The sequence below is a fragment of the Megascapheus bottae genome, chromosome 3 (assembly GCF_031878675.1).
Source record: "Megascapheus bottae isolate mThoBot1 chromosome 3, mThoBot2.hap1, whole genome shotgun sequence".
NCBI lineage: Eukaryota > Metazoa > Chordata > Mammalia > Rodentia > Geomyidae > Megascapheus > Megascapheus bottae.
Window position 1 is genome coordinate 519,842 of NC_143511.1, and position 144,179 is coordinate 664,020.

At 42.3% G+C, this 144,179-nt stretch overlaps 4 protein-coding genes, 1 long non-coding RNA gene and 2 pseudogenes across 5 annotated transcripts in view; 3 read left to right on the forward strand and 4 right to left on the reverse strand.

The window, feature by feature from the left end:
* Window positions 1-10,355: 10,355 nt before the first annotated feature.
* LOC150064756 (uncharacterized) lies at window positions 10,356-11,579 on the reverse strand. The gene is made up of 2 exons (XR_016534714.1): window positions 11,067-11,579; window positions 10,356-10,631 (listed from the first exon to the last, which is right to left on the reverse strand). It is a non-coding gene; the product is annotated as an uncharacterized LOC150064756 (long non-coding RNA).
* On the forward strand, window positions 11,321-51,297 carry LOC150064757 (uncharacterized). Its single transcript, XM_090329046.1, has 3 exons — window positions 11,321-11,475; window positions 48,776-48,867; window positions 50,420-51,297. Exons 2-3 carry the CDS (start codon window positions 48,802-48,804, stop codon window positions 50,984-50,986), a joined length of 633 nt encoding a protein of 210 aa, XP_090185172.1. The 5' UTR covers window positions 11,321-11,475; window positions 48,776-48,801; the 3' UTR covers window positions 50,987-51,297.
* Window positions 13,970-17,844, forward strand: LOC150064758 (uncharacterized; annotated as a pseudogene).
* On the reverse strand, window positions 18,816-20,213 carry LOC150064759 (syncytin-1-like). The gene is given in 2 exon segments (XM_090329045.1): window positions 18,816-19,007; window positions 19,010-20,213. Coding segments are annotated over 2 exon segments (1,350 nt in total). The 5' UTR covers window positions 20,168-20,213.
* A 1,354-nt stretch (window positions 51,298-52,651) lies between the features above and the next one.
* On the reverse strand, window positions 52,652-87,372 carry LOC150064760 (dnaJ homolog subfamily A member 1 pseudogene; annotated as a pseudogene).
* Window positions 87,373-104,149: 16,777 nt separating this feature from the next.
* The window catches only part of Golm1 (golgi membrane protein 1), a 43,920-nt gene continuing 3,890 nt past the window's right edge, over window positions 104,150-144,179 (forward strand). Inside the window, 8 exon segments of the mRNA XM_090329435.1 lie at window positions 104,150-104,284; window positions 116,016-116,164; window positions 117,064-117,243; window positions 128,500-128,554; window positions 132,670-132,772; window positions 138,663-138,792; window positions 142,676-142,829; window positions 143,074-143,331. Of these exon segments, the coding sequence (XP_090185561.1) occupies window positions 116,036-116,164; window positions 117,064-117,243; window positions 128,500-128,554; window positions 132,670-132,772; window positions 138,663-138,792; window positions 142,676-142,829; window positions 143,074-143,331 (1,009 nt within the window). The 5' untranslated portion in view covers window positions 104,150-104,284; window positions 116,016-116,035.
* Window positions 136,540-144,179, reverse strand: part of Naa35 (N-alpha-acetyltransferase 35, NatC auxiliary subunit) — a 74,669-nt gene continuing 67,029 nt past the window's right edge. Inside the window, exon 24 of the mRNA XM_090329431.1 lies at window positions 136,540-136,807. The gene's annotated coding sequence lies outside the window, so the exon portion shown is untranslated. The remainder of the gene's footprint in view (window positions 136,808-144,179) is intronic.

Here is a 144,179-nt window from a genome sequence, read left to right on the forward strand (position 1 = left end):
AGCTCAAGGCTATCACTTTACCGTCTTGAGCCATAGCACCACTTTCTTCATCTTTTTATATGGCCATAAATATTTAGATACGATTAAAAGTGAGTGCCTGGGAGGAAGATGGCACCGAGACAATAGGGACGCTACCTAGCTCTCTCTCACAAAAAGAGAGAACCAGGGAGTCCCACGAATCAATTACCTTAAGAAATCCACAACAACAAACTCAAGAAGCAATGGAAAAAGACCCAAACCGGAAAAGAAATCCAGATAAAGCTCACATCCAACTTTCTCAAAGAATTCAGAATGCAAGGACCCCTCCCCCACTGTGCTGGCTCTGAGCCAAGAAAAGCAGCGGCAGAGGGGGTGGTGGAGGGAGCTGGGCCGGGCAGCGCCGGGCTGAGCAACCGGGTCAGCGAGCCATAGAAGCAGCAGAACCCAGATGCGGAACCAGAACAGCGAGCAGCGGAACCCAGACCGGACCACAAGCGGCGGCGGAGATCCGAGGGGAGTGAAGGATTCTCCAACACCATGCAGCACCCACAGATGAACGCAGAGGCGTGAGTACCGCAGCGAGTCCCCAAACACAGAGCGGGTGCTAAGCCATAGAACTTAACTCAGACCCACTCCACCCCGCCTGAGAAGAGCAGGAAGAGGGGGGCAAGGAATTTAGAATCCTGTCCCTTCCCTCAACAGTGCCCCCTTCCAGGCCAATGACTGGAGATTGACAGGCGGGAGATGCTAAGACCCAGCACCCCACCAAGGGAAGCGGAGGTGTCCCAGTCCCCACCCGCCCACCAGGTTACTCTCCCAGGCCTCTGACTGGAGACTGACAGGCGGGCTATGCCAAGACCCAGCACTCCACCAGGGGAGTCGGGGGTGTCCCAGCTCCCACCCAACCACCTGGTTCCTCTCCCAGGCCACTCGGTCTGGACAGTGGGGAGCACTGTGTCCCTGCCTTACAACAGCGGGTGAGGTGTATGGGAAAATAGGAGCCAGCATCTGTCCCCCTCAAATCTTGAGCCAGGCATTCTCCAGCTGGGAATCTTGAGCAAGACAGAACCGAGGGGCCCCCCACAGTCACAGACTCTCTGACAAAGCAGCAGGGAACTGAAGGGCCAACCAGCAGCCAAGCTAGCCTTCTGAGAATCAGAAAGGCGCAGCTCCGCCCTTGGAGCCCAAGTCCTCAGCTGGGCCCCGCCCCTGGGAACAGAGCAGACAGCTGCAGGTCCTGCTGAGAGCCCCTGTAAACTCCCAAACCCCAGCCCCTTGGCCAGGGGCCCGCCCCTAGAAACAGCACAGGAAAACCAACCATCCGCCCAGCATGCTGAGACCCAAGCTCGCAGATCCATCCCACGGCCCACTGTGAGGCCACTGGCTGGGCTGAGAGCTAGTCATACAGCAGCACACAGCCTCTGGGAATCGACCAAACACCTACAAAAATGGCAAACTCTGACCTAGTCAGCAGAGGAATCAATTTGGCGGAGAACCACAGGTATTCACATATTCCCAGAACCACAAGTCCCAATCCAAGCAAAGACCGATACCTACTGACCACAGAGCGAACTACAACAACAGTTATCGATGCCAAGGAGAGCTCAAAGAAGAATCATGACATACATAAATAATCAAAGTCCCATGCTAAGCCCAAAAGGCAACAAGAGCAAAGGGACGAGAGAGATGTCACGGTTCCAAGAAATGACACCTGAAGAGACACGAAACATGACCCTATTCAAGGAGATGATTGTGAACGTGACTAAAGAGATTAAAACAGAACTCCAAAAACAATTCCAGGAACATAAGCAGGAAATCTCGAAAGAGCTCCTCGAATTCAAAAGAGAAACGGAAGAAAAGATTAATACCCTCAGAGCAGACATGATCAGCTCAGCGTCCACACTTCAAGCAAAAATGGAGGCATTAAGCAGCAGATTGACAGAGATGGAGAATAGAACATCAGAAACGGAAGACAAAACACAAGAGCTGGAACAGAGAATCGCCACCGTGGAAAAATCAGTCAGAATCTACCAGAGAGAGCTTCATGAACTGGCAGATGCAGCAAAGAAGTGTAATCTTTGTATAATAGGGATTGAGGAGGGGGCCGAATTCCAGGACAAAGGTATGCAACCTTTATTCACCAAAATCATAGCAGAGAACTTCCCCAACTTCAAAAGGGAAAATACTCACATTATTGAAGGTTTCAGGACCCCAAACAGGCAAGATCCTAGAAGGAACTCACCTAGACATATCATAGTAAAGACATTAGACCCGAATACCAAGGAATTGATCTTAAATGCTGCAAAAACAAAGAAGGAGCTATATAATAATGGGAAGAACATTCGAATTACAGCAGATCTCTCCACACAAACCCTAAATGCAAGAAAAGCTTGGATAAACATCATTGATGTCCTGAAGACCAACAACTGCCAACCTAGACTGATATATCCAGCAAAAGTAGCATTTACATTTGAGGGAGAAACAGAATATTTCACTCCAAAGAGAAGCTTTATGAATACAAGCACTCTAAACCAACGTTACAAAGAATACTAATTAACGGAGAACAAATTGTAGAACATCAAGAACCCCCATCAAGAAGCAAACATCTATAATTCACTAAACACAAAAGGGGAAAAAGAGAAAGAAACTTAGAAGTAAAAACAAATAACAACAATGGATACTGACCACTTCTACATAATCTCCCTAAATGTGAACGGGCTGAACAATCCAATCAAAAGACACAGAGCAGCAGAGTGGATTAAGAAACACCACCCATCCATATGTTGCCTCCAAGAGACCCACCTCACTGCCAAAGACAGAAACAAATTCCAAGTAAAGGATGGAAACGAATTTTCCACTCCAGTGCACCATGCAAAAAAGCAGGAGTAGCAATCTTCATCTCCAACAAAATTAACTTCTCAGTAAAATCAGAACATAAAGAGAGAGACGGCCATTATATATTAGTAAAGGGTAAAACCCACACCCATAATATTACAGTTATAAACATCTACTCCCCCAACACGGGAGCACCCAAATTTGTCAAACAAACTCTTTTAGAATTACAGAACAAGATAGACTCAAACACAATCATTGTCGGTGACCTCAATACTCCACTCTCAACAAATGACAGGTCAACTCAACAAAAGTTAAGCAAAGACACCATAGACTTAAATGACACCATAGCCCAGCTGGGCTTAACAGATATACACAGTATTCCACTCAACGGGGAAACTTTTTACATTTTTCTCAGCAGCACATGGAACACACTCCAAAATAGATCATATAATAGTTCATACAGAAAACTTAAGCAGATACAAGAAGTCTGATATAATCCCATGCATCCTATCAGACCACAGTGGAGTCAGACTAATTCTGAACAATGCAGTCAAAGTCAAAAAAACATTCAATCACATGGAAACTGAACAATACACTTCTGAATAACCCCTGGGTAACAGATAAGATCAGAAATGAAATTAAAAACTTCCTTGAATGTAATGACTATCAAGAAACATCACAAAGGAACTTATGGGACACAGCAAAGGCAGTTCTAAGAGGCAAATTTATCACACTAGGAGCACATATTAAAAAGACAGAAGAAGAGCACATAAATAACCTTTAAAAAAAACTGAAACACCTAGAGGAGCAAGAAAAAGTTAATTCTAAAACAGCTAGAAGGACAGAAATAACAAAAATAAAATCAGAAATTTCAGAGATTGAAATAAGATCTACTATACACAAAACTGATAAATCAAAAAGTTGGTTCTTTGAGTCAACAAAATAGACAGACCCTTGGCAAGATTAATCAAAAAAAGGAAAGGGGAGACTCAAATAAAAAGATTAGAGACCCCACAGGAACAATCACAACTGATTCCCAAGAAATCCAGTCCATAATGAATAGGTACTACCAGGGCCTATATTCAAAGAAACAAGAAAATCTAGTAGAAATGGATGATTTCTTAAATAAATATAGGCTACCCATGCTGAACAACAATGAGGTAAACAAATTGAACAGACCAATTTCTTACAACGAAATGCCAACCAAAAGAAGCCCAGGTCCAGATGGATTCACTGGGGAATTCTACAAGACATTTAAAGATGAAATAACACCTATACTCTTGAAACGCTTCCGAGAAATAGAAACAGAAGGAGCAATACCAAACTCATTTTAATAAGCTAATATTACTCTCATCCCCAAACCAGGGAAAGACCCAACAAAAAAAGAAAACTACAGACCTATCTCTCTAATGAACACAGATGCAAAACTCCTCAATAAAATATGAGCCAACAGAATCCAGAAACAAATTTAAAAAATCATACACTATGATCAAATGGGCTTCATCCCACAAATGCAAGGCTAGTTTAACATTCGCAAATCAATCAATGTAATACATCATATCAATAGAGCTAAACATAGAATCATATGATAATTTCTCTGGACGCAGAGAAGGCATTTGACAAAATACAACATCCATTCATGTTGAAAGCACTAGAAAAAATAGGAATAAGAGGTACATTCCTCAAAATAGTGAAAGCCATATGTGAAAAACCTTCAGCCAGTATTATACTAAATGGTGAAAGACTGGAACCATTCACCCTAAAATCAGGAACTAGACAGAGATGCCCACTCTCTCCACTTCTCTTCAATATAGTGCTGGAACCCTTAGCCAGAGCAACAAGGCAAGAAAAGGGATCCACATCAAAGGGATCCACATAGGGAAAGAAGAAATTAAACTATCCTTATTCGCAGATGACATGATCCTCTACTCGAGTGACCCAACAAACTCCACTCCCAAACTACTAGAATTAATAAACCACTTTAGCAAAGTGACAGGACACAAAATCAACCTTCAGAAGTCAGTAGCCTTCTTGTACACCAACAATACACAAACAGAAGGCCAAATCAAGAAAATGATCCCATTCGCAATAGCCCTCAAAAGAATAAAATATTTAGGAATATACTTAACCAAAGATGTAAAGGAATTATTCAATGAAAATTATAAAAGCCTAATGAAAGAAATTAAAGAGGACACTAGGAAATGGAAAGACATCCCATGCTCATGACTAGGGAGAATCAACATAGTGAAAATGGCAATACTGCCAAAAATGATATACAAATTCAATGCAATCCCCATCAAAATCCCAAAGACATTCTTTATGGAAATTGAAGATATAATCCAAAGATTCATATGGAACAAGAAAAGACCTAGAATAGCCAAAACAATTCTAGGCAAAAAGAGCAATGCTGGTGGTATTACAATACCAGACTTCAAACTCTACTATAGAGCCATAATAACAAAAACTGCTTGGTACTGGCACAAAAAAAGACCACAATATCAGTGGAACAGAATAGAAGACCCAGAAATAAAACCATATACCTATAGGCAACTTGTATTTGACAAAAGAGCCAAAGATATACAATGGAACAAACACAGTCTATTCAATTATTGGTGCTGGCAAAACTGGACAGCCACATGCAGAAAACTAAAAATTGACCCTAGCCTTTCGCCATGCACAAGCATTAACTCAAAGTGGATCAAAGACCTCAACATGAGACTGGAAACCATGAAATTGCTACATGATAATGTAGGAGAGACACTGGAACTCATAGGCACAGGCAACAGATTCCTGAACAGAATCCCAGGGTCACAACAGATTGGAGAGAGACTCGACAAATGGGACTACCTAAAAATAAAAAGTTTCTGTACAGATAAAAACATAGTTGCAAAAGTAGAGAGACAGCCAACCAACTGGGAAAAGATATTCACCAACAATACATCTGACAAATGCTTAATATCTAGTATCTAAAGGGAACTCAAGAAACTAGTCTCCAGAAAACCCAATAAACCATTCACTAAATGGGCAAGGGAGCTAAAGAGAGACCTATCAGAAGAAGAGATTAAAATGGCAGAAAAACATATGAGAAAATGTTCATCATCTATGGTCATAAAGGAAATGCAAATAAAAACAACCCTAAGATACCACCTTACCCCAACAAGAATGGCCAAGATTTTGAACTCAGACAATGACAGTTGCTGGCGGGGTTGTGGAGAAAAAGGAACCCTACTGCACTGCTGGTGGGAATGTAGACTAGTTCAGCCACTCTGGAAAGCAATGTGGAGGTTCCTTAAAGAACTGAAAATAGACCTTCCCAATGATCTCGCCATACCACTTCTGGGCATCTATCCTGAACAGCATGGCACAGGATATTATAAAGACACCTGCTCAGCTATGTTCATCTCTGCACTATTCACAATAGCCAGGCGATGGAAACAATCCAGATGCCCTACTGCAGATGAATGGATACAGAAAATGTGGTATATATACACAATGGCAATCTACATAGCCAACAGACAAGATAAAATAATGGCATTTGCAGGGAAGTGAATGAATCTAGAGTGAATCATGCTGAGTGAGACATGTCAAGACCTAAGGAACAAAAGGCGCATGGTATCCTTAATATGCGGCTATTAAATCCAAAGAGTATAAGAGCGAGGACTCAATAACTGCATACCCAAAGCTATGGACATGGTAATGGAAATACAAACATAACTATATAGACAATAACGTATGACTCTATAATCATAATGTTTTATTTCATAAACTGATATGTTTCTATGACATACAAACGGTTAGCCTAATTTTGATTAAATTCTAAAGACTAAGTCCCAGAGAATGTAATTAGAGATTCCCTCCTTGAACAATTGTTTGTTAAACTTGTCATTTAAAATATGATGTAAACATAAGCCATATAATTAATGATTGTTGTTCTTAAGGCACTATGTTATCTCTCATCACTTCTACTGTCCCTTGGTTATCTCATGTTGTTACACTATCTCACTTTGTTACCTGATATATCGGATATATTTGTATTGGGTTATCTGAAATTGGATAAGGAATGGGGGAAAACAAGATGAGAGGTAGGGGAGGGGGGAAGGGAAATAGGGACCATGACATGTGAAAGGGTATCATTGTGTGGGAATTAAGGCACCATTTATCTGGCAAATATCATGTAACCCTTCTATTAATTACAATAAAAAATATATTTAAAAAAGTGAGTATCTTTTAAAATCTATTTAGAGGGCCTGGAGTTTTGCCTAGTGGTAGAGTGCTTGCCTAGCATGCACAAGGACCCGGGTTCAATTCCTTGGTACCACATACATAGAAAAAAGCCAGAAGTGGTGCTAAGACTCAAGTGGTAGAACTCTAGCCTTGAAAAAGTCCAAGGACAGTGCTCAGGCCCTGAGTTCATGGCCCAGGACTGGCAAAAAAATCTATTTAGAATTCATCTATAAAATCATCATCCTTAACACTTCTTGTTATTATTATGGAAATGCTGAAATAGTCATAAACAAATTTATAATGATCTTACATATAAACTTAACAGTTACCAAGCTTTTTATAATGATCAAATCAGGTTCTTTTTATTGGTGGGATAAGGTAAAAGAGGGGTTACAGTTACATTCATCAGGTAGCAGGTGCATTACTTCTCACACATTGATACCCCTTCTGTTTTCGTCACTGTTTTTGTCATCTTGTTTTCCCCCTTCCCTTCCCTTCTCTTTTTCAATAAACAAATAAAAGTATATACAATATACCAGGTAACAGTTACTAAGATTTTATCCTACTGATTTCATCTATTTTACTGTGTTTTATGTGTCTGTTAACATTTTATAGTAAATCTTGGACCTCATGTATAAAAGTAATAATACTTCATTGTACATATCTAATTTTCTTTATAGGAAACCATTTGCTTATCAACAACTTGTGTCAGTATTGGGTATACCAATCTCTACTACTCCAATGTTGTGAGAGACCTGGAGAAGGTGTGGGGAGGGGTCAGGTCACTGCCTCAGGGAGAGCTGTGCCTAGTTCACACAAGATGAAATGGCAGACCGCAGAAGTCTCCAGAATGAAATGAAAGAGTGCGATCATGGCTCTTCTGAATTTCCAATCCACACAAAGACATAGGTGACCTTGCACCTGGCCAAAGTAGGAGTTGGACAAAGAGTGTAATGATGGCAGAGGATGAGTGGGGTTTGAACTCAGAGCCTCCTATTTGCTAGGCTTGCTCATTGCTATTTCACTGCTATTTTTAGGATAGGGTCATCTTGCCAAGGCACAGACTGAGGTTCAACCCATCTACTTCAGGCTTTCTGATGCTGAGATCACAGGTATGCACTAAGGCATTTAGCTTCACTCTATTTGCTATTTTGTTGACCCTTTTGCCTGGACTGGCATGATACTATGACCCTCAGAATTTGAACCTCCTACATATCTTGAGAAGACAGTGCAAACCATCATAAAAATTCTTATGTTTTTGTATGTCTTGTTATTTTAAAAAATGAGAGCTGGGCTGGGAGTTTAGCCTAGTGGTAGAGTGCTTGCCTAGCATGCATCAAGACCCGGGTTTGATTCCTTAGTACCACATACATAGAAAAAAGCCAAAGTGGTGCTGTGGCTCAAGTGGTAGAGCTCTAGCCTTGAGAAAATCCAAGGACAGTGCTCAGGCCCTGAGCTCAAATCCAGGACTGACAAAAAAAATGAGAGCTGTGTTATATATAATCACTCTACTACTGTCCAAAAATCCCATTATTAGGTTAGTCAAGCTCTTCTTGGGATTAAATAACCCCAAGTTCTGCATCCCACCCATGTTTTGCACTTTCTTGTCTAAACGCTATCTCCATGTGAGCTGTCCTGTCTCTTAATTTACCATCATTTTCTTAAGCTCTGAAGCCTTTCATTTATGGCCCTTACTTGATTGATGAGGCAAGACAGGCTCTAGGTCATTATCTCTCAGAACAAATGTCCTTCTGTCTTTGACATACATCCCAGCCAAGTTTTACTTTGACAGTTACTTACTGCTGGAGCGTAGGAGTCATAGACTTTTGTAGTCATAGGCCGTTCCATTGAGCTCAGGATGAGACTGTAGAATCCTCCACAGGCCACGGGCCCCACACCTGCAGAGGCTCGACTACCACACCACAGTACTGCTTAATTGACAACCTATGCTGCAGTCAGTTTTCATCTGGTAATTTTGAACTTGGCTTGCTTTATTTTTTCTAGAACCTTAAAATACATCAAGCTTTTTCCTGGAGGTATTTCTGCTTTTTGGTATTTTTTAAGGCACATATAGCTATGGGTTTTTCTCATCTTACTGGTCTTACTTTATCCAAATTGTACTTGTATGTTGTACTTTTATTTTCATTAGACCCTAGGCTGATTCCACTCTAGGCTTTCCAAGTCAAAATTTCCAAGTTAAAGATCTAACATGGTTTAAACAGGACTATTTATGTGTATGGATGGAGATTGCTGGATTTTGTCTTGGGTGACACTCTTCCTCTACAGTCATCAAACACTGGCAAAAGAATAGGCATTCTGCAGTGGGGCTTCTTTCCCCAGCTCTCCTTGTATTGGAGGCAAAGGTGGGGATATTGTCTTTGAAGGTGGAAATTCAGTACTCATTCTGGCAATCCAAAGAATAAGCTGTGGAAGCTTGGTTGATATTTGAGTGTACCACTTGAGGGCGTCCTCATCCTTCTTTTCTATTCATTCCACAGAGCTACTGGCCGCCCATGGTGTAGATCAAGAACTTAATTTCATCTGGAACCTGGTTAGTATAATCATGTCCTAAAAAGAGAGCTTGCATGCTCTCTTGCATGGGACAGCCTCACAGCCTAGGACTTTACAGAGAGGTGCCCCGGCTGGGATTCAGGAGGAAGAAGGCACTCTTGAAAAGTAATCCCATTCAGAGGTGGAAAACTTTTATTTCTTCCAAGGACCATTTGGATACTTACAACATCATCATTATGGGCCCTAAAATATTATTACTGTATGAAGACAGGCAGGCAGAAAAAGAAAAAGCATTGCATGCCTGTACCCTTGGACATGAGATTATTTTGTGGGCCTCATAGGACCCACATTCTCCACCCCAAGATGCCCTGGGGAACACATTTCTCAGCCAGTATTCCAAGCATTTAAATCTGATGGTACAATGTTAATGAAAATTACTAAAAAGATTTATCACTATATTCCTCTCCACAGTAAAAACAAAAACTCTGCCATTCCCCCCCCCCTCCTGGGTCTTGAACTCAAGGCCAGGGCTCAGTCCCTAAGGTATTTTGTTGTTTTGTTTTGTTCTATTTTCTTAAAGCTTGTTCACTTCCACTTGAACGCATATCCACTTGGGCTTGTGTTTAGTAGTTAATTGGAGATAAGAGTCTCATTGACCTTCTTCCCAGGCTGACTTTGAACCACCACAATCCGAAGATCTCAGTCTCAGGAACAGGAAGTGTTGTAGGTGTGATCCCAGCTAAACCATTTCAATAATGAACATAAATATACTCAAAATTCAAAGAAAGAATCATAACAAACATCAATATTTCTAGTAATAACCTTTTATTTTAGCCTGTCTATTCAAACCTCTGAGTCTCATGGTTTATTCGGCAATAAAATGGGACTTTGGGATTTAATGGGCAACACTCAACCCTGACCAGGTCCTGAGGAACCATGAGTCTTATCTGCCCAGTTCAGAAAGTGATGTGGGGCTGAGTTGTCTCCTTCTACATTTGTTGTCTATGACTTAGCCAACAATAGACTTGAAACTGCCATAGTTTCACTTCCTGTAGTTCCAGTCACCCAAACTCAGACAGTGTCTGAAAAGATACAACACAATTTGATGTTTAAAGAGACTATATTCACATAACTTGTTACAATATAAATTACCATATTGAGTCACCCCATCCAGCACTCATGTATCTTTGGGTCAATATCATTTATTGCATGAGCGGGAATGTACTTTATCATTTCTATTCCCCATTGCTTAATTTTATATTTGTTAAACATTAAGAAGCCCAGTATTCTTTATTAGAAAAATTAATCGAGATACTTTAGGGGTTTAGAAATAGAAGATGCATTATTACCAAAATACTGATTTTTTTAATTTATTAATTATGGTAAAGTACAATCAAAACTAGTTGGAAAAAGTTACTGGATGCAGTTTCCAATATAACTTTTTTTAAAAAAAATACTAGAAACTAGGATTTTTATTGGAGACCCTCTGTATCCACAGATGGCAGAATTTTATTTACCTCTGCACCTCATCGGAGCGGTTTCAAACAGAGCCAGGTTGATGAGGCTATCCTTTGGGGAGTCAGAATGGTAGCAGGCTCTGTGAGGTCGCGCCTCGGCCTGGACCACCTTCTCCCACGCCTCGCCCCTCTCCATCAGCAGCCAGTCTTCCCAAACTACACGGGCGGCAACGCCCGCCTACTCGTGCCTGTCACTCACAGGGCTTGCCCAATGGCGTCAGCAGGACGGACGGCACGGGGCGGGGCCTGGGTACTGAGGGTCAAGCAGTGCCTACGGAAGAGCCTGAAGTGTCTGAGCTATAGCCGAAAGTTCTCCCCAGACCTCGAAGATGTCGGCCTTGTTGTCCGGTCCACCGTCAGGGCTGCGAGCAAGAGGAGGCTGCAGCCCGGTCGAACCGCCTTCATGCTGGTGAGTACACGCAGCCGGCCCCTCCTGTAGGAGCTGTCTGGACGGCGGGTAGGCGGGCCGCAGGCCTAAGGCCTGTTCTAGGGCCTGAGCAGCTAGCGCCGCGTGTCAGTCAGATCTCCATCGGAGCGTTAATTAAGCCGCGGACCGGACGGAGCTGCTCCGCGCTCGGAACTACATTTCCCGGCAGGCGCTGCGCGAGCAGGAAGCGAGCAGGAAGTCGTGAGCGGGGAAACGCGGTCAGCACGTGGACAGCGACCCTGGTGCGCGCTGCCTAGCCTCTCGGTGCTCTGAGGTGCTGAACTCGGGCCTTTGGGACGAGCTCCCCCGTCCCTACCCCCAGGTCTGCGCTGTATGGCAAGGCCGAGGCTCCCGGAGGACCCCCGTGAGAGCGGCCCCTCCTCCAGGAAGCCCCTGTCCCCATTTTCTGGAATTCTTCCTGAGCACACCAGATCCCCTCCACCTGTCCTGGGTGACCAGGCTTTAAAAAAGAAATGTCTGTGTGTCCCCTCTAGTCCCTGCGTCTTACAAAGAGGGGATGGAGGTTGTCATGCCAGGGAGACAGGACAGATGCACAGAAAAGTCACTGTGAAGAACTAAAGTACCTCCGTTTTGAGGCAGTAGCCATTTTGCTGTCTACATTAAACTATGAGTGACCAGAGCTCACATAAATTACAGGAACAGAATTGTTTACTAAGCCACAGACTACCCCTACTGCAGATAGCTAATCAGGACTCAACCAGCTTGGGAACTTCCCCTTAACTCTAACCGCCCTGAAATGCCCCTACCCCCATCTGATCTTGCTCAAACACCTGGTTGTTGTAATTCTGTGGTTTTTGCCTTTATAAGCCCTGTAAAATTTCAGCTCTGGGCTTCCTCCTAAGCTCCACTGTGTCGGTGTATAGGACGGGCCCGAGCTGCAGCCCGCCTGAATAAAGCCTTGCTTTTGCATTTTGGATGTCTGGCTCTCGGTGGTCTTCTTGGTGGTGGTCCTGCAGCGTGGGCATTACAGTTGGGGGGATAGTCCTGGATACCCCCAGAGACCCCCGAGGCCCCAGACCCTGAAGGTAAGAAAACAGTGCTGTTGATTTGTCTTGTTCTGTCGTTTGTTTGTCTGTTTTGCTTTCATTTTGAGGGCAGCCATTCTGCGTATTTCTTGAAGGGGTTATCAAAACAGACACACTTACACGACAATGCTGAAGGAACTGGGAGACATCCCAGATCCTCCACCCTTGAAGGGGGACCTGTGGAACCCCGTCTTGATACTCATAGAGCACAAGTCAGTTTGGTTTTTGGCCAGAACAGACCGGGAGGGCCTCCTAACCAAGGCTCAATTCACCCACCTTGATCTTGGGTCTGCTCCTTCTGTTCCTTCAAAGGACTCAGCAGATCAACTTGGGAGATCTCCATCTTGTAAGTCTTTTAAATATCAGGCCTGTGTGTATTGTTTTTTCTGTTTTGTTGGAATTGTCTTACCCCTTGTTATTTTGTGGACTGAACGACTGACAAGATTGATAGCCATGGGCAATGTCCCATCCAGTCCCCTAGACTTGACCCTAGCTCACTGGAAGGAAGTTAAGGAGATAGTTCAGAACCAGAGTGTGGCCTTTAAGACGGAAAAGTGGATCACCTGGTGCAAGTCAGAATGGCCTACCTTTGAGGGAGCTAATTGGCCACCTGAGGGGAGCTTTGACATAGGTAAGATAAGAATTTTACAACACCTAATCTACACCCTTCATTCGGGCCATCTGGACCAGGTTCCCTATATAATCACCTGGAGGGAACTCATAGACAGGGTTGCCCCGGCTTGGGTTAGGCCTTTCTTACCACCAACTCCCTCCCCCACTTCTTCCCCTACCCCAATATTCCTTCAAAAGACACAGGGTGAAGAAAAGAGAAACCAAGGAAGAAGAGAAGAAGTTACACCCACCCGTCCTCCAGGGAGGAAGCACGGAGGAGGAAATGTTTCCCCCTCCGTACTCCCCACCCCAGTTGACTCTACCTAATGCACAGGAGGAGGACTTTGAGGAAAATGAAAAGATTCCAGCTGTGACCTCCACTCCAGAGGGTCCCGCCCAGTCAACTCATTAACTCCTGCACTGAGGAGTTACACCTACTCATAATTCTGTTGCTCTTCCCCTTCGCCCTATAGGTCCTGAGGATGCAGATGGTCGACAATAGTTCCAATACTGGCCATTTGCTACTAGTGATCTCTACAATTGGTATACTCAAAATGCCCCCTTTTCTGAGAAACCCCAGGATTTAATTCGCTTGCTTGAAACTATTCTTTTCACACACCAGCTCACTTGAGATGATTGTAGCCAGCTTTTGCAGGTCCTTTTCACCACTGAGGAGAGACATCGTATCCAGGAAGCAGCCTGGAGACTTATCCCCGGCCCCACCAGAGCACTCATCACGAATCCTGTCTTGATCACTGCCTATTTTCCCGAGACCCAACCAGCATGGGACTAAAATATGGCTGAAGGTAGGGAGCAGCTCCTCGTCTATCGCCAGGCTCTGTTGGCAGGTCTCAAGGCGGCGGCTTGCCGACCTACAAATATGGCCAAAGTTTATGTTGTTAGACAGGGAGACAGTGAAAGTCCGGCAGCATATCTTGAGTGGCCCATGGAAGCCTTCAGTCAATACACCCCGTATGATCTTGAGACCCAGGAGTCTGCTCCAATAATTATGTTTGCCTACATAAATCAGGCTGCACCGGACATAAAAGTGAAAATTGCAGGCTCTAGACAGACTTGGTGAAAAATCTGTTAGGAATCTATTAGCAGTGGCAGAGAAGGTTTACAATAAGAGAGAGACAGAAGAACAAAGACAGGAAAGGAAGGACAGAGAATGTGAAATCGAGCATGAAAAGAGAGACAGAGCTAAGGAAAAGCATTTGGCTAGAATTTTGGAGCAACAACAGGCACAACACAAGAAGGATCTCAGGGAAATAGTGACCTCCGTGCAAGCAGGAAGCTTTAGACTGCCTTCTCCTCCAAATAAGGAGCAGAAGCCCAAATACCAATCGAGGGTGGGGAAGAATCAGTGTGCCTGTTACAAGGAGGAGGGGCATTGGATCAAGAATTGCCCAGAGCTAGCCAAGAAAAAGGAAAAAGAACAGAGAGGGGGATCAAGAGTGTTGCCAGCCTTAGAGCTGGCTGAGGACAGTGACTGAGGGGGTCAGGGCTCAGACCCCCTCCCTGAGCCTTAGTGTAACATTGAAAGTGGAGGGGAACCCAGTCACGTTTATGGTAGATACGTGAGCAGAAAATTCAGTGTAATTAGCCCCAAGAGGGCCAGTGTCCACTAAAACAACATGGGTACAAGGTGTGACAGGCACTAAACCCTATAAATGGACTACCCGAAGAACAGTGGACCTGGGAGTGGGCTGGGTAACCCACTCATTTTTAGTCATCCCTGACTGCCCCTATCCATTGCTTGGACGTGATCTCCAAACAAAGATGAAAGCTCAGATGCAGTTCACAGGCAGTGGGGCTTCTGTGATGGATTCAAGAGGAAAGCCTGTTAGTATACTGATAACTAGTAAGTTAGAAGAGGAGTATAGGCTATACCAGCATCCCAAGCCTGAGTCTGTGGAAAATGAGTGGCTACAGGCGTTTCCCCAAACATGGGCAGAAACTGGGGGAATGGGACTGGCAAAACATCATCCTCCAATCTTTGTGGCACTCAAAGCTGGGGTCGACCCAGTAAAAGTTCACCAGTACCCTATGTCACTAGAAGCAAAGAAGGGGATCACTCCCCACATCAGAAAATTGTTAAATTTGGGGGTCCTGAAGCCCATCCAGTCAGCCTGGAATACCCCACTGTTGCCTGTCAAAAAGCCAAATTCTTATGATTACAGACCAGTGCAAGATTTGAGAGAAGTTAACAAAAGGGTAATAGACATCCACCCAACAGTCCCAAACCTGTATACCCTGCTTAGCTCCCTGTCACCGAGCCACATGTAGTATACTGTGTTGGACCTAAAGGATGCCTTCTTCAGCCTGCCCTTAGCCCCACAGAACCAAACCTACTTTGCATTCACTTGGCACCATCCTGAAATCAGGATAAGTTGTCAATTAACCTGGACCAGGCTGCCTCAAGGATTCAAGAACTTGCCTACTATCTTTGACGAGGCGTTACATGAAGACCTAAGTGAGTACCACTCCAAAAATCCCAAAATAAGTCTATTGCAATATGTGGATGACTTGTTAATAGCCGCTCCAGACCAAAAAAAAAAAAGCTGTCTAAAGGAAACGGCTAGGCTCTTAAAGACTCTTGGCAACCTGGGCTATAGGGCCTCCACTAAAAAGGCACAAATCTGTAAACCTGAAGTTACCTATCTGGGCCTCATACTCAAAGAGGGCAAACCTTGGCTGTCGGATGAGCGTAAAGAAACAGTGCTAAAAATCCCTGTGCCTAAGTCAGCCAGACAAGTCAGACAGTTCCTGGGAACAGCAGGCTTTTGCTGGCTGTGGATACCTGGTTTCACTGAGATGGCCAAACCTCTATATGAAGCCACCAAAAAGCTTCCTGAATTTCATTGTACTGACCAGATGCAAAAACCCTTTGAGGCAATTAAGAGAAGCCTTCTGGAGGCCCCTGCCTGATGTGAACAAACTGTTCACACTATTTGTGGCAGAAAATAAAGGAATGGCAAAGGGAGGGCTCACCCAGCCAATTGGATCTTGGAAACAGCCGGTGGCCTACTTGTCAAAGAAATTAGACCCTGTCGACACTGGGTGGCCCCCGTGTCTAAGAATAATAGCTGCGGTAGCTCTCTTAGTAAAGGATGCTGATAAATTGACTTTGGGACAAAACCTGACTGTGGTCACTCCACACCCTCTAGAGAGAGTGCTAAAACAACTGCCCGACCAGTGGATGAGCAATGCCCGCATGGTCCATTACCAGACCTTGTTACTTAACCCTGCGCAGATCAGTTTTTGCGTACCTACAGCCTTAAACCCAGCCACTCTACTGCCAGATCTGGATCTGGAAGCGCCCCTGCATGACGGTGAGCAGATCCTGGCCCAAGCACATAGCCTCAGGCCAGACTTGCTTGCCTCTATCACATGTTGAGCATGCTTGGTTCACGATGGCAGCAGCTTCATTCAAGATTGAAAAAGGTACGTGGGTGTGGCGGTCACCACAGACACTGAGAGAGTGTGGGCGGAAGCACTCCCCCAGGGAACATCTGCACAAAGAGAAGAACTAGTGGCACTAACGAAAGCCTTACAGATGGGAAAAAGAAAGAGACTAAATATCTATACGTACAGCCTGTATGCTTTTACCACCATGCATGTCCATGGAGCCATCTACCAAGAAAAGGGGCTACTGACAGAGGAAGGAAAGGCCATTAAAAACAAACAAGAGATTTTAAGTCTCATCCAGGCCCTGTGGGAACCAGCAAAAATTGCCATCATGCACTGTCCCCGTTATCAAAAAGGAGTTGATGCGGTAACTAGAGGGAATAATCTGGCTGACCAGGCAACCATAGAAGCAGCCCTCCAACCCAGAACAGAAGTATTGACTCTGGTAGACCCAAGGCCACGAGTGTTGCCTCATGTGCCTCAGTATTTCCAAGACGACTTGGAATGGATAACGAAAATTCCCATGGCCCACAAACCCCCGGACAGAGAAGGGAACAAAAACTGATGAGGGAAAACTCATCTTGCCGCAAGAGCTGGGTAGAGGGGATTCTTAAGAGGATCCACCGAGTTTCTCACATGGGAACCTGAATGCAGGACTTGCTCTGACACTCCAAAGTGAAAATTAGGCAAGGAAGTTAACTTATTGAGGACATTGTTAAAAATTGTTAGGCCTGTCAGCTCACCAACGCCCCCAATCAACCGGGTACAAAAGGAGCTTGCCTCCATGGGGATAGGCCAGGTATGTATTGGGAAGTAGATTTCACTGAAATTAAACCTGGAAAATTTGGATACAAATATTTGCTAGTTTTTGTAGACACCTTTTCAGGATGGGTTGAAGCCTATCCAACGAAGCATGAGACCTCGCATGTCATGGCTAAGAAGATCCTGGAAGAAATCCTACCCAGGTACGGCTTCCCATCCACTATTGGGTCAGACAGCATGCCCCAGCCCGCGGGGTTCTGTCAACTGAGACCCGGGAGGGAACTGTACCTAAATGAGTGGGACAGACAAACACTAAGGAATGAGACCAAGACAGTGTTCTGATCAAGGTCTGTTTATTGAAAACCAACAGGGGCTTATATAGAGCCCTAAGGCAGGAACTAGGCTCAGTGAAAAAATTTTTTGTCAGCATGAGTCTGTGAGAACAGGACTTGGGCAATTTGGTCGTTAAGATAACTGGTCTGTGAGAAAGTGAGAAAGATAATGGGTCTGTGAGAATAGGACATGGGGCAATTTGGTCGGGGGGGGGGGCAATTTGGTCCAGGTGTTTGTGGTCTTTCCTGAGAGAATAGAGCAGCCTAAAACCTATCAGGTTAAAAGTCTTTAGCCAACAAGTTAAGAGACCCTGAGGCAGTCTCCAACAAGTCCCCCTTTTTGTATTTATAAGTGAGCACATATGGCAACATTGGTAACGATAGGCATTAATCTGAGAGGGGAGACAGAGGCACTGATCCTTCATGCGTTTTAGAGGCAGAAGGAGGGAATCGATCTGTTGGTTGGCAGTCGTGTCCCTTATTTAAAGCCTCGAGTGTCGTTTTGAGAAGGAGGGGATTAGCAAGGGAAATGGTCCCATACTCACAGGGTCGCGTCTCATGATGATGCGACACCAACCCCCATGTTATTGCACGTATCTCTCAAGGGGTCCCACATGCTAGTTTTACTAGCCCCTTTGCACTAGCAATGCACCTCTTAGGCAGATGCCTTCACCCAGACGGTGTGCGCTATGTGGGACTAAGGCGCAGTTTCCATAGGAGAGCCATATGGTACATCCAGGTCTTCAAAAGCCAATTGATGATAATGAACTTGTATGGGTTTTGCCATCAGGGTATCTACGTGCTGCTTAATTGTGGAGAGCCGGAGCAGCCGCCATTACAAGATGGCGCCTGCTTCCTGCCTCGCTCCTTGTAAACAACTTCTTTGTTCTCCTTATTTGGTATGTGAGTGCAGGGCCTTTGCTCTATTCCACTGAGTCTGCACAAATGATGTCAAGGGCCTGCCCAATCCCGAGCTTTAAAGTGTCCCTGGCAACGGAGCAGCCAATGGTAAAGAGCCCAGTGTCCTTTAAACTTATATAAGCAACTGTACTTCCCTGCCCGGGGCCCCTCTGCTTCAGCTCTCCCTTCAATCAAGTTGCTCTTCAATAAAGCGTGATACTGGACGAATCCTCGTGTGGTGGTCGTTCTTCCCTGCTGGTCAGGGGCGCCGATCCCCGCACTTAATAAATGAAACAAGCCTGTTAACAATACATGGTCCAATCATAACAATTAATAATAAAGCAAGCAAAGGTCCTAGCAGGGGCAAGAGATAAGGTAAGAGTCCATTAGTCCACTGGAGGGGATTGTCAGCCAGCTCTTTTCGCCTTCTTTCCAAATCTTCCTGAAGATTTGATTTTTGATTTTGTCTCGGACAATGCCAGACTTGTTTGTGTAGAAGCAACATCGTTCCTGTAGAGCCAAACAGATATCTCCCTTTTCTGCAGTTAACAGATCTAACCCTCTTCTGTTCTGAAGTACTACCTCTGCCAAGGAATCTAGCTGGTCCTGTAAATCTCGGACAGTATTAGATAATGCTTGTACATCCCCAATTAATTGTGTTGATAGTTGATTGTACTGATGTAAGGACACACCCAACCCTGCTGTTCCTACAGCTGCAGTAATCCCTAAGGTTGCAAGGAAGGAGATAAGCGTAACTGCTCGTTTGTGTCTATTACCTCCTATCATATCAAAACTAGGGATGGGCAGGGGCTCGTCCCCTGACACAATACTTATATCAGGGAGTAATAAGGCAAGAACGCAATCACCTGTCCAATTGAACGGTAGTCTGGGGTAGGCCAGGTTTCCTCCACAGACGAATACTGTGCCGTTAGGGGGGCAAAGAGACAGGGTAGGTGAAGGATAATTATTTAACATCCAACTATCAGAGGGGTAAGCACCAACATCAACATCCATGGTATTGTTTTGCATTGCTCCTGAGAAGCAAGTTGTAAAGTTACCCATAGGCTGTACCCTAAATGGGAGGCCAGTGGAGCACATATCCTTCGCACTTACATTATAATTGGCGAAAATGGCCAAAGGCATAACCGCCCCTGCTGCCAGGCAAAGCGAACAATTACTAGCAAGTGTGGAGTTAGAACCGTTGAGTAGGAAAAAGGTGGTGTTTAGGATATCCATTGTATTTGTATCTAATTCTAACACCTGAGATTTGGGCAAGGCTAGGGGATGATATACAAGCTTAGGCAGTTGGGATTTTAATGAATTTAGTACTTGAATACATTTAACAGCATCTGTGGGCCCTCCTCCATCGGATACGCCTACAGGGGCCTTAACGGGCCAGCAAGAGGGTTTACCAACAGCACCTTCACAGCCGGCAAGCTGTAACTGGGTATGGAGTCTTGTATGTCCAAAAAGGCCATTGGTCACATGTGTGGCTGTTCCTCCAGGAGAAGCGGTTATTGTCAAGGAGGCTTGGAAATACTGAAGGCCTTGTTTGTCCAAACAAATAGAGGCTGATGTATAGCAAGAACTGTGCACTGCTGTGGTATACATACAAGATGCTGAGCAATTTTGCCTAGCTTGGCCTGGGTTAGGGGGAACTATTTTTGGCTTATATTTACAAATCCACTCAGGTCTGTGGAATCCTACAGATGTGGTATTTTTCTCTGCGCGGAGGTAGGCCACCTTAGTTGTGCAGTCAACTGTTTGGGTATAACTACTAGGGGCCTCAGACCAATATCCTCCCCTGCATTCGCAGGGAGGACCAAAAAGTGCAGCATAAAGCTCCATTTTTGAGGGGGGTGGTCCAAAACCTGAATCTACATTTTTAATTATTATTGAAGCCAAAAGCCATAAAGGTGCAAATTTTGGCTGCATTTTTAATTTGTCAAACCACAGGGATGGCCACTAAAATATGTTCTATTTCCCAAGAGGTCCCGCTTGGCCAATTCACAAACTGCCTATATGGCTAGAATAGCACAAAGACAACCAATAAGGAGAAGTACCAGAGCGATGAACAGGATTTTCCAGCCAAGATTTTCCATGTGACACCTGTAAAAAAAAAAAAGAAAATATTCTCAGGGCCCGTTACAGGCTCTGGAGAGGCATTATTAAGATTTTAGGGGTCTCACTGGTTGGTGGCTGATCATCATCTTGTACCACACTGTCAATGGGTTTTAGGAGCCTTTCAGGCAACCATCGAGCTGACACCTCAACATGGTCGAACACACATGCTGATCTTTGTCCCCATATCAGGACAGGATCTGGTCCTTTCCACTGGAATGTTAATGGATCCTTCTACATAGTTTGAGCAAAATTTTTATTTGTTTGAGGGTGCCACAGTCGATCGGCTGCAGATTTTCCATTGGTATCTAAGGTAAGGAAATTAATGACGAATAGGACATGATGAAGAATATTTTGGGGGGATCCTTTGGTGGAGTATAAGTGCCCATTTTTTATTTTATGAAGGGTATTCTTAATTGTCTGATGAGCCCTTTCAACAATTCCCTGGCCTTGAGGGTTATAGGGGATGCCAGTGATGTGTTTTATTTGTAATTGATGACAAAATTGTTGAAAATTTTTTCCAATGTATCCAGGGCCATTATCAGTTTTAATAATGTTGGGTTTTCCCATAACAGCTAAACAATTAAGAATATGAGCAATAACATTTTTTGAGGCCTCGCCAGTATGTAGTGTGGCAAAAATGAATCCACTAAAAGTATCAATAGTAACATGAAGGTATTTAAGAGTGCCAAAGGAAGGGATATGGGTAACATCCATTTGCCACAATTCATTAGGAACCAATCCTCGAGGATTAACACCTAAATGAGGTATTGGCAATAGGGTAAAACAATTTTGACATTGCTTAACAATTTGTCTTGCTTGTTCCCTGGTAATTTTAAACATAAGGTGGAGGGTTTGGGCATTTAAATAATGTAAAGCATGAGCTTGTTGGGCCTGGGCTAGAGAATTAGGTTGTACATAAAAAAACCTGTTTAGTGGCTAAATCAGTTAATTTATTGCCCGCAACAAGGGGTCCGGGAAGCTCAGGATGGGACCGAATGTGCCCAACATAAAACGGGTACTGTCTCTGATGTATATAGGATTGAATAAGAGGGAAAAGGGGGGAAGCATTGGTGTTAGGATTAATAAAGGGAACAGTCTCAAGTAAAGGAATAGAATGAGCAATATAGGCACTATCTGTATACAAATTAAAAGATCGGTGGGGAGTTGTGCAAAGACTTGGAGAACTGCAAAAAGCTCTACCAATTGGGCTGAAGGATAAGATGTGTTTATGGAGGTGACCTTGCCCTCAATGGAAAAGGCTGCTTGTCCATTGGAAGAGCCATCAGTAAACACCAGAGCTGCACCAGCTAATGGCACTCTCTTTGTCAGGGAAGGAAAAGTAAAGGATTGATGCTGCAAAAACTGTAAAAGCTTACTGGCAAGATAGTGATTGTCAATTTTACTGGCAAAGGAAATACAAGAAATTGCCCAATTAATATCGTTTTGTATTAGCCATTGTACTTGTGAAGGGGTATAAGGCATAATAATTTCATCAGGGTCTTTGCCAAAGAGCTTGTGACTTTGTTCTCATCCCATAGTTATTAGGTCTCCTAACCACATAGGTAAGTGTTAGAACTTTAGGTGGAGAGGCTGGCAAATGAAGCCAATAAAGGGGACCTCCTTGCCATAATACTCCAGTAGGGGTGACTGGTAGCACAAATAATAAGCTGGAAGGGTTTGTTATAATCCAAGTAAACAATGTGCTAAGTTGAGATAGCTTGTTCTACCTTAATAAGAGCCTCTGTAAAAAAAAGGGGGGGGGTAAGGATCGCGGGGAGAGGGGATCAGAACTTCCTTTGAGTATGTCAAATAATGGTTTTAACTCACCCGTGGTCAGTTTTAAATAAGGCCTGAACCAATTAATATCTCCTAAAAGCTTTTGGAAATCATTAAGGTTTTTTAAATGAGAAGTGCGTATCTGAATCTTTTGGGATATTAATTTATGAGGGAATAACTCAAAGCCTAAGAACAAATAGGGTGGTTTTAACTGTATCTTATCAGGGGCAATTTGTAATCCTGCCTTTACATGTGCTTGGGACATTTCTTGAGACACTTTTAGTAGGGGTGTAACCTCTGATCCTACCAACAAAATGAATAACATATATGGAGGGATAAAGTTTTCTAAAGGGGTCAATAATTTGTGCTACGAATTTTTGGCATAGGGTAGGGCTGTTAGCCATTTCTTGTGGTAATACCTTCCATTGATATCGGGCCATAGGGCCTTTAAGTTAATTACAGGTAGGCTGAAACCAAAATGCTGCCTATCATCAGGATGAAGGGGTATTGTAAAGAAGCAATCCTTTAAATCTATTACTATCTTTTGAAATTATTTAGGGATGGCGGCTGGTCAGAGGAGGCCAGGCTGCAAGGCTCCCATAGGGACCATGGCTTTATTGACTTGTCTCAAATCCTGAAGAAGTTGCCATTTTCCTGATTTCTTTTTAATAATAAAAATGGGTGTATTCTAAGGAGAAGTGGTAGGTTCAATTCTGCCAGCAGCTAATTGCTCCTGCACTAGCTCTGTGGCTGCCGCCAGCTTTTCAGTAGTAAGGGGCCATTGATCAATCCACACAAGTTCCGTCTGTTTCCAAGTGATCTTGTCTGTGTGGAGTACAGAAATGTCATTGGCCATTATTGAAAAATTTTAAATCCTAGGCCAGTGCGATCTAATTTGGGTGGGATCTCAAGAGGGAAGGGGAGGCCCTACTTTTCTTTTCCGAGCCCTTGGCTGGGGAGAATTCCTTGACGAAGCATTTGCTGTGTTACAATCTCATTTGGCCCGCACATACAAAGCTTCATTTGAGAGAGAATATCCCTCCCCCATAAGTTAACTGGGGTATTTGGAACTACATAGGGTTGGACTGTGCCTTTATTTCCTTCTTGATCCTCCCATGTTAAACTTTTTGAACTCTGGAGAGGGTTGGAGGACTGGCCGATTCCTTTTAAATGTGTTAGAGAAGAGGTAAGTGGCCAAGTGAGTGTCCATTGATTTGAGAAATAATGGTGGCATCAACTCCTGTATCCAAAAGTCCCTCAAATAATTTTCCTTCTAATTTTAAATGTAATAGGGGTCTAGAAGGGGTAATGGCCTGGACCCAATAGGCATTGGAGGAGCCGAAATTAGAGGATTCTCTAGACTTTGAGAAGCTGGGGTTATTGGTATTTAGGGGTAATAAAGCCAATTGAGCGATTCTCTGTCCCGGATAAATGGAGACAGGGCTGTCCTGTGCAGAGGCCATGATTTTTATTTCCCCTGTGTAATCATTATCAATTACGCCAGGTGAAATATTAAGTCCCTGAATAACTGAGCTGCCTCTTCCTAAAATAAGGCCAAATACATTTGGCGGCAGGGGCCCAAACACTCCGGTGGATAGGAGTTGGGTTCCCGCCTCAGGAGTTAATATTATATGGGTGGAGGAACAGAGGTCAAGTCCTGCGCTCCTGGGGGTGGCCCGCATGAGGGATGAGACACTGCAGGGGCCACCTGTTGTGGGGAAACAAATCTGACTGCCCCAGAAGTTTGTTGACTGGGGCCCTGAGGCTGGCTCCTCCTGTAGTTTCCCACCGGCCCAGGAGTTAAAGGGTTTCCTTGAATATCTGTCTTGGAGTGGCACTCGGAAACCCAATGACTGCCCTTTTTGGACAAAAGGGTGGGATTTGTCCTTGCCGTGGGGAATTTCCTGGGGCTGAATTAGTAGTTTTGGGCTGGGGGCATTCCCGAGCAAAATGTCCGGCCTGACAGCAGTTAAAGCACTAACGCGTTTTTTCCAGGTGTAACTCTTTGAGTGCTGCTCCGAAAGCCAGGCCAATATTGCGGGAAATGGGGTCTACATCTGAGCAGATTTTTATATAATCAGAGAGAGTCTTATTGGGCTGATAAGGCCTTAACGCGGCTTGGCAGGCAGCATTGGTGTTTTCAAAAGCCAGGTGTTTAATAAAATCACTCTCAGTTTCATCCCTACCAGAAATACGTTCAGCGGCTTCAGTAAGCCTCCCCACAAATTCATTATAGGGCTCTTGTGGTCCCTGACGAATTTCAGCAATGGAGGAAAAAATAGAGCTGGGAGAAGGTATTGCTTTCCAGGCTTGAAATGCAGCGAGCTGGATCTGTGCCAACAACCCAGGGGAAAACCTGGTTTGCAGCTCATTAGTATTATAGGGAGCCTGTCCTAATAATTTCTTGAGTGTCCATTTGGCCGTTCCTGGCTTAAGGACATTGCTCCTTTCTTGTTCTCGACATCTTTCTGTATAGTCAGCTTTCCAGGAAAGATATTGACCTCGGCTGAGAAGTACTTTTGCTAGGGTTTCCCAATCATTCATTGTGAGATATTGTGAGCGTAAGGTTTCCAACAGAGACACAGGAAAACCGGCAGTCGGCCCGTAGGAGGAAACAGCGCTCCTCAGTTCTTTAATTTGTTTAAATTTAGAAGGCCGGTAATAATTCTGAGCCTTGATGGTTACTCGGGGGCCTCTCCCTCCCTCTTCTTCTGACTCCCCCTCACTCTGACTATCAGAATGTCCTATTTGATCTCCTTGTGAGGAGTGGTTCCCTGACTCCTCTCCACCTGCTCCGGGGTTCCTGGTTCCTCGTTTTGGCTGTTGCCACCCTGGGGTAGTTTATCTTGAGACCGGGTGACAGGAAAGGCAAGTAAGGGAGGGGCCTGCTGTTTTACATGAGATTTGTGTGGATTCTTTAAGGGCCTAACTTTTAACTGGGAGGAGATGTCTAAATCAAGCTGATGCAAGGCCCGCAATAAGTTAGCCTGTTCCTTTCTTGCCATAAAAAAGGGTAGAAAGGTTTTTTGTTGCCTCTGTCAACTGTTTTATTGCTCGCTGAGTGGTGTCGAGGAAATTTTGAGAGGGCGGGGTCAAATCAGCACTGACGGGACCGAAAAATGGAGGCCCAGAGGCGTAAGGAGGGGGGTTGTAACCGCCTTCTTGGTCTCCCTCATAGGCAGCAGCAGCCTCCTCTAGGGAGGCTTGGTTCTCAGGGGGAAGTTCCTCAGGGGGAGCTGTTAAAACGGGGTAAAGGAATTTTTTATGAGGAGTAGGGCTTTCCACCACGGGCATGGGGATAGAAACTGAAGGACGGGGATGGGGAACAGGCAGTGGCAGTTACTGGTTTAATATCAGGAGTAGTTTTAATATCAGGGGTATACGACTGCGACGATGCGATGCTTTTGCAAAAGTTTTCTCCGTTTTTTATGGCCTGTGAAGCCTCAGGTTGAACATGCCTTCTCTCAAAAACCTCTCTAATAGGAGGAGCAGAAGATGGCGCCGAGACAATAGGGACGCTGCCTAGCTCTCTCTCACAAAAAGAGAGAACCAGGGAGTCCCACGAGTCAATTACGTTAAGAAATCCACAACAACAAACTCAAGAAGCAATGGAGAAGGACTCAAACCGGAAAAGAAATCCAGATAAACCTCACATCCAACTTTCTCAAAGAACTCGGAATGCGAGGACCCCTCCCTCACCCCTCGCCGCCGGCTCCAAGCCGTGAAAAGCAGTGGCAGAGGGTGCTGGGCCGGGCAGCCCCGACCACTGCAGAAACCAGCATAGGACTGTGCCAGCGAGCCTCAGTAGCAGTGGAACACAGATGTGGAGCCAGAACAGCAAGCATTGGACCCCAGACGCGGACCACAGGTAGCGTCGGAGATCCGAGGGGAGTGAAGGATTCTCCAACACCGTGCAGCACCCACAGATGAACACAGAGGCGTGAGTAGCAAAGCGGGTCCCCAAACCCATCGGGAAAGCAGAGCTGGTGCCAATCAATAGAACTTAACTCAGACTCCTCCACCCCGCCCGAGAAAGACCGGCAGGAGCAGGGGGGCAAGGAATTTAGAATTCTGTCCCTTCCCTCAACAGCCCCCTCCCCAGGCCATTGACTGGCGACTGACAGATGGGCAGCGGTAAGACCCAGCACCCCACCAAGAGAGGCAGAGTTGTCCCAGCCCCCACCCACCCACCAGGTTCCTCTCCCAGGCCTCTGACTGAAGAGTGACAGGCGGGCTACTCCAAGACCCAGCACCCCATCAAGGGAGGTGGAGGTTTCCCAGCTCCCACCCACCCACCAGGTTCCTCTCCCAGGCCACTGGGTCTGGAGAGTGGGGGGCGCTGAGATCCTGCCTTACAACAGCGGGTGGGGTGTGCAGGAAAATAGGAGCCAGCATCTGTCCCCCTCAAATCTTGAGCCAGCATCCTCCAGCTGGGAATCTTGAGCAAGACAGCACCGAGGGGCCCCCCACGGTCACAGACTCTCTGACAAAGCAGCAGGGAACTGAAGGGCCGACCAACAGCCACGCTCGCCTTCTGAGAATCAGAAAAGTACGGCTCCGCTCTTGCAGCCCAAGTCCTCAGCTGTGCCCCACCCCTGGGAACAGAGTGGACACCTGCTGGTCCTGCTGAGAGCCCCTGGAAACTCCCAAACCCTAGACCCTTGGCCGGAGGCCCACCCCTAGAAGCAGCACAGGAAAACCAACCATCCGCCCAGCACGCTGAGACTGAAATTCGCAGATCCATCCCACAGCCCACGATGAGGACACTGGTCGGGCTGAGAGCTAGTCGTGCAGCAGCACATAGCCTCTGGGAACAGGCCAGAACACCTGCAAAAACTGTAAACTCTGACCTAGTCAGCAGAGGAATCAATTTGGCCGAGAACCACATATTCCCAGAACCACCGGTCCCAATACAAGTAAAGACCGATACCTACTGACCACAGAGCGAACTACAACAACAGTTCTCGATGCCGAGGAGAGCTCAAAGAAGAATCATGACATACATAAATAATCAAAGTCCCATGCAAAGCCCAAAAGGTAACAAGAGCGAAGGGACGAAAGAGATGTCACGGTCCCAAGAAATGACACCTGAAGAGACACGAAACATGACCCTATTCAAGGAGATGATTGTGAACGTGACTAAAGAGATTAAAACAGAACTCCAAAAACAATTCCAGGAACATAAGCAGGAAATCTCGAAAGAGCTCCTCGAATTCAAAAGAGAAATGGAAGAAAACATTAATACCCTCAGAGCAGACATGATCAGCTCAGTGTCCACACTTCAAGCAAAAATTGAGGCATTAAGCAGCAGATTGACAGAGATGGAGAATAGAACATCAGAAACGGAAGATAAAACACAAGAGCTGGAACAGAGAATCGCCACCGTGGAAAACTCAGTCAGAATCTACCAGACAGAGCTCCAGGAACTGGCAGTTGCAGCAAAGAAGTATAATCTTCGTATAATAGGGATTGAGGAGGGGGCCGAATTTCAGGACAAAGGTATGCAACCTTTATACACCAAAATCATAGCAGAGAACTTCCCCAACTTCAAAAGGGAAAACACTCACATTATTGAAGGTTTCAGGACCCCAAACAGGCAAGATCCTAGAAGGAACTCACCTAGACATATCACACTAGACCCGAATACCAAGGAATTGATCTTAAACGCTGCAAAAACAAAGAAGGAGCTATATTATAATGGGAAGAACATTTGAATTACAGCAGATCTCTCCATGCAAACCCTAAATGCAAGAAAAGCTTGGGAAAAACATCATTGATGTCCTGAAGACCAACAACTGCCAACCCAGACTTATATCCAGCAAAACTAGCATTTACATTTGAGGGAGAAATAAGAATATTTCACTCCAAAGAGAAGCTTTGTGAATACGTGCACACTAAACCAGCATTACAAAGAATACTAATTAAACGAGAACAAATTGTAGAACATCAAGAAGCAAACATTTATAATTCACTGAACACAAAAGGGGAAAAAAAGAGAGAAAGAAACCTAGAAGTAAAAATAAATAACGACAATGGACAGTGACCATTTCTCCATAATCTCCCTAAATGTGAACGGGCTGAAAAATCCAATCAAAAGACACAGAGCAGCAGAATGGATTAAGAAACACCACCCATCCATATGTTGCCTCCAAGAGACCCACCTCAGTGCCAAAGACAGAAACAAATTCCAAGTGAAAGGAAGGAAATGAATTTTCCACTCCAATGCACCATGCAAAAAAGCAGGAGTAGCAATCTTCATCTCCAACAAAATTAACTTCTCAGTAAAATCAGTACATAAAGATAGAGACGGCCATTATATATTAGTAAATGGTAAAACCCACACCCATAATATTACAGTTATAAACATCTACTCCCCCAACACGGGAGCACCCAAAGTTGTCAAACAAACTCTTTTAGAATTACAGAACAAGATAGACTCAAACACAATCATGTGGGAGACCTCAATACACCACTCTCAACAAATGACAGGTCAACTCAACAAAAGTTAAGCAAAGACACCATAGACTTAAATGACACCATAGCCCAGCTGGGCTTAACAGATATACACAGAGTCTTCCACCCAATGGCTAAACTTTTTACTTTTTTCTCAGCAGCACATGGAACACACTCCAAAATAGATCATATAATAGTTCATACAGAAAACTTAAGCAGATACAAGCTGTCTGATATAATCCTATGCATTCTATCAGACCACAGTGGAGTCAGACTAATTCTGAACAATGCAGTCAAAGTCAAAAAAACATTCAATCACATGGAAACTGAACAACACACTTCTGAATAACTCCTAGGTAACAGATCAGATCAGAAATGAAATTAAACACTTCCTTGAATGTAATGACAATCAAGAAACATCACAAAGGAACTTATGGGACACAGGAAAGGCAGTTCTAAGAGACAAATTTATCGCACTAAGAGCACATATAAAAAAGACAGAAGAAGAGCACGTAAAGAACCTTTAAAAAAACTGAAACACCTAGAGGAGCAAGAAAAAGTTAATTCTAAAACAGCTAGAAGGACAGAAATAACAAAAATAAAATCAGAAATTTCAGAGATTGAAATAAGATCTACTATACACAAAATTGATAAATCAAAAAGTTGGTTCTTTGAAAGAGTCAACAAAATAGACCCTTGGCAAGAATAATCAAAAAAAGGAAAGGGGAGACATAAATAAACAAAATTAGAGACCCTACGGAACAATCACAACTGATTCCCAAGAAATCCAGTCCATAATAAATAGGTACTACCAGGGCCTATATTCAAAGAAACAAGAAAATCTAATAGAAATGGATGATTTCTTAAATAAATATAGGCTACCCATGCTGAACAACAATGAGGTAAACAAATGAAGAGACCAATTTCTTACAACGAAATTGTGGAAGCAATCAGGGAAATGCCAACCAAAAAAAAAACCCAGGTCCCAAGGGATTCACTGCGGAATTCTACAAGATGTTTAAAGATGAAATAACACCTATACTCTTGAAACTCTCCCGAAAAATAGAAACAGAAGGAGCAATACCAAACTCATTTTATGAAGCTAATATTACTCTCATCCCCAAACCAGGGAAAGACCCAACAAAAAAAGAAAACTACAGACCTATCTCTCTAATGAACACAGATGCAAAACTCCTCAATAAAATATGAGCCAACAGAATCCAGAAACAAATTTAAAAAATCATACACTATGATCAAGTGGGCTTCATCCCACAAATGCAAGGCTGGTTTAACATTCGCAAATCAATCAATGTAATACATCATATCAATAGAGCTAAACATAAGAATCATATGATAATTTCTCTGGACGCGGAGAAGGCATTTGACAAAATACAACATCCATTCATGTTGAAAGCACTATAAAAAATAGGAATAAGAGGTACATTTCTCAAAATAGTGAAAGCCATATATGAAAAACCTACAGCCAGTATTATACTAAATGGTGAAAGACTGGAACCATTCACCTTAAAATCAGGAACTAGACAGGGATGTCCACTCTCTCCACTTCTCTTCAATATAGTGCTGGAACCCTTTGCCAGAGCAACAAGGCAAGAAAAAGACATCAAAGGGATCCACATAGGGAAAGAAGAAATTAAACTATCCTTATTTTTTCAGATGACATGATCCTCTACTCGAGTGAGCCAACAAACTCCACTCCAAACTTCTAGAATTAATAAACCACTTTAGCAAAGTGGCAGGATACAAAATCAATCTTCAGAAGTCAGTAGCCTTCTTGTACACCAACAATACACAAACAGAAGGCCAAATCAAGAAAATGATCCCATTCGCAATAGCCCCCAAAAGAATAAAATACTTAGGAATATACTTAACCAAAGATGTAAAGGAATTATTCAATGAAAATTATAAAAGCCTAATGAAAGAAATTAAATAGGACACTAGAAAATGAAAAGACATCCCATGCTCATGGCTAGGGAGAATCAACATAGTGAAAATGGCTATACTGCCAAAATTGATGTACAAATTCAATGCAATCCCCATCAAAATCCCAAAGACATTCTTTATGGAAATTGAAGATATAATCCAAAGATTCATATGGAACAAGAAAAGACCTAGAATAGCCAAAACAATTCTAGGCAAAAAGAGCAATGCTGGTGGTATTACAATACCAGACTTCAAACTCTACTATAGAGCCATAATAACAAAACTGCTTGGTACTGGCACAAAAAAAGACCAGAATATCAGTGGAACAGAATAGAAGACCCAGAAATAAAACCACATACCTATAGGCAACTTGTATTTGACAAAAGAGCCAAAGATATACAATGGAACAAACACAGTCTATTCAATTATTGGTGCTGGCAAAACTGGACAGCCACATGCAGAAAACTAAAAATTGACCCTAGCCTTTCGCCATGCACAAGCATTAACTCAAAGTGGATCAAAGACCTCAACGTCAGACCGGAAATCGTGAAACTGCTACATGATAATGTAGGAGAGACACTGGAACTCATAGGCACAGGCAACAGATTCCTGAACAGAATCCCAGGGTCACAACAGATTGGAGAGAGACTCGACAAATGGGACTACCTAAAAATAAAAAGTTTCTGTACAGATAAAAACATAGTTGCAAAAGTAGAGAGACAGCCAACCAACTGGGAAAAGATATTCACCAACAATACATCTGACAAATGCTTAATATCCAGTATCTACAGGGAACTCAAGAAACTAGTCTCCCGAAAACCCAATAAACCATTCAGTAAATGGGCAAGGGAACTAAAGAGAGACCTATCAGAAGAAGAGATTAAAATGGCAGAAAAACATATGAGAAAATGTTCATCATCTATGGTCATAAAGGAAATGCAAATAAAAACAACCCTAAGATACCACTTTACCCCAACAAGAATGGCCAAGATTTTGAACTCAGACAATGACAGTTACTGGCAGGGCTGTGGAGAAAAAGGAACCCTACTGTGCTGCTGGTGGGATTGTAAACTAGTTCAGCCACTCTGGAAAGCAGTGTGGAGGTTCCTTAAAGAACTGAAAATAGACCTTCCCTATGATCCCGCCATACCACTTCTGGGCATCTATCCTGAACAGCATGGCACAGGATATTATAAAGACACCTGCTCAGCTATGTTCATCTCTGCACTATTCACAATAGCCAGGCGATGGAAACAACCCAGATGCCCTACTGCAGATGAATGGATACAGATAATGTGGTATATATACACAATGGAAATCTGCATAGCCAACAGACAAGATAAAATAATGGCACTCGCAGGGAAGTGGATGAATCTAGAGCGAATCATGTTGAGTGAGGCATGTCAAGACCTAAGGAACAAAAGGTGCATGGTATCCTTAATATGCGGCTATTAAATCCAAAGAGTATAAGAGCGAGGACTCAATAACTGTATACCCAAAGCTATGGACATGGTAATGGAAATACAAACATAACTATATAGACATAAAAACCCATGACTCTATGGACATAATGTTTTATTTGATAAATTGATATGTTCCTATGACATACAAACCCTTAGCCTAATTTTGATTAAGTTCTAAATACTAAGTCCCAGAGATTGTAATTAGAGATTCCCTCCTTGAACACTTATTTGTTAAAGTTGTCATTTAAAATAAGATGTAAACATAAGCCATATAATGAATGATTGTTGTTCTTAAGGTACTATGTTATCTCTCATCACTTTTGCTATCCCTTGGTTATCTCATAATTTTACACTATCTCACTTTGTTACCTGATATATCGGATATATTAGTATTTGGTTATCTGAAATTGGATAGGGAACAGGGGAAAACAAGATGAGGGGTGGGGGTGGGGTGGAGGGAAATGGCGACCAAGACATGTGAAAGGGTATCAATGTATGGGAATTAATGCATCATCTATCTGGCAAATATCATATAACCCTTCTATCAATTACAATAAAAAAATATGGAAAAAACCCTCTCTAATTAAATTCCAGTAAGTGAAAGCAGTTACAGGGACTTTCTCTGAGCCGAAAACTCTGTAATAGTCCTTTACACAGTCCCCTATATGCTTCCACCGAGCCTCACTGATAGTGCCCTCTTGGAGCCATGGGCATATATCTCCTAGGAGGACAAAGAAATGGGTGAGATCCTTCTTTTTAACCCTAATTCCTTGTGTTTTGAGTGAAACCTTTAAGCCTTGAACAAACAACTCTTTCTTACTAAGTTTCTGTCCCATTTCATCGAATTTCTCCTACCTTGGCAGCAGATGCCGGCGGGTATTCCTCATCCTCTGAATATGAGGTGGCTTGACTACGTAGTCCTTGTCCGTGGTGATATTTTATGTCCGGGTTCCTGTGCCTCGAGCTCCTCATTGGGCACCAATCTGCCCCGGCCCGCAGGGTTCTGTCATCTGAGACCCAAGAGGGAACCGTACCTAAATGAGTGGGACAGACAAACACAAAGGAATGAGACCAAGACAGTGTTCTGATCAAGGTCTGTTTATTGAAAACCAACAGGGGCTTATATAGAGCCCTAAGGCAGGAACTAGGCTCAGTTGTTGGCATAGTTATCGGTTCCTTCGGAATTTCTGAGTTGTTGCATTCCTGTCCATTACTACCCCTTCAACAGATATTAACAAGACCTATTGTGCTTCCTGAGGAGAACTAGATGAATTACCCGTTCCTCCTCTCTAGGACACATAGGAAAAGCCTTTTGTCATTTCTTATGTGAATTAATGACATATTTCTTGTTCTTGGGCCGAATCCTCCTCATCCACATTGACTCCCTTCTTCTTCATATTATCACAGAGTTATCAGTTTACAAGGGCTGCATGTGGCACAACTCAACTGTAGGATCTATTGTCTGCATTCATCTTACTATAATGGCTGACTGGAATCAGCCTGTGATTTGCCTAGGAGGTAGAAAAGGTACATGAATGATCCTGCCACCATGGCCTGGGTTATCAAGCAAGCAACATTTAATCCTAGTATCTATAAGATATACTTGTAGTGTCTTCTAGAGGTCAGTGGAAAGGCTGGGATAAGTAATTAATGACATAAAAGCATTATCTGTTGTTGTCAGCATCAAAATATGGCCACTAAATGCCTTGAATGATATTAGTTCTGGAGAGGGTTGATGGATAGCTGAATGGTGAGAAGATGCCCATGAGACATTCATGTAAACCAGGGATGGCTCCTTGACTGGATATTCTAAGGCTACAATCCATCCACTACCTGAATGTTGAGTATCCTTGGACACATGCAAAGAACATCCAAGGACAATGGATATCTGTTCCCCTGTCACAGCAAAGAAACAGTGCACAGTGCTGGGTGTCTGAAACTTTAGGTACATATGAGGCTTAAGTAGGTGTCATGCCTGTCTGAGCAGAAAGGGACAACCTATCTGAAAAATAATGAAAAGAGGAAGAGATACAGGGTGGGTTAACTGTTGCAGTGCTAGTCTGGTTAGTACAAGGTTCTGAGTTCAAAGCACAAAATGAAGCCTCCAGATCAGTCTTTTGGGAGAAAAAAATCCACATCCTCTTTGTCCAGGACTGTAATATTAGTCATTAGTAATATGTGCCTACCACATTGTGTTTTTCACCTGACAGGAGACAAGTTGATACATTTTGCTGCTTATAACAGCAGCTTGCAAGTATACAGATTCCTGCTTTTATGTTGTTTTTCCCTTGAGTATATTTCCACTAAAGATGGAACATCGGCAACTTCATTTTTCTTGCTACTTCTCCCCTTGATTGAATACTAAAATGAGTTATTCACCACAGGGAGGTCTCTAGAGGGTTCCTTTTCTCTGTCTTTCTTTCTTCCTTTCTTTCTTTCTTCCTTCCTTTCTTTCTTTCTTTCTTTCTTTCTTTCTTTCTTTCTTTCTTTCTTTCTTTCTTCTTTTCTTTCATTTTGGCCTCAAAACAAGATACATCTTCCCAAGTAGCTGGAATTACAACCTTGAGTCACTGGTACTAAGTTTTTTTTTCTTTAATGTTTTGATTCCTGAGAAATCAAGAAACACTGGCCTATGATGTTTCTGTCATTTTGTAGCATTATTCCCTGCATACATTAGGTAACTTCTCTGAACCCACTGCCTCTTATGAAGAAGAGACACATTAATAAGATCCCAATAAGAGCAAATACTCTTCCCTTTTTTACCCACTTTCCTTAGTCCATGTTTGTCAGGCAAAACTTAGGGAGGCATTCACAACAATTAGGCACTCAAACAAATTGCCACAGTCATAAGTTATTTATTTATAAATATAATCTTATAGAAGATATGTATTGTTTCACTATCAGATTATCTATGGAGAAATTTGCCTTCACTAGGAGCTGCTTTGAAAATCTAACCCTCCCTTGTAGGAACTGAATGTCATGGGCCCTCAGGTGCCTCACCAGATGAAGAGCAGAGGGGAGCATCACCTACCCATCCTCAGTCTCTTTGGTGATGATGAGCCCATGTCAGTCCAAGACTGTCAGCATAAACCAAGAGTCAGAAATAACAGGCCTGTGGAAGTTGTGCTGTCCATGGAGTCCTATTCCTTTCATCCCATCACTGTGGTGGTCCTCCCTCAATCCCCTCCATACTTTCCAGTGAAAACCGTATTTATTATCAGTGATAGAACTGAGTTCAGTCTTCAGCTTGGTGAGAAAGAACTCTGTACCTACCAGAACTTTTTCCTCAGGAGAAAATTATCCTCCTTCATTGATAAGCTTAAGTGGGTATTTTTCCATCCACTCCCTAGGTATTATGCTTTAGATATAAAGTATTCTCTAAAGGCTCACATAGTAAAAATACAGCCTTTTTGTTCCTAGCTGGTGGTGCAATTTCAGAAGCTCTAGGAACTTCAAGGATCAGGTCACTGAGATGTTTGTTCTTGGGGACTATACTTCATGTTATGTCCCTCAGTTTTCTCTGCTTCCCATTTGCCAAGAGGTGATCAGCTGCTTCACATGCTTCTGTCACCAGAATGTCATCTGTACCCCCAAGCACAAAGGAATGAAATATCTGAAATAATAAACCAAAGTCAACCATTCTACCCTTCAACTTCTCTCCCCAATTTTAGTCACAGAGATGTAGAAGCAAGCTGACACATTAGTAATTCCCATTTTTTCATAGAAAAATACCCATTTATTCTTCTCCATTGAGTGCAGGGCTGTTGGTTGGTCTGTTTTTAGTGCTAGGCTTCAAACACAAGGCCTGAGCATGCTGCATATATGCTCTACAGCTAAACTATGTTTTTAGTGGAGATTCCATTTCTTAGAGCAGCTCTTCTCAGACTAGAAGATGCAAAGGAATCCTGGGTCTCATCTTAAAAAACACATTCTGATTCTTAAGTCTAAGGTAGGATCTGGCTTTTGGCACCTCTGGCAAAATCCCAGAAGATATCTACTCTGTGCTCTGTAAGCCACCTTTGAATAGCAGGGTTTTAAAATAAAACATTTCACTCTAGAGAACTGGATTGTATTAAATGAGAATTATGTCTGCTAAGTCCACACAATGATGTTCAGGGTTTCTAATGATCATAAGAGAAACATTTACAGCTGGGCACTTGTGGCTCATGCCTGTAATCTTATACTCAGGAGGCTGAGACCTGAGGATCATGTTTCAAAGCCTGTTGAGGCAGAAAGCCTGTGAAGCTCTTATCCCTAATTAATCACAGAAAAGCTGTAACTGCAACTGTGACTCAAGTGGTAGAGTGTTATCCTTGAGTAAAGGGAGCTCAGGGACAGTGTCCAGGCCCAGATTTCAAGACCCAGTTCTAGAAAACACACACACACACACACACACACACACACACACACACACACACAAACACACACACACACACACTTATTTTGCTGAGGAGAAATGAGATACTTCCAGGACTAGGGCAATTTGCCTGGCAGTTTTAATTTTGCCAGTGCTATGGAAGTGAAACATCCTTTCTTGGAGATGGTTGGGAACAGAAGTGTTTTGACATGTCAGATATTTTGTTCTTTGAAATATTTGAGAATATATGGCCATTTCAATGATGGGAGTCTAGTCTAAATGCATTTATGTTTTTTGTGGGGTTTTTTTTGCCAGTCCTGGGCTTGAGCTCAGGACCTGAGCACTGTCCTTGGACTTTCTCAAGACTAGAGCTCTACCACTTGAGCCTCAGCACCTCTTCCAGCTTTTTTTTTTCCTATGTATGTGGTACCAAGGAATCGAACCCGGGTCTTCATGCATGCTAGGCAAGCACTTTAACCACTAGGCCAAACTCCTGACCCCTAAATGCATTTATGTTTTATATGCCTTTTTATTGTTGTGCTGAGGGTTGAATTAAAGACTTCAGGCTTTACAGGGAGGAGTTTTCCCCCTGAAACCTATCTCAAGTTCCATGTTTTATGTGCCCTAGACATGAGTATAATTTTTGTGCATAGGGGGAGGAAATGGGGATTGAGTCCAGGGCTTTGTACATTTATTGTAAAGAGCTGTTCCACTGAACCACATACCTAGTCTATATTCTTTTGATTTTTAGATTTTGCAGGGCAGGCAGTCCTGGGGCTTTCTCAAGGCTAGCACTCTACCACTTGAGCCCCAGCACCACTTCCAGCTTTTTCTATGTATGTGGTACCAAGGAATTGAACTGGGTCATCCATGCTAGGCAAGAACTCTACCACTGGGCCAGACTCCCAGCCCCATTTTTAGAATTTTGAGACAGAGTCTTATTATAGATTCCAAGATTGTCTCCAAATCAAGATCCTCTTGCCTCAGCCACCCAAATGCTGGGATTATAGGTTGTATACCGCACGTGGCTCATGGGAATAGGTACAGACTTTGAATTTGTGGCATCATGTCAACACGAAAAATTCAGACTTTGGAGTATTTTGAGTTAGGAATTCCAACTTTCTTATTGTTGTTGTTGCTGGTCTTAGGGCTTGAACTCAGGGCCAGGGCACTGTCCCTGAGCTTTTTTGCTCAAGGCTAGTAGTCTACCATTTGAGCTAGTTGCGCTTACATCTTTTGGGGTTTCATTGGAAATAACATTCTCACCAACTTCCTTGCCAGGGCTGTTTTTACACTGAATTGGCTCTAAACCAATATCAGACTCTTGAGTAGCTAGTGTTACTGGCTTGAGCCACCACCACCCAGCTGTGGAAAGCAAATTTTTATATGATTTCTTTTGGTTTATGAATATTGAAAATACCTCAGAGATCGTCAGTCATATTTCTACTTTATAACTTCCTTGATACCTTGGGCCTTAGCTGAGCTAGGCAAGTTGGAGGATTCAGTCATTTTCGTTATAACCTTTTAAGGTAGAATCATCCCAAATACAAAGGCCATGTATGACATTTCAAAAAGACAGGAAGGCCCAAAAGGAAAGGAAATTCTCCTATAGACTATATGTGTGTGTGTGTGTGTGTGTGTGTGTGTGTGTGTGTGTGTATGTATGTGTGCGCGCACGCACGTGGGCATGCGCGCGCAGGTACTGAGGCTTGATTCAAGCCCTCGACACTTCCCAGAACTTCTTTTGCTAAAGGCTAGTGCTCTGCTACTTGAGCCACAACTCCATGTCTGGATTTTTTGGTAGTTTAGTGGCTTTTTTGGTAGTTTAGTTCAGTTTCTAAGATGACAAGAAATCTGGAGTAACCTGGTAGTGACAGTTGTATAAGACATTATATAATTAGTACCACATAACTGTATACTGATTTTTTGTGTGTGTGGTATTAAGGTTTGTACTCAGGGCCTTGTGCTTCCTAGACAGGTACTTTACCACGTTAAGCACACCTGACCCCCTTTTTCAACCTTCTTTTTTTTTTGCCAGTCCTGGGCCTTAAACTCAGAGCCTGATCACTGTCTTGGACTTTCTCAAGGCTAGAATTCTACCACATGAACCACAGTGCCACTTCTGGCTTTTTCTATATATGTGGTACAGAGGAATCAAACCCAGGTCTTTTTGCATGCTAGGCAAGCACTCTACCACTAGGCTAAACTCCCGGCCCCATCAATCCTTTTTTTTTTTTTCCCCAGTACTAGGGCTTGAACTCCGGGCCTGTGTGCTGTTCCTAAGCTTCTTTTGCTCCAGGCTAGTACTCTACAACTCCAGCCTTGGTAATTTATTGGAGATAAGAGTCTCATGCACTTTCCTGCCCAGACTGGCTTCGAATCATGATCTCAGTTCTCAGCTGCCTGAGTAGCTAGGATAGATATGAGCCACTAACACTCAGTTTTTTCAACCATTTTTTATTCTCTTCGAATAAAATAATACAAAGGGGTCTATTTTTGTGTGCAGTGTATTTTCATCAGTGCTACTACTTCTTTTGTTCTAGTTATTTTTCAGAGGGAATTGCAAACTTTTTCACCTAGTCAGACTGGGATACCATCCTGCTTTTATGCTTCAGGCATAACTGACTTCAGGGTTGTGCCCATATTCTCAGCTTATTGCTTCAAAAGAGATATCACTAATTTTTTTGCCAAGGATGGAACCATGATCCTCCAGATCACTTCAAAAGTAGTTATGAAAAGCATGAGTCAATCTACAATTTTTAGAAATTCCTAACTCTTAGTTAAGGAGCTATGAATTACTCTTTCCTCTGTCTATTGTCTGTTGCTAATTGATGAAGCAAAGAAATTAATTTCTTTCTTAAAATTGTAAGTCCAAGACTAAGGAATCGTATCTGATGAGGGTTGTTTTGTCCTCAAAATATGATCAACGTCATCCCACGTAGTTCTTATCATGGGATCCTACCCTCATCTAACCCAGCTTCCTCCCAAAGCATAGGGGGAGACACAGTTGAAACACAGCATATTGTTTCAGCAGGACTGTCAGTGATTATTCTAACACTCTCTCGTGAGTGGACACCAGGCCCAGAGCATAGATGCATGGCTCAGAGAATTCTCATGGCAATCTAGCCTCACCCTTCTTCTCCCCAACTCTGGGCAGGCATAGGGAACATAGGCCTACCTTTCATCTTTTTGCCTGCTTCAGTTTCTTCTCTCTACTTTGTCTATCTTTGCAGTAGAAAACCCTGATTCTTAAACTATATTTAGAGTTCGTCAGTTTAATGCTCATTCTTTTTTCTTAAAAAAATGCTTTTTTGCCCTCTACTTTCTACCTCCCATTACCCTCTTGCAGCAAGATGATCCCTTGTCTTCAATGTCACATAGCTATTTGTGTGAATTTGAGGAAGTCCAATTGTCACAATGGACATTTATACTCATTACGCACTAACATTTGTCAGGTTCAGGGCTTCACCTGGGGCTTACACAGTGAATGAGACTTGGTTATGGCCTTCAGCTTCAGCTTCATGAAAGAGATGGCCACATAAACAGATGCTTATAAAATAAGCGGTAAGTTCACTTGCAGATAAAGTGCTAGGCATTATGTGAGCACAGAAAAAGTGGAAATGCAGCCAGTCTGGACCTGGCTAGAAAGACCTGGGGGGAACTGAGCTGTGGGGAGTGAGGTGAGATGATCAGAGCTTAGAGGTCATAGAATTTGGACTTCTTTCTAACAACAAGATGGAAAGTCCTTTTTACCTTCCTCAGGGTTAGCTGCTCATGACTGAACCTTCAAATTGCGAAAGTGGTGTGCAGAGGTCCCTAGCCTTCCACACATCTTTCTTTACCCTGCTGTGTTCTTGTGGACACTTGGACCAGAGTTTTCAACCTGTTTCTTTGCACTTCTCCCTATCCCCACATCAGTCTTTCTACTGGCATTCGTATTCCTCCTTTCCACTTCTCTATCCTGGAGATCATACAGACTTGCAGAATATGAAGATCTGAAAGGTAAGTGGTAGAGAGGTTTTTTTTTTCTTTATAGAGCCAGGGCACAAGGGCAAAGTATGACATTGGATTCTATCTAAAGCTGCAAGTGATTACTTCCTCTTCTTTTCTCAGCAGATCTGTCAGTACTTCAGGCCACACTAAAGCCATCTACTAGGAGGTCCTTAAGCAAGTATGATTCCCTGGAGACTCCCCAGGAAGCTTGTGTCTTGTATGGTGCTTCACCATTGAGACACACTTCCATGTTCATGCAATGCTATTGGATGAAATTTTACTCTGTCCAACTCTCTTGACCCTTTCTCACGCTTACTCCCAAGTACTCCACATCTTTTCTTCTTTCCTTTTTTTATGTGCTGCCTTATATTTCCAGCTTCTACATGCACACACAGACACACCACACTATTGGGTTACAACTAGTGAGCCCTGGAGAAGTGAAGAAGCATGAATGGGTAACCCACACATACACACTGAAGATATATGGCTTTACTAGTTGTCAGAGAAACGAGCTGAAGAAATTATAGTTATAGATATGGGTAGGCACAGTTTGAGTTACAGGCAATGTGAAATAAAACTGGCTATCCTTTAAGCTGTTGAACAGAAGAATGTCTCACTATTCTCTCCATCTTTGGAGATCTGGATCCTTCATTTCAGTATTCCATGCTACAGACCTTTACCTCCATAAAGCAAACCATTACATTGGGTTCCAGTTTTCTCCTTTTTTTGTAAAACAGAGCTCTTTAATTGCTCTTTCATAAAACACTTACGCTATTCCCACCATGCCTTAGTCTGTTTTATACTATATCTGTAACAAATTACCTGAGACTAATGTCTTTATACTTACTTGGTTTTCAGTTCTGGAGGTAGTTAACTGGATTGGCAGTACGATTTTCTGTATACCATCATCTAATTAGTACATAACAACTATAAGATCAGAAATCCTTGTTTTGCTTAAGGAACTCAGTACCTGGATCAAAGCATTGATTTTATAAACATTTGTAACTGTTTTAGAACATTAAAAATGATTTGGAAATCTTCTCTTTGTTTTTGTATTCCTAAGGTTGAGCTCATAATCACTAGTTGCTGAATTAATGCTCTCCACTATAACTTAAATGGAAATATTCAGAGAAATAGTTGGTTAAATAGGAAGTCACATGTAGTTAAGGCAAACTTCTGACAAGTGCCACCTTGTGGCCAAAGAATAGTTTCTGGATCCCTAAGCAAAGAATAGATTAACTGTGCCACTTGTTTATTTGCTTGCTTGCTTTTGTTTTTGTTTTGTTTTGCCAGCACTGGGGCTTGAATTCTGGGCCTAGGCAGTGAGCCTCTTTTTGTTCAAGGATAGAGGTCTTTCACTTTGAGCCACAATGCCGCTTCCTGTTTTCTGGTGGTTATTTGGAGCTAAGAGTCTCTTGGAATTGACTGCCCAGGCTGGCTTTGAACTGGCTTTGATCCTAGATCTTGGCCTGCTGAGTAGCTAGAATTTCAGGACATTGGCACCAGACCTTTTTTTTTTTTTAATATCATCCATTAAATCCTGGGCTCTGTCTCTGAACCCTTTTGCTCAAGGCTAGTACTCTACCACTTTGAGCCACATCTCCACATTTTTGTTTTGTTTTGTTTAATATTTATATCATCTTTAAGTACATATATCATCTTTAAGTGGTACAAAGGAGTTGCCATACAACAAAGTAGTTTATATATACAGTGCATCTTGATCAAAGTTCCCCCTTTCAATATTCTCACCCACTACGCCCAGCCTCATCCCTTCCCCACTCTTATTTTTTCTTCTTTTCTTTTTTTTTGTCAGCCATGGGACTTGAACTCTGGGCCTGGGTGTTGTCCCTGAGATCTTCACCTCAAGGCTACTCTTGAGCTATATCACCACTTCCAGTTTTCTTAATTTTTAAAGATTGAATTTAATTTTTTGCCACTTAATAAAGCAGTTTGTGTATTCAGTGCATCTTAATCTGTGAGTATATTGTAGCTGAGATGGTCCAGAGTATAATCCAGCACTTGGGAGGCATAAACAAGTGTTTCATGAGTTCCAGCCTAGTCTGGGCTAAGTAGTGAGAAATTGTCTCAAGAAAACAAGCAGGAGATGGCAAAGGACATAGCTAGCAAACTAACTAGAAAGCCTACAGAGTGGGAGAAGATCTTCATTAACCATACAACAGACAAAGGCCTCATATCTAAAATATATCAGCAGCTCAAAAAAAATTGAATCACTCCAAAACTAATCTCCAAAGAAACAACCATCCTATTAAAAGATAGGCCAAAGACTCAAAGAGAGTCTTCTCTGAAGAAAAAATAAGAATGGCCTATAGACACATGAAGAATTGCTCGACATCTCTGGCCATAAAAGAAAAATCTAAACAACTCTTAAGATTCCACCTCACTCCAGTGAGAATGGCCATGATCAAGAAATCTAATAACAACAGATGCTGGAGGGGATGTGGCCAGGAGGGATCACTACTGCATTGTTGGTAGGAGTGCAAACTCGTTCAACCACTATGGAAAGCAGTATGGTGGTTCCTCAAAAGACTAAACATAGAGCTCCCCTATGACCCAGCAATTCCACTACTTGGCTTTTACCCAATCTTCCAGAAACAAGGATATATTGAATCCACTAGCACAACGATGTTCATTGTAGTACTATAGCAAAGATATAGAACCAACCCACATGCCCCTCAGTTGATGAGTGGATCAACAAGATGTGGTATTTATACACAATGGAATTCTATGCTGCTGTCAGAAAGAATGACATCGCCCCATTTGTAAGGAAATGGAAAGTCTTAGAAAAAATCATATTAAGTGAAGTAAGCCAGACTCAAAGGAACTTAGGCTCAATGGTTTCCCTCATTTGTCATAATCAGTAGAAACCTTGGGCTCTCCTAGCAGAGATTTAGAATAGAGCAAGACCTAGATACATAAGGCTATATAGTATGACCCTAAATGAAAGGACCTCAAGATATAGAAACAAAAACCATTCTAATGAGTGATATTGTCCTTAATGTACTATGTTATCTCTCATCTCTTTTGCTGTTCCTTGGTTATCTCATATTGTTACAATATTTCACCTTAGGCCGGGAGTTTGGCCTAGTGGTTAAAGTGCTTGCCTAGCATGCACGAAGACCAGGGTTCGATTCCTTGGTACCACATATATAGAAAAAGCCGGAAGTGGTGCTGAGGCTCAAGTGGTAGAGTTCTAGCCTTGAGATAGTCCAAGGACAGTGCTCAGGCCCTGAGCTCAAGCCCAAGACTGGCAAAAAAAAAAATTTCACCTTGTTATCTGATATATTGTATATATGCGTATTTGGTTATTTGAAATTGGATAGGGAAGGGGGGAAAACAGATGAGGGGTGGGTGTAGGGGAAGCAAAATGGGGACCAAGACATGAGAAAGGGTATTAATGTTGTGAAGTAATGCACCTTCTATCTGGTGAATATAATGTAACCCTACTATTAATTACAATAAAAATATATGAAAAAAAGAAAACAAGCAAGAGGGTATCATAAAGATTTTTCTATTTTAAATTTAGATACTTTTCAGATAGCCTTTTGTGCTTTTGATCCTGTGCTTTTGCTCAGGCTACTCTTGCATCTTGAGTCTTCTACCTCTACCTCCTGATTGGATTATAGGCACATATCTCTATCCACTCTAAAATGTGTTCTTTATAGTGTTTTATTCAGTGATTTTGGTAATTATATAGTTCAGCTAATATTGCCATCTAATTTTAGAGCTTTTTCTTCACTCCCCCCAAATCTTGATGTTATTTGCATCCCCTTCCTTCTCACTCCAGATCCAGGAAAGCACTACGGCTTGCCAAAGTTTGACCTATCCCCTCCCAGTCTGGCTAGTAATCTGATTTGGATTTACCTTTTCTAAGCCTTTAGTATAGCATTGTAAGCTGTACTATGTGCAGTTATTGAAGATGCTATCTTTAATCTTTTTTTCCTTCATTCCTATTTTAAAATATGTTCTGTAATACCAAAGTAATAACTTAACATTGTAAAATACATAATAGCACAAAGATTGGTAAAGAAGAAAACACAGATTACCCATAATCAAATGAACTACCCATAATCTAGATGAACTATTGTTAACAAATTTAAGTGAATCATTTTATAGCTTGGGTTTGGGATTTTATTTTTTTATTATTTTATTATTTTTATTTTTTGCCAGTTCTGGGGCTTGAAGACAAGACCTCACACTTACATAGCTTGCTTGGTTTTGGTTGATTCTCTACCACTTGAGCCACAGCTCTACTTTACTTTCTGCTTGTTGACTGGAGATTGAATTTCTCAAACTTTCTTGGCTTCAAATCTTGGTTCTCCAGATCTCATCCTCCCTGAACCTCTAAAAGCAAGAGCCATCAATACCCAACATAGACACTTTCTAAGAATCTGCTTAATATGTTTAATAAATTTTACAATTTCCCCAGATTTGTTCCATTATGAATTTATCACTGAACAATGTTTCCTGCTTCTTCTATTGTAAATAACAGAAATGACTTTTGAATATCTCTGGAGATATAGTTCAACACATATCCTTTTCGTTTATTACACAGCTATACTGTCCTCTCTCAACCAAGTATGGATGCCTTATTTTTGTTACAATAATCCATGTGAGATTTACTTTTATTATGAGGAGAGTGAATGTTTCACTTTAACTTACACCCTTGGAAGCTACTACTGTTGAACTAATGTATTTTTCCTTGCAGTGCTATCATTTTTTTTGCTTCCCTTGTTGATGCTTTTTTGACAAACACATACATGGGATTATTAAGGATTGTAATATCTTCCTGGCAAACTGATCACTTTATCATTTTATAAAGCCTCTCTTTATCCTTTGTTCTGAAGTCTGCTGTGTATGAAATTAATTATTTAAAAAGTTAATGTTAATATAAGACTCTAGGCATTCACACACAGTGAGATCAAAAGAAGCACTCTTAGAAGAAGAACACAAAGGCAACACAGATGTACCTCTGATCATATAGAATAATATTTACCAAAATGAACTCCAAGAAGTGGAAACAAAAGTTTTTCTTCATTACTGTCTTTGTTTTCTTTTCACTTTGTCTTGTTTGTGGTTTATCTGTCTTTGGGAGGGTAATGGGGAGGCATAGAAATGGAGGGACAAAAGGTGAATGAATGGAGCAGTGATACTCACTAGACACTATGTTGAAAATGAACTCTACAACTTATAGTGGGGACAGGAGGGGAAAACTAGGAGATAATGAGGGAAGGGATGACATTGTCCAAAAAGAAATATGCTCTTTATATAAGTTCTAAAACTGTAACCCAGCCAGGAATGTGCCGCAGTGGTACAGTACTAGCATGCATAAAGTCCTAGGTTTGATTCCTTGGTACCACATACACAGAAGCTAGAAGTGGTGCTGTGGTCAAACAGGAGAGCACAAGCCTTGAGAAAGCTCAAGGGCAGAACCCAGGCCCTGAGTTCAAGGCTCATGACTGGCAAAAATAAAAATAAAACTATAAACTTTGTACATCACCTCTGTTATAACACTTTAAAAAAATGTTTAAGTTAATGTTAGAGCCAGGCTCACACCTGTAATCCTATCCTAGTTTCTCTCCCCACCCTTCATACCCTCCCTCCCTCCCTCCCTCCCTCCCTCCCCCCTCCCTCCCTCCCTCCCTCCCCCCTCCCTCCCTCCCTCCCTCCCTCCCTCTCTCTCTCTCTCTCTCTCTCTCTCTCTCTCTCTCTCTCTCTCTCTCTCTCTCTCTCTCTCTCTCTCTCTCTCTTCCCTCTCTCTGTATCCCTCTGTCTCTCTGTCTCCTTCCTTTCCTCTTTCTCTCTGATACCACTCCTGGGACTTGAACTCAAGGCTAGGATTACAGGCATAAGCCACTACTGTCTAGCCAAATCAGTATATTTAATTGATATCTCCAGACCACTGACATTTAATTATTGATATACGTGAACTATCTGGCATATATATTTATTATTTTTTTTGGTCTGTTGTAGGCCTTGAATTCTGGGCCTGGGCACTTTCCCTGAGCTCTTCAGCTCAAGGCTACCACCATATCCCTACCCCTGGGCCTAGGTATTGTCCCTGAGCTCCTCAGCTCAGGCTATCACCTTCCACTGGAGACACAGCTCCACTTCCCATTTTCTAGTGGTTAAGTGGAGATAAGAATCTCACGTTATTTAGTGCCCAGGCTGGCTTTGCACCATGATCCTCAGATCTCAGCCTCCTGAGTAAGTAGGATTACAGGTGTGAGCCACTGCGCCCAGCCTATGTGAGTACATTTCTTATTGGACATTGTTACCCCTCCCACTTTCCTTGTCCCCCAATTTACCCCCAAAGTGCAACATTCGTTTCCAACATACTGTCTTATAAGTATTGTCTCACCATGTTGTTCCCATTCCCTTCCCTAATTCAAATAGACATATACATAGTACACCAGGTACCACAATCAGATATAGTGACAACAGGGGATAAACCATAGGGAAGGAAAAAAAATAATGAAAAAAGAAGTAACTTCACATAGTGCATTAAACATAACAACCACCAAGAAAAACTTCTTCTTGTTTGCATTGGATTTTATGAGTGCATTTTCCCCCCGCTTCTTATTTTCCCTCTCCCCTTGACCATACCAGCAACAACCGTTCATTAGATCCCATAACTATGCATGGCACCTACCCCAACTGAATCCTCACTGATTTTCAAGTTTCTTGGTGTTTATTTTGTTGAACTATAAAAATACAGAATTCTTCACAAATTTGTGCATCATCATTGCATAAGTTCCATATTCAGTACCTGTATTGCCAAAGTAAGCACTGTAATGATTCTTTGGCCATTCTCTTAATCCTTTATGTGGGGATTAAATTCAATACCATCTGTAGAACACAGCTTGTGTATACCTGGCACTAAGTAAATGATTTCAAGATGTTCATTGTTTTGTTGTTCTGAACATTGTGAGTTTTTGTCTCCTGAGTGAAGAATATATTTCCAAGGTATAGATGTAATGGAATTTTTATTCAGATGGAACTTGTTCAAAATGTTAGACCAAAATACATCAAATTCATTGAATTAGTATTAAATAATAGCATACATTTAAGAATTACATAGAAAAATGTTTTTACAATAACTTATTTTTAATTGATGAAAGTATTGTTTATGATGTTGCAACATAATATTTTGAAAATTGTATACAATATAGAATGGTTAAATCAGTCTAGGAGTTTGTTTATGCATTAATTTACATACTTTATGTGATGGTCATACTTAAATTGATTTTCATATATATGCACATAATTTTATTACATTTTCTCTCATGTATATAATGTATTTCAATCAATCTTATACCTTCTGTCACTTCTTCCTCTCTTCCCTGTTCCTAAAACAATGTCAGTAAATTTCATTGTTCTATTTTTATACATGCAAACCATCCTACGTTGGTTGTATTTATCGTCCTTTAACCTCTTCGTTAACCTAATTCCCTTCTGCTACTACCTACCTCCCCAAACAGAGCCAGCTTCTTTTTCTTCAACATTCCAACTCCCTATTGATTAACAGCCTTCACTGAGATTTTTATGCTGTTTTCTTATATTTGCCATGTATTCCAAAATTATTTACTTATCCTTTCTTTTCCCCTCTTTTCTTCTCCCTGCTCTTCTAAGTAGTTGATTAGATTCATGTTCTACATTTATCTAATTATGAAACATGATTATTTTTTTTCATTTTGGAGCCAGTTCTAGGGCTTGAACTCAGGACCTGGGTGCTATCTCTGAGCTCTTTTGTTCACAGCTAGTACTCTACCACTTGAGCCACAGCTCCATTTCTTGCTTCTTTGGTGGTTAATTGGAGATAAGAGTCTCAGACTTTCCTGCCTGAGCTGATTTTGAACCATGATCCTCAGATCTCAGCCTCTTGAGCAGCTAGGATTATAAACATGAGCCACTAGTACTTGGCAAAACATAACTAATTTTTTAAACTTAGCCTAGAAAAAAAAACAAAAATTAATATGATATAAATTATCAAGTGTCCCTTTCACAAGTTTCAGGTGATTATGTGTTATTTCCCATTGTGTTTTATCTGAGTTTAATCTTTAATTATTGCCTTTTCTTATATTGACTTTTTAGGAGACATAGAATAAAATTACAGCACAATGTCTCTCTTGGTATATTCCAGTCCAGCTACAGAACATGAGACACCAGAGTTCCAGATATGTTCGGTATGTATTTAAAATCCTATGATATTATACACCAGAAACTTTACCTTCAACTGTCATAAAAAAGCAAACTACTGAACATGCATTGACATACTGGGGAACTGGTAACTTGAAGAGATGGGTAAGGTTGGGGGAAATGGGAGAGAACAATGAAAAGGTGATATTGATCAAGATATAATATACTCATAAGCTGATATACTGAATTAAAATCTTTTTGTGCAACTGCTTAAGCAGAAAAATAAGTGGATAGGAATGGTGGGGGGATCTGGGGAAAAGCAAGGGAAGGGGTGACATTGTTTAAAAAGAAATGTGCTCATTACCTGATCTATGTAACTGTAAACATCCCCTCCTGTACATTATCTTTATAGTAACAATTTTTATAAAGAAGAAAAAATAGAATTTCATTTTGGTGATTTTTAACATCTTTTTTTTTTGCCAGTCCTGGGCTTGAGCTCAGGGCCTGAGCACTGTCCTTGGACTTTCTCAAGGCTAGAGCTCTACCACTTGAGCCTCAGCACCACTTCTGGCTTTTTTCTATGTATGTGGTACCGAGGAATCGAACCCGGGTCTTCATGCATGCTAGGCAAGCACTTTAACCACTAGGCCAAACTCCCGGCCCCTTAACATCTTTTTGTTCCAGCAAAATTTAGTTCTTTCTAGGGTGGGTAGCTAGTATACTAATTTGCTTTCCTGGTGATGGTAATCAGTATTAAATACCCAGTTGTGAACTTCAGGTCACTTTCTGTTTTGCATCAGAACTCAACAGGTGTGAAAGGAAATTGTACCGCAATGTTAGTCCTGGAAATCATCCCAGGACCCTTGAGCATGTTACCTACGTGTTCTACAACTGACTTGTATCTCCAGCCAAATGGTCTGAATTTTGGTTCTAAATTGACACTGAAGTCTTTTAGGCTTAAGTCCCCAAGAAGCCTTTAGGAATGAAAACATTATAGACAGGATACTTTAGAAAATAGGATTTTATTCCTTGTCTATTAACATCTTACATACATAAGGAAGCACACTGAAGAATCACTTATCTTTTTTTTCTTCTGCCAACTATTTCCAAACACTGCACAAATGAAACCACTGGTTTTGGTAATATTTTCTAGTGAATCACAACATTACAGCCTCTTTTGTGCTGCATTTTCAAACAATTTGAGCTCTTCAGACACCCAGATAATTGCTTTAAAATCAAAACATTCTGGCTTTCTTTCTTCCTTGATATACATATATATTCTTACTCAAAAGAAGCACTGTTACACTTATTTGTCTTTCATGATGGATACTCTAAATTGCCAAAGAGATGTTGTAGTCTAACACTATCTGGCTTATTTATAGCAAAGGACTTAAGTGGAATATACAAATAATGCAGTCTGAGATTGAACTTTCTGTTCTCTTTTCCACATACCACCATTGTCTTGGTTTATTACAGCAAAGATATCTTCCAAAGACAGATGTTTCTATTGTTACTTAATGTCTTATTTTGTTTCGGGGTTTGGGATTTGACATATTATTATGTTTTCATGACTTTCCCTCTTTTTTTTTTACCTCACAGCTACCCAAATTACATATATCAGTTGAGAATTTTAATAAGGAAAGAAAGAAATCAAATCTCCTAAAAACTCAGAGCATTTTACTTAAGGATGCACAAAAACTACTTCATAAAAACCTAAATGCCATGTCACCTGTCAGTAGAACTGGGGTGAGAAAAGCAAGTTCAAAGCCTGTTTTCAAATGTACTGTGTTCACGGGTGAAGAGCCTCAAAAAGAAGAGATACCAGTGATGTCTCTGGTTGAAACGCTCTACCAGAGCCTGATGATGGATTCCATCACTCCATTGGAGCAGCTCTCCAGGTCCTGGAAGAGACTGATCCAAAGCGGAATCAATCCTCCTGTACACACTTTTCCTTTTGAAGTTATCATTGAGGACCCTAGTGCTGAGGCATGGGGTTCCATTGGGTTAGAGTGGGATAAGACTGAGAGCATGAGAATGTACTACAAGCTGAGCATGCCTACTCACTCCCCAAAACAAAACCTGGAAAATAAAATTTCCAAATACTTCTTAGTAGATCCAGGTAATTTAAACCAGTGGTGCTACATAGGAGAAAGTGGAGAGAATTAATTTTACAAATTGAAGTAGTTTTTCAGTTCAGAAATGATCAACTATTGAGAGGGGGGGGAAACAGGGACAAAAACATGAGAAGAGGTATCAATGTGTGAGAAGTAATGCACCTACTACCTGATGAATGTTACTGTAACTCCTTTATACATTATTCTGACAATAAAACTAAAAAAGAAAAAGAAAAAAAAGAAATGATCAACCATTGCCCAAGAGAAATGAATAATGCTTGTTCTGAGGTTTGTGGCCATAGCTCTTTCTGCCTCCAGTGGTAATGAAATGTAGAAGAGAGAATTTTTTTGTTATAAGGTCAAGTCCCAGATTCATTCCTGAAAAAGTATATAATTTTAATAAACCAGTTAAATTATTCTTTATAAAATACTGACTTATATCCATACTCTATAGCTACCCATACGTACTTATTTCTCTTTTTTGTAATCAGAATATTTAGAAGATATTCATATACTTTAATAATAGCTTAAATTCTGATATCCAGATTTAAGCTTATGAATATATGACTTTAAACAGTTAAAGCTACTCATTGTAATGTGCTATACTACCAACCTTGAATTACAATTACTTTGTAATTTGGAGCAAATGGTTTAAAGTAAGCCTATAATATATCTACAGAACACCTTCCTATGTTATTCATGAAAAATTACTTCTCAATATGTGTATCTCTTCAACTGTTTTTGCTACCCAACTCTGAAAAAGTCACTACCAAGGGCTTTCCAAAGGGAAAAGGAATGTAACTATCACTGGCCAGCATAATACATAAATGTGTGTATGCATATTTATATGTGAACACATATTTAAAAAGATGGCACAGAAGAGATGCAACTCTAAAAGTGCACGCCATTAGAAGCAGCATATGATAAAACTCTTCACTAGAATGGTATCATTTCTGTATCACTGTGAAAAAAGACTAAATTATGTATTATTCCACTCTTCAAATAATAGTTGGAATAAGATGCAAAGGCATCAAAATGAGTTCACTTAATGCACATAACTAGACAAACATTTCTCTACGAATTAACTTCTCTTTTTCAAATTACTAGCCAAAATGCAAAGTTTTAGTTCCACAGATTAATGATGAAAAGTCATACAGAAAAGTCAACATACATAACTTGCATTTCAGTTTGAGCTTGTTAGTGTAAACAGCTGAATCAATTGAAACATGTGGTTTAACAGATTTATAGGGGAACTTTTTTTAAAGTAGCTTTTACAGGTATTAAAACTTTATCTTGGCCGGGAGTTTGGCCTAGTGGTAAAGTGCTTGCCTAGCATGCACAAAGACCTGGGTTCGATTCCTCGGTACCACATACATAGAAAAAGCCGGAAGTGGTGCTGAGGCTCAAGTGGTAGAGCTCTAGCCTTGAGAAAGTCCAAGGACAGTGCTCAGGCCCTGAGCTCAAGCCCAGGACTGGCGCACGCGCACACACACACACACACACACACACACACACACAAAACCTTCATTTTGCACACTGAAGTCATCACATATACAGAGTAAGGTTAGAGCTTTTATATTTGTATTTACTCTTCATTTAACTTTAAAACACTACTGTTGTTGAATATCACAATAAAAAACAATAGTAAATAGTGGGCTTGTGATTATAGCCCTTCACTCATTCACTGTTGCATTTAAAATGCCATTTACTAGCCCTGCTACGAGGTTTGACATAGAATACAACCCCTGGGGAGATGTTCATTATTCTCATAAGCGTCTCCATTATAATGGTGCCGTCTGTCTGGATTTGGATCCAAGTCCACCAGTTCTACCTAATCCATCAGTCTTTTCTACTTCCTTCCTCTCAGGAAAGAGTTTTTCCAGCAAAGAGAGTTTATCAGGAGAGAAGTTGTTTTCAGGAAAATTTACCTTAACCTCAATCATTAGGCACTCCTTCCTTTTCCTATAGTCATCGATAAATTGGCATGCCTTCATTTAGCACACTGCACACAGTTGATATCTCCATGACCTGGATGAGAAGTGATGACTGTTTTCAAGAGTGGAGATTTGTTTTGAAAGCCACACAATGCTTCAACCAGTTGTATATCTATGCACACGCACATGAAAATAGCCTAATCCTTCTGATTTAATGCAATGATATCTCCAGACTCCAATCCTGGTTCTTAGACTCCTTCACTTTGGAATGTTACCTTCTGGCCATCTTTCATGCCTTTGACAATATGAACTTCCAGAATCTTCTCTCCAACTATCTTCCTTCCATTGCAGGTTTTACATCTATCTTTAGGACTAATCTTTCCCCCATGGTCTGGCACTCCATACATACAGACTGAATTTGCTGAACCATTCCAGGTCCTATCGGATGAATTCGTATTTGAATTCTAGTGCCTCAGCAATTGGACCAGCACTCCACTGCCCCCCCCCCACTTTTAACCACCAAGACCTTCACAGTTGTTACATTCTTTTGCAGAGCCAGTTTTCTTGTTACATCATTATGTAAATGGTCTAAAGTTACTAAGAGCTGGTGCAGAACATTTTTACTTCTCTTTTCTCTCTGCATCCTTCTTCCCCCTCCAAAACACATATCAAAGATGTCCATGGGGGAGCCAAAACCACCACCTGCTCCATCTTCCTTGCCTGTTCTCCTCCTTTGTCATATAATTCTCTTTTTGTCATCCTCATAAACTTGAGGAATCCATTTATACTATTCTCCTTCATTTGGATTTTTATTAGGGTGGTTACTTTGAGGCTAATTTCCTGTAAGCCTTTTTCAGTTCTTCCAGGGTGGCATTGGGTTTAACTCCCAGAACATCATGATAAGTGGTTTCTAACTGGTGAGTGGGCTGGAGTTGGTGCAAGAGTAAGAAGGAGCATGCAGTATGCACAGCTTCTCCACTCTCTCTCCAAGCATTCTGGAAAGTTCCACCAGATACTTATTTCTTTTTCCTTGAGGTTAGTAGGGTATATTCTTTTCTCTGTGTCTTGGCTTTCTTGAGATTTAAGGAGGTATTTATTTACTTTGAGAGATTTTTCCCCCAATAAACCTTATTGCTATGTCTGTTACCAGGGTTTCTAGCACAGGGCACAAACAACAGAAGAAAGCTTTTTATTTCTGACACTTAAACTAGAAAGGTACTCATGAAAGACCTAAATCCACACAGAGAGTGTAAGCCCGTAAAATACATCTCATTGGGATGATTGTTCTCATCCCTGTTGTTTTCAGGGCCCACCATAGCTCTCCATTTTCACCTTCTGCTTGTCTCCTGCTTTAGCCCTGGAGGTTACACTCAAACCCAGTTACCCAGAATTGTCCCCTTTCCTACTTAGGGAAGGATATTAAATGGGATGACAACTATGGGATCTCCCCCTTTTTAATAAACCTTCTGAAACTGCTTTCTTCTAGCAGGAAGGAGGCTCAGATTTATTAAAGGTTTATAGTGTAAACAAAAGTTAAAGCACCATGTGATTCTTTAAAAATGTGATTCTTTTCAGAAAGACAATTCTTTCATCTTAAGGATCTGGAGTGGAAGCATTTTAAGGGTCTTTTGAAGATAAAGCGGATTCCTAGAACTTCATACTTCAATGTAAAGCATGACACTGAGAAAAGATATGTAGAGAGCCAGAACATGCCTCCTCCTTCCCCTCCTCTACTTCATGATACTTTGGTCATTTGTTCTTACATTGGTCAAAAAGAAGAAATTTACTGTCTTTGGAGGAATGTGTAGTTTATTAAAAATGGATGTGAAAGTTTTGCTTTTGAGAGTATTGAATTTAAACAAAAGAAGCATCCAATGTAACATCTAGATTGAATTTATATAGTACTCCTGGAAAGCCTCAAGTTAAAACATTACTATGTAGTAAAAACCTTTGTGTTGATCTCTATGGGACCTGTTTGAATCAGGGCTGAAGCACATACTGAACATAAGAAAAAGGACATATAAAGAACTTGCAAGCAAGAATAATTCTAAAACATTTTCTTTGGTCTATATGTGGTCTTAGGTTCAATTCCTAGTACCTACTTCCCAATTTAAGAGTATAAGAAAATCTGTCATCATAAAAAATATTAACAAGTACAGCGTATTAGCTCCTGAAGATATAGAGATCTATCTGAGAATTTTAATATGTCAATGTATTAAGGAAGGAAGTTGTATCATGAAACAAGAACAAGATTTGGAAGAGAACAAATTAGAAATCTTGGCCATGAAAAATAAAGTAATTAGGGCCCGGGAGTTTGGCCTAGCGGTTAAAGTGCTTGCCTAGCATGCACAAAGACCCGGGTTCGATTCCTCGGTATCCCACATGCACAACCAAGCCGGAAGTGGCAGAGACGAGACTGCAACAAGCGACAGAGAGCGAAAGCAAGCGAGCGGAGCCCAACCTAGTGGTGGCCGGAGCGAGCGGGGCCGGAGCGAGCGGGGCCAGAAAGAGAAGGGGGCCAAAAAAAAAAAAAAAGAAAAATAAAGTAATTAATAACTGGGAGTGGAGACATGGCTCAAGGGGTGGAATACCAGCAGTGAACAAAGAAGATAAGTTCAAGTCTGAGTACCAGTGCAAAATAAATACATAAAATAATAAACATGTTATTCCCATGGCATGAGAAGATTTGAAGAGATGCTTGATGATTTTGAAACCAGCACTGAAAAGCTTTTTATCATAGCACAGTAATGTAAAATTTGTGAATAATCAGGGTCTAATAGGTTCAGAAACATATCCATGTAAGTTGCAGAAAATAGACTGAAAATGAGCTGGTAGTCAAGGAAGTATTAGACCTGAAGATGTATGTTATATAACAGTTTAAGACCAGATATTTGGCTCCGTAATAAAGAGACCATGTAACATACAAGAAACTTAGGGTTTAGTGCTCACCATTGCAAACAATAAATACGTAAATTAAAAAATAAAAAGGCTGCTTGGGTTTTTTTTTGTACAAAGAAATCATGAGGTGAACAATCTCACTGAGCAATTAGCATTGAAAACAATCTACCTTACCCAGTGACTCACACACCAGTAATCATAGCTAGCTACTCAAGACACTGAGATCTGAGGTTCATGATTGGAAACTGGCCTGGGGAGAAAAGTCTTTTAAGTGAACTCATATTCTGATATGAGTTCTCTTGTTACAATATTTCAAACACCTTCTATACCCTGGTTTTCCTTATTTCCTAACTGGTGCTTTTTGGTAAAGAAATCCCTAATTTATGTAGTCTAGTTAGTCATTTTTTGCATTTATGGTTAATGATTTCATGTTGAAAAACATTTCTGTTGGGGCTGGGAATGTGGCCTAGTGATAGGGTGCTTGCCTAGCATGCATGAAGTCCTGGGTTCGATTCCTCCGTACTACATAAACAGAAAAAGCCGTAAGTAGGCTGTGGCTCAAGTGGTAGAGTGCTAGCTTTGAGCAAAAGAAGCTCAGGGACAGTGCCCAGGCACTGAGTCTAGCCCCAGGACTGGCCAAAAAAAAAGTTCTGTCTTTTTTTCTTTACTTATGGTATATTTGATTACATATGTACAGGATGGGGGCAGAGTATAGAACTTGAGGGAAAGGGGATGAAGAAGGGCAGTAGTGGAGCTCACTGGACATGAATGAAAATGAACTGTACAACTTGTGGGTGGAGAGAGAAAGGAAAAAAAAACTGGGAGAGAGAAAGTGAAGACTCTGTACCAAGGGAAAAATGCTCATGGCTCATGTAATTGTAATCCCTTTGTATATCACCTTCATAATAATAATTTTTTTAATGTTTGCCCCAAGAGTTGTTTTATTCTACATATTTAGATCTTCCATGCAATCTAGCTTTTGTTTATGGCAAAGGAAACTAAGATTCATTATTTCTCTCTCTCTCTCTCTCTCTGTCTCTCTCTCTCTCTCTGTCTCTCTCTCTCTCTCTCTGTCTCTCTCTCTCTGTCTCTCTCTCTCTGTCTGTCTGTCTGTCTGTCTCTCTCTGTCTGTCTGTCTCTCTCTCTCTCTCTCTCTCTCTCTCTCTCTCTCTCTCTCTCTCTCTCTCTCTCTCTCGTTGGTCATGGGGCTTGAACTTGGCCTGGGCACTGTCCCTGAGCTCTTCAGCTCAAGGCTACCACCCTACCCCTGGACCTGGGAGTTGTCCCTGAGCTCTTAAGCTCTGGCTACCGCTCTACCCTGGGGCCAAGCCTCACTTTCTGTTTTCTAGGGGTTAATTGTATCTGGGCTGGCTTTGAACCTTGATCCTCAGATGTCAGCCTCCTGAGTACCTAGGATTATAGGAGGGAGCCACTGCACCAGGCTCATTATTTCTCATTTCGAAATCTAAAATATTTAATGGGCTATAACTCAAAAGTATGCTTAGAGAATCATTGTAAACCTAAATGTACATAAGGCAGAAAGAAGAAATGCTAAAAATCAGTCATTTAACATTAGTTTCAAGAAATTAGGCAATGAGCCAGGTGCCAGTGACTCACACTTCTAATCCTAGCTACTCAGGAAACTGAGATCTGAGGGTTGCAGTTTGAAGCCAGCCCAGTGAAGGAAAATCCAGGAGATGTTTACTTCCAATTAACTACCAAATGGATAAAGAGAAAAGTGTAGTGTTTAGGGCCAGGAGTTTGGCCTAGTGGTAGTAGAGTGCTTGCCTAGCGTGCATGAAGACTGTGGTTCGATTCCTCCATACCACATACATAGAAAAAAGCTGGAAATCATGCTAAGGCTCAAGTGGTAGAGCTCTAGCCTTAGGAAAGCCCAAAGACAATGCTCAGGCCCTGAGTTCAAGGCCCAGGACTGGGGGGGAAAAAGTATAGTGTTTAAACAATGGAATACTATTTAGCCATAACCAAGCAGGAAATTCTGTTGTTATTACAAAAACAGACAAACATTATCCTTAGAGAAATCTGCCATAAAGAGAAACATATGGCATGATCTTACTTATGTCACAAAGTTGATATATGCCTGAGGGGGTAGTTCAGTGGTAGAGCATAGATTTATCTTGAGTGAGGCTAGTGGGTTTTGTCTGAGAGCTCAAGATTATGAAAACTTAAGCTGTAAGAAGCCTGGTTGCAGCTAGAAAGCGAATGGGTGGCTGAACCAGGAGACTGAGCATTGAGTATTCCTGCTGAACTAGAGAGCAGAGGTAAGTCCTATCCCAGAAATAGCAGTGATCCCCTAGAAACTAATAATCAGAAATGTGTATTTGTTATATTTAACTATCTGTGTTCTTGTTTTGCTTCAGTTGTTTTGAGTAATGTATTTATTTAAGTAAAGTAATTCAGCTACAGGCATTTTGCCTTATAGTGTGTATATTCTAGTGTAGACCTTTTAACCTCTCCCATCTATCTTGTATTTCACTTCTGAATCCTATCATCTGTCTTTTAGTATTCTCTTTAAAATCATAGCCTCATCTCCTTCCCATAATTTTTCCCCATTTACACTCTCCTTATATCCACAAGTGGAATGTTCCTGTTTTTTTCTCATATCCTCTTCTGCCCTTGCTCCGTGGAGCTTGAATTCCTGGCCCTGAGCCTCTTTGCACTCAAGACTAACACTCTGCCACTAGAGCCACATTGCTACATCTGGGGGTTTCAGTAGTTAATTGTAGATAAAAGTCTCACGGGGATTTCTCTGCCCAGACTGACTTTGAATGATGATCCTGAGATTTCAGCTTCCTTAGTAGCTACGACTACAGGTGTGATTTAGCTAACAGCATCCAGTTTACTCCTAACTCTTACTCATTACCTAATTCATACCTAGTAACTAGATTGCCTGAACATCATGTTTTGAGTGCTCTTTTTCTTTATGGTTTTTGTTTATCTGTTTTTTCCTCCTTCTTGAACGTTGGTCGTGTGTGTGTACATACCTACTCAATTCTCCTCACTTCATCTCTGAGTGTTATGTAAAGAAATTTATCTACCCTGCTTTTGAGAAAGAATCAACCTTCAGAAAGCTATTTTGAACACACTACCAATAAGTAGATTGGTGGGAAAAGTCAGCTGGGGCATCCAATTCTTGGTCAATCTCCTTCCCCTGACACACTGTCTACTCTGAGCTTTGCTCTAAAGCATGATGCACAAAGGAATGGTAAAATCAAGTGGCTTGTGATACAGCAAGAAATCACCGAAATCTCAGAATGAGGTGCTGCATTGCATTCTGAATGCAGTGGGAAGCATGAGGGCGGGGGTTGAAGCAAACATGCAATGATCTGGAGCACATTGTCAGGAGACCTGTGTCGATATTGTCTGTAGAGTGCACTGAAGTGATCACAGCCAGGCTGCTAGGGGGACACTGCTGCCAGGAGCCAGGAGAGAGATGATGTTAAGAAAGATGATGAAGAGGGAGAGACTGTTAGTAAGGAAAAATCTAGGTAACATTTCTCCCTGTGGGTTCTGATCATTGTTGCCTAAGTTACTTTGTAGGGAGTAGACTGCTTTTCTCTCCTGTTGATGTCTAGTGGGGCAAATAATATTTGGTGTCCCTGTGTTCATATCCTGTCTGTCTCTCCTTTGGGTCACTTTAAGCTTTTGATCTGATCCTACTTAGCTTTGCATGCTCATGAACATTTTTTTGTGGGTCATAGTGCTTGAATTTGGTGTGGGCACTATCCCTGAGCTTTTCAGCTCAAGGCTACCACCCTACCCCTGGGCCTGGGCATTGTCCCTGAGCTCTTCAGCTCAAGGCTACCACCCTACCCTTGAGCCAAGCTCCACTTCCCATTTTCTAGAGGTTAACTGGAGATAAGAGACTCAGGTCACTTTGTGCCCAGGCTGGCTTTGAACCTTAATCCTCAGATCTCAGCCTCCTGAGTAGCTAGAAGGTGTGAGCCACTGTGCCTGGCTATATGTTAAACATTTTATCCAAAACTCTAACAAAGGGTTAATTTGACTTAGACTTGCCTGGTCTTGCTCATTCTCCCCTTCAAAGCTAAAGATGTTTTCCCATGACTAGAAACATCACACTATGAAAGCAGTAAGAAGAGATAGCATTCCATGCTTCTGAAAGATCTCTGCCTATTTTGAGGAAAATGCCAGATGCCACTTCAGAACCTGAAAGAGACTGATAGGGAATAAAGGAAAGAAAGACAAAAGATGGGGTTGGAAGGACCAGGCAGGCAGATGATGATCTTTGTTACACAATATTATAGCCACACAAGCAGAATATTTGCTTAACTTCCTCAGGAACCACAAAAGTCAGTAACAGCTAAAGATACATTGTAGACAGTGGTTTTCCTAAGTGCAAGCACATTTCACAACCTTGGTTAGACTAGGACATCTGCTTTGTTGGTCTGAAGCAGACTAGCTAACACAGAGTACGCTGAATGAGGAAGAGAAGGTGAATGAAATCCAGAGTTGACTCCTGGCCACTCTCAGCAGCTATAGGACCCTGTCTGCAGCTCCCAACAGAAAATCAGAGTATCTCATCCCTTTGATCAGCCCATCTCTCCTTCATCATTCCTATTCTGAACTAATCAACAGTGTCTTCCCTCTGAATTAGAGAAACTAATTTGTGATCACAGCTTCCTCCTCCTTTCTTTCTGAAATCACTGAAATTGAGTCTTCGTTTATCACCAACAATTGTAATCTTGAGCCCTGATTTTCTGGAGGTTGAGCTTTCAGACCAAGGTCCAAGAACAAGGCTTAAATAACTTGATTGATTTGCCAAGGTGGAGAAGGTAGATTGATTTGTTAATTGTTTTTTTTAAGCCTAGTACAAATGCTTTCACTATAAAGCTCTAGTCAATTTGGGCTTATTTGGACCTCCCAATAAATCTCTGCCCTAACTTATTAGTTCTCTGGTTGGTACACCCGACAGCCCTTATACTTCCTGAATGTGATCATAGCGTTATTATTTCTACCAGGAAAGACAACTGAAAAAAAAACTTTCCGGTCTCCAGCTCTCTTTTATTCATTAGCCCCTAGCTCTCCCTCATTTATTTCTCTCTCTTTTTCTCTCCTTGCCCCATGCAAGATACACATGTATGCAGTCACAGATGTTGATTTGCTCTCTAGGCTCCTAGTATAACCTCTCTCACCTGCAGAGTGAAATGTTCATTAAATTAGATGTTCATGAAATACACAGAGGATACTAATTTCCCTTAGAGTGCTTCAGATTCCTTGCGCCAGATAACAAACTCAGAATACTGTTCTGTGAGGAGACAAAAACAGAAGGACAGTTAAGGACACTTGTATGACAGTGAGGATGTAATCTCAGGGCTTTGGGGGATGTACTAATGCCTAGAATCTTCAGCAAGTCAGCGATTCCCACACAGAGAGCCTCTAATCAAAGATGTATGTTTAATACAAAGATGCTCCACTGTTATCTTTTTCTTGAAGGCGGCATCACCTAGGGACATTGTCCACAGCAAACCTTAGTAATAGGGTGAATGGTGACACACTCCCAGGGGAAGGAAGACAAGGTATTCCTTTGAGGATTGTGAGGACAGGGACTAAGAAAGAAGGTCTCACCTTAGAAGCAAGAAAGGAGTCCAGTTTCATTTTTTCAGAGTTAGATCCTAGAAAGGCAGTGATTAAACTCTTACAAAACCTCATCATAGCCGGGCGCAGTGGCTCATGCCTGTAATCCTAGCTACTCAGGAGGCTGAGATCTAAGAATCAAAGGTTCAAAGCCAGCCCAGCACAAAAGGACCCGAGACTCTTATCTCCAATTAACCTCTAGAAAACAGGAAGTGGGGCTTGGCTCAAGGGTAGGGTGGTAGCCTTGAGCTGAAGAGCTCAGGGACAGCGCCCAGGCCAAGTTCAAGCCCAGTAACCCACCAATAAAAAAAAAATTTAAAAAATAACCTCATCATGGTTTTAATCTGAGCTGGGTCTTTTTAAAATGGAGATTTTCACATCCAACTGCCCAGCAAGTTTGGCCTTTGAAACTAAATAAACCTTTCTCAGGAATCACTGCCTGATCCCTTTCCCCTTCATTCAACCATGCTATATGACTCCTCCCTGAGTCTTGTCTCTCTTTGTGTCCACTGGAGAGAATTCCAGCAGGGTTGGATTTCATTCCAGTTGGAGAGTCAGAGTTTGCCTCTCCATCTATGGGCTTGGCCTTGGTGATCTGTATGACCACTGACATGTACACAAAAGTGAGGCTGTGACCATCCTAAGCAAAGGCCTTAGATCCATTGCATATCTCCTCTTGTCTTCTTGCATTTCTGTCATGTGCCATGACATCAGGTCCTTAGAAATCCACTGCTACAAAGTGAGTAAGAAATCCTTCGGACCAACATGATCTCTCCTACACTGTCAACTTGCACCATGGGCGAATAAATCTAAATATAAGAATACCAAGTTTGTGACAGCTTGGCTTACCAGTTTGCAACTATATACTGGTGTGAAGGTGTTCTCTTATAATAATTCTATTTTCACTTCTAATACAGTGTTCAATAAGTCACATAAGATATTCAGTACTGCATCAGGAAGTAATGTACCCACTATCTGATGAATGTAACTAGAACCCCTCTGTATATCACCCCAACAATTAAATAAAATTTAAAAAGATACTAAATACGTTTATTTGTTTATTTGAAATAGGAAAGAGAAGGGGAGGGAAATGGAAACAAAAACAATGAGAAGGGGTATCAATGTCTGTGAAGTAATGCACCTTCTATCTGGCGAATATAACTGTAACCCTTCTATTAATTACAATAAAAAGAACTCATAAATAAATTTAAAAATAAATTAATTAATTAAAAAAGATATTCAACACTTCATTATGAAATAGACTTTATTCTGAATGATTCTGCCCAGCCATAGGCTAATTGTAAGTATTCTGAGCATGTTTAGGGTAGGTGAGGTTAAGCTATATGTGGTAGATTAGGTACATTAAGTGCATTTTTTTATTAAAGAATTTGTTAACATTGATTTTTACATCATATTTCAAATGACGTGTTTAACAAACAAGTATTCAAGAAGGGAATCTATATACAATCACTGGCTGAAGGTTTATATGTCATAGATATATATTAATCGAAATAGAAACATTATGCCTATAGAGTCATACATTTTTATGTCTATGTAGTTGTGTATATATTTCTAATATCATGTCCATAACATTAGGTATGCAAATATTGAGTCCTCGCTCTTGTACTGTTTGGATCTAATAACCATATATTAAAGATACCATGTGCCTTTTGTTCCTTTGGTCTTGTCTTACCTCACTCAACATGATTCACTCTAGTTTCATCCACTTCCCATTGAATGCCATTTTTTTTCTTGTCTGTTGGCTATGTAGAATTCCATTATATATATATTCCACATTTTTTGTATCCATTCATCTGCAGTAGGGCATCTGGGTTGTTTCCATCGCTTGACTATTGTGAATAGAGTATATTTTGGTTTTACTTAAACATTTTCTATTTTTGATTGGCTTGTCTGGATAGATGTAAGCTGAATGGCAAAGTGTCAGGTTCTCTTGCTTCTCCAATTCCAGTGCAGATCTCAGTGTTCTCTTGCTTCCCCAGCTCTCTTATTTATTTGAGGGACACTGGTTCATACTTGTGTAACGACTGGTTATACAAACTGGCAGCCTCTAGATTGAATGAGAACCTGCTTAGCCAGTAATGACTCCTAATATGCAACAAAGGGAAGCTTGTGGAATGAATGCAGCCCTCTTATTGCCAGCACAACTTGGCCAACCTGGCCATCAGCATGCATAGAGTCCCAACCTAGACAGTGGTAATGGAGAGGAATTAGAATGGACCAGAGCTGTGGCACACAAATCCTCTCTGCTTGGCAGATTCTACTATTGGAGATCTAGGAAATAAATTCCTTCCATTTTTCTCTTTCACTCTTTTTACCTTTTTATTAATTCATGTAATTTTAATTTCCTAGTGGTAGAATGCTTGCCTAGCATGGTTCGATTCCTTGGTACCACATACACAGGAAAAAAACTGGAGGTGGTGCTGTGGCCCAAGTGGTAGATCTCTAGCCTTGAGAAAGCCCAAAGACAGTGCTCAGGCCCTGAATTCAAGCTCCAGGACTAGCAAAAACAAAACAGAACAAAACAAAAATGTTTGAATATTTTATCTCTTGCTCATATTCTCACATTTAAAAAAAAATTTGTCGGTCATGGGGCTTGAACTCCGGGCCTGAGCACTGTCCTTGGGCTTTCTTGAGGCTAGAGATCTATCAGTTGAGCCACAGCACCACTTCCACTTTTCTGGTGGTTTATTGTAGATAAGAATCTTATGGACTTTGATGCCAGGTTGGTTTTGAACCACGTTCTCAGATCTCAGTCTCCTGATTAGCTAGAATTACAGATGTGAACCACCAGCACTTGGCTTCACCTTGTTTTTGTCTTTTTCTCCTTTACCTTCTTTTATACCTTTCCCTACCCCATCCCTTTCTAGCTGATTTATTTAGTATTGGTAATGGAGCTTGAACTTTAGGCCTAGGTGATGCCCCTGAGCTACTCCTACTTTTTGTGGTTAATTGGAAATACAAGCCTCATGGACTTTTCCTGCTAAGGCTGGCTTGGTATTGTACTCTTTGGATCTCAGCCTCCTAAGTAGTTAGGATTACAAGAGTCAGCCATCAGCAACAGGATAATTTATTGTCTTATAATTTCTCTTGCCTTTATTAATATTTAACATCTGGGTTCATTCTTGCCTTTTTAAAAAAGTTTATTATCAGGGCTGGGAATGTGGCCTAGTGGTAGAGTGCTTACCTAGCATGCATGAAGACCCAGGTTCAATCCCTCAGTACCACATACATAGAAAAAGTGTTGTTGTGACTCAAGTGGTAGAGCTTTAGCCTTGAGAAAGCCCAAGGACAGTACCCAGGCCCTGAGTTCAAGCTCCAAAACTGTAATATATATATATATATATATATATATATATATATATTGTCAAGGTGATGTACAGAGGGGTTAGTCATATGTGTAAAGTAAGTGATTTCTTCTTGAACATTCTTATCCCTTCCATTTTTCTCCCACTCCCCCCACCTCCCTCCAAATTATAAAGTTCATTTCCAATATATTGTCTTGTGAGTATATTTTTGCCTTTTTTCCTAAGGATAGTGGTGTTATAGCACTTTTTAAATTGATTTTATTTCTATAGCTGGATTATTCCAGGTTCTGTTTATTAAAATTTTTGTTTTGTACTCTGTAAGCAGTACCGGGGATTCAATCTCATGAGAAATCCACTTACTAAACAACCCGCACATACAAAAAGGGATTTCCAACCCAACACATGAGCAAATCTCAATATAGAAACACAGGGACTTTAAAAAACGTATCATCTCTTTAATAGTTCATAACTCTTCAGTAAATAAAAACAGAAATAACAGAGTAGATGAAATATTGGACAAAAATTCAAAAGGCTAATTTAAAACTTAATCAGTAATGTCAAAGCAAATACAAGCAAATTGATGAATTAAGAAAGACAGTACAAAGAAGATTTCAGTGAATAGATAAAATTTTGAAAGGAAACCAAATAGAAATCTGGGAAATGAAGAGATCAAAAATCAAGTATAAGGGCCAGGTGCTGTGGCTCAAGTGGTAGACTGCTAGCTTAGCAAAAAGCCCAAGGACAGTACCCAGGCCCTGAGTTCAAGCTCCAGAACTGGCAAAAAAAATCAAGTGTAAAAAACAAGTTGAAAGTATCCATAGGAGAAAAGATCAGTATCAAAACTTTAAGTCAAGGTTAATGAATTAGCATTCATTGCTAATATAAAAAATAAGAAGTTATAGTAGAACTTTGCACAAAGATTGTTAGACCAAACTTAAGGATAATGTTAAGAGAACAGGGTGGCTGTCTAAAAATATAGAAAACCTGTTCAATGAAACAATAAAAGAGAAACTCCCAAATCTTAAAAACAAACAACAGCAACAACAAAAAGAATATGGATAAGAACAGGAAGCATCCAGAACTTTAAATAGGCATGATCAGAAAAGAAACTTTGTTTCTTGGAGGTGGGGGTACTCATGCCTATAATCCTAGCTACTCAAGAGTCTGAGATCTGAGGATCATGGTTCAAAGCCAGCCCAGGCACTAAAAAAAGTCCATGAGACTCTTATCTCCAATTAATGACCAGAAAACTGGGAGTGGGGCTGTGGCTCAAGGGGTAAGGCAGCTGAAGAGCTCAGGGACAGGGCCCAGGCCCAGAGTTCAAGTCCCATGACCCCCCCCCCCAAAAAAAGAAAAAAAATTTTGTTTCTTACATTTTAAACTTACAAGAGTAAAGAACAAAGAATAGGGGCCGGGAGTTTGGCCTAGTGGTTAAAGTGCTTGCCTAGCATGCATGAAGACCTGGGTTCCATTCCTCCGTACCACATATAGAAAAAAGCCGGAAGTGGTGCTGAGGCTCAAGTGGTAGAGCTCTAGCCTTGAGAAAGTCCAAGGACAGTGCTCAGGCCCTGAGCTCAAGCCCAGGACTGGCAAAAAAAAAAAAAGAACAAAGAATATTCATAATGACTTGGAGTTGTATATCACTTTTCCCCTGTGTGGAATCAAATTGAATCCAGTGAGATAAATCTCATCACAGCATTAAGCGACAAAGCAAAAAAAAAAATTATAGCCAAATAGTTCAGAGAGAACTGTTTGAAAGGGTAATTTCACAATCAAAGTGGAGTCAAGCCAGGTGTGGTGATGCATACCTGTAATTCCAGCACTTGAAAGGATCCTGAGTTGGAGTCCCTTAGACTAGCCCTTCCAAAAGTAACTAAATTCAAAATGTAATGAAGAAAATGTTCTCATGCATTGTGAAGGATATAAAAGCTGTTTGAGGCATCTCTTTTTTCTTTTTTTTTGCATTTTTTATTGTAATTAGTAAAAGGGTTACATGATATTTGCCAGATAGAAGGTGCATTAATTCACATACATTGATACCCTTTCACATGTCTTGGTACCCATTTCCCTCCCCCCCACACCCCCCCTCTGTCTTGGTTTCCCCCCCTTCCCTATCAAATTTCAAATAACCAAATACAAATAAATTCAATATATCAGATAACAAAGTGAGATACTATAACAATATGAGATAACCAAGGGACAGCAAAGGAGATGAGAGACAACATAGTACATTAAGGACAACAATCATTCGTTATATGGCTTTTGTTTCAATATCCTGGAGGTCCTTTCAATTAGCTTCATACTATATGGCCTTATGTTTGAGGCATCTCTTAACCCCAGTGAGCTCATATGTCTGACTTAGCATATTGCTGATATCTCATTATCTCTTATTCTTTTTTTTTTTTTTGCCAGTCCTGGGCTTGAACTCAGGGCCTGAGCACTGTCCTTGGACTTTCTCAAGGCTAGAGCTCTACCACTTGAGCCTCAGCACCACTTCTGGCTTTTTTCTATGAATGTGGTACCAAGGAATCGAACCTGGGTCTTCATGCATGCTAGGCAAGCACTTTAACCACTAGGCCAAACTCCCGGCCCTCTCTTATTCTTTTATGTGTAGCTTTTAAGGGTGTTTCTTTCTTTAAGCTTAAATTGTGTCTTTCACTTTTATTTCAACTATTACACTCTGTCACCCTTTTGAGTATTTAGAGCTGTTTTTCTTTTGTGGTTCATGGGGCTTGAACTCGGCCTGGGCTCAGTCCCTGAACTCTTCAGCTTAAGGCTACCACCCTATCTCTACTTCCCGTTTTCTAGAAGTTAATTGGAGATGAGTCTCAGGTCATTTTGTGCCCGAGCTGGCTTTGAACTGCAATCCTCCAGTCTCAGCCTCCAGAGTAGCCAGGATTACAGGCAGGAGCCATCGCGCCCAGCTTGAGTATTCAGGGGTTTTTGTTGTTGTTATTTGTTTTGTTTTTTTGGTTTTTTGGGTTTTTTTGACCAGTCTTGAGGTCCGAGCTCAGGGCCTGAGCACTGTCCTTAGGCTTTCCTCAAGGCTAGAGCTCTACTGCTTGAGCCACAGCACCACTTCTGGCTTTTTTTTTTCTATGTATGTGGTACTGAGCAATTGAACCCAGAGCTTTGTGCATGCTAGGCAAGCACTCTACCACTTAGGCCAAACTCCCAGCCGAGTATTTAGTTTTTATCCTTGCCCAGGAAGCCCACAAAAAGGCCCCAATCATCTTAAGAGTGAGAAACATTTAAACTCAAGGAGATTACAACAATTAAAGATAATTTTGCTAAAACAATCACAAAAAGCACACATGACTCTTCATATTACACTTTACCTCCATTTTTTAATGTTTCCTCAGATCACCTTGAATCTTTGGAACAACAGGTCTGATTGATGAACTTATGACAAGAATAGAGTATACTCGCTAGGCGAGGTAATTCTTGTCTATAATCCTAGCTACTCAGGAGGTTGAGATCTGAGGATCTCAGTTCAAAGCCAGCTTGGGCACAAAAGGACCTGAGACTCTTATCTCCAATTAACTTCTTTGTGCATGCTAGGCAAACACTCTACCACTAGGCCAAACTCCAAGCCCATTTTTTTTTTGCCAGTTCTGGGCTTGAGCTCAGGGCCTCAACATTGTCCTTGGACTTTCTCAAGGCTAGAGCTCTACCATTTGAGCCTCAGCACCACTTCTGGCTTTTTTCTCTGCATGTGGTACCGAAGAATCTAACCTGGGTCTTCATACATGCTAGGCATGCACTCTACCACTAGGCTAAATTCCTGGCCCATGCCTTTTTTTGTTTTATAAGATTATCTCCTGACAGGCACTCATACAACTGGGAAGGTTGAATATAGATTGGCTATTAGATGATGTCAAGGAATTATTACTGATTCTTGTTAAAAATATTGTGCTTTTTAGTAGATAATTGTTTTGCTTTAGAGATGCATATTCCTGTGTAAAAAGATAAAATGACAGAATATCATGGATTGATTTGAAAGCAGATTGTTTTGGTTGTTTTTATTTTTGTGGGTTTTGTTGTTGCTGTTGCTGTCATTTAGAGATGGGGTATTTTTATAGAGTCCAGGCTAATATGGAACTCTTTGTGTAGCCCAACATGACCTCAAGTTCATAGGTTTAGAGAGCAGAGATTGTGAGTGTATGCCACCACACCTGATTCTAAAGATACATTTTGCCAAAATATGCAGTCCTACCAATATGAGAAAGTATCTACAGTATACTAAGTACAAAATTCGAAAGATAATTATAGTTAATCAATATTAAACACTGATTAGATGACATGGAAATAGGCACTGAAATTTAAAAATAAAATACACAGAATTGAAGGAAAGAAAACCTAGAAGTATAATTTTTTAATTGTCTAAAATGGTGTGGTAGTGGTTGGTATTTGTGTTCTGCTACAAATGTCAAATATCATATTACAAACTTTAAAATCACAAACTTCAAATTTAAATATACTTGTGAACTGCAGACATAGAAAAATGCACAGCAAACTTCAACAAGGACACAATCAAAACTTAATGGTGTTTATCCCTGAAGAGGCATCCATGGGTTCGGAACTCAACCCACAAATGTAGGTACTAGTTTAACCATTGTTAACAAAGGTGGGGTGGGCTGACTTACCTTGATTGATTCTCTAAGCCACATGTCAACTATAAAAAGTCAAGTAGGATGCAGTAGTAGGGAGCTTGCTTGTCATGTGGGAATTTGATCCAGAGGAGGAAGGGGAAGGAAGGAAGGAAAGAAAACAGGAAGGGAAGGAGGGAGGGAAGGAGGGAGGGAGGGAAATGCAGCAACCAAAATTCTGTCCTAAGTGAGCTATGTCAGAAACACAAACAGACATACTTGTATCTTTCCACAATGTTAGAATTTTTTGAATAACAACAAATCTACAACCTACATCAATTTTATTGCTGCTAATTCACAAAATACTACTGAGATCACTTGATAGCCTAGGTCATTGATACCACAGGTTCTTTTTTTTTCTTCTAGTACTGGGGCTTGAACACACAGCTTGGTGGTCTTTCACTTGAGGCTGGCACTCTACTCTTTGAGCCACATCTCCAGTTCCAGCTTTCTGCAGGTTAATTGGAGATAACAATTCAGGCTAGGCACTAGTGGCTCTTGCCTGTAATCCTAGTTGCTTAGGAGGTTGAGATCTGAGGATCATCATTTAAAGCCAGCCTGGATAGGAATGTCTGTGAGACTCTTATCCAATTAATCACCTAAAAGGCTGCAAGTAGAGCTATGGCTCAAGTGGTAAAGCTCTAGCTGTAAGCACAGAAGCTCAGCGACAGCACCCAGGCTCTGAGTTGAAGCCCTAGTACTGGTATTGAAAAAGAAAAGTCTCAAATTTGTCTTCCTGGTCTGACTGTAAACCACAATCCTCAGATCTCAATCTTCTGAGTTGCTAGGATTAGATTATAAATGAGTCATTGACATACAGCTACAAATTCTTTTATTCCTGTCTTAACTACTGATATTGACTCTTAGATAACACATCACATTTTACAGCTATAGGGATTAAAAAGGCTGTGCTGGAAGAGAGAGAGTGCACTGATATGATTCATATAAATGCTTCTGTTGGGGACCAGGTACGAAGTACAAAGGTTCTGGGCAGTTAAAGGTGTGGCAAACTACGTAGGAGGCAGAGTTGACAAATGCTGACCCGGATCTGGGTATTTGGTTGTTTCCAGTATCAGTTTGACGTGGGTGGTGTGGCAGTGGCAGTAGGAACTGTTCATTTGGCAGTTTTCTAGACCTGGTTTGTGATGAGTGAACTGATGGTTTGGTGTACCTGCCACCTCTCAGTCTTGGAGTGTACACTTTTTATATAATTCAGGTGAGAGTCGCATCAATCACTGGGTCTGCGTGTTCAACAAATTCATGGGCTTGATTTTTCTCATAGGGGTTTGATATGCCTATGTTTCCACATGCTTTATATTTAATATGGTATGTTTATAACTAGTAGTATTTTATTTGCCTAATTAAATTATTAGTTTGTCCAGCCTGTGATTATTTACTTGCATAAGAAAGATGTAAAGCATTTATACTCAAAATGGAGTAGTTTTAAGAGGTCAAAACCATTGTTTACCAAATGGAATGGGTTGAGATGAGGCACAGCTTTAAAGCTGATGTTAACAGAATGGAGGTGAAGGGAAAGGAATAGGCCAGAATTTATCATCATCAGGATATGACTGTTTACTGCCAGCGAGCGGTACAGACCTTTCCACAGGTTTGGGGGTTGTGCAATGGATTGGATTTGGGGGCCATTTTATATAGGGCTTAACAAAGAAGTAGAAAATAAATACTTGGCTCTGGTCTCTTGGGAGCCAAGGATGACGTCTGGCTAGGCCAGGAATAGAATGTTCCACCTTGGGTGAGGGATTGTGGTCTCCTGGGAGCCAAGGGACGTGTCCTTGACCAGGCTCAGAGTGGAATGCTCTACCAGGGATGAGGAGACTTTCCATTGATCCCAGGTCAAAGTGGCCTGCCTGTGAGCAAGCAGGAGAGCATGCGCTTATGCTTTGCTTCACTTGGGGGAATAAGGCGTAGTCTATCCTTCATAGTCCATCTTTAGAAGCCTAAGATATTTTCCTCTGCCCTCTAGGGAGAGGCTTCTCCTAGATACATAAGACACTTGTCTCTCCCTTTTAGGGAAAGGCCTCCCCTAGGGGGAGGAGGCAAGTCCTTCCTATAGGGTCTTTGGATACATAAAAAAGATTGAGTTGAGCTAGTGGATTTAGTATGTCTTGTTTCTGGATGGTTGGGTAAATGCCAAGTAGTGGAATTGCTGGGTCATAGGGGAGTTCTATGTTTAGTCTTTTGAGGAACTGCCACACTGCTTTCCATAGTGGTTGAACGAGTTTGCACTCCCACCAACAGTGTAGTAGTGATCCCTCCTGGCCACATCCCCTCCAGCATCTGTTGTTATTAGTTTTCCTGATCCTGGCCATTCTAACTGGAGTGAGGTGGAATCTTAGCGTTGTTTTGATTTGCATTTCTTTTATGACCGGAGATGTAGAGCATTTCTTCACGTGTCAATAGGCCATTCTTATTTCTTCTTCAGAGAAGACTCTCTTTAAGTCTTTGGCCCATCTTTTAATGGGATGGTTGTTTCTTTGAAGATTAGTTTTGGAGTGATTCAATTTTTTGAGCTGTTGATATATTTTAGATATGAGGCCTTTTTCTGTTAGATCTTCTCCCACTCTGTAGGCTTTCTAGTTAATTTGCTAGCTATGCCCTTTGCCATACAGAAGCTCTGCAGTTTAATGCAGTCCCACTTATCCAGATTTATTGGGTCCTTATTAAGAAAATATCGATCTGTGCCAAGGATACCTAATGTATCTCCTATTCCTTCTTGTAAAGTTTTCAGTGTATCTGCTTTTACCTCGAGGTCTTTGATCCATTTGGAGTTAATCCTGGTGCAGGGTGACAAAGAAGGATCCAACTTTAGTTTTCTGCATGTGCTTAACCAGTTCTGCCAGCACCACGTGTTGAAGAGGCTATCTTTCTTCCATTCTGTTTTTTGGCTCCTTTATCAAAGTTTAGGTGGCCATACGTCTGTGGGTTAATATCTGGGTCCTCAGTTCTATTCCATTGGTCTTCAGGCCTGTTCTTGTGCCAGTACCAAGCTGTTTGGGTCACTACAGCTCTGTAATAGAGTCTAAACTTTGGTATTGAAATTCCTCCTATGCTGTTCTTTCTGCTAAGAATTGTTTTTGCTGTACGGGATCTTCTATTATTTCATATGATATTTTGGATTGCCTCTTCTATTTCTTTAAAGAAAAACATTGGGACATTGATGGGTATTGCGTTGAATTTGTAGATAGCCCTTGGCAGGATTGCCATTTTCATGATGTTAATTCTTCCAATCCAGGAGCCTGGGAGGTTTTTCCATTTCCTCAGTTCTGCTTTAATTTCCTTTTTCAGGGTTTTAAAGTGCTCAGTTTTCGTCGAGAAGGTCCTTTACATTCTTAATTAAGTTAGGTACTTTATTTTTTTATTTTATTTTTATTTTTTTTGAGGCTATTGCAAAAGGAGTTGCTTTCCTGACTGTTGCCTCATTCCTCTCATTGTTGGCATATAGGAAGGCGGCTGATTTTTGAGGGTTAATTTTATACTTTGGCAAGGTAGCAGGGTATAATTAGGCGGTTGATTTTTTGAGGGTTAATTTTATACCCTGCTACCTTGCCAAAGTTTTGAATCAGTTCAAGCAGCTTGGGAGTGGAGTCTATAGGGTTCTTTAAATACATAATTACGTCATCGGCAAAGAGGGAAAGTTTCACTTCCTCTTTCCCTATTTGGATCCCCTTTATGCTTGCTTCTTGCCTTATTGTTCTGGAATTCTAATACTATGTTAAAGAGGAGTGGAGAGAGATCCTTTTCTCGTTCCTGATTTTAGATGGAATGGCTTTAGCTTTTCGCCATTAAGTATAATGCTAGCTTGGGTTTGTCATACACAGCCTTTATTATACTGATGAATGTTCCATGGATTCCTAATTTCTCCAGAGCTTTTAACATAAAGGGGTGTTGGATCTTGTCAAATGCCTTTTCTGCATCTATTGAGACAATCATGTGATTCTTTCCTTGCTCCTGTTGATGTGTTGAATTATTCATTACAGCACTATTTACCATAGCAAAGATATGGAACCAACTCAGATGCCCCTCAGTCGATGAGTGGATTTATACACAATGTGGTATTCATACACAATGGAATTCTATGCTGCAGTCAGAAAGAACGACATCGCCCCGTTTGTAAGGAAATGGAAAGACTTAGAAAAAAACATATTAAATGAAGTAAGCCAGACTCAAAGGAACATAGGCTCAATGGTTTCCCTCATTTGTCATAATCAGTAGAAACCTTGGGCTCTCCTAGCGGAGATTTACAATAGAACAAAACCTAGATTCATAAGGCCATATAGTATGACGTTAAATGAAAGGACCACCAGGATATAGAAACAAAAGCCATATAATGAGTGATTGTTGTCCTTAATGTACTATGTTATCTCTCATCTCTTTTGCTGTCCCTTGGTTATCTCATATTGTTACAATATTTCACCTTGTTATCTGATACATTGTATATATGTGTATTTGGTTATTTGAAATCAGATAGGAAAGGGGGAAAATAAGATGAGGGGTGGGGGTGGGGGAGGAAAATGGGGACCAAGACATGAGAAAGGGTATCAATGTATGTGAAGTAATGCACTTTCTATCTGGTGAATGTAATGTAACCCTTCTATTAATTACAATAAAAATATGTGAAAAAATATATTGGGTTGAGAGGTGAGCAACATAAGATCTAAGAACAAAGCAGATTTCTATCATGCAAATTCTCATCATTTGAAACACTGAAAGGGCATAAAACATTGAGGGATGTCATGGCCTTTTCTGACTACTTCCTGCTGACATGTGGGCATCAAGGAGTCACTGGGACTGGGGTCTTCAGGTTTTAGGTGTGCACTGGCAGGGCAGGGGGGTATGAATAAAGCCCTCTAGTTTCCTGCAATAATAGGATGGACTTGACTTCCTTCTAGGTAGTGTCCTGAGTGAGGGCTCTTACCCTGTTAAAGAGAAACATTTGAAAAAGGTGAGATCAGGCAAAAGGCTAACAAGGAGGCAGGACCAGTTGATATGAATTACAGAGGAAAACACACCCTGAGCACAAACCAGGAAAATTCTGTTTGGAGCAGAAACTCAGTTGTGGCCTGTTACAGGGAAAGAGGAATTCCCATGTGGAAAGGAAGTGTCTAGGGTTTTTTGGCAACTGGGCAGAGGAGAGTTTAGTAGACTGGTTGAGAATAACCAGTTAGAGACTAGCACTGGATTGGAGTGGCTAAGGGCCTGATGGGAGGCCTTGGTAGATGTCTGGATTGTAGAGTATACATGGGAGACCCAGGAAGCTACCAAGGCTAACTGTCCTGAGCAGAAGACTTACTATAAATACAAATTGCAGGCAACAAAGGCAAGAATGTAAGTTGCCTGTCCCCTCTCTGCTCCATCTTTTTATGTATCTAAAGATGGAATCTGAAGGATAGACTGCGGCCTTATTCCCCAGGTCAATGTAAGCTAGAAAGTAGACAGGTATGGGCATTAGACAGGCAAGCGTATTATTTCTCTTGATCTCCTGGTTCTCCTTAATTTTGAAGGAACGAGTGTAGAGTGGCTCCATTTAGGACAGGGCCCCATCTCCTGGCTGGACTTGTTCCTGAGATGGCTTCTCACCGCGTTTGAACTCAAGGCCTGGGCACTATCCCTGAGCACTTCTGCTAAAGGCAAGCTACCACTTTGAGCCACAGCATATGGCTGGTTAATTAGAGATAGTCTTGAGCCATGCTTCCAGCCTGGCTCTTTGGTGGGGGTTAATTAGGAGATAGAGCCTCAGTGGGACTTTTCTACCTGGGCTGGCTTTGAACTCATTCCAAAGAAAGAAAGAGAGAGAGACAGAGACACAGACAGACACAGAGACACAGACACAGACACACACACAGAGAGAGAGAGAGAGAGAGAGAGAGAGAGAGAGAGAGAGAGAGAGAGAGAGAGAGAGAGAAAAAAGAATGACATGCCTGCTTTATCTCAGTGTATTAATCTTGAGACAATTTAAATCACAGCCAACTTAATTACATACCAACTTTATTCATAAGCTCTATCTTTTAAGATATACTCATACCATCTGCTACACACTCAAACATTCTGGGGTTTGTCTCCTTCGTGTCTAAGATAATTTTTACTTTCCAAATCCTTTCTTATCCATAGGAAATGATTTTGTTTCCTTAATTCCTTTCCCAAGGCCTTTTTTCCTCCTTAACATTCCTTTCTTTACATTTCCTTACTGTTTTTCGCTAATTTGTATTTTGGATTAACTCTTAGACATACTTGTTTGCACCCAAATCTGATGAGCTTCTTTGCAGTTTGCGTTCAAAACTGCCCACACTTTTTTCTTTGGCTTGTGGAGTCAGGTGATCTCAGAACTGCCTCAACTGTGACTCTGCCCACAGTTAGGCTGAAGGGAAAGAGCAGTTTACTAGAGTTTAGGCTCATATTACATTGATAAATATTTTTCCTTTTAACAAGCAGCACACTTGATAGACAACTCCTTTGACCCCAGGGTCACATTAGTTACAATTGTCCAAAAGCAAGTAACTTTTACCCCATGATGACAGTTTTCATGTATTACAGTGAGATTACTTTGAACATGCTTGTGAAAGTACACAAAAGTTCTAAGGCATGCTTAGGTTTAAAAAAAGAAAGAAAGAAAAGAAAAGTAAACCAACCGTAAATGTAGCTATCCGAAAAGAACTCAGAACAAGGCTGACTTTTCTCTTCACCTTCACACAAACTTGGTTAGGTTACTAAATTGACCTGTATTCCAGTTTTCTCTTCTGTAAAAGAGGGCTAACAACTTCTGAAGTTGGTGGTGTAGTTTATGATTTGTACAAAGCATGAAAACAATGTCATTTCTATAGCAAGCCATCCATACATGCTATTATTATCAGGAGGGCACAAAAACTTCACTTCTCGTCTTGGTCTCATTTTCCATGACTGATTCCATCTTCTCTTTATTCCTTGTTAGAATTTTCTCAACTGGCTCTAATAACTGTCCAAATATGTTCTTTTTAAAAATTAGTTAATTAAAAATTATTACTGTAAAGGTGAGGTACAGAGAGGTTATAGTTACATAAGTCAGATAAATAGTAAATTTCTTTTTGGACAATGTCACCCCTATCCTCATCTTCTCCTAGTTTTTTGCTCCCATCCCCACCCATAAGTTGTACAATTCACTTTTAATATAATTTCCAGTGAGGACCACTGCTGCATTTGTTCACCTTTTGTCTCTCCATTTCTGTGATCCCTCTCCTTACTTTCCTAGAGCCAACCTGTTCTTAAATGGCTACCTGTGCATCTGATGATTGGAAATTCTAAAATGCAGGTTGAATATCCCTTATCTGAAATGACCGGGACCAAAAGTAACTCTGATGTCTGATCTTTTGTTTAGATTTTGGAATCTTTGCATATTGATAATGAGATATCTTTTAAAGAAGACCCAAGATGAATTCCAAAATTCATCTATGTCCCTTTTACACATTGTACATAGGACCTAACATTGTACATGGTATTTCCAGTGCACTTGTGTTTTGGCAGCCACACATCACATGTCAGATGTAGAATTTCCCACCGTGGGCATCAGATAAATACTCAAGAGTTTTAGAGCATTTGGGATTTGGGAATTTTGAATTAGGGATATTGAATCTGTATTATCATTTATAAACACTGACTGATGAAAGCTGTAGTTTATTTTGAGGTGACAATTTCTATAAATACAAAGAAAGGCATGCCAGGGACACTGTACCAGTACTGGAGTTTGAACTCAGTGGCTGGGTGCTGTCCCTTAGCTTTTTAGCTCAAGGATGGTACTGTACCACTTGAGCCTCAGCTCCCACTGCTGACTTTTTGATGGTTAACTGGAGATAGAAGTCTCAGTGACTTTACTGCTTGAGCTGGCTTCAAACCAGGGTCCTCAGATCTCAGCTGCCAGACTAACTAGAATCACAGGCATCAGCCTCTGCGCCTGACTTCACACTATCTTTTCTTTTCTTTCTTTCTTTCTTTTCTTTTATTTTCTTTCTTCCTTCCATCATCCTATTCCTGGGACTGGGCATTGTCCCTGAGCTCTTCAGCTCAAGGCTATCCCTCTACCCTTGAGCCAAGCTTCACTTCCCATTTTCTAGAGGTTAATTGGAGATAATAGTCTCAGGTCCTTTTGTGCCCAGGCTGGCTTGAACCTTGATCCTCAGATCTCAGCCTCCTGAATAGCTAGGATTACAGGCATGAGCCTCCGTGCCCAGCTCACACTACCTTTTTAAGGTCCCATCACTTCCTAGCATCGACAGCTGAACTCCAAGCTTTCAGCATAGAAGCCTCTGGGGACACACTGAAGCCAGATCCACACCACAAAAATGACAATTCTCAGGGCTTTTGTCTTTAAATGGGACATGTACCTAGCAGTATCAAATGAACACTACAGTACTACCAATAATAACTAAATGGCTATTTTCCCTGTGGCTTCTTATTTTGTAACAAAACAAACATAAAAACTAGACAATCTCTAAAGCCTACTGCCAAGAAAATAAATCACACACTAAACAAAGCTCTCTCCTTCAGCCTAGACCTTTCAGACACACAGCATCAGTCCCCATGTCATTTCAGAAGAGCCACACAAAGTCACCTGGCCTCAGGGTTGTAAACTTTGGGGTCACAACCTGGGGGCTAACCCAGGAGTTATACCAGTTTCCCACCCCTGCTGGTACTCAAGGGGCCAATTAAAAGCCGCAGGCACAATCGTAGCCAGGCTAGGAGACCCAAGGGCCATTCCCGTATTTCCACAGTCTTGTTCACAGTGGTTGCTATGGAGACAGCCAGTGTTCACCACAACCAACAGCTGCTGCCACTTTGCCTGCACAGAGGAAGTCGGCTCCTTACACAGGCCTCAAAGATGGCTCAGGGCAGACAGGACCCAGCCCTTCTTTGTGGTTTGACTGAGCTCTGCAATAAAAAAAGCTTGGCACAAGGCTGTTTTCTCCCCTTACCCCTAGCCTAAGAATGGCTTGATTGTTCAAAGCAGACATGAATACACATAACTGATTTTCTTGCCCCATTGATGGTGGTCCACATGATTTTCAAAACCTCTGGAGGCATTGTAGGGGGAAATTTCAGAACAGCCCCATGTCAATGAACCCAAATACAAAAGGGGGTTGCCATAGACCCCGGAGCAGACTTTCAAGTATGCAGCTGGTCCCTCAGGCACCCCCTTCTTCTCCCTAATCAAAATGATGCTTTTTTTCATAGAGAATTCCTTCATGTATTGTTGGAAGCTACTGGAGGCAAAATTAATACCAAGCTCTGTCTTTGCATTTGCTATTTGTAGAGCACATTTCCTTGCAGTGAAAGATAAGGCTGTGGCTATCTGAATCCTTGCCCCCTGTGAACTCTCTTGGGCCCACAAATCAACTCTGAGCAAATGGAATAGAAAAGTGGCACCTGGCTGCCAGTGTTGAGCTAAAATGACAAACTTCAGAGCTGAAGGAATGGAAAACAAATCATATAAATGCATGGATTTGAGGCCTTGAGCTACATTATGAAGCTATTAAAAAGAATGAGTCAGGCTAGGAGTTTGGCCTAGTGGAAGAATGCTTGCCTAGCATGCATGAAGACCCAGGTTCCATTCCTCAGTACCACATACATAGGAAAAAGCCAGAAGTGGTGCTGTGGCTCAAGTGGTACAGTTGTAGCTTTGAGGAAGCTCAAGGACAGTGCTCAGGCCCTGAGTTCAAATCCCAGGACTGACAAAAAAAAGAAGAATGAATCAGAACCTTATATATTGAGATGGAACAAGTCTCTGAACATCCTCTGAATAGTGGGTGAATAAATGTTTTGCTGTTTCCAAGTGAAAAGAAGAGAGGATAGAACTAAAGAGCTCAAATAAATTTGGAATAGAACAAAGTTGGAAGCAAATCCTGCTTGGCTTCAAGAATAATTATAAAGTTAAGCGATTCAAAACCCCATGGTGTTGGCATCATGATAGACATTAAACATCACTGGCTGAGAAGAGAGAATTCACAAGTAGAAAGATCTCTGGCAGACTGTACATGCTGATGATAGGGATTATCTTCTTGTGGAAAAAGTTGGGTGGTGGGAACTTGGAAGGGTCATTTTTCTCTGAACATTTATTTAATGTTGAAATATTTTTAAGAAAGTAAAAAACAAAACAAAACAAAACAAAACCGGGAGTTTGGCCTAGTGGTAGAGTGCTTGCCTAGCATGCACGAAGACCTGGGTTTGATTCCTTGGTACCACATACATAGAAAAAAGCCAGAAGTGGTGCTGAGGCTCAAGTAGTAGAGCTCTAGCCTTGAGAAAGTCCAAGGACAATGCTCAGTCCCTGAGCTGAAGCCCAGGACTGGAAAAAATAAAAAAAAAACACATATTCTTTAAATCACAATTTATTCTCACTTTGCAAGCAAAAACTATCAGAATGTTTTCATCCCAGTAAACAAAGAAAAGAGAAACCAAATGGTCCACTAGATCAATTTAAACCAAGTTCAAGTTCCTAGGGGTCTTTGAGTTTTCAAAAGACACTTATTTCTGTGAACACAAAAAAAGAATGGATCTGAAAAAAAAAAAGATTGTTCAATCTTCTCCATAATGCCCTTTGATGTGTTACTCAATCAGTGACCAGAGAGGCACCAAGAGGTTCTACAAAAGGGAGGACTTTCTGTCTGACTCTTCAGTATCAAGTCTAGATGTTGTAGCAGAAAGGAATTTTAAAACACATAGAGAGACCAAGAAAATTTCTTAGTAAAACAAAAAGAAAGACAATACAGGACCTGATGTAGGTACAAACACATCTGATAATAGGCGTAATGAGTGCTTTAGCATCACAGATATTTTCTTTTTTTTTCTTTTAAAAAAAGAAGGTTGAGAAGATCAATGGAAAAGAATAGAAGATCCAGAAATAAAACCACACACCTATAGTCAACTTGCATTTGACAAAGGAGCCAAAGATATACAGTGGAACAAACAAGCCTATTCAATTATTGGTGCTGGAAAAACTGGGCAGCCACATGCAGAAAACTAAAAATTCATCTGAGCCTTTCGCCATGCACAAGCATTAACTCAAAGTGGATCTAAGACTTCAATGTCAGATCGGAAACCTTAAACTGCTACACGATAGAGTTGGAGAGACACTGGAACTCATAGGCACAGGCAAAAAAATTCCTGAATAGAATCCCAGGGTCACAACAGATTGGAGAGAGACTCAATAAATAGGACTGCCTAAAAATAAAAAGTTTCTGCACAGATAAAAGCATAGCTACTAATGTAGAAAGACAGCCAACCAACTGGGAAAAGATATTTACCAATAATACATCAGACAAATGCTTAATATCCAGTATCTACAGGGAACTGAAGAAACTAATCCCTCTCCCCCAAACCCAACAAACCAGTCACTAAATGGGCAAGGGAACTAAAGAGAAACTTATCAAAAGAAGAAGTTAAAATGGCAGAAAAGCGGATGAGAAATTCTCATCATCCATGGTCATAAAGGAAATTCAAATAAAAACAACCCTAAGATACCACCTTACCCCAATTTGAATGGCCAATATTTTGAACTTAGACAAAGACAGATGCTGGCAGACTTGTGGAGAAAAAGGAGCCCTCCTTACTGCACTGCTGATGGGAATATAAACAAGTTCAACCACTCTGGAAAGCAATTTGGAGGTTTCTTAAAGAACTGAAAATAGACCTTCCCTGCCATACCACTCCTGGGCATCTATCCTGAACATCATAAACGAGGATATGATAAAGACACCTGCTCAGCTATGTTCATCTCTGCACTATTCACAATAGCCAAGCAATGGAAACAACCCAGATGCTCTACTGCAGATGAATGGATAAAAAAATGTGATATATATATATATATATACACATATATATATAATGGAATTCAACATAACCAGCAGACAAGATAAAATAATGGCATTCGCGGAGCAGTGGATGAATCTAGAGTGAATCATGTTGAGTGATATAAGACCAAAGAAACAAAAGGCACATGATATCCTTAATATGTACCTATTAGATCCAAACAGTACAAGAGCGAGGACTCAATATTTGCGTACCCAATGCTATGGGCATGATATTGGAAACATAAACACAACTACATAGACATAAAAATTTATAACTCTATAGACATAATGTTTTATTACATGAATTAATATGTATCTATGATATACAAACCATCAACCTAATCTGAAGTATGTTCTAAAATCTATGTGCCAGTGATTGTATATAGAGATTCCCTTCTTGTTTATTAAGCACGTCATTTGAAATATGATGTAAAAATCAATGTTAATAAATTCTTTACTAAAAAAAAAGTAGTTTGAAGGTTGGCTCAAATTTACCTTAGGATGAGTGTTTCCTTTTCATCTGCTGCTGGTATAATTTGCCATTCCTGCTGTTACATTGTTTTATTAACTAGGCCAAAAATTCTGAAGTTAGTCTGCTAACTAAACTTGATGTCTGGCATCCCTTCAAAGAAAGGACAAATTCTGTCATCTACTCCATGCCCTCCCTTGAAATAAGTATTTAAAACATGTTTTGTGAGTCATTTTCCCAAAAGCTTGTTTCTCCAGGGTAAATGTGTTCCTTGAAGACATTCTTACTCAGTTCCCAGCGTACACACTTATTTTTTTTTTGCTACTTTTTCCATGCTTTATTTTCCCTGATCTCTATTGCTTCATTTTTCCCTAAATGGCTTTAGTCCCTTAATCTTAATCCATCTGATAGGTGGATATTACTTTTCTATATTTGCTTCAAATTGAGTAGGGATATGAGCCCTGGCTGATCAGAGACTTGAAGTCTTATCCTATCTTATCCAAAGGTGACATGGGAAATTCACTTTTCAGACTGCCAGGGTCAGATGGCTTCAGTAGATCACATGACTCTTGATTAGAAAACATACAAGAAATTAGAAAAAATATATATTTTAGCTGGGTGTGGTGGCTCATGCCTGTAATCCTAGCTACTCAGGAGGCTGACATCTGAGGATCATGGTTCAAAGCCAGCCCAGGCACTAAGTCCATCAGAATCTTATCTCCAATTAACCACCAGAAAATCAGAAGTGGAGCTGTGGCTCAAGGGGTAGGGTGGTAGCCTTGAGCTCAAGAGCTCTGGGACAATACCCAGGCTCAGAGTCCAAGTCCCATGACTGACAAAAAAAATTATTCCCACTGTATGATCAGCAAAATATTATTTTTCTATATGTAAATAATAAGCAGAAGTGACATTTTTATTAATAAATTTTAAAGAAAATCATGAGACTAGTAAACAATATTTAAGACAGAATCTGGCATTGATTCATTTATAAATATGAGCTCTGGGATACTGTATACCTAGCACCTTGATACAAATTAACTGTATAAACATAGATTCTAACTATGCTTGGAATCAGTGGAAATAATTTATTTTAGATAAAAGCTCTTTGTTGCTGGGCATGGTGGCTCATGCCTGTAATCCTAGCTACTTAGGAGGCTGAGATCTGAGGACTGCAGTTCAAAGACAGCCCGGGCACTAAAGAATGTGAGACTCTTATCTCCAATTAACCACCAGAAAATGGGAAGTGGCGCTGTGGTTTCAGGGGTAGGGCAATAGCTTTGAGCAGAAGTGCTCAGGGACAACACCCAGGCCCAGAGTTCAAGTCCCATGACCAACAAAAATTTATAATTAAATAAAATAAAAGCTCTTTTCAAAATGTAGGTTTATGTTTAGCATATGAAGGGCTAATGGAAAGGCTTGTCATTTGTGCCAGGTAACCATGCTAAGAACCTTTTCTTCATGAGCTCTTGGTTTGAAATACTTTGGAAGGATTGGCACAGTGACTCTGTTTTGATTTTGACAGTATCCGGCCCCAAAGTCAAAATGCGTATGTTAAAGAAAAAGGCTATTGGCCAGGTACTGGTGGCTCATGACTATAATCCTAACCCTTTAGGAGGCTGAGATCTGAGGATCAAGGTTTGAAGCTAGACCAGGCAGGAAAAACTGTGAGACTCTCGTCACCAATAAACCACTCAAAAAACAAGCAAACCAACAAAAAACACCAGAAATGGAACTGTGGCTCAAGTGGTATTCTTGAGCAAAGAAGCTCAAGGATTGTACCCATGCTCTGAGTACAAGTGCCAGGACTGGCATAAAAAAAGGCCTTACTTATATAACTGTAACCCCTTTGTACATCACCTTTATAATAACAATTTTAAAAAATGCAAAGCACAGGAGTATCTCTAAATTAATTGAGAAACACTTTCAGGGTGTCCAAGAAATAATTTCTATCCATATCTCATCAACTAAGATTGATACAGGTTTGCATTTTCCAGATTGGAATAAAAATATTTGTAAAGTTGGGTGCTGAGGGCTCACACCTGTATGCCTAGCTACTTAGGAGGCTCAGACCTGAGGATCACAGTTTGAAGTCAACCTGGGCAGGCAGGCAGGCTTAGCCCTGCCACTAAGCTACATCCCTAGCCCTGTTTTGAAGCTATCTGGTTTATAGTAATTTGTCCTGGGAAATTAACACATATTCTGTGATTTGGTATTGGCATGTATAAGAACTGGGAGATTTTTTCAGGGTTCTGCATTGTCAACATTATATGCTGCATTATTTCCTTCATTCTCAAGGCAATATTTCTTAACACATAGAACGATGACAGGAAATTCTTTCAAAATCCATATTTATAAGCAACATTCTACAATGGAATTAGTATTCTGGAAGGTTAGTTCTAATAATAGGTGTTTGAGAAGGCAACTGGGAGATGCAGAAGGTCTCTAGAGATTCCTTCAGGTTCTGCAAAGTGTGATGTGAATTCAAAGCTGAAATGTGTGAAAGCTACTTTTCCAGTTAAGGCTAGCCCTAAGATTCTGATCTCAAAACCTCAATCCTGGGCCAGGAGTTTGGTCTAGTGATAGAGTGCTGACCTAGCATGCATGAAGACCCGGGTTCGATTCCTTGGTACCACACACATAGAAAAAGCCAGAAGTGGTGCTGTGGCTCAAGTGGTAGAGCTCTAGCTTGAGAAAGCCCAAGGACAGTGCTCAACCCCTGAGTTCAAGCCCCAGGACTGGCAAAAAAAAAAAAAAAAAAAAAAAACAAACAAAAAAAACCCCACCTCAATCCTTCTGCTAGATATATTAGGATGTATTTAAGACAGAAGTTAAAACCTATTAGATAAGGCTGGGCCTAATTAAAAAGTAAAATATAGTCAGGAATGTTGGTATATGCATGAAATCCCAGCACTATGGAGATGAAGGCAGCGGTATAGTGAGTTCTAGGACAGTGTAGTTACATACCAAGAGCCTGTCTCAAAATTAAAAAGCAAACACCACAAAAACAGAATGCCTGTTAAAAAGCAAATGCCTTTGCCACTGTGACAACTGCTTTTGATATCCCAGGAAGTAGCATCTACCCAAATCATTCCATTTCAATCACAAGTCACTTAGTGCAAATATAACTTGATAGGTCTTTAAGAGGTAAATAGCAGGACTTGTCTTGGTTACTGATCAGTGACAGACACCATTCACTAAGAGTGTCTGGTACAAGCCAGTATCATTATGAAAAGGCTCCTGTGCTACTTACTAGGTTTGGCAGGAGTCTGCCATTGAAGCCATCGGACCCTTAGCTTCTGCGTCTGACAAATGAGGACTCTCATGCCTACTTTTTTTTTTTAATCTCTGGAGGCCTAGCAGATGGTCTGTAGCTTTTGGATGTTTTGTTCAAGATGTTAAGAAGCTGGCACAGTCCTGGAACTTGAACTCAGGGCCTGGACACTGCCCTTGAGCTTTCTGAAGTCTAGCATTCTACCACTTGAACCATAGTACCACTTCCAGCTTTTTCTGTGTGTGGTACCAAGGAATTGAACCCAGGGCTTCCTGTATGCTATAAAAGCACTCTACCACTAGGCCACACTTCTGGCCCATGCCTAATCCTTTTACTTAGTAGAAACAGTCATGATTAGCACATGTAAGAGAAAACATAAGGGTTAGAGGCATGGCTTAATTGGTAGAATGCTAGCCAATAAGTGCAAAGTGGCAGGTACTGAGTTCAGTCCCAGCCTTGAACCTGAAAACAAAACAAACAAAAAAAAAAACGAAGCAGCCTAAAAACTTATTTAACCAAGTCCATAACTTAACCTGGGTTCTTTGTTCTGAGTTATTATCTGCTGTAGTCACTTTACAAATACTTTAGGCTCCAGGAAGAACAGGATCCATGAATAAGCAACTTGTAACAAAAGGCAAATCATCCCTCAAACAGTGTCATTTTCTTAACATCTTGAACAAAACATCCAAAAGCTGCAAACCATCTGCAAGACTTCCAGAGATTAAAAAAAAAAAACTAAGCTAGTTAATTGTCAGTTTGGCCATACCTGTGACATACCTTTCCTTTTTAAAAAAAAATTCTTTATTTTTATCTATCTATTTATTTTTTTGCCAGTCCTGGACTTGAGCTCAGGGCCTAAATACTGTCCTTGGGCTTTCTCAAGGGTACAGCTCTACCACTTGTGCCACTGCAGCACCACTTCTGGCTTTTTCTATGTATATGGAACCGAGGAATTATACCCAGGTCGTCATGAATGCTAGGCAAGCACTCGACCACTAGGCCAAACTCCCAGCCTGTGTGGCATGCCTTTCTCAATTTTCCCTGCTTACCCTGACACCAATGTCTGTGTCTTCCTAATGTGCCGAAGTGTTGTCTTCCCATAGCTGACATGGAATAAACCTCCTTGTCTGCCCTTCATCGTGTCTCTTTATTTGGCATATTGGGTGCGTGGTCAGACATAATATGAAATTCCTGCCGTTTAAAAACTCAGTTTCATGCAGAGCAAGAGGCAGGCACTGATGAAGGACACAAGAATGAAGCAGAAGCATCAGCTCTCTGGCAGTCAGCTGCTTATCTCTGCCTAGAGCATGAACTGTCTGGTGGTCTTTTGACACCTGCTGTTAATTAACTATGGCCAACTTGGCTCTTGGTTGGTTGCCTTTTTAAATAATTTGCTTGGGGGTAACTCTCATTCTGTAAAATTAATTTAAGTATTCACAACAATCAGCTTATTTTTTTAACTAAAAACTACACATGCTTTCCTCCCCACCTTCCCCCCCCCTCTCTCTCTCTCTCTCTCTCTCTCTCTCTCTCTCTCTCTCTCTCTCTCTCTCTCTCTCTCTCTCTCTCTCTCTCTCTCTCTCTCTCGAGCTGGGGATGGCTGGCTCATACTATACCACTTGCCACTTTTTCATCACTGAGCTACACCCCAACTCCTTCCTCCTTAATTCCAAGGTAGTGATATAACCAGTAATTTCAGAATCCTAGTAACAAAGATACAGGCAGTTATTTTTTTCCAGGACCTTTTCAACTTCTGTTTCTGCAAGATCAGTTTCAAGATGGCACTGATCAAGTCAATCTATACCAAAAACTTCATCAACCATGATGTCAAACCTGACCATTTCCTAATGGGACTGGGCAAAAAGAGTATATTATTCACTTTGGCCTAGCCAAGAAATGCCCACTGGCAGCACAACCCCTACTGGGAAGTCTAGAACCTGACCTACACTACTCACTACACCTCCACCAGTACCCACCTGGGCATAGAGCAAAGCCGTTGAGACGGCCTGGAAAGTCTGCACTACGTGCTCATGTACTTCAGCCTGCGCTTCCTGCCCTGGCAAGGCCTCACCATGCCAAGGAACGGGCAGATTCGTGAGAAGATGCGGACACGCATCAAGGTCCTCTGCAAAGGCTTCTGCAGCGTCTTCCATCCATTGGCCTTTTCCTACCACTCCTTCAACTGATCCATGCTCACATTTGTGCGTCGCCGAGAGGCCAAGGTGGGCTTGGAGAACTAGTTGGGGAAGGCCTTGACTCCTAGTGCCAAAGTATCCTGGTGGTAGGCGGGGCTCCTGGCAGATGGGAGGTAGCAATTGGATAGCAGCAGTGACCTGGCTGGTGTCCCAGATGCCGCTTCCCCCCAAGCTGTGACTGTGTACACAGGATGTGCCATTATGGAAGGTGGAGGCCAGGCAGGGCCCTGTCTCCTGACAGGCCATAGAGGTCCTGACCTTGCTTTAGGTCCTGCCAGGATTCTGGTCATAGGTCATAGATGGTACTGTCAGCCCCTCTGCACCCTCCATATTGTTTGTGCTATCCTATTCCTCTTGTTCTCCATATGCCAGGCAACCACCTTCACCCAGGCCCCACTGGCTAGCCTGGACCCTTTCACAGTGGCTTCCTTCTTCCTGGTCATGGAACCCTGAATCTTGCTAGATGTTTCTGTCTCTTTCTCTTTTTTTTCTGAGCTCTGTCCCTGGGCTCTTCAGCTCAAGGCTAGCATTCTACCACTTGAGCCACAGCGCCACTTCCAGTTTTCCAGTGGTTAATTGGAGATAAGAATCTCATGGACTTTTGTGCCTGGGTTGGCTTTGAACCGCAATCCTCAGTTCTTAGCCTCCTGAGTAGCTAGAATTACAGGCATTAGCCACTGGCATCCTGCTCTGTCTCCCTTTTTTAAGTGTTCTAGGCATGGGGAGAAGTGCTCACCCACTATTCCTGAAGCTCTAGAATCTGTGAAATCATGTCATAGTTCATATCTCTTCTCATAAAAGGGACTTCTTCAAGCCAGGCTCAGCTGCATGAAAGCAATGCTATTGCACTGCTTTGTCCCTGCCCCTAGCCATGCGCTAGGCCCATGTGCCCATCATGTACTGATAAGGACTCACCAAGACTTGAACTTGAGCAGTAAGCTTGAAAGCTGAGCTTCAGCTATGATCTCTCTTCCAGGAGTCCAGAGCCCCTGAGCACCCAGGGTCCATTAGTCTGTGGAGGAGATGGAGGAGATAGAAGAACTGCATCACCCAAACTACTGGTCTGTGGTCCGGACTCCGGGGTCAGGCCTGAGCAAGCATCCCTTGGAATGGCAGGAGGTGGCAGCACTCAGAGATGGCTGTTCAGTGGAGAGGGCATGGAAGAAAAGGTCCTATGTGGGATCTTCAGAAATAAACTAATCACTGAGAGCCAGGACAAGCCTGAAGAAGGAATTGTGGCCTCTACCTGGAAGGGTCCTGTGGACACAGGAATCAGGATGAGACCTCAACTACAGCCTTTGTGTTGACCCTGAACTCATTAAAGGCCTCCCTGCACTCCAATGTGGATATGTGTCTCTTTTCACAAGGTAGCCTTGGGCCTGCTCTGCCAGATGCTGAGGACTGAGGCCATGTTCTAGATACCAAGATGGTCATGCTGGTGTTGGGCTCCTCTTCTCTCTGGTCCATCAGTAGACTCTCTTTACTCTTTTAAGAGGACAATAAAGGTTAGGCAGCTAACGGGCATGTCACGGGCCAGGAAACTTGGATAAAGACCTCTGTGGACCCTATGAAGGATCTTGACCTAACATTGCAGTAGACTCTGAAGACTTCCCAAGTCTTCAGAGCACCGGAGTCCCCTGATACCTGAACCCTGGGATACCACTCTCAGCACACAGCCACTGTTCTGAGGTCCAACCAGCTAGCCTGGAGGAAACACCACCACCAAGGACAGAGACACAGGTGACCTGATGTTGACATTCCATATTTTCTTGGGGGAAAATAAAAGCTGGAAGAGTTAGTTTAAAAAAGAAAAGAAAGAAGGATTTAACACGAAGAAGATACATAGTAATCACCAGAAATTATTCGTCATTGGCCCTGATTGTTGTATTTGTTAGTTACCAGACCTCAGTAATCTTCTCTTTTGGAAGTATTGCTGTTTTTTGTTGTTGTTGTTTTGTTTTTGTAGGAGCAGGTAACATCTTGTTTTATCGTTAAGTCTATTTCTATTTCATTCCAGTTTTGTCACAGCCTTCTATTTTTTAAGTAGTTGCAAGTAACAAATATAATATGGGCTGAGTGGTATCCTTCACACAGTCCTATGATAGACTCCTAACACTCAGTACTTTAGAGTGTGGTTATTTGTGGGGGTGGGAACCACACCCAAACAAATGAGTTTTCTGTGGGTTGGAGCTGGAGTAATATGTGTAGTCCTGTTGTATAGCAACCCCTAATCTTGGCAGCAGTGGGTCATCTGTTACCTAACACATAGCCCAAGAAGGGAGCTGTTTATTATTTAAAAACATGGAGATGTGGTCTCTATCTACCCAAAACACAGAAGCAGCAGGCGAACTTTCAGGACTTGCATTTTCCAGACATGGCCCTAGTTTTTTGTCTCTCTGATCACTTAGCATTTACAACTTCTGAACAGCTCCCGGGGAAAGGCAGCTACGGGCAGCGGGCAGCCCCTGCTTTGAAACTTCCTCAAAAGAAAAGGTGCAGAGCTATCTGCTCTGCTACTTTCTTCTTTTCTTTAACGTCCTGGTTCTGTTCAGCTTGAGATTGTCCCCTTTAAAGTTTATTGCTTTTAATTTTCCAGTCACCTCTTCTATCTAATCTTCCTCATGTGTATTAGAAAAGCTTACATGTATAAACACACAAGGAGACAAAATAATGGTGCAGCCTCAGGCACCTCAACTTTTTGGCTTTTGTGGAGGAAGTAGAGAGACTACATTAGATTAAGATAGCTACAACTGGAAGTGGCACTGTAGCTCAAGTGGTAGAGTGATAGCCTGGAGCTGAAGGGCTCAGGGACCAGTGCCCAGGTCCAGAGTTCAAGCCACACAACTGACAAGAAAAAAAGGAAAAAAAAAAATGTTCCCAACGACTTGGCCGGAAGCGTGACCTAGTGGCAAAGTGTTTGCCTAGCATGCACAAAGCCCTGGGTTCAATTCCTCGGTACCATACACACAGAAAAAGCCAAAAGTGGTGCTAAGGTTCAAGGGTAGAGCACTAGCCTTGAGAAAGCTCAAGGACAATACCCACGCCCTAAGTTCAAGCCCCAGGACTGGAAAAAAAAAAAGCTACACCATTAACCTCTCAGGGTGTACCTCTTCTGTTCCCTGTACCCCTTTATGAATTAAGCTGGCTCTATTGTGACAGACTATTCTTTCTCTTTTTTAGAAGTTATTGTTTCAAGTGTTCACATCTCTGATTTCTTTTCACATTTCAAACTGCGCCTATATTTTCCCAAGGCTGTTCTTCCTGGCCAGCTCATTACCATAGTAATAGGAACACACTGCTGAAATCAGCACTATCAAAGAGCTGGAGGGAGGGGGGCTGGGGAGTCAGGAGTCTCTGCTCCTGCACAAAAAGTCTCAGCCACTCAGCTTCTGGTGGCTAAGGAACAAGTCTGGATTTCCTGGGCTCACAAGGCTCAAAGATAAGGAATACCATTTAGGGAATTCCTACTGCATACTTTCTGAGTAGCTGGGATATCAGGAACTCAGCACCATACCCAGATATTTATTGAGAAGGTTTCGTGAACTTCATCTATCTGGGCTGGCCTTGAACCAAGATCCTCCAGATCTGTACTTCCTGATTAGCTAAAATTACAGGCCACCGGTGCGTGGCTCCTACTGAGGATCTTGTAACATCTACCCCCACTGATAAGGAAGATCAATCATACTTGAAAGCTAAGTTTTGTCACCATTAAATGGAAAACAACAGTAAGATTTTACCTTAACCAATTAGCCCGAGACAGTTTGATGGATGCTGAGAGAAAACATGAGAAACTTTGGTCAAACTTAAATGAGTTTGTTACAGAGTAAAGCAGTAATAGGACATTAATATTTGTGCCATTTTTGTGGACTTTGTTTCCCAAGGGGTAATGAGAAACAGAGTAACACTTGCATACAGGTGAATTGTAGCATATAATAGTTGGTTGCAATAATTATATTGCTTTGCTTTTAAGTGAATTAATCAATATTTTTGAATTTTCCCAGTACTAATTTCTTTTCTTCCTTTTTTCTTTCTTTTTTTTCTTCTGGTCAGTTGTGTGGGGCTTGAGCTCAGGGCCTGGGTGCTGTCCCTGAGCCTCTTTGTGCTCAAGGCTAGCACTCTACCACTTGTGCCACAGTGCCACTTCTGGTTTTGAGTGGTTTATTGGAGATAAGAATCTCATTGGGGACTTTTCTGCTTAGGCTGGCTTCAGACTACCATCTCAGCCTCCTGAGTAGCTAGGATGACAGGTGTGGGCCACTGGTACCCTGCAGTACTAATTTCCAAAGTAGTGATGAGATTCATATGACATTTTTGAGGTTAAAAATACTTTTACAACACGTTTATCTTAAAATATTTGGTCCTGAGAGAAACACTTGAGAATTTCCAGCTTGGATGAGTAATAGGAGAGCAGGGAAGTGATAAGGGTGGGAGGGGGAAGAGAAATACTGAAATCATAAATGATGTATTAGGTTGGACACCAGTGGATCATGTCTATCATTCTAGCTACTCAGAAGGCTGAGATCTGAGGGTTACGGTTCAAAGCCAGCCCGGCACAAAAGTCCGTGAGACAGTTTGTTATCTCCAATTAACCACCAGAATACTGGAAGTGGCGCTGTATTTCAAAGTGATAGAGCACTAGCCTTGAGGTGAAGAGCTCAGGGAAAATGCCCAGGCCCAGAGTTCAAGCCCCACAACTGATAGGAAAAAAAAAAAAAGATACATTAGAGAATAATCAAAAGCATTTGTTTTGCCAGTCCTGGGGATTTGTTTTGCCAGTCCTGGGGCTTGAACTCAGAACCTGAGCAATGTCTTTGGGATTTCTCAAGGCTAGAGCTCTGCCACTTGAGCCACAGCACTGCTTCCAGCTTTTTCTATGTGTTTGGTACCAAGGAATTGAATCTGGGTCTTCGTGCATGTTAGGCAAGCACTCTGCCACTCGGCCAAACTCCCAGCCCAAATAAAGAATTTTTTTAAATGGGGGGCATCTGATGAGGGCCTTTATGCTGTACCATGATATGGTAGAGGGCACAGGTGGTAAGAGAGGTAGCTCCTCCTATGACAAGCCTACGCCTCCCTGAGACAATAGCATTAACCCATTTCTGAGATAGTGTGCTTGGAGCCCATAAGAAGAAAGCATAGGTGGCTCATGCCTGTAATCCTAGCTCCTCTGGAGACATCTCTAGTCACAGTTTGAAGGCAGTGTGGGCAGGAATGCCTTATCTCTCATTAAACCACCAAAAAGCTGGAAGCGAAGCTGTAATGCTTCTCTGCTTAAGTGCTTCTTTGCTTAAGTGCTAGCCTTCAGCAAAGATAGTCAGGGACAGTGCCTGAACCCTGACTTTAAGCCCCAGAACCTGTACAAAGCAACAACAATATTATTATAAGAACAATTAAACTCCAATATGAGCTTTGGATGAGGGTATTCAAACCACAGAGCTGAGCATCTGTAATACGCACTCACTATCAGGCTTAAGGCTATAATCCCAGACCTCACATTATTTCCCCACAGGAACCCCCCAAAAAGGTGAGATTTCCTTCTCTCAATGACAGCAGTGGTATTCCCTTTCCATTCCACAGACACTGCTGGACAACTGGAAATATTGTGAACAGAGCTGGGTGTCAGAGCAGGTTCAGGGAATGCTGAGCTAGGGTTTGTGTCTTAGGATTCCAGGATCAGGATTCCATGATAGTCACCTAACACTCCCTGGAATGGTAGTTTCTGGGCTTCTAAAAGTAGAACCTGTGTCTCTGGAAGGCTGAGGGAAGGGGAAGTAGGAAAATTGGAAGCAGAGGAACCCCCAAAGCAAAGCCAAAACATGCTTCCTTTGTTTTGCCACGGGTGAAAAATTAAGTCAGAGTGGTACATAATGTAGGTTTTTAGATATTTGCCTTCATTTCCATTCACAACCATTTGGCACATGTAATATAACTCTTATTTGCTTTTGTTAACCTTGATTCCTTCACATGCATCATTGGTTTTAGAAGTGCAATATGATTAACAGGTTGATGGCGACCCGTGATGCCCTTGGTAAAGAGGAGCAGCTGTGTCTCCTTCCAAGCCAAATCCTCCCCACCCCATCTCCTTTCTCCTGGGGTCCTGACTTGCTGTGTCCTTGAGAGCTCTCCTTCTGACTGATTTCTACTCGCTGTCCTCAGGAAGGTACTGGAAAACCAGTCGATACTAAAACATCGTCAGTGGCAACAACAGCAAAATCTAGTGGTTTCAGAGAGAAAGAGTAAAAGTTATGGATGTAAAATGGAGGGAGGGGATGTCAAGCTTTTCTCTTGCTTTTAGCTAATCCATGAGCCCAATGACTCTTGTTAACAACAACCACAATAAAATAAAGTCTCCCCACATTTCGGTTAAAGCTATTTCAAGTACCTGTCATAGAACTTATAAATTTGGCAAGAGAGGAAACCATTGGAAATATAAATCAAACTGGGACAGAGAATGGGATACAAGGTATTCCACAGTGCCCAGCACATAAAAAAGAATACTCATCAAAAACAAAGACAGAAAGCAGTAAACATACATTAGACACATTTGTTTGCACCCAGATCTGGTGAGCTTCTTTGTCACCTAAGTTTAAAACTGCCCATGTTTTCTTTGGCTTTAAAAGCCACCAAGTACCTTAGGACTGCATTTTTTAAATCTGAAATGTACAGTTCAGCCATATTAAACGTATTTACCTTATTGTACAACAAATCTGTACAATTTTTGCCTTACAAAATGAGAATTGTACACCCATTAAATATTTCTGTCTACCCTTTCTTAATCCCTATAATTATTTTCTTTTATTTGAGTTTTGGGGGTCATGGGACTTGAATTCTGGGCCTGGGAGCTGTCCCTGAGCTCTTCAGCTCAAGGCTACTGCCCTAGCCTTGAGCCACAGCTCCACTTCCCATTTTTCTAGAGATTAATTAGAGATAAAAGTCTCACGGCTTTGTAGTACCCGAGCTGGCTTTGAACCGTGATCTTCAGATCTCAGCCTCCTGACTAGCTAGGATTACAGGCAACAGCCACCGCGCCTGGCAATTATGTAATTTTAATTAGAAAACCTAGAGCAGTATATTTTATATTAAACAATTTGATGAATGTAAAATATCTCATCCATATTTTTTCAATTACATGCTGAAATAATATTGTGGATATAGATTAATTAATTATTAAAATTTTTCTACATATGCCAAAGCAGACAGGTGCCAGAATTCAATGTCACAGTGATCATAAATTACTGACAAATAATAGGCACTTTATAGGTGCCTTTAGTCTCATTTAAAGTTAGACCTCTCTTCTTCTCCTCCCACCCCCTCTTTTGTGCCAGTCTTGGGACTTGAACTCAGGGTCTGAGCACTCTTCCTAAGCTTTTGTGCTCAAGGGTAGCATTCTGCCAACTTGAGCCACTACTCCACTTTTGGCTTTTTGGTGGTTTTTAAAACAGGCAATAGGAAGCTCATGGGCTTTCCAGCCTGGGCTAGCTTCAAAATATGACCCTCAGATCTCAGCCTCTGGAGTAGCTGGGATTACAGGCATGAGACACCAGCTCCCAACTTAAAGTTAGAGCTCTTGTAAGGGTTAGGTTACAAGGACTCTATGCAGACATATATGCATGCGATACAGTACCCCATACACAGGAGGAAGTACCCATACCAAAGCTAAATTGCAAAATAAGATGTTTTTTTCATATATTTTTATTGTAATTAATAGAAGGGTTACATTATATTCATCAGATAGAAGGTACATTACTTCACAAATATTGATACCCTTTCTCATGGTCCCCATTTCCCTCCCCCTTCCCTCTCCTATTTCAAATAACCAATTAAGCATATATAAAATGTATCAGATAACAAGGTAAAATATTGTAACAATGTGAAATAACCAAGGGACAGCAAGAGAGATGAGAAATAACATAGTATATTAAGGACACAATCACTCATTATATGGCTTTTGTTTCTATATCCTGGAGGTCCTTACATTTAGCATCATACTATATGTATGGGCTTATGTATCTAAATTTTGTTCTATTGTGAATCTCTGCTAGGAGAGCCCAAGTTTTCTGCTGATTGTGACAAATGAGGGAAACCTTTGAGCCTATGTTCCTTTGAGTCTGGCTTACTTCACTTACTATGATTTTTTCTAAGTCTTTCCATATCCTAACAAATGGGGTGATGTCATTCTTTCTGACAGCAGCATAGAATTCCATTGTGTACAAATACCACATCTTGTTGATCCACTCATCAACTGAGGGACATCTGGGTTGGTTCCATATCTTTGCTATGGTAAATAGTGCTGCAATGAACATTGTTGTGCTAGTGGATTTAGTATGTCCTTGTTTCTGGACGATTGGGTAAATGCCAAGTAGTGGAATTGCTGGGTCATAGGGGAGTTCTATGTTTAGTCTTTTGAGGAACTGCCATACTGCTTTCCATAGTGGTTGCACTCCCACCAACAGTGTAGTAGTGATCCCTCCTGGCCACATCCCCTCCAGCATCTGTTGTTATTAGATTTCTTTATCCTGGCCATTCTAACGGGAGTGAGGTGGAATCTTAGAGTTGTTTTGATTTGCATTTCTTTTATGACCAGAGATATCAAGCATTTCTTCATGTGTGTGTAGGCCATTCTTATTCTTCTTCAGAGAAGACTCTCTTTAAGTCTTTGGTCCATCTTTTAATGGAATGGTTGTTTCTTTGGAGATTAGTTTTGGAGTGATTCAAATTTTTGAGCTGTTGATATATTTTAGATATGAGGCCTTTGTCCATTGTATGGTTAGTGAAGAGCTTCTCCTACTCTGTAGGCTTCCTAATTAATTTGCTAGCTATGTCCTTTGCCAGACAGAAGCTCTGCAGTTTGCAAAATAAAATGTTTACATTTAGTCTATTAAATGTTTTGTTTTGTTTTGTTTTTCTGGTCATGGGCTTAGACTCTAGACCTGGGTGCTGTCCCTGAGCTTTTGAGCTCAAGGCTACTGGCCTAATCCAGGCCTGGCCATTGTCCCTGAGCTCTTCAGCTTAAGGCTGTCACACTACATCTTGAGCCACAGCACTCACATCGTGGTTAACTGGAAATAAGAGTCTCATGGTATTTAGTGCCTGGGCTGGCTTTGAATTGTGATCCTCAGATTTCAGCCTCCTGAGTAGCTAGGATTCCAAGTGTGAGCCACCAGGTCCAGCTAATCTATTCAATCTTATCTCTAACCTTAGGAGGTCAAGGCTGCTGACAGACGGGAAGACAGGAACTTCCTTCTGTATGGGGGTCCAGTATCCTCTGTCCCTATTCTGCCAATCAGTAGGAGGGAACCAGTAGTCTAGCTTTTGGGACTCTTTCTGGTTGGAGCCCCCTTATTTCTCTCAGATCATTCTCCCCTTGTCCTCCAGGGGAGACCTTAGTAAGGTGGTATGCTTCTTGACCTGTGACAGAGGGAAGGGGTCAGGCCCATCTTCTCCCTGAAACCAGGGGAGGGAGAGCCCTCAGAGAGAAACTGGCTGGTGTGAAGTAATATATGTCACAAATTTAAAATGCAATGTAAGTTTCTAAGATTCAGTTCTTCTCTAAAAATCCACTCAGTTACTACTTTAAATTAACCACATATAAAAAATGATAGTATTTTGGATATATTGGGTAAATATATTACAAACAAAAATTATTTTCACTTGTTTTTTTAAAAACTTTTTAATGTGATAACCAGAAAAATTTCAGTTAAATTTTCAGTTATGTATGTGCCTTGAGTTTAACGTATATAGAACAGCCCCATTCTACATCTTTCCTCCTTTTGTACTCCATCACTTGAACCACACTTCTAGTCTAGCATCGGACATAGAGTCTTGCATATTTTTCTGTCCCAGCTGGCTTCAAACTTCAGGTCTCCAGCTCTCAGCCTCCTGAGAAGCTAGGATTACAGGTGTGGCACATAGCTTATAGAACTTTCTATATAGTCTTTATTGATTTCCCCAAAGTTACATCTTCTTCCTCCTTTGAACATTCATAGGACATTTGCTAACTTCTTGGTTGCCTATTATTTATTTATTTTTTGTTTGTTTGGCCACTCCTGGGGCTGAACTCAGGGCCTAGGCACTGTCCTTGGACACTTTTTGCTCAAGGCTAGCGCTCTGCCACTTGAGCCACAGCACCACTTATGCCCTTTTCTGAGTATGTGGTACCAAGGAATAGAACTTTATGCATGCTAGTCAAGCACTCTACCACTAGGCTAGGATCCCTCTCCTCCTTTCTGGGAGCATCCAAATCTCCTTGTTAGGGAGTATCTCCTGGTATGGGGCCTTGATGAGAACAGTGGACACAAACTGGAGTGTTTTGTGCTAGCTGGGATAATGGATATACAGTCTGACTTCTCTCACTGGAAGCTCCACTTTGCATTTTGAAAAGTACTACACAGACACCTGATCAGCTGAAGGCCTGTTCCTAAAAGCTGCAGCAGAATGAGGCATGGATGCTTTCTTCCCACTTAGTTGCTTTTGCAGTAGTTTTAGTTCTCTGTAGATTTCTTCAGTTGACTGGAGACCAGTGGATTTTGTTTGGCTAATATTCAGTATTAATTCTATGCGATGTTTACAACTGTCCAATCACCTCCTTTCCTTCCCTTCAGAGTGTCTGCTTGTTTACAATGACACCTATGTAGCTCTGCTATGTATTACACTTTACTCTAATGATTCTAGGCTCTAGAATTGAATAAAAACCTAAAGAGCAGACTTTATTTTGGGATACACAAAAACCAACCAGATCCACAGATCTATGAACAAAGACAGATGGGCACTGTCATTAAGATGAATGCATGCCATCCTCTTATTTACAGGGAAGTCATTGTGTTTATGCAGGAACAGAGTGCAGTGGACCTTCTGAAGTTATGGGTCTAGAGAAAGCAGAAAAATTTAACTTCTGAAGATGTTTATGTCCTAATCTCCTAATCTATGAATATTACTTTACAGGATAGACTTTCCAGTATGATTACAGTTCAATATGAGAGAGATTTTCAAATATGTTGAGGACTTAGCATTGTTCTGGATTATTTGAGTTGGACCAATGTATTTACAAAAGGCCTTAAAAATTGCTACCAGGAAGCTGTAGAAGTTCATTCCTGTAATCCTACCTACTCTAGAAGTTGAGGTCTGTTGTATTAAGGTTTAGAGACAGCTTGGGCAGAAGAGTCTCTGAGATTCTACCTTAAAAAGAACTAGCAAATAAATAGAAAGTCCACAGAGTAGGAGAAGATCTTCACTAGCCATGCAACAGAGAAGAGCTTCATATCTAAAATATATCTACAGCTCAGAAAAATGAATCTCTCAGGCCGGGAGTTTGGCCTAGTGGTTAAAGTGTTTGCCTACCATGCACGAAGACCCGGGTTCGATTCCTGGTACCACATACATAGAAAAAAGCCGGAAGTGGTGCTGAGGCTTAAGTGGTAGAGCTCTAGCCTTGAGAAAGTCCAAGGACAGTGCTCAGGCCCTGAGAACCAGCCCAGGACTGGCAAAAAAAAGAAAAAAGAAAAATGAATCTCTCAAAAACAAATCTTCAAAGAAACAACCATCCTATTAAAAGGTGGGCTAAAGACATAAAGAGAGTCTTCTTGGAAGAGGTAATAAGAATGGCCTATAGACACATGAAGAAATGCTCAACATCTCTGGCCATAAAGGAAAGGCAAATCAAAACAACTTTGAGATTCCACCTCACTCCAGTTAGAATGGCCATTATTAAGAAATCTAATAACAACAGATGCTGGTGGGGATGTGGCCAGGAGGGATCGCTACTACAGTCAGTGGGAGTGTAAATTTGGTCAACCACTATGGCAAGCAGTATGGAGATTACTCAAAAGACTAAACATAGAGCTTCCATATGACCAGCAATCCCACTCCTTGGCATTTACCCAAATGTCCAGAAGCAAAGACATACTAAAGCACCAGCACAACAGTGTTCACTACAGCTTTACTTACCATAGCTAAGATAAAGAATCAACCCAGTAGCCCCTCAGTAGATGAATGGATCAAGAAGATTTGGCACTTATACACAATAGATTGTATGTTGCCATCAGAAAGAATGACATCTCCCTATTTGTAAGGAAATAATGGAAAGACTTGGAAAAAAACGTATTAAGTGAAGTAAGCCAGACCCAAAGGAACATAGGCTCAATGGTTTCCTTCATTTGTAATAATTAGTACACACCTAGGACTCTCCTAGCAGAGGATTACCATAGTTCAAATCCAGGTACCTAGGTCATATAGGATGAGACTAAATGAAATGAACTCTAGGATATGGAAACTAGAGATTTATCTTGTGTGATTGTTGTTCTTAAAGTACTGTGTTATTTCTCTTCTCTTTTTGCCCTATGTTAATCTCATATTGTTACTGTATCTGACTTTGTTACCTGGTATATTGTATATAAGTTTATTAGTTTATTTGAAATAGGGAAGGGAAGAGAAGGGGGGAAACCAAGATGACTGGGGGGATGGGGCAGGGAAACAGAGATAAATACATGAGCAGAGTGAAAGAAACAAACATTGAATGACTAAACAAAGATGGTGCAGTATCTTTGTTTTTTTGTTTGTTTGTTTTGTTGTTGTTGTTGTTTTTTAATGAGGCTCCTGAGAATCAACCCCACTGAAGCATTTCAGATCACCTGAGTGAGAAACGTGTTCAGTATCAAAAGAGCCCGAGAAGACACTGGTGTGAAAGGTACAGTCTTAAAGGTTGGTCAATTACCGTGGTACACTTTCTGGTCACTTTGTACAATGTAGATTTGAAGTACAGGGGTGAAAACTTTAAATGTGACATTTGAAAAAACAAAACAAAACCATGAGCAGGGGTATCAATGTGTGAGAAGTAATGCACCTACTACCTGATGAATGTAACTGTAACCCCTCTGTACATTATCCCAACAATGGAAAAAAACTAGCAAAAACCTGGGTTGGAAGCATGGCTCAGAGTGGTAGAGGGCCAGATGAGCAAGTAAGCCAAATAAAAGCAAGGCCCTGATTTCTTTTTTTAAAATTTAATACTATTGTCAGAGTGATGTACAGAGGGGTTACAGTTACATAAGGTGGTGAGTACATTTCTTATTGGACATTGTTAGCCCCTCCTGTGTTTTCTCCCCACTTTCCCTCCTCCTACCTCACCCCCCACAAATTGTAGAGTTCATTTCCAACATATTGTCTTGTGTGTATCGCTGTTAAATTCACTTATTGATTCATCCTTTGTCCTCTGTCTCACCATTTTGTTGTTTCCCCTTCCTTTCCCAAATTCAATTAAACGTATATACAATGCACCAAATACCAAAATCAGATACAGTGATAGCAGAGCAAGTAAGCCAAATAAGTGCAAGGCCCTGATTTCAAACCCTAGTACCACCGTAAAAAAGTGACCACCTTTTCTCAGCTTAATTAAAGAGAAATGAAATGGAAACAGGATTTAAAAAGATGCTACAGGGCTAGGTGTTTGGCCTAGTGGCAGAGTGCTTGCCTAGCATGCACGAAGACCAGGGTTTGACTCCTTGGTACCACATACATAGAAAAAGCCAGAAGTGGTGTTGTGGCTCAAGTGGCAGAGCTCTAGCCTTGAGAAAGCTCAGAAAACAGTGTTTAGGCCCTGAGTTCAAGCCCCAGGACAGGCAAAAAAAAAAAATGTTATACCCGAGTGCCAGTGGCTTGTCCCTGCAATCGTGGCTACTGGGTAGGCTAAGATCTAAGGACCTTGGTTTGGGGCTAACAGGATTAGCAAAGACCATACTTTTATCTTCAGTTAAGCACCAAAAAAGCCAGAAGTGAAGCTGTGGCCTAAGTGGTATAGCACCAGCCTTGAGCTAAAGCTAAAAAGCTAAAGAATTTCAACCAAGATCCTGATCCCCAACCCCACCCCATGTCATTTTCCCCCAGAACTGGAACAACCATAAAAAGTGCTATATTCTGACAAGACAAGGAATGTGGGCAGTTTCCAAATGCTGTAAAGTGCAAGGAAACAGATCTTCCCCAGAGACTAGAAAGGAACACAGTCCTGCAGACACTTTGATTTTATTATTGGCCCAATGAGACTTGTGGCCTTCAGAACTGTACGTAAATAATTCTGCTGTTTAATGACATTAGATTTCTGATCATTTGTTATGGCAGCTAATAGAAAGCAAACACAAGGCTGGGAGTTTGGACTAGTGGTAGAGTGCTTGCCTAGCATGCACAAAGACCCAGGTTTGATTCCTTGGTGCCACATACATAGAAAAGAGCTGGAAGTGGTGCTGAGGCTCAAGTGGTAGAGCTCTAGCCTTGAGAAAGTCCAAGGACAGTGCTCAGGCCCTGAGCTCAAGCCCAGGACTGGCAAAAACAAAAACAAAAACAAAAAACCACAAGTCCCTCCATTGATCTGGGGAATACACAGCTTTCATTGACAGTTCTACCAAAACTGTAGTCCTTCCAGAGTGGGGAGAGGCTCTGTAGGAAAACCGTGTGCCAAAAATGGCTGAGAGTAAGAGGCTCCGAGTTCAAGCCCCATTTCCAGAAAATAAAAAATCCTGGACTTATTCAGACCAATCAGCTGCTAACTGAAGACTTTAGAGCCTTCATCAGAAGCAAATGAGACAGAACTATTAGTCCATCAGTCTAAGAATAAAACATACTGAAGGGTGAAGAGGATCACACCCCTATGAATATCACCTAATGAAACCCATTATACAATGCTTAAAAAAGGAGGAAGGAGAGAGGAGAGAGGAGAGGAATGAGAATATGGTAGAGAGGGTGAAGTTTGTTCAAGGTGAATGTGAAAAAAGTATTGTTTTAGCTGGACACCATACCTGTAATCCTAGCTACCTGGAGGCTGAGATCTGAGGATCATGGTTCAAAGCCAGCCCAGGCACAAAGGTCCGTGAGACTCTTATCTCCAATTAACCACCAGAAAACCAGAAGTGGAGCTGTGGCTCAAATGGTAGAGTACTAGCCTTGAGCTGAAGTGCTCAGGAACAGTGCCCAGGCTCTGGACCTGTGAGTGTAGGTCCCGGGGCTTAAACTGAGTGTGGGGCTTGAGCTTTTGTGCTAAAGATAGTGCTCTACTTCTTTGAGCCACAGCACCATTTATGGCCTTTTGGGGGAAGCTAATTGGAAATAAAAGTCTCAAGGAATTACCTGTTGAGGCTGGCTTTGAACTACTGCAATCATCGGACCTCAGCTTCTTGCTTAGCTAAGATTACAGGCATGAGCCACCAACACCCAGCAAAAGCATTTTTTTCTATTAGCAGGGTTTCTTTTAGCAGGGTTTTGTTTTACTTTGTTTTTCAGTCATGGGACTTGAACTCTGAGCCGGGGCACTGTCCCTGAGCTCATCAGCTCAAGGCCACAGCATCACTTCCAGTTTTCTGGCCGTTAATTGGAGTCTCATGGACTTTAGTGCCTGGGCTGGCTTTGAGCCTCGATCCTCAGATCTCAGCCTCCTGAGTAGCTAGCCTTACAGGTGTGAGCCACCACGCCTGGCTGTAAGTTATTTTCTTTCAGTCAATTTTTTGAGATTTTTATGAAAAGTTCCTGCTTTGTCCTGGTAGCTTGGCCCTTGATTACATTTTAGTTATATCCTTTTCTTTTTTGCCAGTCCTGGGCTTCAGCTTAAGCACTGTCCTTGGATTCTTTCAAGGCTAGAGCTCTACCACCTGAGCCACAGCACCACTTCCAGCCTTTTTACTAATTTTTAAGTTACATTCAGTGAAAATACCATTTAGGAATACACCAGACTTTACTCCAATGAAGTCATGTTGTCAGCTCTTTCTCTTTCTCTCTTCCTCTCTCCCCCCTTTCCTTCTCTGCTGTGTAGCCTAGGCTGGCCTTGATGTAGCCACCCTTCTGTGCCACCATACCAGCTGTTTTTCTTCCTGTCTCTTAATTTAGCTAAGCGGCTTTTACTTCAAGATACTTTCCTGGCAGTTAAAGGAAGTTCAGGAACAAGGTGGAAGTATCTTAGTCATCTGTGCCAGGGTGAATCTTTGTTCTGGTTGAAATGATTTCAGCTGGAAGCCCTTGTAAACAAGGGTTCATGCTGGTTGTGGTTTACACCTGTTATCCTAGTGAAGCTCTGAGGATCACAATTCCAAGCGAGCCCAGGCAGGAAAGTTAGCTCGCCTCTAACCACCAATTAAGCACCACAAAAGCCTGTATTGGAGCAGTGGCTGACAAGTGGTAGAGTGCTAGACTTGGACAGAAAAGCTTAGGGACAGCGCCCAAGCCCAGAGTTCAAATCCCACGACCGGTACCAGAAAAAGTGTATGTGGGTTTGATTTTTAGTAGTGAGATTTTGATAGAGTAAGGGCTTCTTTTTCCAGACAGGAGGCTAGGAAGCCTTGACAAAGAGTCGATCCTAGACCTGTTCCCAAATGATGGGAGACGTTTTGAAACAAGCAAAGAAGAGCAGTATTTCGCTTCAGAACTCGGCAGTGGGACCCTGGCTCTTCCTTACCTAAAGCCTGTGTCTGGACCATGCTGCCGAAGGCAAGAATGACTGTAGGCGTTTCCACCACGGTGACCCCAGAGGTCACTGGTTTCTGTGGCGCCCGCCCTTGGTGTAAACATCCAGACGCCCCGGCTTCCTCCGAGGGCCCTAGACCCTGTGTGCAGGCGCTTGGGACCGCCGCCATCTGACGTCCACGCTGGGGCTGCCCGGCTCACGCGCACGGAGACGCCGGTCCACGGGGGATGCTCACGGAGCGGGAGGAGGTGTAAGGAGTTTAAGTCTCCTACGACTCGTGCTTCGCCGGGGCCGCCAGGCACTTTGGACCGAGATCACCGAGGTGTGACTGGCGCTGGGCGCGGTTGGCTTTCGGATCCGGAACCTTCCTAGGGGCGGCGTGCGCGTCTCCCCAGGTACCTCTTCCTTCCTTCGGCTTCCCGCTCCGCCCCACCAAGGCAAGGGGAGAGGCGTGGCGGCGATCTTCCGGCTCTCGCTGGGGGCGACCGGCGGCCGGAGGAGCGCGCACCGCGTCCCAGGGCGTCCGCGCGCGCGGCTCCGGCGCTCGAGCCTCGCCGCCTCCTCCCGCCGCGCTGCCCGGGGGCGGAGACTCGCGCCGCGGAGGCCGGGGACGCTGGGGCGCGCGGTGCCGAGCGGGTCCGAACGAGCGCAAGGCCGGCGGTGGCAGCACGGCGGCGAAGCAGCCACGGAGCTGGGGTGCACGGCGCCGGGAGGAGGGAGGTGAGTGAGCGGCGCGCGTCCCCGGGCCCTGCCCGGCGCCCCCCCGAGACCCCGGCGCGGGCCCCGGGAGCCTCCCCGCGGCGTGCGCTCCTGCGTTTGCGGGCGGCGCTGGAGGCCGGCTCCTCTCTTCCTGCGCCGGGGCAGCACGCGGCTGCGAGCGGTCCCTGGACCCTGGGGAGGTCAGGTAGGGGCAGTGCTGGGCCTTTTTGTCCTAAGCTTTGTCACCCGCGTCGGCATCCAAAGTCAAACGCGTGCGGCGCAGTCCAAGTCCTACTAGTTCCCGTTCCGCGGAGGGGCTGGCACCGCGGAGTCTCCGCGGCTTCCCCTCCTCCCAGCCCGGACGCGCTTGGGCCCCCGATGCCCACGTTGCTGCGGTCGGTCGAGCCCGGTGATCCGGAGTTTTGGCTCGGGGCCGGTTCTCGGGGATGCTTCGGCTCCCCCAGTGTGCCTCCGCATCCACCTTGGCCAGTGGGGAGCCGCCACCGGGAGCAACTTTTGCTCTGCTGTGAAAACAGTCGGCCAGGTTTTTCTATTTGATTTAATATTTAAATATTTTTAAAGTAACACCGCATTGGAAAACAAATTTGAGCGGAATCCCGGAACTATCCGTGCTGTTTGGAGTGTCACGATGTGCTAGCCACTTTCAAAGGTGTCCAGATCTACAAAACCAAACTTGCGTGACTTCCACCACTGAGATTTCTTTTGTCTGATGTAGGCTCTGCAGGCCCTACAATTATGCAAATATTGAGAAGCATTCCTAGAGAGAGATTGTAAAGATATTCAAAAGTTTAATGAAATATTTAGTAGCGCTAGGGTGAGTTCCGATTGGCTCAATTTTAGGTAGTTTAGTAGTTCAGCTTTTTTTTTTTCCCTCTGCGGGTGTCAGGAGATCTGGGAATCAGTGCAATCCCTTGAGGTAGACCCTGTGGGTCTTCTAAGGCCTTGTAGATTCTTCTAAGCGTATTACAAAAAAAATTAGCTAAGCTCCTGGTGTTGGCTAGAATAATTTTCCTTTCTTAGTACATAAAAACCAACAACTAGGTAAGATTTACACTGTTACGGCAGACATTTACTTTTTTCTTCTCTCTCTCTTTTTTTTTTTCCTGGTCCTGGAGCTTGAATTCTAGGCCTGGGTGCTGTCCCTGAGCTTTTCACTCAAGGCTAGCCTTCTGTCTCTTGAGCCATATGTTCACTTCCTGCTGTTTTGGTGAGTCTCACAAGGACTTTTCCACCTGGCTTTGCACTTTGGCCTTCAGATGTCTCCTTCCCCTTCCTCTTCTTCTCTTTCTTTCTTTCTTTTCCCCTGTCTGTCCTGGAACTTGAACTCAGGGCCTGTGAACTCACTGTCTGTGAGCTTTCTCTAGGCTAGAGCTCTACTTGAGCCACAGCACCACTTTTAGCTTTTTCTATGTATGTGGTACATAGGAATCAAACCTGGGTCTTCATGCATGCTAGGCAAGCACTTTACCACTAGGCCAAACTCCGGCCCAGATGTCAGCATCCTGAGTAGCTAGAATTACAGTTGTCAGCCACCTTTGCCTGGCCAGACATTTATTTTTTTAAGGTGTTAATGGACAGAAAGAAAATGAATTCTTAAAATTATTTATAGAAGAGAAGAAAAGTTACTACAGTTTTCACATTAAAACAAGGTTGGAGTTGGGAAATAGGATTCAGCTATAAGACACCTGCTCAGCAAGCATGAGGTCCTGAGTTCAAACAAAACAAAATTGGTTTTGCACAAAAATGAAAGAAATGGAAGTGAGGAATTCAAGTTGTGATGACCTGGTGATTAGCTGCTTTCTAACTCCTGGTTGCATGTCTGGTTAATGACTGGAGGGAAAGATTTTGCATTTCCTTCTTCCCCTATAAACCTGTGAGACTCAGTGGTACCTGCATATCCCTGTGTTCATGTGACCAATTTTCCTTGCAGTGAGGGACTGCAGATACTATCCTGTGAAAGTACTGAGGCCCCAGAGGCAGCTGACGATAATATAATGCATGTGTGAGGCACTTTGAGCAGGTTCTGCTGAATGCTGTTAGTAAAAGAGAGAGCTCCTAGCCAGCCTGGCTCTGCACAGACCAGTCCTGAATCCTCAGGGTCCCCAGAGTCCTGGAGTGGCAAGGGAAGGGAAAGAAAAATGAGAGGTCTGTGTCTGTTGCATTCTTTTATTTTAAAGATAAGTTGCCATGTGAAAAGATGTATTTCCTTTAAGACCTAACAGAAGTGATAACATCCATAATTTTATTAAAAACAATTCCTTTTTATTTGAAAATAAAACCTTAAAACATTATTTTATAAACATCCATGAAAAGTAAAAGGAATGGTCTTCAAATGTTTTTGACTTAGTTTTAGAAAAGTGTGGGTGGTATTCACTTGCCTCCCCAAAAATGTTTTTAAAGACCTTGATCATTTTGTTGTCTAGACTTTTCAAGTTACTAATGGTATGAGGTTCAAAGAAAGACTTGCCAGACTTTTCCTAATTCCCTAGAGAGACTTTCTTTGGGCTTTGTACAAATTTCTCCCATTCTCCAATTTTTACATCTTCATCCTGTTTTTCTTTTAAACCCTTACAGGTTATATTAATAGAACTTCTCCATAAGATTTAGAATATTAATTAGTGCATGACCAAAAATACATTAAACACTGTATTATACAATTATTGTGATTTGTATTGTTTAGATACTAACATCACAGTTTACATTTTTTGATGATTTTCATTAGTTAAAGCTTTTGTATTGGTTGCTTATTTACACATAAACTATGTACATGTACTAATTATGTTGATATTGTACATAAATGCCCAATTTATACAAGGTAAGACTTTTTTAGGGATGGATTCATTGTAGTGGGAGTGGAGTTAAAACGATTAGGGTTTCGCTTAATTTTGAGTATTTTTGGCTATTCTTTGTCAGGTCTGATGACATGGTTTCTACTTCGTGCTTTGGCTAATTGCACAGCTGACTCAGTATTAAGCTGTGCTTTGCTGGCTGTGATTGTGTGCTATCTTTTTAGTGTAACTTAAATTTATGCTTCTTATGTGAATCTTAAATGCTCCCTATTTTTTGTAAGGTTTAGCTTATTCATCCATATACACCACTGAGCAGGTACCAACTAGATTAGCTGTATTATATGAAAGGCAGAAGAAGGGGAAATGGGTGGCACTTTCTGACTCTCTCCCCCCCCCACAGCTTACCTTTGAGAGGGGTGTGGGGAGGATAGTTTCAGTTTCCACTTGTGTCAGTAGTGTTAGTATGTTACATAGTACAGTGTAACTAATATGCAATAGTACCATATGAAGTATTTCATAAAATTTTAATGGTTATGTTCCAGGAACCTGTGGTTGCTGTCCCCTTTTTTTTTTTTTGCCAGTCCTGGGGCTTTTACTCTGGGCCTGGTCATTGTCCTTGGCACTTTGTGCTCAAGGGTAGTGCTCTGCCACTTGAGCCACGGCACCACTTCTGGCTTTTTCTGTGTGTGTGGTACTGAGGAATCCAGCCCAGGGCTTTGTGCATGTTAGGCAAGTGCTCTACCACTAGCCCATCTGTCTTCCCCCCCCACCCCCGCCCCAAGTTCTGGGACTTGAACTAGAGGCTTGGGTCTTGTCCCTGAGCTCCTATTTTGCTCAAGGTTAGTGTTGTACCACTTAAGTCACGGTACTACTTCCACATTAATTAGAGATTGAGTTTCACTGATTTCCTGCCCAGGCTGTCTTTGAGCCATGATCCTCAGATCTTAGCTTCCTGAGTAGCTAGGATTGATTATAGTCATGAGCTCCCAGTGTCTGGCCTCTTTGCTTTTTGTTTTTCTTTTTGGTGCCATTACTGGGGCTTGAACTCAGTGCTTTTTCCCTTAGTGTTTTTATTCAAAGCTAGTGTTTTACTGCTTGAGGACAGGTCCATTTCCATTGGTTTGTTTTCTGGTTAATTGGAGACTGTAATATCCCAGCTATTTCGGGTACCCTAGACCCCCAGCAACAGAGTCACCAGCACGAAGTGAACGGAGCTAGGATGTCAGTTTAATAGCAGCTCAATGGCTACTGTCCACCTTCAGGCTGATAGAGAGCAGCCTGACCTGGAGTGGGTGGGGGGGGCTGAGCTTTAAAGGAGAGCACCACACACAGGTGTTCCTGTTCTCCAGGACACCACCACAGATGGGTGGTCACAAGGAAAACACCAGAGGCAGGTGGCCAAGCATATACCATTATGCTGACTACAATTGCAAGTTTATATCTTTCTTACATCATATTTTTGCCATTATTTGGCTTTTTAAAAATTAGATGCTTACTTAGAGAAAATGAGATTAAGGATAATATTTTTCTCTTCCCTTCTCTCTATATTCCCACTTGAACTTTATAGAATGGGTATGCATTTTTCTTTCTTCATATTTTTTGCACATTTTCCATGCATGGAGAAACATCATATATTGGGTACATTTAAAAATTGTTTTTCAGCAGAAATAAAATCATACTCTTATTTTGTGTAAGTTCTTTTTTCAGTTCACACTTTGCGTTGTTATCTGTTGTTCCATCACCAAATGTCATGCCCTGTAATCTGTGCACTGATGGGTTCTGCTGGGTGATTCCTCTAAATATGAAGTTGGGATTGCAGGTTTTAGTGGATATAGTTTGGTGAGCTGGGAGTCAAACATGTTTCATTGGCTATTACCAGTTTTAAAAAATATTGCATCTACAAATTGTCAAGAGGGATGGAATTTAAACACAGTAATGATCCATTGATTTAGAAAAAGAATTCTCAACTGTAATTCTGTGATTTTAGTGTGAGCAGAACTGATAAGGCAGTTTAGTCCTCGTTTTCTGTGCCTTCTGTATCAGGGAGAGTCCAGTTGGATGTTGCTCTAATGAAAAGCAGTTAGCTATGCCCAGGAGAAAAGAACTTCAGACCAGTAAGTTATTTGAAAGGGGTCCAGTTAGGTTACCCTTCCTTTCACAGAGAAACCTTGTTTCTTTTCAGAAACAGCAGTAGCATAGAAAATAGTAGGCCAGGTTCAGGAAGAAATGTTTGCTACTAAGCAGATGAAGCAGGGGGAGACAATAGGGAAATAAACTCATAAAGCTAGGAAAATGAACAAAAATTAAACTTGTAAATGGTAAGAAAATGTATATATCTTTCCAGAGGTGAATAACACCTTTTTCTCTGCCATGCTTTGCTGCTTAAAAATAAATGGGTATGCCAGGTGCTGGTGGCTCTCGCCTGTATTCCTAGCTACTCAGGAGACTGAGTTCTGAGGATCAGTTCCAGGTTAGCCCAGCAGAGAAAAAGTCCCAGTGAGACTGTTTGATCTCCAGTTAACCACTCAAAAACGAGAAGTGGAGCTATGTCTCTAAGTGGTAGAGTGATAGAGTGATGGCCTTGAGCAAGAGAGCTGAAGGACAGTGCCCAGACTGAGTTCAGGCCCTACAACTGCATAAATAAATAAATGTTTCCAGAACCAGATGCATTTAATGTACTTTGTCTATAGCAGGGTACGCTAGAGCAAACAGAGCAGGCCTCAAGCTTTTATCCATAAGCTTTTCACACTGATGGCTGGGTGGTATCTCAAGCTGCTAATCTGTTAAGTCTGTTTTGGGACAGAAAATTTGTATTTCTAACAAATTCCAAGGCAATACTGATCCGACTGCCCTGTGCTTTGAGAACTATTTAACTGTGGCTGGGGTCACCTAGCTACCTTTTCCTGTAAAGAGTCAGAGGACATTTAGGCTTGCAGACCAGACTGTCACTCTACTCAGCTCTGTAGCTCAATAGCCATAGATTATATAGGGTCAGCCCCTAACTTCAGGTTCCACCACTGTAGACTCAATTAACTTCTTAATTACAACTAGAAAAAAAAATGGATGCCAGGCACTGGTGGCTCACACTTGTAATCCTAACTACTCAGGAAGCTGAGATCCGAGGATTGCAGTTCAAAGCCAACCAGGTCAGGAAAGTTGGTGAGAGTCTTTATCTCCATTTAACCACCAGAAAACCTGAAGTAGTGTTTCAAAATGGTAGAGTGCTAGCCTTGAGCAAAAAGAGCTCAGGGACTGCACCCAAGCCCTGAGTTGAAGCCCCTCAACTGAAACACACACACACACACACACACACACACACACACACACACACACGCGCGCGCTTCTTTTCTAAACAAGTGAAGACTTATGAAGTGGTTGTTAATTGCTAATATATACAGCATAACAGGTGTTTCCTCAATATTAGACATTGTCAGTAGTCTAATTATTTGAAGTATAAGATTTGCATAGGTTATATTCAAATATGATTTCATTTTAAGTAAGTGGCTTGAAAGTCCTTAGATTTTGTTATCCAAATAGGGTCTAGGAATAAGGAACAACTATATAAGTAAATGATACAGTCCTGTTGCTCCAAAACTATTTTTTTTAGAATTAAAATTTTTAGAATTAGATGCTTTTTATAGTTTTTTGCACGAGTCTTTGAACTCAGGGCATTGCACTTGCTAAGAACATGCTCTACCTTCAGCCCTTTTTTTGCTCTGGTCACTTTTAAGATGGAGAGTCTTGGACTTTTATGAAGTATAGGCTGGCTTTCAACCTGTGATTCTCTTGAATGCTGGAATTATTGACGTGCATTACTGTGCCAAGCTTCAAGCCTTCATTTGATGTACTTTTCAAATATCAAGAGATATTCTTCTTTTAACTTTTTTCAACTAATTACAAAACTATAATTTGTAGCTTGTGAGTAGGTGGCAAAATTCAGGCTGCAGTATGGGACTCCCATTAAGAGGAAAAATAGGTAAGTTCTTGCCAGGATTAAGGGATAGGCTATCTTTAGACAATTCTATATGCTAGATAAAACAAGGTGGAATTTTACTCTTCTCTTAGTGTCCATTTATCTACCTCTTTTTTGTGTGTTTCACCTAATAGTGAATGTGCTTGTTTATTTTATATTCATTATTTGTATTTGTTTTGAGACAAAGTATCATTCTGTAGCCCAGGCTGGCCTTGAATTTGTAATCCTCCCTCCTGAGTGCTGGGATGGTAAACATACACAATCATGTCTGGCTGCATTTTTTCACTTTAAAAATTAATATTCAAAACATGGCCTAGTGGTAAAGTGCTTGCCTAGCATGCACCAAGACCCAGGTTTGATTCCTTGGTACCACATACACAGAAAAATCCAGAAGTGGCGCTGTGGCTCAAGTGCCAACATGTAAACAAACAAACAAAAATATACAACAGATTTCAATTTTATTTTATTTTTTGATGCCTATCATGGGCTTGAACCCAGGCCTGGGCATTGTCTCTTGCTCAAGTGTAGTACTCTACCACTTAAACCACAGCTCCATTTCATGCTTTTTTGGTAGTTAATTGGAAATGAGTTTCACGTACTTCCTTGCTCAGACTGGCTTTGAACCACAACCTTTAGATCACAATCCCCTGAGTAGCTAGGATTACAGGTGTGAGCCACCTGTGCCTGACCTTACACAGTACCAACTGTCACCTGCCTTAATGAGGGGAAATGTGTTAATAATGGGGTTTGAGTAAGTGACAGATGAGCTATTGTGTACTTCCTGGTAACTTTGTAAGTTAGTTTGACAAGTATCTGGACTTGATCATTTAATCTTCATAGTTCAGAGAAGGTCACAGGCGAGCATTCTATATACAGCCAGATAGTAAATATTTAAACCTCATAATAATCCTATGCATTGGTCTGCCTGTTTTAACAGTTCTGTAGCAAGAAAGTACCTCTTAAATGATACTATAGGAAGGCATGGGTGGTGGCTGTGTGAGTAAATCATTCATTTGCAATAAGATCCATGCTGATCTTTAACTTGGTGACAAGATGGAATATGTTCGAGCTGTCAAAAAAAATATGGTGGGTGTGATGGGGTGTGTTGGCTCATTGCAGTGACTTTTGAACTTCCTGCTGAGGAGCTCAGGTCTCTGAAGTAGGGCTGGGTTGTTTCTGCATTGGGGACGCTGGCCTCCCAAATTCATCTGGTTTGATGATGGCTCTGATCTGTTTAACTGTGTTATGAAAAGTGATTTGAAAGTATTTAACAAGCTCAAGGGGCTGATGTGTTTGACAGATTGTCCACTTGCATATGCCCTGCCCCCCAGTTGCTAGAAATCTAATCCAGAGCCTATTCACATTAAGCACATAAGAGTATGTGCCACTGACTTGTAGACCCTTCAAACACATTTGTGTTCTCTCAAACATATATATGCTTGAATTCAGGGCCTGAGCACTGTCCTTGGCATTTCTCAAGCTCAACCACTTGAGCCACAGTACCACTTCTGGCCTTTTCTATGTATGTGGTATGGAGGAATGGAACCTGGGTCTTCATGCATGCTAGGCAAGCACTCTACCACTAGGTCAAACTCCCTGCCCCCCAACTTTTTTCCTATAGCAGTACATTCAGCTTTGTAAAATGATCTAAAGGCAGTGGATAAAAATCTGCAGTTTTCTAATGAATTTGAACACAAAAACAAATGTCTAGCCTTCACTTTGGAGGAGCCTGGAGTTTCATAGATTCAGCTGGCTTAGGCTGATCGTTTTTCTCAGTAGGTCAGCTGTTCATGAAGCCTAAATGAACCTACACTTCCTCTTACTCTCAGTTCACCTAAGTTCTAAAGTGGGTGAAAGAAGTGCTTGAAGAATTGGGCTGTGTAAACGCTGGCCCTGGCCACATACTGCTATCCCTCCCGTTGTCTTTATCACTCTCAGCCATCATCAGCTGGGGATGCAGGGAGTTGAAGGCCAGAAGTCTCAGTGTTTGCCTCTCTTTCTCACGGTTGCTTTCTTGCCTAGTCACCCCTGCTCCACATCAGGAACCTGAGGTACTGCTGATTTTGTGGTACTGGCCCTGGGTCACAGTGAGGGGCTCATTCACACAGCTCTTTCCACCTGCTGCTCCATAGGGTTGATGTCTGTGCTGCTTTTGTGGATGGCAGTCACGGAGCAGTGAGGAGTGCTGCTGTACTATAGGCTGGTTGTGGAGCCCAGACCTTTACTTTCCCTCCTAAGATGGAGAAAAGATTAATCTATAAGTATTCTGATCATCCTCTTTCCACCTGTAATAATAACAGTAGCACTCAACATTTACTTAGCAGCTGTTAAAACCTGTCCGAGCACTTTAGCATTTAGCTTTATTTAATTCTCATTGTAACCATGACGGAGTCAGTGAGGCCAGGATAGACCTGGCTGTCCTGAACTTCCTGGTGCTACCACTACACCTGACTCTTGAGAGTTGCTCAGTGAACCTTTTAGTGTCAGGCTAAAGGAAGGAGAATGTTAATGTTCTTCTGTAGGCTTCTTGAGTCTGTTTCCTATATTTAGACTTTAGGCATACCTCCCTACTGACATTTCTGCTGGAATATAAAAGATCTTGCATCCACTATTCAGAAAGGGGTGGGTAGCCATTAAGAAAGGCAAAAGTATTTTCCCCTTTCCTTGTTCCTTATTGCAAAAGGAATTAACAATGGATAAACTTTTTTGATGCGGTGGAGATCAAACTTAGGGCCTCACTAACCTAAGCCACATCCCTATCCTAAATAGAAATGTGAAGCCAGATCCAGGTGGCCTTCCTCATGTCTAGGTTCTGGGACAGGGAATTCAACAAACGATAAGAATATTTGAAAGATAGTCTTTCTGTAGTGAAATGTGTAACCTCACCAGAAGAGAAGAATAAAAATCCTTTGTAGCTTCAGGTACCTTCTCACCATATCCTGATTTGGATTCCCATTAGGTATCATTGCTGGAAGACCTTCTGAAAGTTTCTCTGAGCTTTCTGTATTGTGAACAAGTGACTGAACGTGTAGGTCTCTTATTCATAGTGTTGTATGTGGCACGTTGTTGGAAATCTCTTGAAAACTAAGAGAAGTCTGACTTTCCCTAGTAGGAGATTGGTTAATTAAAATCTGACCCAGTGATGCTCTCTTCACCCATTTAAGCAGAATGGAGCAAATGATAATATGCTTCCAGAGAAAGGGCAGTGAGATGTTAGGAGATTGACAGTCATGAAGAGGCACAAAGACTGCAATCTTGTTTGGATTGAAAATAAGCATATTTCAGCTTCTGTATGTATCAGAAAACATCTAGAGTGACATCTGGGAATCTTGAGAATGGTGACTACACTTGTGAATCACTTATGGAGAACTGAGCCATTAAATTAGGAATGCAGGGGTGGGGTGATTCTGCTATCTTAAGAAATGCCAGGTGCACTTGTGGTGTGACGACACTGAAATTGGATTCAGACGTAAGAAAACACTCAGTGCACCCAGGCATCTACCCCTGGTCATGCAGGGGCTTTGTTGGAGATGGTTTATTTATCCCAGGCCCTGAGCTAGCCACTAACAGAAGGAAGTTGCCTTCGTTAAACGCTAACCATGAGAATCAGCTCTGTATATGCCCTTGCCAAAGGTGAATTTTGACCTATCCCTTTCCCATCTCCTCCCCCTTCCTCTTTGCCTTCCTCGTCCTTTTCCCTTGCTTCCTCCTTTCCTTCATCTTCCTATCCGTCTTCTTTCCTTCCTCCTTCCTCTTCTCTTTCCTTCCTTTTTTTCCCCAATCCTACCTTTTTCTTTTTCCTCCTCTTCCCTTTTTCCACTCTTAGTTTTCCTTACTCCTCCCACACCTAAGTTAGAAAGCATTGTCTCCTCCTCAGAGCCTTAAGTGCCTGTGGCTCTCCTCACTCAGATAAGATTGCTTTGTCTGGTTCAGTCAGAAAAAGTTGTTCAAAGTCAACTTTCCTTATTCTTGGTGACCGCTGCTCTAGTCCAGTCAGTTCTGGTTTGGGGTCCAAGTTAGGGAACATATGGATCACCCCTGATTTCTAGCTGTGTTCCCTGTGCACCCCTGCTCTCCATAGGGGACATTGCTGTGGAGCATAGCCCCTGAGGTCAAAATGCATGTGTCAGGGGCAGGGTGCTCTGGTTTGACACTGGGAATGTGTCATTTCCTCCTTGAGCACTACCCTCCCTACCCCTTCATCTTTACCCATTCCTGTCCCCCTCATGCTTTGAAGGAGACACTTAGTGTCACCTAGGCCTCATCTGAGTAGTGAGACTGAGTGTGACCTACAGCCTTGGTTTCCTGAAATTTTGTCAGTTGGTTAAGAAACAACAACTCACAAACAAATCTCTAAAACCCTCACTTGCTAGGGATAATATAAATGCCTCTCTGGCAGTTATTCTTCTCTGGGAAGGTATTCTTTTTTTTTTTTTTTTTTTGGCCAGTCCTGGGCTTGAACTCAGGGCCTGAGCACTGTCTTGGACTTTCTCAAGGCCAGAGCTCTACCACGTGAGCCTCAGCACCACTTCTAGCTTTTTTTTCTATGTATGTGGTACTGAGGAATCGAACCTGGGTCTTCGTGCATGCTAGGCAAGCACTCTACCACTAGGCCAAACTCGTGGCCTGGAAGGTATTCTTTTTAACATGGTATGGAAGCACTTAATATTTGCTATTGTTTACAAAAATGATTAATCCTCTGACTTATTTCTGATAGGTGAGTAGTATAATTATGCCATCTTTACAGACTGGGAATCGGAAGCATTGGATACATGATTCCTAGCCCGAGGGCTCAAGCTAACTGCTGAGCCTGCGCTGGGAAGTGGGCCTGAGCTCCCTGCCACAGGTTGTCAAGAAGCGCTGTAATCTGTGCTTCCTCAACCGCTGCCCTCCTGGGCTGGGAGGGTGGATTTGGCCTGCTTCGGGAATGGTAGTACTAATGGAAAGCTGCTTGTTTTTTATTTGGCAGATTCTCAGCTCCATTTTGAGATGATGGGATTGGGAAACGGGCGGCGCAGCATGAAGTCTCCGCCCCTTGTCCTGGCTGCTCTGGTGGCTTGTGTGGTCGTCTTAGGCTTCAACTACTGGATTGCAAGTTCCCGGAGCATGGAACTCCAGGTATCTTATTTAGTATGTGTGAATGCCATCCAGTGTTCAGCATTTCTGGATGAGTGCCCCAGGAGCTTGCTCTGTGTTGTCACCTAAATCATTGGGCCCAGAGCACATACTGTGGTGGGAGTTTAGGCCATGCGTAACTCCCACTCTGGCCCTGGGCCCAGCTGGTCTCTTGCTCCTCCGTGAGAGACTAAAACCACCCTCTCTGCTTCTCACTTGAGTGTTTGGAGGCGGGTAAGATGACAGCAGTATGTTGGGCTGATGAGTACAAGGAAGTGAATTATTTTTTGCAGGGAGGAAGGTCATGGGGCTTGAACTCTGGGCCTGGGTGCTGTCCCTGAGCTCTTCAGCTCAAGGTTAACTGCCCTACCCTTTGAGCCACAGCCCCACTGCCCCATTTCTAGTGATTAGTTGGAGATAAAGAGTCTCACTCTCTTTAGTGTACGGGCTGGCTTTAAACGGCGATCCTCAGATCTCAGCCTCTTGAGTAGCTAGGAGTACAGGCATGAGCCACAGAGCCCGGCTAGGAAGTGTTTCTAAAGATGTCAATCTTTATCATCATCACTTAATAACAATAATGATTTTAGCTTTCTTACATACTGTGGTCATTGTTGAGCATTGACCACATCTCCTCTTTACCAGACTTGGATTCTTCTGAGACCTCTGATCCAGTAAGCCTTGATTCCAGTCTCTGTGTCTAGGTCCTTGGCCTTCCTGCAGCAAGCATCTTAGTAAACCAGTTTAGCTTGAAATCTCCCATCATTGAGGGTCTTCTTGCTCGTCTCCTTTCGTTTTGCTTGGTGGTAGGGGCAGGCTTTGGCCTCAGAATGGGCTTATTCTGAATGGTTGGGTCATGTCTGGGAATCTTTGACCTTGGCCCTCACACTGTGGTCTCCTTACAGACACAAGTCTTAGAGTTGGAAAACAGGGTTCGCAGGGCAGCTGCAGAGAGAGGTGCTGTGGAGTTGAAAAAGAATGAATTCCAGGGTGAGCTGCAGAAGCAGCGAGAGCAGCTGGACAAGATTCAGTACAGCCACCACTTCCAGCTGGAGAGCGTCAACAGGGTTCACCAGGATGAGAAGGTAAGGCTGGTTTTGTTTCCCTTGCCATTGTCGTTTGAATGATAACTTTCTGCCTGCTGGAATTCTGGGTGCAGACTTAGAGAATTATGTGGAGTGAGTGTGTCTGTTGGTTGAGCTTTGGGCATTGCCTTTCCTCTAGACTGAGTTCCTAGTTGGGCCTGTGAAACTGTTGCAGTGGTAATAATGAGAGGAATGCAGAAGACCCAGGGTGACCCTAGATGCCTCCTCCTGTTGGCTCTACTTGTGCACTGTTATGCCAGGTGCCTGAATCTTAAAGATTAATGTGTTTGTGTCTAAATGCTACCAGGAAGTTAGGCTGTTTTTTCTTCTTCTTTTTGGGATAGTCTTACTGTGTAGCTCACAGCCTCCATGCCTTAGCCTCCCAAGTAACTATGATTACAAGTCTGTACCACTATGTCCAATTTATGACTATTAAGTATAATCAAAAGAAAACAACATCAGATTTTACATAGCTTAAAAAGAGGCCTCTAGCCAGGCATGGTAGTACAAGCACTGGAGAAGGTAAGGGAGTATTTCAAGTTCCAGGACAGCCTGGGATACATGGTGAGACTCAAAAAAAAAGTTGGGCGCAGTAGCTCACCTTGTAATCCTAGCTACTCATGATCAGAGAATCATGGTTCAACGCCAGCCTGGGCACTATAGTCCTTGAGACTCTTATTTCCAATTAACCATTAGAATACCGGAAGTGGCGGAGTGGCTTAAGGGATAGGGTGATAGTCTTGAGCTGAAGAGCTCAGTGATAGTCCCCAGGCCCAGGGTTCAAGCCCCACAACCCCCCCCTCCAAAAAAAAGACAAACCTAAAAAACAAAACCAAGAGAAGGTGTGTGTGGGGGGGGGGCTTTTTGACCATTGAAATATGTCGTTTTCTGAGGATCACATTTTTTTCTTGAGATTAAACTTTTCTTACTAAATTGTGTAGCTGATAAAACGTGGAAAGTATATGAGTGTCATAACTATTATCAAGGGTGGTTTGGCTTTAACTATTGTAAACACCTTTCCCTAAAGATGTTTGATTTAATGAAGGGAGGTTGTATCCCAGTGTTATCTCAAATGTGGACTTAATTAGTTCCAGCATTTTACCCCATTTATAGCATTTATAGCTTTGGCCCCAGACTTTACTTTCCTGCTTTATTCCTGTACTTCCCTCCTCCCTCCACTTTTCTCTTTAAGTTTTTTTTTTTTTTTGCATTTATTTGTTGGTGTCTATTTGTACAAAACAGTAGGTTTCATTGTGACAGACTACACATGTGGATAATAGACTTGAATCATATTCATCCTCTATTATCCCCTGCCCCTCAATTTCCTTACTAGTAGCACCCAAGAATTACTCTCTTCCCTTGCCAGAACACTTTTCCACACTCACATCTTTATTGGGGATTGTGCCAGTTTTATTTGTGCTGCTTTATTTTTCTTTACTGGGAAACACTATTTCTGTTCTTGAAATGCTGTTCAATTGGAAATAATAAGGCACAGGGTGTTCAGAGACAGAACCCCTTAAAACACATTTCCTGGGGGGTAGTTGATTCTTTCAATTGAAACAAACTGTAGAAGGATATTGTTTGAGGTCTCAGTTATTGCAATTAGGGAGACAGGTTTGGCTAGCTCTGAGTCAGTGTTGAAAGGAAGGGGATAAGGAATCTTCTCCATATCTATTGAATGGTGAAAAGGAAAAGGGCTATGGGCCTGGTAGAGAACGGTAAACATGGCTGCTAGTGGTATAGCTCAGGGGCAGAACATTTGTGTAGCATTTGTGGACAAGGCCTTGAGTTCATTTCTTAGTACGGTGGAAAGGAAGAAACAACAAAAGTCTATGTAAGAAAGAATGGAAATGTCTGAGAAGCAGGCCTGTGGTAACTTTTGTGCACCCTGGAGTTGTCCTAGATGCAATGAAAGGGTAGAGGTGACCAAAATTTCTCTTAGAGGTAGCAGCTAGAATTTGCATAAGTTGTCCTGTCTCCCCGTGCTGTCCCTGAGCTCTTTTGCTCAAAGCTAGTGTTCTACCACTTTGAGCCACAGCGCCACTTCTGACTTTCTGGTGGTTAATTGGAGGTGAGTCTCACAGCCTTTCCTGTCTGGGGTGGCTTTGAACTGCAGTCCTCAGATCTCAGCCTCCTGAAGATCTAGGATTTATAGGCATGAGCCAGCAGTGCCTAGTGGTTGTCCTGTTTCTAACTGGCCTCCTAGCTCTATTTGGAAAGGCTTTTAATGTTGCCTTCATTGTAATTTTCCCTTTTATTTTCACAATTTCCAAGGATAGAGTTTGCAGAAATTCCCTCTGGGATGTGCAGGGTGGCCCTATAGGCAGTGGTTAAGAAGCAGGTGTCTGATTTGGGTTGCTGAGTGTTGGAGGCCTGAAACTGGACCCCAAGGAGGCCAGGATTGATCTGTTGAGTGCTCAGATGGACTCTAGGGTGGGCAAGGTAAAGTGAAGAGGATCAGTTGAGTTAGTTTAGTGTTTCTTGAGTGCCTGAGGCAAAAAACAACCAACAAACCAGCAAAAACAAGTTTTTTCCCATCTGTAGGAAATGAGAAAGAGAAAAAGAGTGGACACACATCTGCCTACCTCTTCCTCACCCCTGTGCAAATGTGTATCATTGCCTGAAAGCCCATCTCTCTCTTTTCTGAGAAAGAGTTTTGTGGCTGACAAATATGGCTCATTAGTAGAACACTTGTCTAGGTTCAGCCCCAAATAAGATAATAACCCTGGACCTGTCTAGAGGTCAGGGTCAGTGTCTCCCAGGCAGAAGTGAACTGCTTTCCTGTTCTTACCATTCAGTTTTATTGGCTTCTTTTATAACTGAGAGGCAAAAATCGAAGAATTAGGAGGCTCCAGTAGATACTAGAAACAAATCTAAGCCTAGTATTTTTGAAAAACTGAGAGCTACAGATAACAGGATTTAAAAAAACTACACCCCTCCCCCAATCCATTGGAAAGGACTTTTTGAACTGTAGTGTTTGGACTAGAACTATTTGAAAAAGGAATGTTTTTGTCAAGATTTTTTTTTTTTTTTTTTGCCAGTCCAGGGCTTGAGCTCAGGGCCTGAGCACTGTCCTTGGACTTTCTCAAGGCTAGAGCTCTACCACTTGAGCCTCAGCACCACTTCTGGCTTTTTTCTATGTATGTGATACTGAGGAATTGAACCCAGGTCTTCATGCATGCTAGGCAAGCACTTTAACCACTAGGCCAAACTCCTGGCCCCGATTTTTTTTTTTTTTTTTTTTTTTTTTTTGCCAGTCCTGGGCTTGAGCTCAGGGCCTGAGCACTGTCCTTGGACTTTCTCAAGGCTAGAGCTGAGCCTCAACACCACTTCCGGCTTTTTTCTATGTATGTGGTACCGAGGAATCAAACCCGGGTCTTCATGCATGCTAGGCAAGCACTTTAACCATTAGGCCAAACTCCCAGCCCCGATTTTTTTTTTTTTAACTTTTGAAGCAAGTGGTATGAATTTTTTTCCTGAGCAGCTGAAGGAAGCCTTTCAGCTGTGCTTCTGAGTGGCAGAGGCATAAGGATGCCGGTTTCCTGGGCTTCGTGATTTTAGTCAAGTCATTTAAAGTCTCTGTACCTATTTTCTCCACTATGAAGTGGAAATAATAACAGAAGATTTAAAAAGGTAATTTCTGTAAAGAGTATGACACATGCTTGACATGAGTAAAGGCTCAAAAACTGGTCTTTAGTGTTATGACAACTAATTGTGCTAATAGTACATCCAGTGACAGCAGCAGTGAGAAAGTAGCAGAGATAGGAGACAATCTACCCTGGCAATAGTGATAACATCTTTTTTGTACCGCTTTGTCTCAGTTCATATAGACTGCAATAAGGCTATAAGGGTTTATGAAGAACAGAAAATTAGCCAGTAAAATATAAATTCCAAAACTGAAAAAAAAATCTGAAACATTTCTGGTCCCAGGCATTATGGAGAGAAGATATTCAGCCTGCAGTGCCAGGGGAATTGGGTGATAGAGGTAAACTCACCCTCTGATTGGAGGTTCGTTACCCTGAAAGCCTCTGTAGCCTGAGGATGTTTGGCTGTAGAATATGTTTCAGATTGACTAATCCTAGCCCACATGCATATCAATCACTTGTGAACCCATTTAAAAAAAAAAAGACTTAGCTGGGCACAGTGGCTCATGCTTGTAATCCTAGCTACACTGGAGGCTGAGATCAGAGGATCGTGGTTTGGAGCCAGCTTGGGCAGGAAAGTATTCAAGACTTAATCTCCACTAAACTACCAAAAAAGCTGGAAATGGAGCTTTGGTGCTCAATTGGTAGAGGGCTAGTCTAGAGCAAAAAAGAAGGTCAGGGACAGAGCCCAGGCCTTGAGTTTAAACTCTAATACTGGCACCAAATGAAAGACTTAGGATTAGGATCTCTGTGCCCAGGCTCAGATTATAAATGTCTTAATGGTCTTAAGTTGCTTGAAGCAAGAGGCTAGGAAATCTTCCTAACATTATATTCATTTTCTCTTGCCAAAACTTATCAGAAATAGCTTCATTTTCAGGATTTATGTGTGTGTAATATTCTCTCAAGGTTGATTCCTTGCAGCTGTATATCCACTTTGACATTTATACTTCTCATTTGTTTTTTAGGCATGTAAATTAGCACTATAGCAGCCGCAAAGAAAATCGTTTGAGAACATTGCCTTTGTGATGGAAATTGAGTTCCTTTAGGAACCATTCCTGAAGGGAAACAGCTGACTGGAAAGACTCAGGGGGAAAATTAAAACAAAGATGTCTGGGTAGAAGATGGAAGAAGTAGCCATGTATATATAGCTTTGGGTTCTGAAGGAGAGTTTAAAGACAGCAGGGGTAGGGTGTAGCTCTGGCAGAGCATGTACAAGGCCCTGAGTTTTATCCATGAATTAAAAAAAGATGAATGCAGTGGGTGGCCGGAGCCTGCCGTTGACTTTAGGTGGCAGAACCTGTATCACCCCCTCCTTTGTCCCTATCCTAAAAAGGTGTCAGGAACCTTCCAGGTTCTCCCTTGCGTGATAACATGGGCAGGGAGAGACCCAGTGAAGCTCTTTGGGTTGTGTGGCATGAAAATACTGTATGTTCAGAGTGCTTTTCTGTTGTAACTGAGTGCCTTGTAGCCTGAGAAAGACCATGTGGGTTTGGCTTGAAGAGTCTTGAGCATTATTTGAATCTGGGATGAGCTGCTTCCCTCTGTGCAGCATTTACTTATAAGCCTGGCTTCCTATGAAGGATTCTGTCTTCTGAAGAAGAAGCCTGAGGGTTGTACTTTCAGAGTTCGTGCACACACACAGCTTGTTGAATTTCTCATTTGTTTTTTCCAAAGATAGTAATTCTTATCTCTTAAAACAGGGAAAGCTGAGTCCAGGAGAGGCCTCAGCATGTTCCTAGACTGCAGGGTGGCCAACTGGCTGGGCCAGGGCTGCCAGATACATTTCTGTCTTGCTGGCTCCACAAAGAATTCCCATATGGCCAAATACAATTCCCAGATGGTTCCAGGTTCTCTCTTGGGCTTTATTTTCTTTGTACCCTACAAAGTGACAGTGTTCTGGAAGGGAGCCCAAATTGTACCAATTAGAAGTTTCTTTCAACTTTTATTACCTTTTGCCCTGTGATTAATGGAGGAATCCAGGGTTAGGGTTCTAGATCAGCTTTTCTCTTTTTGACTACCACTGGTTTTCCCTATGTGATTCAGTGTATTTCCTACTGGGTGCTGGAGAGGAATGAGTAAATCAATTATTTAGGGTTGGGTTGGTGTAGGTAGAGACATTGCCCAGCAACTTGTAGTGAAGCATTTACATTAGGGAGGGGAGAGACCTGTGGATTCAAGGGAGGGGGACTACAGATCAGCCCCTGAGGAGGCACGGCTGGCACCTTCCCTCCTCTTCCCAGTCCTGGCAGGCTGCCTCAACGCAGTGTCAGCCCCAGAGCAGAGGCACCTCACTGCTGGCCCTCATTTTTCTGCATTCACATCTTCAGTGACTACATGGGAATGAGAATGAGCCTGGAAAATAGATGTTAACCTTTCTTTACCATTCTCGATGGACCTAAGTGTGTGTCTCCTGAGGTGTCTGAGGACCACATGCATAGTGTTACTCTCTCCATCTGAAGCCAGTCAAGCGTGCCCAGTAGGTACACAAAGTAGAGCTGGAAGCATTGTTGCATGATGGGGGACTGCTGGTGGCTGAGCCTGACCAGTGTGGTGTTGGAGGCATAGAAAGGAGTCCTGGAGCCTTTCCCCCAAAGAGACAGTTAAACCTTAAAGAGACATGTGTGATGGATTTGCATGATCAGCTCAGCCATGTGGATTTAACCAGGTGGCCTGGCTCTTGTGGAGAACGAAGATGTGACCGCCCAGTCAGGAAGCTTTTGACATCCGTGAAGCAAAAATTGCTGTTCAGCTGAATGGAGATAGGAGTGGAATCAGTGCTGTGCAGTGAGGTTTGAGAGATGTGGAGAGTAGGGATTGCCAGGCCCTGCGGGCGGCCGGGATGAGGAGATTCTGAACCGAGGCAGAATAAGAGCAAGTCAGTAAAGTTCATGGAAAATCTGTTTCCTTGAAATACATGTCTCAGAAGACCATCCATCTTTTTAACTACCTTGTAAATTCTCTAATTTTCCAATTGGATTTAGGTTTCAAAGACAGCATTGTAATTAAACTCGAGTAATTTACCTCCCACATTAAACAAATAAAAAATATGTCTTAGAAACAGTGTGCACAGGGCACTCTGAAGTCACCTCTGGGAGGTGTGCCTGTGAGAGCCTCTGAGAACCCCTGCTCCAGAAATGAGGAGACATTAACTACTGACCTTGACTTACAGTTGTCAGCTTTTGTCAGCTCGTTCTAGAACCAATCCAGTCTCCAATTTCTGTCACTGAGGGTAGGAGCTTGCAAGGACATCAAGACCACCCCTGAGGAACATTTCACATCGGACAGCAAATCTGCTTGTGATTGGGAGACCCTGAAGAAGTCATCAACCTCAGTGTCCCTCTTCAGTTCCCTGGGGTCGCAGTGGCCTTGGCTAAGTTTCAGGGAATCCTGTGTGGAAAACCTGAGAGACCTGGTCACCACTGACTGTGGACACGGTTCTGTCACAATTCTGTCATCCTTGGATCTGGCAGTAATGGGCAAGGCTGGAGGTGTTTTCCTGTCCAGTCATCACTGGTGTAAGAGGTCATTTCTGGATCAACCACGCATCAGGGAAGATGACTGAGATTGCCCAGCAGTTCTTCATGGGCAAAAGCCAGGGGAAGAGGTTGGCATCTTCATGTGAGAAACACAGCAGTTCCTCACCCGTTTCTGTGAGGAGGACCTGGAGCTGCTCAGTCACCAGTACTCAGCACAGTGACCCTCAGGGCCACTGTGAGCTGAGTCACTGAACACACGCCAAAGCTCCAGAGTTACGTCATGATTCTGAAGAGGCAAATGGAGGATGGCCAGAAGGTACCAGCCGCCCAGTACAAGAAACAGGTGTACCTGGGAGAGAATCTGGAAGTGAGAGACAAATGATTACTGAGTCTGCTTACTTGAAGATGTTTGTGGAACAGAAAATGCATTCCTGTCCATGTTATAGAAACAATGGAGCAGCTTCGGCACAAGCTTGATGTACAGAAGGTGGCCTTTGAAAGCTATTTTTGTTTTTACAGTGTTGAAGATCTAACAGTGATAGTGGAGAAAAGCAAGATTCCAGAAATGAAATTATTGATACACATCAAAAGCATCTTGCACAGATGTGAAAGCCTGAAGCCTTCAGGGCTCCATTCAGTCAGGTTTAGGAAAGAAAATTGTATTGTTTCTCTGTCACTCAGCTCTTCAGAGAATTAGAAGTTCAGAGTGGAAGTTACTCTGGCTCCTCAAAGAGCACATCCTAATCAATGTGCGTCAAAGGATAAAAAGCATGTGTTGTTTGTGCAGAGAGCAAACTGTAACCCGTGACGCCATGGATAATCCAACCATCCTGGGTGCTGTGAGATTCACTTCTGATCGCCAGCACTGGAAGGTCCAGGTGGAGGACAGGGATGATTGAACCCGTGCATTCTAGGAAGTGCCTAAGGCCGGGTGACCATATTAACTTTGTGTGCTTGTGCTGATTCTAGGACTTGAACTCAGAGTCTGGGTGCTATCTCTAAGCTTTTGTGCTCAAGGCTAGCATCTACCATGGAAGCCACAGCTCCACTTCTGATATCTGTCTGTCTCTCTCTGTCTCTCTCTGTCTCTCTGTCTCTCTCTCTCTGTCTGTCTGTCTCTCCCTATCTGTCTCTCTCTCTGTCTATCTGTCTCTCTCTCTGTCTATCTGTCTGTCTCTGTCTCTCTCTCTGTCTCTCTCTCTCTCTGTCTCTCTCTCTCTGTCTGTCTCTCTCTCTGTCTCTCTCTCTCTCTCTCTGTCTCTCTGTCTCTCTCTCTCTCTCTCTCTCTCTCTCTCTCTCTCTCTCTCTCTCTCTCTCTCTCTCTCTCTCTCTGTGTCAGTTGTTTATACAGAGGAGTTACAGGAGTCAAGTAGTGAGTACATTTCTTTGTGTACAGTGTCACCCCTTCCCTCACTCTCCCAGCTTTTCCCTTCCATCTCTACCCACAAGTTGCATAGTTCATTTCCAACGTAGTATTCAGTGAGTACCATTGCTGCATTCCTCTGCTCTTTGTCTTTTCAACTCTGTACTCTCTCCTTTCCCCTCCCAGAGACAGGTGAATAAATGAACAAATAAGACAAAAAGGAAATAGAAATGGCAACAAAGAAAAAAAAAACCCTCTTGTTTCCATTTCCTGGAGTCCCATTTCAACAAATACTATTTTATATGATGCACACAGGCATTAGCACCTTTTGTTCCTCTCCTGAGAATATGCTCCTCCAGTCTCACTGTGAGTAAATGTTGACAGGACTGTGTAATTTAATCATGTCCTCCTGTATTTTAGATCGAGCTCCTGCAGAAGGAAGGATACATGTGCCTCCATTCACATTCTTATTACCTTTGTAAAGTACCTCTCTGGAAAAATATCTCCCTGGCTGATGAATTTCACAGGTTTATTGTTTCATCAAGGTTTCTTTCTTGTTCTGTAAGAAGTGTCCTTCCATCTCCCAAAGTAAACATTAGATTTGTTTGTGTAGGCTTAACCTTTGCGACACATTCTTGTATCTAGAAGACCCTTGTTCTTTATGACCTCTGCTAGGCCCAGGGAAGTGAAGACTGCACAGAGAGTAAGTTTCATATTCCCCACCATAACCAAGAATGGGGACACATATGTCTCCATGGTTTGGGCAACATAATAACTTAGTGGAGTATTTGCAGCCTTTGTTGCTGATTACACAGTAGGAAGCTTTCACACTGTGGCCAAGCACACACACACATTCTTGTGTGTATATATAAAATGGCACATGGTCTTGGTGGCATACTCTGGATATTTCATATTTACTCCTTGTGTGCCTCATATTTTTGCTTAGTTTTAGCAGTGAGTTCTGTATTTACAGTTCTACCAGGAATCATATATTTGAAGAAGGATTTGTTAGGAGAATTGGCTGCAGTGATGGTGGAGGCTAAGAAGGCCCATGCAGGCCGTCTGCAGGCCTGGAGATCCAAGGTTGCTGCAAGTGAGACTCAGTCCCGGATGTGTCTCAGGGAGAGGGAGGAGGAGATGGAGAGAGAAAAGCACAGAAGGAGGGAGAGAGAACGAGACTCCCTTTGTCCTCTTTGTTCTCTCTGGCACCACTCCTCAGTGTCAGCTTACTTGACAGATTCCCCCACCAGAGTCCTGTGAACACATCTCTCTCTCTCTCACACACACACACACACCCACACCACACACCCAGCAGTAATCCATCAGCACTTACGCAAGTCTTCTTCACCCAGGCAGGTTAACAGGTAAGTTATGCATCACAGGTACAGATCCCATGAAGCTGGTGACCTGCCCAGGTTCCTGGTGCACTGGCAGGGGCCACAGAGCAGCTTGCCCTCCACAGCATGCCTGTTGGGCTGCTGTTTTCTTTTTGCCTACTTGAGCCGTGTCAGCAAACTGTGCCTCAGTTTTCCAGCAAATGAACTGAGGTAATAGGTTCTCTCCTCTTATACCTGTTTTGGAGAGTAACTGACTGAATAAACAGAGGGGAATAGAGCAGAGAGAGAGAGAGAGTGTGTGTGTGTGTGTGTCTGTCTGTCTGTCTGTGTCTCGGTTGGTCATGGGGCTTGAACTCTGGGCCTGGGCACTGTCCCTGTGGTCTTTAGCTCAAGGCTAGTACTCTTAACATGTTGAGCCACAGTACCACTTCTGGTTTTCTGGTGGTTTGTTGGAGATCATAGTCTCATGGATTTTGGTGCCCAGGCTGGCTTTGAACCGTGACACTCAGATCTCAGCATCCTGAGTAGTTAGGATTATAGGCATGAGCCATCCGTGCCTGGCTAGAGCCCAGCCTTAAGTGATTGTGAAGGAATATACGCTGCTCAGTTGTTAAATTTGTCACTCAGAACTCACTTTCTGTCCCTTTGGTTTTTTTTTTTTTTTTTTTTTTTTTTTACCAGTCCTGGGTCTTGAACTCAGGGCCTGAGCACTGTCCTTGGACAGTTAGTGAGCCACAGTACCACTTCTAGCTTTTTTCTATGTATGTAGCACCGAGGAACTTCCAGCTTTTTCCTATGTATGTGGTACCAAGGAATGGAACCCAGGTCTTTGTGCATGCTAGGCAAGCACTGTACCACTAGGTCAAACTCCCGGCCCTCCCTTTGTATTTTTCAGTAATACTTGGAGTTCCGTGTTGTTCCTTCCCTTCTCTGTTCAAGGCTTCCACTTGGTATAACTCTCTGTGGAGAAATCAGTCTCTGGTGTTCACAGACTGGTAGACGGGGAGAAGAAGGCCAAGATATTCAGTCACCCTGCTAGTGGAGTGACCATTGAATCACCTCTTCTCTTTCTATTGGCCTGGCTCTGACTATGACTTTTGGCTGAGTAAAGGCTGCCTGCCCAGAGGACCTGTGGTTTGGGCTACCATTGCTGGTCTTTTGATTCTGGGGTGGAGAATAAACCAGGCCTGACGAGGAAAGGGTGTCTGAGAACTGGAATGGTGCCTAGGATCTGATTTCTCCTTTTGCGGGCTCCAGGCTGGTGGGTGGGAAGCAAATCTTTACAAACAGGTGTGTTCCTTTCCCCTGTGGACATTGGATAGTGCCTCTGGAGCTGCACTTGGCCCCGATGGCTGGTTTTCTCCTTTGCCAGTATGTACATTATGAAAGCTAAGTTGTTGGTGCACGGTTTAATTTCGTGTATGTCTTCCTTGCAGGCAATGCTGGTGAATAATATCACCACAAGTGAGAGGCTCATCAGAGATCTGCAAGGTAAGCCCTACCCTGCCCCGGGAGCTGCCTTTCCCTTACAGCTCCCTGGGGTTTCCTGTGGTCCTGATAATCTCATGGTGAGTGTTAGTAGGCACAACTGAGCCATCTTTCTTCTTTTCCCCCAACCTACCTTTTAAAAGTAATTACATTTCTGGGCACCTGGTGGCTCATGCCTAAATCCTAGCTACTTTGGAGGCTGAGATGTGTGGATAGTGGTTCAAAGCCAGCATAGGCAGGGAAATCCATGAGACTCACATCTCCAGTTAACCACCAAAAAAGCTGGAAGTGGAGCTGTCACTCAAGTGGTAATGTGCCTATGGTTGAGCAAAAGAGTTTGGATACAGTGCCTAGGTTCTGAGATGGCACAAACACACAAAAATTACATTGTAAGTTGTAATGGACAGAAGATTTCAGTCATTGTAGAATTTATAAATACATTAAGAAATGCTGTGTTGGCTAGGAGTGTGGCCTGGTGATAGAGTGCGTACCTCGTATGTACAAAAGCCCTGGCTTTGATTCCTTGGTACCACATACAGAGAAAAAGCTGGAAGTGGTGCTGTGGCTCAGAGACAGTGCTGAGACCCTGAGTTCATGCCCCAGGACTGAGGGAAAAACAAAAAAGAAAAAAATGCTGTATTGCAGACATAATTCATTATTTGAGCACTTGCCTAGCAGTTGCAAGACCTTAGCTTTGATCCGTAACATTAAAAAAAAGCTGAGTTTCCCTAACTTGAAATTTTGAAATATAAAGCACTACAATACTTGATAAATACCTCAGGTGGTAAGTCTCATATCTGACTCCAGGTGACAATCAGAATGTACAGAATTATTAAGCATTTTATATAATTCTTTCTTGTCAAGATGTATAAAGGTATATATGAAATATAATTGTTTAGGGTCCCATCATCAAGATATCTCACTATATGTCTATATCTTTATATTTATATGTGAATAGATGCTAAAATCTGAAATCCAAAACACTATGGGTTCTAAGAATTCTGGATTAAGGAGAGTAAACATAAATATATAGATATATATCTGTCTCTATATATCACATATATGATACATATTTATCTCACATCTGCACATACATGTGTTATACACATGATTTTGTGTGTGGTGTATGTGACTCATTTAGGTCATCCTGTTGAGCACAGTACACTTCTTTCTTTGCTGCTGTGATTCAGTTTGGAAGCTCAGGTTAACTTGTGCTTTGGGATGTGTTGAAGCAGCAGCAGGGCTTGTAGTGTGCAGCCCTTTCCTCTGGGCTCCAGTCAGCCTGTCCAGTGTGGTGTGAGGACACCTCTGGTCTTCGTCTGGAAGCTTCTGTGAGCCACAGATGCTTCCGGTTTCTACCTCTTAAACATGACAAGGCTGATTACTCCTGTCACCACTGTGACAAAAGGGGCCATGGGTCCCAGGTAGCTGCCAAGCACTTGACATGTGGCTAGCAAGACAGGAGTGGATTTAAATTTCTCTTAGTGTTGAGTAATGTAAATTCAGAACTGATACTTGACCCAGTTACTGGGAAACTTAAGTTTATGTTTGGGACAATGTGGGTGTAAACCCATTTAACCAAACATAGTGTGAAATCTAAATTCCAAGCAGGAATTACTGATGAAAAATTGAACTGAATTGAGACATACTCTACTTATAAAGTACACATGGATTTTTCAAAGACTTCATGTGAAATATGAAGTATTTTTCCATTCAGTATTTTTCTGTTAGGGTGTGGTGGCTCATGTCTGTAATTCAAACTCTTCAGTGCAGTAGACGTCTGAGGCAAGCCTTGGGGAAAAAATGAGAGCCCCTATCTGAACAACTTAAACTAAAAGCCACACAACTGAGAATAGAGGCCCTGAGTAACTTAACCAACCACCCAACCAAATATACATTTACATTGGCCGGGCACTGTGGCAGGAAGATGATCAGTTCAAGGCTGACCGTGTCTTGAACAAAAACTGTATTTGAATGCCAGAACTAGTGAACCCAGGATCTTGAACTCCTGCCCCACTTTACCTCTTTGTTCACAGCTAGTGCTTTACCACTTGAGCCATACCTTCACTTTTGGCTTTTTATTCACTCCGTAGTACTGGGACAATATTTTTTAATGTATTGGGTTAAATCCAATTTATTATTAAAATTATATCTGGTTTTATCTGATTTATTTAGTTAGCCAGTCCTGGGGCTTAAACTCAGGGCCTGGGCCCTGTCTTTGGACACTTTTTGTTCAAGGGTAGCACTCTACCACTTGAGCCACAGCACTGCTTCTGGCTTTTTCTGTGTATGTGGTACTGAGGAATTGAACCCAGGGCTTCGTGCATGCTCGATGAATACTCTACCACTAGGCTATGCTCCCAGACCTTTATCTGCTTCTTAAAAGTGTAATTGCTAGGGCAAAAATGTTTCTGTGTAGTTTGTGCTATAGTTCTATTGGTCTGTTTCAAAACAGACTCTAAATAGATCAGTAGGAAACATATAACATTTGCTTGTCACATTTCCTTTGCAAAAATGCAGGGTTACACAGTTAGAACGTTGGCTTGCCTAATAACAGGCACACTTCTCAGAGCTGTGATCTGGGGCTGATCCTGCTTTGTGCCTCCAGGCAAGGGTATAAGCTGTAGATGCCTACACTTCCTAGCTTTAACTGTGTTATGTGACCTACTTAAGTGACACATGCAGTTTGACAGATTTTGACACAGGCATATCTGTGTCAGAAAGCCACCATCAAGATCAGTACAGTGATACATCTGTCACCCTCAAATGATTGTTGTGCCCTTCCTTGTTAGTCGTCACACTACAGGCAACCTGTGATCTGCATCTTGGCCTTACCCATTAGCTTGCTTTGCAGAGGGTTGGGAAGATTAGTCGTGGGGATTGAACTCAGGTCCTGGACACTGTCCCTGAGCTCTTTTTGTTCAAGGCTAGAGCTCTAACACTTGAGTCACAGCTCTTCTTTTGTTTTAAATACATACATATATACATATATATGTATATATATATATATTTGGTGCTTAATTGGATATAACAGACACATATTTTTCTATTCAGGCTGGCTTTGAGCCATGATCCTCAGATCTCAGCCTCTTGAGTAGTTAGAATTACAGGTGTGAACCACTAGCGCCCAGTTTAGCTTGCATTTTATAGTTGTGATGCCTATTTTTTCCCCTAGTTTCCTTCAGCATAATTATTGTCTCAACCATGTTGTGTGGATATCTGTAGTTTTTCCTTTTCATTTCTGGTTTATTCATTGTCCTATATTTTGATTGTGGAACTTTTGCTTTAAATTAGGTTTATCAAAGTATTCCCTTTGTGTAGTTTGATATGTTAAAAAAAAAAAAAAAAGATAGTTTTGAAGTAGAGTCTCACGCTGGTAGTCCACAATGGCCTTGAACTTTATGTAGTGCAGGCTGGCCTTAAACTTGAGGTCGTCTTGTCTTCACTTCCCAAGGGCACGCACTACCATGGCTGACAAGTGTTTGGTCTCACAGATCACTGCTGTAGTCAATGCATAGCATCAACTTTTCCTCGGTGCTGTTCTTCTCACTCCCAGCCCTGCTTCTTTCTTGAACATTTGTGGTGACTCCTCAGGTCCTATCTTGTCCTCAGGGGTCTACTGAGCTGAGCTGTTCTCCGTGAATGCTTTGCATTTGGTCCTTAGTGTGCTATGCAGCACTAGTTCATGGGATCCTTTGTTTTAATTTTATTCTGCCTTAGAATTTTATTCTTGCAGTTCTAGGTTGGGGGTAAACTTGAGGATGCCACTGTCTGGCTGAGACTGTGGCTGCGTTCTGGTTTCTGCTGTCCCTTCATTCAGTGACCCTGTAGCTGCTTTTCCTGTTGTCCCAGCTTGGCTGTAAGCTGCTCCTCTTCTCTGCAGAGCGTTCACAAGTTGAGTTGTCAGGGCAGCAAACTGCAGTTTCCCTGGTAATTGAGGTGGGTGACCGATTCCAGGGCCTCGGAGAACAGCTCAGCCATGAACGAGTGACATGAAAAGTATTGGCAAGCCAGCAAGCACAGGGCACTTGGCAGAGGTGTCTGCTGATGCTTCCTTTCCGACCTGTGGGTCTGCCGCTCGATGACTAACGTGATGGCATGTCCTCCTCCTGTCTCAGACCAGTTGAAGGCCCTGCAGAAGAGTTATGACAGGCTGCAGCAAGACGTTGTCCAGTTCCAGAGGAACCAGACCAGCCTGGAGAAGAAGTTCTCCTACGACCTGTAAGTTCAGCTCAGGAGGCCCAGCCTGCTCCCTCCTCCTGATACTCAACCTGAAACTTTGTGATGGAGAAGGGCTGAGTCCTTCCTGGGACTTTGCCCTTCACAGATATGTTTCCTTTTCCTAAGCCTTAGAAGCCTGGGGTAAGGAGTAGAATACAGAAGTAAGAAAGGTGCATAAACACACACACACACACACACACACACCCATTTCTCAGCAGGAAAGAATCGCCCAATGTACCCTGAAACTCAGCATCTCCTACAATTCTGTGAGGTGCAGTGTACTATTTGAGTTAGCATCTCTGCTATTTACAAATGTCCAGATATGAGTTAAGTCAAATGTTACTCATTTTGGCCAAGTATTAGTACAGTTGAGTGCGGGGTGACGGCACCATGGATACTTTCTTTTCTTGAGGCTTTGCAGTGTTTTCCACAGTGAGAGTGAAATACTTTTATAATTCACATAATAAACTTTTCACAAGTGAGCTGAACCCCTGGGAACAGAGTAAATGTCAGCTTTGCAGGATATAGAATAGGTTTGATTATGCTTACTTCACATGCCTTCTCATAAGAACACAATAATAAAGTGTGGGAATTTAGAGCCAACACCACTACCCAGCTGTTTGCTTCCAGTGACTGAGTTCTCTCAGTCATTTGGGTTTCCCCTCCCACCCTCAGTCTAGAGCTTGGACTCTAGTCCTAGGTTGCTGTCTTTAGCTCAAGGCTACTGCCCTACCCCTTGAGCCATAGCACCACTTCCAGATTTTCTAGTGGTTAAATGGAGGTAGAGTTTCACAGTCTTTAGTGCCCACGCTGGCTTTGAACCTTGATCCTCAGATCTCAGCCTCCTGAGTAGCTAGGATTACAGGCGTGAGCCACCATGCCCAGCAGTCATTTGATTTATATCACACAATCACTAATAATTTTTTTCATTCACTTATAATACATCCATATAGGTATTATTTGATGAAGTGTCTCACCATTTAAGAATTTCTTGAGAGCCAGTTGGCTGTAGTTTATGCTTGTAATCCTAGCTACTCAGGAGATTGAGATCTGAGGATTGCAGTTTGAAGCCAGCCTAGGCAGAAAAGTCTTTGTGAGACTCTTTAACTCCAATAAACTACTCGAAAAAGCCAGAAGTGGTGCTGTGGCTCAAGTAGTAGAGCACTAGCCTTGAGTACAAATTGGCTCAGGGATAGCACCCAGGCCCTGAGTTCAAACCCCAGAACTGGCAAAAAAAAAAAAAAAAAAGTCTACCTGACTTAGGAAATGTTAACCCCTCTGTATAATACCTTAAAATTCTATTTTAAAAAATCTTAGGCTGGGGCCAGGGATTTGGCTTAGCGGAAGACCCTTGCCTGGCAAGTGCAAGGCCCTGAGTTCGGTCCCTGGCTCTGGAAAAAAAACAAAAAAGCTATAAAAAAAATCTTAGGCTAACTACGGAGCTCAGCAGGCCCTGTAGGATCTAATTCAGAATTGACTTTCTCTAGTGTAATTTTGTTCATTTATTTTAAAATTTTGTTTTCACTGGAAAGATGATGCTCAGTTTTAAACATTGAAAGTGTACAAGTTGCTTTGTTACAATAAAACTAAACATGGAAAAAAAAAACCCTTAGGCTAAGCCCAGGCACAAAAGGACCTGAGACTTATCTCCAGTTAACCTCTAGAAAACAGGAAGTAGGGCTTGGCTTAAGGGTAGGGTGGTAGCCTTGAGCTGAAGAGCTCACGGACAGTGCTAAAGCCCCATGACCTACCCCACCCCCCACCCCTCCCCCCAAAATCTTAGGCTACTAAGGAATTGGATTTACATAAAACTGAAAACTGAAATACCCTAGTCTTGCTAGCATGTTTATTTTGTGTGCCAGTCCTGGGGCTTGAACTCAGGACCTGAGTCCTGTCCTTGGGCTTTTTCCTCAAGGCTATCGCTCTGCCACTTTAGTCACTGTACCACTTCCGCTTTTCTATGTATGTGGTACTGAGGATTTGAACCCGGGTCTTCATCCATGCTAGGCACTCTATCACTAGGCCAAACTCCTGGCAGCATTTATTCTTAAGATATATCTTAATGCTAATATTTTTCTTCCATGGATTGAAATGCAAACATCACTAATGGCCCCAGTTAATGTTGACCCAGAAGGTATTGAACTATCTGGGAACCAACTAGAGCAGAGTGACCAGGCAGTGGGCAGTAAGATGGAAGTCCTAGATTGACATCTCTTTTGGCTGACCAAATCTGTCTTACTAGTTGTTTCCAGGGCCCTGTGTCAGATGTAGGAATGTTTCTGGATGTTTGTGGAGTGTTGGAAGCTAGAAGGAGCTAGCTGTGCATCACTTTGGATGAAAGACCCTTTTTGAGAATTTGAAGGAAAGGTCTGGATGCCCAGTTACTTACACATGGGTACAGGCATGAAGTAGTATATTCTGCTTGTAAGAATGAATAGGCCCTTTCAGGCATGACTGCACACCATCCATTAACTCACCTTGTCTGGTTAATCCCTTTATAGAATCTGGTTGAAGACCTGGCTTCCCCAAGTCTTGTTTTTGCTGGGAATTGGGCAGCCCATTCCCACTTTTCCTCCTTTACCTGTGCAGACATCATGCATTCATTCCTTCATCCAAACATAGCCTTATTTTTTTCCCATAGAGTCAGCTCAGAAGATGAACTGCTCATGATGTCATCTGTACACCATAAGGAAAGTTTGCAAATATAGTAGCCGTACTCAGGGATGGTCACGTTCCTGGATGATGAGATCCCCTAACTCTATAGGTTCCTCTGTCAAGCCTACGAATCCTAATGGTACTAGTCAACAGTTGTACCAAGTCCTCCGTGTGCCTGCAGTGTTGCAGTTAGTGCTGGGACACTCAGTGTGTACATGTAGGAAGTGGGCTGCCCCAGGCTCTCAGGAAGTAACACGACCTGCATGACCTGTGTCTCAAGCCTTACTGCATACTACTACAGAAATGGAATGTGAGAAACTGACTATTTACACTGCTGAGAGAGAGGCCCTTTGTACTTAACCCAGGCAGGTTGAAAGCAAGTGAACCAACATTTCTCCTTTGTAGGCTGAAAGGTTCAGGCAGGGCGGATGACCTGGGCTGGCAGCTCCTCAGGAAACTGCTGCCTCTGTTTTTAAGCTCCTGTACACTTGTCTACCACCTGTGGCTGTGTGTTTGTCTGGAGTTGATTACAGTGGGGTTTTCATTTGATCTTTCAGCTGGGATGAGGAGCCCTGCGCTTCATGGCTTCTCCAGTGCCAGGTCCCCTTCTGTGTGTGTTATGTTGTGACATGGTGGTGCTCTGAACTGCCAAGGAGCATATTCCAAGTTAGGGGTTGAGTGCATCACTCAACTGGCCTCTGCCCAGAGCCTGGCCTGCAACTCAGATAAGGTGGCCAGCCCTGCGGGAGAAAACATGGCCTAGTGGGAAACTTGAGTGTAGTTTCTAGTCCTGGCAGAAAGGGCAGGCCACCGCTTAGCATCCCATTTGCTTTGACACTTGCTGAACAGCTCTTCTGTTCCAGGTGGAAGGCTGAAACCTCTGAGCTCATCCCACAGCAGTTCTTTCACACTAGTGTCCTCCAGCCATATTTACTTTTGTTGCCACCCAGTTAGAGTAGACCTCTGTCCACAGGACTCCCTGGCTACATGCAGCCATGGATCCGGTGACTGCCACACTTAGGCTTGATGGCTGCGGATGCAGGGCTACCTACTACCCCTGTCAGGTTTGGTAATCTGCCAGCCTGAACTCAGTCCAGCCATATTTAGGGTCATAGTTTTATTACAAAGATTGCACTTCAGGAACAGCCACGTGGGAGAGATGGACTGGAGCTTGAGCTCCTGTGGAGACGAGACGCCACCCATTCAGTGCATCGGCATGTTCACCAAGTCACATGACTGAACTCACAAAGTCTGGAGTCCCTCTGCCACCCTCCAGTCCCTGGAGGTCAGCCCCATCCTGGAAGCATCCAGCTCACACGGTCCCCAGTGACCCCCATGTCATCTCTTCTGCATCAACGAAGTCTTGGAGCAGAGAGTTCACTAGGAATAAGAAAAAAATACTTCTCAGACACAGGGCATCTCAGGGTAATTTAGGAGCTCTGTGCTAGTGCTAGTACCAAAAACAATCTGTGTGTGTGTGTGTGCGTGCGTGCTCGCGTGGGTGTGTGCGCGCACTCGTGCATATGCTCGTGTGCTGGTCCCCAGGCTTGACCTCAGAGCCTGGGTACCGTATGTAAGCTTGTTTTCACAAGTGCATTCTTCCACTTGAGTCCTTAGCTCTACTTCTGACTTTTTGGAACTTTATTGGAAAGAAGAATCTCAGGGACTTTCCTGCCCCGACTGGCTTCCAACCTTAATCCTCATTCACTAGGACTGCAAATGTGAGGTACCATGACCTAGCCATTTTTAATTGGTCATGGGGCTTGAACTCCAGGACCTGGGCACCAAGTTCTTTTTTGCTCAAGGCTAGTGCTCTACCACTTTGAGCCATGATCTCAATTCTGGTTTTCTATTGATTAATTGGAGATAAGAATCTCACATACTTTCCTGCCCAGACTGGCTTTGAACCGTGGTCCTCAGATCTCAGCCTCCTGAGAAGCTGGGATTACAGGTTTGAGCCACCATTGCAGCTTCCAGCTGCTTTTTATTAATCTTAAAAGATTTTATTAAAACTGATTTTTTATATCATTTCAAATGTCAAGTTTAACAAACAAGTATTCAAGAATGGGATCTCTACATGTACTCACTGGCACATAAATTTAAGAACAAAATTAAAATTAAGCTGAGAGTTTATGTCATAGATACACATTGATCTATATATTATTAAGTTTACAAATATATCTCCCATCATAAATTTATATGTCTATGTAGTTATACATAGTTATGTCTATGCTCTAGTTTCATCCACTTCCCAGCAAATGCCATTATTTTATATTGTCTGTTGGCTATGTAGAATTCCATTGTATATATATATGTACCACATTTTTTGTATCCATTCATCTGTGGTAGGGCATCTGGGCTGTTTCCATCGCTTGGCTATTGTGAAGTGTAGCAATGAACATGGCTGTGCAGGTGTCCTTATCATATCCTGGGTCATGTTTGTTGCTCAGGGTAGATGCCCAGGAATGGTATGGCTGGGTTGTAGGGAAGGTCTATGTTTAGTTTTTTAAAGAACCTCCAAACTGCTTCCAGAGTGGCTGTAACTCGTTTCCTTTCCCACTAGCAGTGCAGTAGGGTTCCTCTTTCTCCATATCCCTGCCAGCATCTGTTACTGTCTGAAGTCAGAATATTGGTCATTCTGATGGGAGTAACATGGTATCTCAGGGTTGTTTTATTTGCATTTCTTTTATGACCATCAATGATATGCATTTTCTCATATGTTTCTTTGTCATTTTAACCTCTTCCTCTGATACACCTGTCTTTAGTTCCCTTGCCCATTTAGCGATTGGTTTGTTGGGTTTGGGGGAGATTAGTCTGAGTTCCCTGTAGATATTGGATATTAAGCATTTGTCTGATGTATTATTGGTAAATATCTTTTCCCAGTTGTTTGGCTGTCTTTCTACTTTAGTAGGTATTTCTTTGTCTGTACAGAAACTTTTTATTTTTAGGTAGTCCCATTTGCCAAGTCTCTCTCTGACCCTGGGCCAGCTGCTTATTTTTAAACTTTTTTTGTAATCTGTGCAGTTTATCTCTTTTAGAAAATTTTAATAAATGTTTAGTGAGATCACCGTTATTTTTCTAGCCAGAAATGACTTGTTCTGATTCCCTCTTCAGAGTGAAATGTCCAAGGCAGGTAGAGGGTGGTCAGGTCTCACTGAGGGATTTCCACAGAGAATCACTGATACATGCACACATGCTCACACATTTGCCTGTCCTCCTACTTTCTCTCATCAAGGAGCCAGTGTATCAACCAGATAAAAGAGGTGAAGGAGCAGTGTGAAGAGCAGAGAAGAGAGGTCACCAAAAGCAGAAAAGAAGTTATAGCTTCTAAGGACCTGGGTGAAAAAAGTGAGCCACGTCAGCAGGTAATTGCAGGCCTTTCCTAGCACCTCCTTGGGCTCCGGGGTTCCATCACTGACTGCTCTGAGGAACAACAGAACAACGCTTGGTTCTAGGATGGCTAAGGTTTTATATGTGTATATCTATTTTCATTTCTGTTGGTTAATACCTCTATTATTGGATTGTATGGTCATGGTTATATAATAATCTGTATTTAACCTTCTGTTTCCATAGTGGTCATGTTATCATTTCCACCAGCAATTTATGAGGCTACTGTAGCTTTTGCTACTGTTTATCTTTGTGGCATAGCCTTCCACATGGGTATGGAGTAAGAAAATTTGCATTTTCTTATTAACTGATATTTGGGCATTGGGTCATGAATTTTACTGGTCATTTGTATTTGAACAAATGTCTGTTCACATCCTTTTCCAGTTGATTCAGTAAGTTCTAACAATTTATTATGTAGTCTAACAGACTATAGTCTACATATACATATAAAAATATATGGTCTAAATATATAAAAATATGATATTGTATATATGGTTTGCAATTTTTTTTCTAAATTTTGGATAGTACTTGAATTTCCTCAATAATACATACTGAAACATAGGTTTTATACTTTTTATTTATTTTTGCTTGGGGCTTGAACTCAGAGCCTGGGCAATGTCCCTGAGCTGCTTTTTTTGCTCAGGCTAGCACTCTACCACTTGAGCCACATTCCCAACCCTTAGAATGTTTTAATTAGATGAAATCCACTTCATTTTTCTTGTTTTTGTTTTTTTTTGGTTGGTTGTGGGGCTTGGACTCTGGGCTTGGACACTATCTCTGAGCTCTTTAGCTCAAGGCTATCGCTCTACCCCTGGGCCTGAACATTATCCCTAAGCTCTTCAGCTCAAGGTTACCATCCTACCCCTTGAGCCACAGTGCCACTTCGGTTTTCTAGTGGTTAATTGGAGATGAGTTTCACAGTCTTTAGTGCCTGGGCTGGCTTTGAACCAGATCCTCAGATCTCCTGAGTAGCTAGGATTACAAGCGTGAGCCACTGGTGCCCAGCTGAAGAATTTTACAGTTCTTAGCTCTGTGTTCTGAGATTATTCTTTTAGTTTGTTTTGGGGGTCTCATGCATGTTAGGCAGGCACTGTCCTCTATTGATCCATATTTCCAGCCTTTTTGTCCTGGTTATTTTTGAGATAGGGTCTTATTTTTTGCCCTGGCTGAGTTGGACCACAATCTTCCTATTTTTACTTCCTGCACAGCTAGGATGGCAGGTGCATCCCAGCACTCCCAACGTTTTCTGTTTTCTTTCTTAACCCCCCACCCCAGTCCTGGAACTTGGACAGTCTCTGAGCTTTGTTGCTTAAGGCTAGCACTCTTACTATTTGCCACAACTCCATTTTTGTCATTTTGGTGGTTAGTTGGAAATAAGGAGTCTCATTGACTTTCTTGCCTGGGCTGGCTTTGAACTGTGGTCCTCAGATCACAGGCTTCTGAGTAGGATTTCAGGTGTAAGCCATCTGCATGTCCCAGCATTTTTTCTCACCACTTCCAGCTTTTGCTGTGGATATAGGGTCTCATGATTTATTTCCTCCTTCTGGCTGGCCTGTACTGTTGGACTTAGGGCCTTGAGTTTATAATGCAGGCACACTGCCACTCAAGGCATCCCTCTAAGCCCCTTTGTGTTTTAGCTGTTTTCAAGGTGAAGTTAGGTTTTTAAGCTTTGGCTTCCATCTGGGTATCCCTGTGTCACTGGGGACGCAATCATGATCCTTTGCATCAAGCTATTATGCCCCCCACCCCAAGCTGGAATAACAGGTGTTTGTTATCACACCCAGCCACAGCTTGATCTAAGAGTGTCATGGACTTTTATAAAAGCCCAGGTTAGCATTGAAACTGTTACCTCCCAAGAGGCTAGACTTAATAGGCATGAGCTACCAAGCCTAAAATGAGCTCATTTTTAATTTTAGTAAATTAAGTCTTCGTTCTTTATTAATTGAGCTTAATCCTTCCCAATTTTGTTCATCTTTTAAAAATACTATTGATTACATTAACTTTCTGTGTTCTTACATTGTTGATCTCATTAACTTCCATATTTCCTTCCTTTAGGTTCATTCAGCGTGTTTTTTTTTAGTGCCTCGTTATCCTTTTTTAAGCTATTGATTTAAATTCATTATATGAGATAAACAGTTACAGTTTCTGTATCCCAACGATTTCACCCACTTAGTTACTTTTCCCTAACTTCTCAGCCCCCACTAACACCCCCAAACAGTTTTCCTTATTTTCAAACTTGTAGATTACACTACATATTTGAGCTGTTTTTTCCCCCTCCCTTTAGGCTTACAACAAAATCATTTGACAATACAGAGATTTCCTATGTCTTCCACCATGATGGTACATTTGTCACACTTGTTGAAATGACACTGAAACATCATAATTACCCAAATGCACAAACAGGGTAGGGTGTACTTGTGGTGGTGCTTGGGCAGTGTATATGACATGCATCTCTGTAGCATAAGATGCAGTATTTTCACTGCCCTGAAGATAGCTTGTGTAGTGCTGATTTATTCCAATCCTTACCCCACTAAACCCTGAGACACTAGGGTTTGAACTTGAGCCTGGGCTGAGACTTTCTGCAGCTTAGTGAACACCTTGTTAAAGGAGAATGAGTGTCTCTGGCTTATTTCAGAATGGTTCAGTTCCTCTTCTCTTACTACTGCTCGAAGGGACGAAACCAGCCTGTTCTGTTTCTTATGAGAAGTTGGTTGGCTGGAGCTTCAAGTGTGGGAGACTCCTATCACTGAGGCTCTTGAAAATTTTAGCTTAGCCTTGTCTGTACTGTGGCATCTGGAGGTTGTAAATTACAATTACAAGCCAACCCTACTGTACTAGTGGTATCTGCTCAGATTATTTTCTCTGTAAGCTGTGCCCCCTCAGGTCCTGCTGTCTCCAAGCTTAGGGACTAGGCTTTGCCCCAAGAATTGATGGGTGTTTTGGCTTTTTGGCTTTACCCTGGTTAGACCACATGGTGACTTAACTTCTAAAAGCACTTTTAATTGGGAACTTCTTTAATATGAATGTATAAATGCCTCTCTGCACAGTGCTTTAGCTGCCTCCCATAGGTTTTGGTATATGTTACTGTTTTAATTTGCCTCTGAGTATTTTTCTCATTTGCTTTGTGATTTGTTTGATCCATTGGTTATTTGAGTGTGTTAATTTCCATATAGTTGTTTCTCAAGTTTTGTTACAGATTTATAGTTTTCATGTTTTTGTCATTTAAATTCATTGCAGCTTGCTGTGCAGCCCACTTGTGTTGTGCTGGAGAGGGGGTGTTGTCCATTTGCATTGGAGAGCATGCATTCTTTTTGGTCATGGGGCTTGAACTGGGCCTGGGCGCTGTCCCTGAGCTCTTTAGCTCAAGGCTACCACCCCACCCTTGAGCCAAGCCTCACTTCCCATTTTCTAGAGATTAACTGAAGATAAGTGTCCAGTCTTTTGTGCCGGGCTGGCTTTGATCCTCAGATCTCAGCCTCCTGAGTAGCTAGGATTACAGGTGTGAGCTACTATACCCAGTGAATACCCATGCATTCTTGTTGGGTGTTCAGTTTAGGTAGTTTATGGTAGAGTTTGTCCTTTTCACCATTACGTTTTCTGCATAGTTTTAATTGTAGTACTGAAAGTACTTTCTGTGAGATCTAGAACTAAAACCTCAGGTCTGTTGGCACCCACCACATGGTGTTTTTTCATGTTGTGGAGTTATCAGAGGGTGTGGCGGTACCCTGATTGTGTTACATGAGGTCCTTAAAAGTTTCAAACCCTGATCTCCGTGCATTCTAGGCAAGTACTCTACCACTAGGCAAAACTTATAAAGATTTTGCTCACAGAATCCTAACCTAGCCCTTGCTTCTGTTTTAGCTTGAAGTCCTCAGTGCGTCCCAGCCACTGCAAGAAGCAGGCCAGCCACAGGCCCAAGTGCCACAAGGAAAAGAACCTGTGCCTAGCAATGGCAGATCTCCAATATCAACCCCTAGTTCTGAGGTGGTTTTGGATGTGAAGCGAGGGAAGAAAGGTAAGTGGAACCTGACAATCACTTCTACATTCACATGCTTTCACATTTACAAGTCCCTACAGCTACTCTGGGGGCAGTAAGGGAGCAGGGAGTCAGCACTCGGGTTGGCAGGTGAAGACAAACTAGCATACAGACCAACCCTCGCCAAGGTCACAAAATAGGCTCCCAGCTCCACACTCTACATCCAGGAACACCGGTTTCAATTTGAGTGCTGTTGACATCCTGCTAACTGTTCTGTACACAGATGAAACCAACGAGATCGAGCCTGTCACCAAGGAGCCTCAAAGAGACAGTCTGGGGCTACCCCGGGAGCCAGGCCAAGGACAAGTCTCAGCAGACAGACTTGGCACAAGAGCCTTTGTGGGAGCTGACAAAAATGGCCAAATTACTCAGGCACCAGCTGCACTGCTGGCAAGGCCTGCAGACCAGGATCCTGAAGACCCTGAGCGGGAGCAGCTGGTCATCCGAGATGGGCAAGAGGAGCAGGACGCTTCAGAGGAAGGTGCGCGGGGTTCCACGGGCTCCTCTCTACCCGCCCTCTAGTTCCTAAATACTGGATATGTTCCCTCAAATGTCCCCAAAGAGCACTTTATTTTGTTGTCTACGTGTATTAGCAGGTGGGAGGCAGGCAGGAAGCGCAGTGCACACCAAGTGTACTTGAGCCTTCAGAAATGAATACTAACAAGTTAAGAGGACCTTACAAGTGTACACTGTTGAGATGAGTTCCTAACAGAGAATGTCTCAAAACAGGCAGGCCACCAAGCCTGTGGTGTAGATAGCCTGGCAAATGGAGGAATGGAGGGAGATTGTGTGTCTTTCAACACGAAAGTAAAGTAAGAGTCCCATCTTTTAATAGTGGGAATGTGAGGCCAACATAGTATTCTGGGATGTAATTGAGTGTCTTAAAGCTGCAAAAACTTTGCATCCCACCTGAGTCTGGAGCACTTTCTGAAGCATCCCATGGCTCTCAACGTGGAGTAGCAGGGGTGGACCTGAGCTAGCGTAAGGTCTGTGGGATGATCTCATTTGAACAATAAACCCAGAGTAGATGTTTGTATGCTTTCTAAGTATGCTTTTAAAGGCTTTTGTCCTCTACTTATTAAATGTTTAAATTAAACTCTTTTCTGTGGTTCTCTACATTCTGTCCTAATTCTCTTTCTTCTTTTCCTTGTTGGTCATGAGGCTTGAACTCTGGGTCTGGACCCTGTCGCTGAGCTTTTTAGCTCAAGGGTAGTGCTCTACCACTTCAGCCATAGTGCTAACTTGTGGTTTTCTGGTGATTAATTGGTGGTTAAATCTCCTCACGGATTTTCAGTCTCAGGTTTTCATGCCTGGACTGGCCTTGAACCA

Excerpts from the sequence above, each read along its gene's own strand:
- LOC150064757 (XM_090329046.1), top strand. The coding sequence starts at position 48,802 with ATGTCTCTCTTGGTATATTCCAGTCCAGCTACAGAACATGAGACACCA. Across the intron at positions 48,868-50,419 it reads CAGAGTTCCAGATATGTTCG|CTACCCAAATTACATATATC; the intron begins GTATGTATTTAA and ends TTTACCTCACAG.